This window comes from Orbicella faveolata, unplaced genomic scaffold (genome assembly GCF_042242905.1).
Source record: "Orbicella faveolata isolate gen_17 unplaced genomic scaffold, um_ofav_v1 contig_25, whole genome shotgun sequence".
Taxonomy (NCBI): domain Eukaryota; kingdom Metazoa; phylum Cnidaria; class Anthozoa; order Scleractinia; family Merulinidae; genus Orbicella; species Orbicella faveolata.
In genome coordinates this window covers 8,543,363-8,665,258 of record NW_028301553.1, presented here as the reverse complement: position 1 = coordinate 8,665,258, position 121,896 = coordinate 8,543,363, and the positions used below count along the sequence as shown (strand labels likewise).

The 121,896-nt window shown below is 40.0% G+C and overlaps 9 protein-coding genes and 1 long non-coding RNA gene across 15 annotated transcripts in view; 5 read left to right on the top strand and 5 right to left on the bottom strand.

The window, feature by feature from the left end:
- Window positions 1-1,347: 1,347 nt before the first annotated feature.
- Window positions 1,348-15,076, bottom strand: LOC110050298 (uncharacterized). The gene is made up of 8 exons (XM_020756211.2): window positions 14,959-15,076; window positions 14,702-14,816; window positions 10,555-11,292; window positions 9,848-10,009; window positions 8,616-8,741; window positions 7,355-7,463; window positions 4,129-4,382; window positions 1,348-3,441 (listed from the first exon to the last, which is right to left on the bottom strand). The coding sequence occupies exons 2-8, from the start codon at window positions 14,772-14,774 to the stop codon at window positions 2,639-2,641; spliced, it is 2,265 nt and encodes a 754-aa protein (XP_020611870.1). The 5' UTR covers window positions 14,775-14,816; window positions 14,959-15,076; the 3' UTR covers window positions 1,348-2,638.
- Window positions 15,077-17,206: 2,130 nt separating this feature from the next.
- Window positions 17,207-28,676, bottom strand: LOC110050303 (transmembrane protein 164-like). Its single transcript, XM_020756218.2, has 6 exons — window positions 27,448-28,676; window positions 26,205-26,254; window positions 25,807-25,873; window positions 24,070-24,151; window positions 22,787-22,887; window positions 17,207-19,728 (listed from the first exon to the last, which is right to left on the bottom strand). Exons 1-6 carry the CDS (start codon window positions 27,784-27,786, stop codon window positions 19,540-19,542), a joined length of 828 nt encoding a protein of 275 aa, XP_020611877.1. The 5' UTR covers window positions 27,787-28,676; the 3' UTR covers window positions 17,207-19,539.
- Window positions 28,677-29,993: 1,317 nt separating this feature from the next.
- On the bottom strand, window positions 29,994-50,732 carry LOC110050304 (diphosphoinositol polyphosphate phosphohydrolase 1-like). 2 transcript variants are annotated; one of them, XM_089293820.1, is made up of 5 exons: window positions 50,592-50,732; window positions 35,979-36,089; window positions 35,792-35,836; window positions 35,605-35,677; window positions 29,994-33,284 (listed from the first exon to the last, which is right to left on the bottom strand). In XM_089293820.1, the coding sequence occupies exons 1-5, from the start codon at window positions 50,730-50,732 to the stop codon at window positions 33,184-33,186; spliced, it is 471 nt and encodes a 156-aa protein (XP_089149946.1). In that variant the 3' UTR covers window positions 29,994-33,183. The 2 variants fall into 2 exon arrangements, with proteins under 2 accessions (XP_089149946.1, XP_020611878.1); XM_020756219.2 differs by lacking the exon at window positions 50,592-50,732 and adding an exon at window positions 36,184-37,872.
- On the top strand, window positions 44,230-47,164 carry LOC149108831 (uncharacterized). Its single transcript, XR_016208485.1, has 2 exons — window positions 44,230-44,328; window positions 47,000-47,164. It is a non-coding gene; the product is annotated as an uncharacterized LOC149108831 (long non-coding RNA).
- A 212-nt stretch (window positions 50,733-50,944) lies between the features above and the next one.
- LOC110050302 (inositol hexakisphosphate kinase 1-like) lies at window positions 50,945-60,725 on the top strand. Of its 2 annotated transcripts, XM_020756215.2 has the most exons (7): window positions 50,945-51,131; window positions 54,671-54,893; window positions 55,013-55,101; window positions 56,217-56,288; window positions 56,958-57,047; window positions 57,711-57,886; window positions 58,514-60,725. In XM_020756215.2, the coding sequence occupies exons 1-7, from the start codon at window positions 50,945-50,947 to the stop codon at window positions 59,087-59,089; spliced, it is 1,413 nt and encodes a 470-aa protein (XP_020611874.2). In that variant the 3' UTR covers window positions 59,090-60,725. The 2 variants fall into 2 exon arrangements, with proteins under 2 accessions (XP_020611874.2, XP_020611875.2); XM_020756216.2 differs by lacking the exon at window positions 56,217-56,288.
- Window positions 60,726-63,578: 2,853 nt separating this feature from the next.
- Window positions 63,579-67,418, top strand: LOC110050223 (histamine H2 receptor-like). Its single transcript, XM_020756116.2, has 3 exons — window positions 63,579-64,139; window positions 64,256-64,676; window positions 65,930-67,418. The coding sequence occupies exons 2-3, from the start codon at window positions 64,303-64,305 to the stop codon at window positions 66,573-66,575; spliced, it is 1,020 nt and encodes a 339-aa protein (XP_020611775.2). The 5' UTR covers window positions 63,579-64,139; window positions 64,256-64,302; the 3' UTR covers window positions 66,576-67,418.
- LOC110050224 (uncharacterized) lies at window positions 67,039-78,211 on the bottom strand. Its single transcript, XM_020756118.2, has 2 exons — window positions 77,797-78,211; window positions 67,039-77,201 (listed from the first exon to the last, which is right to left on the bottom strand). Exons 1-2 carry the CDS (start codon window positions 78,031-78,033, stop codon window positions 67,869-67,871), a joined length of 9,570 nt encoding a protein of 3,189 aa, XP_020611777.2. The 5' UTR covers window positions 78,034-78,211; the 3' UTR covers window positions 67,039-67,868.
- A 5,789-nt stretch (window positions 78,212-84,000) lies between these two features.
- On the top strand, window positions 84,001-92,050 carry LOC110050221 (uncharacterized). 3 transcript variants are annotated; one of them, XM_020756115.2, is made up of 3 exons: window positions 84,001-84,077; window positions 87,674-87,703; window positions 90,763-92,050. In XM_020756115.2, the coding sequence occupies exons 1-3, from the start codon at window positions 84,060-84,062 to the stop codon at window positions 92,032-92,034; spliced, it is 1,320 nt and encodes a 439-aa protein (XP_020611774.2). In that variant the 5' UTR covers window positions 84,001-84,059; the 3' UTR covers window positions 92,035-92,050. The 3 variants fall into 3 exon arrangements, with proteins under 3 accessions (XP_020611774.2, XP_020611772.2, XP_020611773.2); XM_020756113.2 differs by lacking the exon at window positions 84,001-84,077 and adding an exon at window positions 86,069-86,485; XM_020756114.2 differs by lacking the exons at window positions 84,001-84,077; window positions 87,674-87,703 and adding an exon at window positions 88,994-89,487.
- A 4,235-nt stretch (window positions 92,051-96,285) lies between these two features.
- LOC110050325 (uncharacterized) lies at window positions 96,286-109,330 on the top strand. The gene is made up of 3 exons (XM_089293383.1): window positions 96,286-96,656; window positions 99,625-100,113; window positions 101,095-109,330. Exons 1-3 carry the CDS (start codon window positions 96,465-96,467, stop codon window positions 108,742-108,744), a joined length of 8,331 nt encoding a protein of 2,776 aa, XP_089149509.1. The 5' UTR covers window positions 96,286-96,464; the 3' UTR covers window positions 108,745-109,330.
- A 470-nt stretch (window positions 109,331-109,800) lies between these two features.
- LOC110050219 (uncharacterized) overlaps window positions 109,801-121,896 on the bottom strand; it is a 16,138-nt gene continuing 4,042 nt past the window's right edge. The window contains exon 2 of one of the 2 annotated variants that reach the window (XM_020756109.2): window positions 109,801-121,796. In XM_020756109.2, coding sequence (XP_020611768.1) covers window positions 113,259-121,709 — 8,451 coding nt within the window. In that variant the 5' untranslated portion in view covers window positions 121,710-121,796 and the 3' untranslated portion in view covers window positions 109,801-113,258. Of the gene's footprint in view, window positions 121,815-121,896 lie in introns of both variants that reach the window. The other variant, XM_089293266.1, reaches the window with a different exon arrangement.

Genomic DNA, 121,896 nt, shown 5'->3' with positions numbered 1-121,896 from the left:
GTTTTTGCATCTTCTACGGGAAATTGTTTACTGCTTTTCTTCTTCATTCAGTCGCTTTTGTTGCAAGCTTTGTTGCAAACCCTTCTCAATTAAATTTTTCGTATTAGGCTTTACTTATTAGTTGAGTTAATTGCGGCATTCTTTTGTAGTTACTGCTTCTCTGCAGGAGAAAATTTTATCAGCTCCTTTGCTTTCGGCCGAAACATTTTTATAAGTTTAGCGACCCTTGAAATGCCGAACTCACGCCCACATAACAGATCATAACAGTCGAACATAGGCATAATGGTTGATTACCGAGATCCAGAAAACCAATCAGTAAAAAGCTAGAAATGCATTATCCGAGGTGAAAGGCGAAAGAATCAGACTAAAACATGTTCAAGTAGTGTTTATTCAGTACCTTCCATGTGCTATGTTATGACTTGCCTATGTTCTTGATTGGTGGGCTTTGATTGCGTTGATAAGTTTATGAACGTTACTCGTATACGACTGCGACAGCGAGAGGTGACGCCTATTAGAAAATGCATTTATATTTTACTTTGAAATTTCGCAGTTCCGTGTGTCTGTCGGTATAAAAATACGCTACAAATGCCTTCCGTCCCGTCCACACTATGCCGGAGAAATTTGAAAACGGCGTTTTCACTCTGAAAACGCATCAAATGTTTTCCGTCCACACTACGCCGGAGAAATTTGAAAACGCAACAATCGTGTGGACAGAAAACATTTTGAAAACAGTGACTTCACGATAATCATGCAATTTTCCTGCCTGAGTTTTCTTCAAACATACATCCAAAATGACCGGTGACTGTAGCGTTTTAAATTCCTCCGGCGTAGTGTGGGCGGAAAACATTTGATGCGTTTTCAGGGTGAATCCTCCGTTTTCAAATTTCTCCGGCGTGGTGTGTACGGGGCCTCAGTGATTCACATTCTCCAAAATATTGGACATTCGTCATTTTGCGTTGTTAGGGAGTTTTAGCAATAACGACGGCGACGCCGAGGACGCCACCTTGTGAAAAATGGCTGGTCATTTCACGTCCTTGTGTTGCAGATGACGGGTAAGAAATGTACCAAGATTCAAAACGCACGTGCAGAACCACTGTTGTGCTCATTAAACCTTTTGTTTGGCGATTTTCTCGTTGCCGTTGACGTATTGTTTTATGTAAGGTCTCTATCCTAATCAATCTTGACGTCCATAATGAGAATGTGTTGAACATTGCAAGATGATATGGGCAAGTCGATGGGACGTTATCCACGCGCCCCTCCCCCTAAAAAAAACTGACCCCTGACTTCTCCACCCAAACCTGGTAAAATACTCCCCTTTCAAGCCCAATCGTTTCTTTCACTAAGTCGTATTTTCCCGGTCTCAGTTTATTTTAAACACAGTTAAATCTACTTCAAACTTTACTATTACTTAATGCAACAAGTTGTTGATAAATGATACACAATGACCGAATAAAATAATCTATAACGTACAACAGATCATTACATTGGTCTACTTACACACAATTTCCAACTGAAATAAAAAATATCAGTTAACGTTTCATACGCCAAGAAATATAATTTTTAAATGTCATGTAATGCTGTGTCCGTTCTTAACTTCTTTCATCTACGTTTGACTCCGATTAGTAGAATTTGCTCTGCTAACACTCAAATGAAGGCACAAATGTTCTCTGAACTAAAAATTTTCTAAACTAGAGCTTAATGTTGAAAATATCTTCCAACAGGTTATTTATAGAATGTTCGCAGGAATCTGCACCAAATCTTAAATGAGTTCAGTCATGGTAGTTTGGGTTATTTTGGCCACGTACTGAAATACCTCTAAGATAGAAAAAGACCAAAGAGATAATAATAAACCACAAAGGAACAAGGATGGCTAGGGATGGAGAAGATTAACACGGATAACAAACGAAGGACTCTTCTAGATGTGCAAACCATGACGTAGCTCCTTTAACATGTAAACCTCAACGTTCTTCTAAGCTTATTCCATTTTCATGCTCGTTATCATTTCTCATCCCCGCTTCCTAAATGGTTCCTGTCATTTTTTGAGTTTTACTCTACAAAGTCAAACCACAACTCTTTGGTTTCCAGTCCGCACAGTGATTTAACACTACGTTTGTAACAAGATCTAAACGCTCGCTTTGGGCTCCCTGTCAACTTCCGACGAGGTTAGTCCAAAAAAACAACTTAAAACAAATCACGAGATTAATTACTAATCCAGGGGGGGGGGGGGGTGGGGGTGGGGGAGGGGTTATTGATAATGTCCACTCACGTTTCACTGTTTAGATATATGCAAGAATACAATCTACAGTTAGTTGACTTATGTCCCGCTGGACGCAGGATTAAGTAAACTAAGTATAAAATCTACAAGTAAAAGATGGTCTTCACACTATAAAATAACACTACTTATCTAACGCTACGTATGGTTGATTACTGCATGACTGAGGCTTAACTGGGATGTTCATCGAAAGGTGACACTGGTTTGGTTTCACGGCTGTGGTCAAAAGCCTTGTGGAAAAGGACGCCATTTCGATGTTCATCAACTAAATTTACATTTTACAAGTCCTGATATTAACTCAAGAATACTTCACACGCGTGTAATCTCGCTATAGGAAGATAACACTAAAGAGTTCTGTTCGGACAGTTAACTTTCCTCTTCGTCAACTTCTTCATCGACCATCTCCTGATCTCCTTCTTCGGTGGCCTCCACGAACTCCACCTTGGACCCATCCACGTTTACCAGCTCCAAATTGACTTCCGCCTGCTTCACTTCCGGTACATAGACCGCCATTAGCGCCGCAGCACCCTCGGCATCCTGGGAAGTGACGCCCTCGAAGATCTCCTTGCCCGAGGAAGAGTCCTCCTCCATGGCTTCCTGGGTAACCCCCATCTGATGCTGGCTGGCGGAGACCAGGGCTTCCACAGCGGCCTGCAGAGCGGAGTCGTGGGAATGAGCTGAACCCGCGGCAGCATTGGCAAGGCTGAGCTCCACCGTCGCCATCTCTACCTCGCCGCTCGCCTGCACCACCTCCGTGACTTGCTGTCCACCGCCCTGGGCGTCTTCTCCCGATATCAACGAACTGGCATCAACGGTTGAGGTCCCTTCGACGCTTTCAGCCGCAATACCCGCCTCCACGGTCTCCTCTGTTTCCATGGTAACACCGCTGGCTGCTGCAGACTCGGCTATGACGTCAACGTTGACGTAGCCGTCTTCCTGCTCTCCAGTCTCGTCAGTCTGACTGCCTTGGTCCACTCCGGTGTGTTTGCGTTTGATGTGCTTGGTGAGCGAGGATTTCTCTTTGAACTGCCTGTTGCAGACGTCACACTGGTAAGGTTTCTCATCTGTGTGCGTCAGTTGGTGCCGGCGAAGGTTGTAAGGGCTGGCAAACTCCTTGTTGCAGGTTTCACAGATGTGCAGAGTGACTTCTTTAGCTTTCACTTTGGCCTCTAAGGAGCAAATAACAACAAAAGCTATTAAGATAAAGCTACGAATTCTTTGACTTTTTACACGTCCATTAGCTGTGCAGGAAAATGCGAAAAACTTCGTCAATCAATGTTACATGTCAATGCTACACAACATCAATGTTACGTGAATATCCCTGGAAACATAAAAAGCGAATTACGAGGAAAGAGTAAATAGTCATCACAATTACTTTATTGATTTATTTACTCGAACAGCAAGAAAGCTGTGTGAACATTTAGCAGGAGTAAACCATCTCTGAAAGTCCACGACTCAAATGATTTTCAATTGCGACACAGGTCTCAAATATACTCTGCACAAATCAACAGCGCGATTTATCATCACGTAATATATCAAACACGAAAGATCGTGTTTGACCAGATTTCCAACACCAAGAAAAGAGTGGAAAGTACGACGCGTAGCGCAGTATTTTTGTTGATCTTCGAGGTGTTTAGAAATACTATCAAATACTGAGTGTTTGATATATGTTCTCAAACGAATCTGAATCTAAGGAGAAAACGGAGAAATATAATCGTAAAAATCTACGCTAATAAAGATCAGATTTTCAAACATTATCATTGTCATGATTTTCTTTTATTAAACGCGATGAATTATTAACTAGTTTGAGAAATACAAGAGAAACAATTAATTCTTTAAAGCAGAGTGATCCCTACCTTTCTTCTCGCAGTTCAGCAAGTGTTTGCGCAGGTCTCCCTTGGTCGGGAAGGTCACGTCGCAGAAGCGACACTGTGCAATGGGCTTTTCTTTGTTCTTGTTGTCACCGCACACTTTACGGATGTGTTTCTTAAGGTGAGAGAGTCGTCCAAACAGACTGCCGCACTCATCACACTTGAACGGCCGCAGGTGATCATGGCGAGTCCTGATATGCATGGTGACTGTGGAGTCGTGCCGGAACGCCATGCCACACCTAGACAAGTAAAAAAGAAAAAAAAAAACACTGGTGAACAAACATCGTAGGTAATAGCCTCCCCCGAGGGGGGGGGGGGGAGAGCTCCGATATAAAAAGGACGGGGGGTGCTCGTCGGAAATTTGAAAAGAACCCATCAGAGGTACCAGGATCGTGTTTTATGGGCGTGGCTTGAAATTTTTTCACCTCATAACAGGTACTAATACTAAAACAACACATTAACTGACACTTTCATAATATTTAACAGCAATTTGTTTAAAGACGATGGTGAATGAGACAAAATTAGCAATAAGTTGATTGTCAAATATCACCTGACACATTTCTTCGGCTCAATACCCTATAAGGTACCGAGAAAGCTCTTGCTGTGGACTGTTTGAGGCTGAGCACCCCAACAGTAAGAGATACCAAAACCGTTTTTTTTTAACCACTAAACGCTACGAGGAGCACACCCGTCTTTTTTATATGGAAATAGCCAGAGTAAACATCTCTATCTTGATAAATTTACAATATTTAGAGAGGAAGCCACATCAGCCTTAGCTGGTTTTCATGTGAGTCCTATATCCTTACAGTGTTGGTTTTTGCGGAGGGAGGAAAACCGGATAACCTGGAGAAAAATCCTCAGAGCAAGGCGAGATGCAAAAACGAGCTCAGCCCACCGGGCCGGAATCGAACCCGGGCCACATTGCACGGTGGGAGGCGAGCGCTCTCACCACTGCGCCATCACTGCTCTCCAGACTTTGACTTTGATCAACAAAGTGTCATCAATTATCACGAAAATTGAAAGGCCTGTAACAACCAATCAGAAACTCGTACCCAGGATCTTTAGCTTTCCATCCTCCTTCATTTCCATTCCCCGAGCTTGAGAAAAGGAGAGGCCGTTGACAGGACTCTCTCCATTGCGAAGAACTAAGGGTGCGTTTCTTTGGGGTGATCTGGATCAGGATCAGTGATCCAAGATCACTCGGATCATGGTGCATCAAAGCAACCGGTGAATCCGCTCTGGTTACGGATTCATCGGCTCCTTTGATGCCCCATGATCCGAGTGATCTTGGATCACTGATCCTGATCCAGATCACCCCAAAGGAACGCGCCCTATAAGTATCTCCGGGTTCTCGTAACAGACGGTCGATGAAAATGGTAACAATCTCTTAGAATGGAATAGATGTGCAGTGCTTTTCACATCTTTAACTTGTTCCGCCAAGTCTATACCGCGTAGCTCTAAATTTTAACCCTGTGTGAAGCCTTAGGGTGAATCATGTGCATTTACTGTTTATTATGCTGTTCAAGGTGTTGTTCTAACTTTTGAGTCAGTGAATGAAACCCTGGTGTGTAACCATTCAAATAAAAGCTGTCGAGCGCTGCTTTTACATGTTTCTTTTTTTCCCTCAAATCTTACAAAACGAGATCTAGAGTTTTAAAAATAAATAAACAAATACATAAATAAAAACATTTTGTCACTGTCAGGAATAAAAGGGTTTATACATGTACATTCTCGTTTGGTTTTTGTCAAAGTTCGATAGACAAAGTTGTATCACAAGAAAAAAAACACTACCGGAAATTTTTGCAAGTCGCGGTTTTCACACTTAAAGTATTATCCCCGATTATCATTACAGAAGACTGATGGTTGGCCAAATTACATTTTAAATCATACCGGACTCCCGGGTCGTAAATCAAGAATTATTTCACGTACGTATCAACTGAACACCGGATTAGAAGTTGAAATTCCCTGGGCACGCGATGTACGACGATATTTTCAAGGCTGTCGATAAGATAAGCCTGTGGAATATCCCTTTATTAAAAACCTACGCCAAAGCGACGAGATAAAGAGCAACGTTTGAAGTTATCTTTTTAAAAAAAGAATCTTTAACAAAGATAAAACTGTTTACCAGTGTTTGCATGCAAGTCAGCCACATTTAAGACATTTAAGACATTTGAGTGTTTCCGGTCATAAACAACAAAAAATTGCGAAAGGAAATACGGACGCCCCTGCTTTCAAGCATTAAGTTGAAAGACTTTTCGCCCGATTACACATAAAGTTAATTGAACTTATCCAGAATGAGACATGTATCGAGACAGAAGGGCTCTATGGGTGGGACAAGAGCGCATGAGACCCTTGAGATGTCTGCAGGTTTTCGCGCCCGATAACTGCCGGGTCACTGAAGTAATTCAATTAAGTGGCTATCGCATTTTTCCTCTATTAGAAACATATTCACTCCATGTCTAAGCGGTAAATTTGAGAAAACCGCAAAGTGACGGCATTAAAGAAATTCGAAAACAGCACCTCACAAGACTACAACTGTATTTCGCCCAGACAACAATCAGCTAGATTGTTCGGTGTTCTGTTGTTAAAAAAACAACGCAAAAACACAAAACAAAATAAATGTGATCTGCAAGTTTGCAGATGAATTTCAGTACCACCATGGAAGGTTGTTTAGGGAAGTTCCTCTCATAACAGTGATTCGGGTTAAAATCTAGCACTCACGATTTGAGTTAACGGTTTGTTCTCATCTTGTTCCATAGCCCGCATGTCCTGCATAACAAGCTCTCCCGCATTTTTGGCGCGCAAAGATTGCGTTGAGAACAAAACAAGCACGAGTGTTACAAAGTAGGTTTACTTGCTATGGATTTTTGGTGCCCTTATTGTTCTCTCCAGACATGGAGTTTATAAGTTCACTCTAGTTTATAAGTAGATTTGAAAATTCGAGTATGCCGTAATAACTGGGGGTTACTGTAGAGGACATACACCTCAGTGTTCACACTAAAGAACTTTACATGTTATTGTTAGAAAGGATTTTTTTAAAAATATCCATTTCAATGCTCCACTGTTGCAGTAGTTTGTGACCCTACGATCATGATAGTGTTATTTGGCAGCACGGTATCAACTCACTGGAAGTCGATTAGATATCTTTTGGCAAGCGTGTGATTGTTAATTAAATTGCAAATATTAATTAAAATAGCATAAAAGACCACACCTGTTGCAGACATAAGGCTTTTCACCAGAATGGATCCTTTGATGTACATTCAGTTGATGAAGCCGGCGGAAGAATCTGCCACAGTCTTCACACTTGAACTTCTTGATATCTACAACAAGTGGTGCAAGAATATCACACTTGAATCTCCCAATATGAGGCACTTTTGACAAGAGTACTGATCACAAGCGTAGAATTTGAGTGTGGACAAAGGGTCAAAAATTAATTTCCCTTTGTGGAAGATGTCTCCCAGTGGAGGTCACAAAAGAAGTACATCCGGCCAGAGGAAAATAAAACAATGTCCCTTTTGAGGAGGTCAGCACGCACTGGAGGGCACAAATATAGTGTTTGTGTGTGACTAGAGGCCCAAAAATTTATGTCCCTTTGTGGGAGGTGTCCCGTAGTGGAGGTCACAAAAGCAGTAAGTAGCCAGAGGGAAATAAACCAATGTCCCTTTCGTGGAGGCGCGGTGGCCTCATGGTTAGTTTACTCAACTCTGGATCGAGCGGTCTTGGCCGGGGACATTGTGTTGTGTTCTCGGGCAAGACACTTTACTCTCACAGAGCCCCTCTCCACCCAGGTGTATAAATGGGTACTGGCGAACTTAATGCCAGGGGTACCCCTGCGATGGACTAGCATCCCATTCAGGGGGAAGTAGAAATACTCTAGTCGCTTTGTGCTACAGAAACCGGGATAAGCTCTGGCCTGATGGGCCACTTGGCTCATATGCAGACTTTACCTTTTACCTTTATAATGGGTCAACACTTACCGGAGATCACTGGTGTAGTATTTTGTGTGTGGTAAAAAGGCCATAAATCATTGTTCCTTAATGGTAAGTGTACACTTACTAGAGGTTAGAAAGTGCTTGAATATTTTATACTAGGCTGGAATCATTTATACCCTAAAAGAGGTTCCTTCACAAATGCTAGAAGCTTAAAATGTAGCATTTGAATGTTTGTGTGTGGAAAGGACCATAACTTAGATAGTCTTCCCTTGTTTGGAGGTTGTGAAATGTGAATACCACATTCATGTGTGAATGTAAAGAACCTAATATTTTCTTTTTGTATCTGAACTTATAAACTCTTCACTGACACCTTGACAAAAATTTTAGAGGACTGATTTTACAGCCTTCTTCAGGCCAGAATTCTCAGTTTCAGCCAGGTAAACCTAAAGAGTGGCGGTAATTGACTAAGACAGACACTTGAAACATTTTTTAAATGTATAGATACTGGAAATATTTCCCATTGTACTTTTTTACACTGACCTGTGTGGATCTGTAAATGTTTCTTCAGATCTGATGGGTACTTGAAGCTTTTGTTGCACTGTTCACACACCCTAGGACCATCACTTAACTTCCTTTTTCCAGTAGGGTTCCTGACAGTGATGGGCTCTGTAGTCAATGAAAACCATTGGGCATTGTTACTATTTATGTAACATCTACAGAGCTAATTTGAACGCAAGCATTGCAATGTTTTTGTTACTATGCTGAGTAAAAAAACAGGCAAGGTAATTCAGCAAGTTGGAGATCATAACTGTGATGGTACTTTGGATATCTGATCTTCAATTGGGTGCAAAGAAAACGTAGGGCTTTTTGGGTTTTTTCAGGCAAGCTGTTACTACATGTATGATGTGCTAGCCTAAAAGTCATTCTCACTAGGCCCCTTCCCCTCCAAAAATAATAATAATAATAATGGTAATGATAATGGTAATGGTAATGGTAATGGTAATGGTAAGAATAAGAATAAGAATAAGAATAAGAATAAGAATAAGAATAAGAATAAGAATAAGAATAAGAATAAGAATAAGAATAAGAAGAATAAGAATAAGAATAAGAATAAGAATAATTATCTCTTGTATGTGTACTGACCGAAGCCCTATGTGCCACCTAGGCACAGATAGGATAGATGATGATGATGTGTACCGACAGTACTTCCATAATTTGAATTTCCTAGTAAAGAAATTTCCTTAGAAACTTCACATTGCTATCAGGCAAGTGTTCAAAGTAAGAGTCCATTAGCCCAACTGCAAAATCTACTAGCCTTGCACTATCAAACATGACTTCCTTTGTATACTGTTAATTAGCATTAATTTGTATGATATAGTTCATGAGTTTAAGTTTTGATGAAGATGTAACCAATGCGAAGACACTGTTTCTAGCCACATTTCCATTTTCCAGACACCTTAAATTTCTGAGCTTTATGTATCTTCAACTCTCCTCTCATGTTTTGGAGATATGTGATGAAACTCTCTTTCACATGGTTAACAACTAAATGGAGTTTGCTGCTTCTCAAACCAGCAGCAAAGTCCAAATGAGACAAGCAGCACAGTTCTTCCACATGGAAAGAAGGATTTAGGTGAAATGAAATGCTGCGTAGAGAAGAAAGGCTATAATCTTCTCATATTAATTTGTAAATAATTTGGCACTCTCCCAGATGAACAGCACCCTAAAAATGAGAACAAGAAGCAACCAGCATTGAGGACCAGAGTCAAACTTACTTTGTATTGCACCTGTAGCCTCCACTTCACCTTCTTCCAGCTCAGCCACATTGTCACCCCCTGGTTGTGCCACAGCTGCTTGAGTTCCAGCTACCATGGCAACAGTGTCTGTACCAATATCAACAGTGGCCTCCACTGACAAATCACCACCTCCACTTGAACCTACAAGATAACAACACGATAAAGAAGAATTACACACACACAAGTAAATCAAGCTACACTACACCCTTTGCAGCTGGGGTCACATGACCAAATTTTTCCTAAAAAAATTTCTTATTATGGGCTATAACTTAAAGAATGCCAGAAATGGAAAGAGCGCATCAAAAATACCGAAATGGCCAAATTTAAAGCCCCAGGAATTAACAAGTAAGTTTATACCACAGTTTGAATTTTTGGAAAATTTAGAGGATTTGTATGGAAAATGTTGCTGGAGAGCAAGGTGTTGCTCTCCAACAACTTTTTCCATACTTTATCCATTCTTATTCTTTCAAAAATTCAGACCGTCATTAAATCTCATTCTCTGATGATGGGGGCCTCAAACTTGGCCATTTTGGTATTTTCGACATGCTTTTTCCATTTCTGGCATTCTTTGAGTTATAGCCCATAATTTTATGAAAAGTAGGTCACACGATGGCTTAGTTACAAAGGGCCTCTTGTACCTGCAAACACCCAAGGTCATCAAACTGAACAAATTTGGCAAAACATACCTTCAGTCTCCGCACTGACATCTACAGTCACTGTTTCCTGGCCACTCCCAGCTGAACCATCATCAACAGCATGAAGACCTGCTGTTAACACCTGTAAGGTTTCAGCAGACACACTCACTGCACCTCCTTGGCCAACCCCGCCTGCTGGGAGATTTGAAACAAGAACAGGTCGCACTATTGGTACACCATTCTGATTGACAATTAGGAAAGAGCCACTGCCCGAGTTTGGATCTGTAATGATAGCTGCTGGGACTGTTCCTGTACCGCTCTGCATTCCAGATACGACATCTTGGAGAATTGAGGCTAACGAAGCAGGAGGTTCCGAGCCTGAAGTTGTGACATTACTAAGCAACACGCTAGCCCCTTGGTTTGGCTGGGTAAACTGCTCACTGGTCGTAGCAATGTAAGCCGCTTGTTGTTGTCCTATCTCTACTGCAGTGTTTTCTTCATTCTGCTCTTGCACTTGGTTTACAGCTTCCTGTCCCATCTCCATGGCTAGGAAAATTGGCTGAAGGTTAGCGTAAGTGCGCTGCTGCTCACTGGTCAACTGAGCTGCATTGTTGTCTGTTTCAGTGGTGTCTTCACTGCTATTTGCTGCCTCAGCTGGAGGTGCTTCACTCTGTTCACCAGTTGTGTTGCCTTCATTGCTTAGATCATTAGCAGTTTGCTCTTCCTTTACATCTGATGCTTCTTCATTCTTAGAAGAAGCTGATTCTGTGGTAGCTCCAACATTTTCTCCTACAGTGAAAAGTGTATGGTTAGCAAAAGCCTTCCAATTCAGTTGGAGCAGGATATCAGGAAGACATAATGCAACAGTCAACTCTAGTAGTGCCCATTCCTCAAGGCTAACCCCAAGGCATTAGCATTTGTTTTCAAACAGATGGCAAATTCCCAAGGGTTGAGGCAAATAAGTGGGTCAATTGCCCTGGGATAAGAGTGAAAAAAAAGCAAACGCCTTGCCCCATGCCAAGCTCATCCTGAAAATATCACTGCTTAAAATGTTACAAATCATATGGAAAGCTGTTATTCACCAACATTTAGGAAATTGCAAACATGTGACATGTTTCTATCGACTTATAGAAACACGAGTGGAAGTTTGGGAGAATGAGAAATGCTGTTTCCACAACTCGATAGAAACACGGAGAACATGTTTTCTATTTCTTTTAGAAAACACCGCGACAAAAAAAGGAAACAACTTGTTAACTTTGATTATCAACATGTAAATTCTCCTTGCTCGTGCCATCATTACGTCACCAGCTCGTGCTAGTTCTGTGTTTCTATCAAGTTATAGAAACATGATTTTGAATCAATCAGCATGCGTATTTTCTTAGGACTGTTTACTAACATTTTGTAGTACATGTATGTCATTCTATTTACAGTACATACTTCCATCAGTCTTAAAACTGGGTAAAAATTTCCTTGACAGCGATATACGATAGCCACTTTTGGTTTATTGTTTTCTTATTATGAAAGCCATGTCCTATTTTGACATGCACAGCTAGACTTCATAAGTGTACTATGATCTTTTACTAACGAACAAAAAATGTGAAAGATGTTCATGAAACTAATCATCTCACATAGTTTTAGCCTGCGAGCAGGCTCACCTTTGCATCACGTGTGCGAGCAGCGACGAACAAAGCGATCCGGTGGGAAGGAGTCTGGTGAAGAGGTGCCAAGAAAGTGAGCCAGCCTGCAGCTGCAGCCTGCCTTGATCTCTGTAATCTTTTAATTTCTGCTTCACCTGAGTGAAGTGAAATACCATTGGCCGAAAAGCAGGAAAGGCAAGAAAACTGTCAATCTATTATGTTTGATGAGGAGTGATTACATCCCCATGGATTCAGTAATTTACCGCACATTCTCACAGTAAAAAATAAGTTGTCCACATTTGGAGTCAGAGGAAGAGTTGAGTGCACGTATTACTGATGTTTTAACAAAGTTCCAGTAAGAGGGAACAGGAAATAGCAGTTGAGAGCATGTTGATGAATCAAGAGGTACTTCTCGTGTTGCCAACTGCATATGGGAGGAGTTAAACATTACAAACGTACAGATTGCAAGCAGGCAATGAAACAACATGAAGGCACTTGCCCATTTACCAGCATCATCAAAGACCAGACTGCCAAAGCAAGATTACTTAGAATCAAGTGTGTGTCCTTGCTAGACATAAACATTGAAGGTTTCTCTTTGGCAAAACTTTATCAACAACGGATATTTGCACCTGCATGTTGTTATGAATAAGATTTACAATTGTCCCGAGAAATCTGAGCTGCCAAAGTTCATACTTCAGGTAAAAATTAGTTGGCTTATTATTTCTGCGGTTTCCGGGATGGAAATGAAAAATTTGCAGAGATCAGAGCAGGCTCACTTTCTGGTCTTGTGGCTTCACCGCTCAATTTCACCCTTGTGGCTACACCATGCACACTTGTGCTTCGACATGAGCCTGCTCACAAGCTAACATAGTTTCAGATCTTATATGGGGTTAATTTCATTTGAAGTGGTTTTAAATTGAGTGCTATAAAACCAAACCCAAAGTAGTCACTCTCGCCAGACTTAAGTAGGACATAAGACTACCCAATGAACCAATCAACACTCAAAGAACAAAGAAAATACATGTAGCTTAAGTGGGAAGCACGGGAAAACGTGTGTGAGAGAGTTACGATTGGTTTTAAAATTTGGCTTTACTTCTAATTGGATGAAAACATGGTGCAACTTTTTTTAAGCCAGTCATGCAGGGTGTTAAAGGAAAATCAATACCTCATTGACATATCAGTGAAAACTACACTCTGTGATCAACATGACATGAAATTGATAAAAGAGCATGATGTTTTTGTTCTCTGCCAACTGCGAGACCAAAACCTCAATGGTGTCAAATGTTCTGGGGTTGTCCCAGAGGTAGGCAAATGTCCAACTCCCAGGGTGATAAAAAACTTCAAATGCACCACTGCCGGGATAAAGACATGATCAAATGCCTAGCTATTGGTAGGGAGGGGTGGGGGGAGAATGGGCTCTGGGGGGAAACCCTACTGCTCTGCTCTTCCAGTAAGACGAACTTCTTACTAAATTTGCCTTTAGGTTTACATCTTTTTACTTTAAACAAAGACTTCAGTCCGTTCAGACCGAAAGATTTGAAAAGCCACCAATCATTTATTTATTTATTAATTTTGGAGCATGAAGTAACTGAATGGATATTGGCTTAGAGAAACATTAAAAAAGACAATTGTTCTTTAGACAAGATAATTAGATAATTCTTTATTTAGCTCATTCATATATTTACAAACAATTTCACAAACTTGGCACATAAAAGTGTGATTCTAAGACCTTCTAAGTATAGATAAAAACAGCAGAGTTTGAGCTGGAATGCTAAATTGACCAGTTGGGTTTCTTGTAAGCTCCCCTACAACTGACAACCATCATACCACAAAGAACTTGCTTGTACAAAATGCCAACTGTATCTCAGTTCCATTGCCAAATATGCAAATTTTCTCGGAAAAATGGCGCTAAATGTACAGTATTATTGCATATATTATATTTACAAGCAAAAGACGTTTGAAAACTTGCTTTGAAATTAAAGCACAACATAAGCACTTGTAGCCTAACACAATACAACTCTGGTTTCCCATTTTCCGTGCGAGGGATGACTTAAACTGCGTGAAATAGGTCGAAATCAAACCGTAAATGTGACACCATCTGAACGAAAAGAAAGAACCTTCGACAACGCCATTTGCAACGAAATTGCTTCCACATTGTCGGGGAGCAACTACTGTAAATTTACCACTAGCAAATTAGTTCCACAAAGAAGATACAAGAATCTGGCGTCCTGTTGGGATTGAGTAAGATTGGGGAAGGATATTTATCATAGAAAGAAGTCTGGGGCGACCGCCATAACGTCTTAATCCTTTGAAGACCTGGGAAAGACTTGCTTTCTAGAGGAAGGCCTGGGTCCCGGAAAACAACAAAACTTTTCGTTCGGTTTGCAGAGAACACAGCGTCCAAACATCGGTAAACGTTGGCGAAGAAAATGGTGTGTTTGTAAGGATGACCTACGCGAAAAGCGATGACGAAATGCTCGCCAACTCGGACATCGAGCGAGACAAAGTGATTGCTTACTCGATTAGCCAATTTCGGAGGCTTATCGCTATTCTAAGCTTACCTTCTTTGTTAGCAATCGTGGACTCTGCAATCGCGGCGAAAGATGCCAGATCTCCTCCGTCTTCAAACGACATCTTTAATCACTTCCCAGAAGGACGCGTCAGTATGCGGACAACCTACAACGAAACGACGCCATCGTCAAAGTAAATGACAAAAATATTGCAATCATAAGTCAATTGCTCGTTAAATTTAAACGCTGTCGAATGGTGGGCAACGTTATTTGAAGATTTGTCCCTCCATAAACATTTCTCTAGATACCTTTCGTCTATCAAATGCCTCAGAGTTCAGTTTATTTATGAGACGACAAACCAAAGCATCTATCACAAGCACGAGGCGAGGGGAGGTAGGGCCGCCATGTATATGATCACGTGATCACATCTGCGCTAAGTGATTGGCTGAAATGGGTTCTTTTTCAAAGAAGGCCTTGCAAAGGAAGATAAATGACTTTCATGATCTTTTCTGAAGCCAAAAATAGCGCGTACACCCCTAAATAACAAAACGAAACAAAGTTTCATTGTTCTTCCCTGGAAATCCTGTTGTATAGTAGCAATAGCAAAAATGGTGGGGTGGGGGAATAGAGATTCAAACAAAAATTTGGGCCCTTCAGCTACAAAGGGGAGGTGGGGAGCCACCCTGGCCTGAATGCAGGCTAGGTACCACTGGTTAGGGAAGTACAGATCTAGGAAGATGATTGTTTAGTCATGGGACTAGGTGTGGAAAAATTTGAGATTTTTCTGTCCTTTCGTTTTGCTTTTTTTTTTTTCTTTTTTCTTTCTTTCTTTTTTTTTTTCAAATGTGCATTTCCAGAAAATATCCATACTCCCCCCCCGCCACCACTTTCCTGGAGGTGGGGGAGGGAGTTCTGTGAGACTAAATAATTTAAAGAAATGTATGAAGCTTAATTGGAACTTCCAGAGGGGTGAGGGGTCTTGGAAAAAAAATCCTTCCGTGGGGGAGGTATGGATATTTTCTGGAACTACACAATATTTGGTAAAGTCATGGGTTTTTGGAGTCCTGTAAATCTTTCCTTTCTTGCCAATACCCATCCCCTGGAAGAATCTAGTTTTCTTCTGTCAAGCAGGACTGAAAGTTATAATTTCTATTTATTTATATTTTTTTTAAACAAAGAGGCCTTTGAATGTTCCCACAAAGAAACAAATATGCCAGACAAAGCCAAGACTTGTCCTATTTTTTTTATTATACAATCACCACATAAGAGTACCTTCAAAATTGAGTAATTTCCAAACTTTTCTTGCCAGTTTCTGAAGTGCACATTTAAAGCAAACATGAATTTATAAGTAGACAATTATATTAGGCAAACACTAGCCTGGGCCATGTGGGTGTCTGATTAACTAACACAGGCTCCAGTGTATAATGCCTGTTAAGGTGGCTCCCTATAGTTTTACAAATGCACATGCGCATAGGACAAAAGTTCAAGTAATCTGCGCACACGTAAGTGTTTTTTGATTTTTATGACATCAATATGAGCACAAAAAGCAAAACTGACGGTGAATTTTCTCGCATTTCCTTCAGTTAATTTTTTTTTAATTTGGCTCAGTTGTAACCACATACAATTCCTATAACATACCCTATTTTTGCTAAAATCTGTCAGAGCTAATCTAATATATTTGGAAGAATGACAAATTACGGAATATTGGAAAAACTGTGTGACCAACCTTGACTTTTTACCAATTCAAAATGTCAGGCAATATCATTTCCATGATGTGGCAAAGTATGAAAAAATATTAAGGAGTTTATACCAAAATGAGGAATATATCTGCCTCTCATTAGATGAGATGTTGCCATGGCAATGGCCTTAATTCAAACCTTGACAACCAAAAAGAATAGCCTTATTTTAACAGTGCCCATACCGGTAAATCTCCACAGGGAAAGCTTTAACAGAAATTAACTAAGTTTCCTTTTCTAACTCGTGCTCTATAGGGAGGGTGTTCATAAATACTCTAGGGAGCCACCTTACTTGTACATGTTGTGTTGGCTGTTATGACGCTCCTTTGGGTTTCTCACAGAATTCTTCAGTTTTCATAGCGTGTATGAACCCAGTACCCCAATACAATATAATCCAGTATTTTGATCTTTGATCCAAGAGAACAAGTCTGACAGTTACAAGACTGTTTAGCCCTCAAGGGGAGGGGGCACTTGTGTGTAATAGTGATACAGGTGTGAAACCCTTTTTTGGGTTTGGCATTTGCGATATACCTTGTTTGGGTTCAAAGTTTTGTGGTGACTTTTTAAAGGTTTGAAATAGCCTGTTCCAGTTGTTTGGTTAGTTGGGATCAATACAAAAATCAACTAGAGAAAAAACAGGCACCCTCCCCCAATTGTTTTCTCCTCTTGCTGTTTTTGCAAAGTTGTTACCCAACCGACTGAATGTCTCTGGAACAGGCTAGGGATGAAACATCTTGGTAACTGGGCTTAAATAATAGTGGAAGTTAACAAAAACGGCAACCCAGGATACTCAATATGTGAAATGATGATGCACTCATCCTTGTTACACAAAGTTGATTTATTATTTTATTGAGGTCCTGCACTCTTCTGGTTTTCAACAAATAATTGATGCTAGAGAAATCCTACATATTAAGCTTCTGGTGTGGTTAAACATCTCTACGATATTTGAATGGCATGAAATTAAAGTTCCCTCAACCTAACTTAAACTAGACTATTCATCAGTTTGGTATTTACTACAGAGCAGTTAAAATGCAGACAAATAGAAAGCAGTTAAAACGCAGTCAAATTCAAATCTACTAATGAGATATCAAAAAAATATTGTTGCCAATAAATTATCTTCAATGATGACGCATGAACAATTGAAAATAAATATATCATTGACATAATTAGAAACTAAAGTGTCAAAACAAAGTGTTCCTGCTATCAATGATTTGGTAACAATTCAGTTATATCAATCTTTTCACTTCTTTTGTCTTCCATGCATTCCAGTGCTTAAAGGCTATTTAACAAGTAAACTATTAGCCCTCATTTTCTGTGAGTGAGTAGTCACTGAGGCATAGCCAAGTTGACTATCACTCACAGAAAATATGGGTGAGTAGTGTAATTGTTTAGTTTGAGTAGAAACTCTAAAGGATCACTGCACAAAAACTTCAATTTTGTCTTCTTAATCCTAAAATTAAGACTGATTTTCAGTTTCAAAAGCAGCATGCATATATTAATATGATTGCTGTCTATCAGAAATTAGTATGAACCTACTAGCTTTCTATTGCAAATGCCATTCTCTGATCGGCTACACTACTCACTATCTATTCTGGGATAGATAGCGAGTAGCAGAGCAGTGTGCCCTTGTTAACAAACTGACAGCTTTTCGTTTTCGAAGTGTCTGTGAAGAGGATTTAGATGAAGTTTTGAACGACTAGTAGATTTATACTAAAACAATTTCTATGCGTGATAGTTGACTCGGGTTGCGCCCTCATCAACTATCACACGATAGAAATCTTGAGCTCATAATCTAATTGTTAAATAGAATACAATTAGAAAACCAATCAGATTCATGGACTTTCAATAGAACACAGCTGAGTGGCTACTATAAACAATTACAAGGAGTGGCAAACAGTACTTCAGAAAATATGTCTTGCAAAATTTTGGTCCGATCTTACATCTAACATCTCACAAAGTATTATATTTACCAGCCCCCCTCCCTAAAATAGGCAAACAAAAGATTTCTGAAGATTAGCAAAACGATAAGATCTTCATTCAAAATTTCTGAAACAGAAAACATGCTCTATTATGAAGATTCAACAGTCGCTTGGATAGATTATGATACTTGCACCTTGCTTGGCTTCAGAATTTGATTCACACACGGATCAATTTGTGACAAAGGCCAACATTGTCTGTATGAAGACTACCTCAAAAAAAGGATTCTAATAACTTAAAATCAATTGAATTTTACAAGTAAATTAAATACTTTTTAAAAGTATATTAAAAATAAATGATGTAAACTCAGTTATGTTTGTACCATGTTTGTACCAAGTTTGTTTTTCTTTTGAACAGGAGTCAATTCACTATTTAATAATTATTATTAAATAATAGCTGATTGGTTAACCTAGAAAAAATCCATTAAACTTACTTGAGCAAACATAATTGCAACTGATACTTTCACAAGAAGTATAACATTATTTCTAGCTCATTGCATAGTTGTGGTTTAACAGCTCCTGGCTGTGTAATTCTCATGTACAGTTAATAGGGAGCTAAAGCAAACCGGGATGACAACGGCAACAAGAATGTTACCAAACAAAAGGTTAATGGGCAAAACAATAGCTGTGCACATGCAACAAATCTTTGTACATTTCTTTCGCCCGAAAGAGGTACCAAGATGCTGCTTTGTGGCCAGCGTGGCCTCAAGAAATTGTTTTGACCCCTAAGAGATACCAATTCTTAAAAACAACAAATTATCTCCTCTCATATTTTTTCAGGTCAGTACCCTAAAAGTCTCCTGCTTTGGACCTTGTGAGGCTGAATACCCTAAGAGGAAGCAAACTGAACCACTTTTTAACCCCCAAAAGGCAAGACAAGAATCCCCGTCTTTTTTATATGGGACTCCCTGCCTCCCACCTGAGATTCTTACTGGGCTATTCAATCTTTGAGTGTTCAGCTAAATGGGAATTGTGCATTAATTAGTTAGGGCACAGTTAGTGGTTTTAGACGAAGTTTCTATCCCTCAGCTGTTTGGGTTTTTGGCATTTTTAAGCAATAATTATTGTTATTATTTACATGTACAGCAAATAGCAAAACTGTTTTACCAATTAATATCTAACAAAATCTGCGAAAAGTGCATAAGCAAGTTCCCTTGGTCCAAGCTTTGTCATAATGCTATTCTGTTTTCTTTGACTGTGGTGCATACAAAGCCTCAACAAATTTGTGCCCCACCAAACAAAATATCTTTCCTATTAAAAATATCATGACAGGCTGATGGCAGCAGGCAATAATTCGATAGTATGGACCACTGAATGGGTCGCTAACTGCTGGGCACACCATGTTGTTGAGGTTGATATGAAGCAGCTGTGAAAGAAAAGAAACCTTGTTATCTCCAACGTTGATTCAGAGAGTACTTGTGTCACTTTGGAAGTAGACTATGAGTGGTCTCTCTTTCACTAAGTCTGTCATTCACGACATGAAAGAAATCCTTGGGCAAGAAGCTAATTTGGTCCTGTTTCAAGGATTCTGTTTTTGGAAAGTGAAATAAACATTCCAACAAAACGTCCCACATCAAAATTATCAAAACCATATGAAGCATCCCAAGTGTCGACGATGCGTTGACAACTAGTTGTCAATGCTCCAGCATTAGCCAATCATGTTTTTGCTTTGTGAGAGCAACACATAATTCTAACTCATTGGCTTAGTCAGTAGTCCATCCTTTCATGTGCTCCTTGCCCCCGAGATTTTGTGCAGCCATTTTTTTGCTCACAATTTTGTTTCGTGTCATACAACAGACTAAGTGAAAAAGGGACTACTCATGAGTAGTCTCCTTTGCAAGTTATGGCTGTATGCCACTAGATAGACTATTCTTGGACATAACATTCACTCTCTCTTATGATCATTTACATTAAGTTGAGTCGGAGCTGTAATCAGAAGTGTAGAGCGATACAATCTCGCGAAAATCAAACCGATGGACTCAGAAGCAAAACACTAGATTGTTGGATTCGCAAGCAGAAACTGAAGAACAACCAATTACAATGCTCGATTCCAGGCATCCTGATTGGTAGGTTCTTCCACTTCTCCTTAGGACTCCTACAATCTTGTTTGCACTGGATCATAAGGGTTGGATTCGTAAGTGGAATCTGAAGAAAATGGAAACATTCCAATTCTTCTGACTTCAATTCCCTCAAGCTTATGGCTCCCCTAAGGACTCCCATTTTTGATTTTTACATGTTCATAAGCGTTGTTATGATTCTGACTCCATCTCCCACTTCATCGCTAGTGAAAACCAGAGGCCCGTTTCTCAAAAGCCCCGTAATCTTCTCAGGCCCAAAAAGCCATTTTTAGTTAATCGGTATTTAAAGACAGACAGGTGAATACACCTGGAACTTCTTGTATGAAGAGAAACTCTTTTCTTATTAGGAATATATGAATAAAACAGCTCTGTAGTCAAAAGATTTGAGATTTTGCTACGGCTTTTCAGGTGCGAAAACGTTTGGGGACCCTGGAGGAACGGGCCCCAGCTCTTAGACAAGTAAGCGGTCAGGGGATCATAAACAGATCAGCTATGGACCTGAACCACTCATGAATGGTCAGGTGCTTTCCATGTTCAAGGACACAACCAGCTGAGTGTAACTAATGTGCAAGCCTGCGAGCCAGAGCCACGAGCCGCAAGCCACGAGCCTACTTTCGCGAGCCACTACGCTTTTTTTTCTGTTTTTTTGAGTTTTTAATTTAACGTTAACATTTTACTCAGTAAATGCTACACTTGGCAGAAGAAACAAAAGTTTTCCATTTTCTTTCGTGCATGAAATTCCACTCAAGTAGTTTTTCCGTCTGTATCAAAACGGATTTTGAAGGTCAGTTTATAGTTTCAGATATGAGTAAAACTTTGAGTTTCCCTCACAAATTTTCATATCAAAATGTTGATTATGTAAAATTGACTAACATCCAAATATAAACAGAGAAACGTTCAAGTGAGGCAAATTTTAGGTAATTATAAGGATGATATATCAAGAAGCACTGCCACAAAAGATTCATAATTTATTTTATTATTTTTTTTTTTTGGCTCCCAGTTGTCCATGGTTTTGACTCCTGGGAAACCAGGCCAAGGACTGGAAGACTACTTATTTCGAGCGATTCAAAAGTTTGGGGATAAAACCCATCCGCCCGGCCCAGTTAAAGTCAGTACAATTTACTGCGCTGAAAAAAATCACAACTCACAAACTAATTAAAGATTAGCAAAAGTTTACCTCTGTACCAAACTTGTGGGATACACCTCACTTGTACTCGACAAATCCTTGTTTAATTCTCCCCCAGTGTTACAACGCGTCCTATTTTCTGTGTTCTCTCGAAAAAAAACTACGTGTATTTTACAGATCACTTGTGTCTCCGATTACAGATGTTTACGAATCTCGTGATCCTAGTTGTCAACTTATGAAATGTCACGCTGTCACAACACTTCCATTTACCTCGCTTGCAGCTACCAAAAAGCAAGATGGGAAAAATGCCCGTCCTATAATATCTGCTTAATTGGTAGAAATTTTAAAAAAAGAGAGGAAAACTCTCCATCACCTCACTTGCCATGCTACAGTGCACCAACACATGAAGGCTGCAGGTGTTTACCATTATGCCAAAGATTCCTGAAATTTTGGTCAGAAGTCAAATGGAAAGGTCCATTTTGTTTTTTTCCGACTGGTATATCAGAATGTTCGGGATCGCCGTTCCGTTTTTGACAAATCGGTTCACTGCCCTACTTCTCTTCACTTATGTAGGGAATTCCGAAAAGGAATAAAAAATGGTAAGAGTCCAATTCCTCCTGGTTGGCCTGGTTTGATCCATTTTCTTCAGGTATTGGTACCCCGCATGTAATAAATACCATATTAGGGCATTATGCCCATTTTTGGATTTTTTGGCAGGATCCTTTCAGGGCTTGCAAAAACAGACTCGCGGCTCACAGCTCGAGGCTTGGGCTTGCAGGCTCACAAAATAGCCTTCCCCTAACCAGCTGTTACTTACTGATTAATTCCCTAGTAACTCAGAATGACAAGTCCCTGATAACTTTGAATAACTTTTACTTCAGATCAGACCGTAGCTAATCGGAAATGTCTACAGCTAGCCTAAACAAACTGACTAATGACTACATACCATGGAATCCTGACTTCTCAAACCCTTGAGTTTTGGAACCTCCTAATAACTCTAACCAAAAGTTGCATCCCTCCCCTAAGTCAAATACTGTAATTTTACCCGAGATCTCTTGATCTACCCAATTTTTCAAACAAATTTTTATTTCCCTCGGTCATGATCAAAAAATCATGCTTCCACTGTATTTTTTCACCATTCATTCATTGTTCAGCTGCATGAAGGCTTGTTTTCCTGCAAATTATACATGGATTAAATAGCTATACTTACTATCACTTACCATTCCTAAAGGCTGAAGAAACAGTAGCATGTAGAATGAAAACACAGTGAACGTCAAGGTTGCCCAGGTGAAGTCCCAAACAGGTTCTAAAGTAAATGGCCCTGTCGTAGAGACATTAGATGAACACTAATAAGAAAGGATACACGGTATAAGGATATCAGAGTTTCTCCCTGATAGAGGTCAGCCAAGCATTAACAAATGTTTAATTTGGTGCCAATCTAAGCTAAACATACTACACAGGGACCTTTCGATAGCAGCAAAAGAGATTGATCGTGAGGTTGAATACAAGTATGACTTTTGAATTTCATTGCCTTTAGGTTCTCAGGGCCCTTACTTCTATCTGTTGCTGACCAGTTGGACAGGTGACTATTGGAATGTGATTGGTTTGAAATCTGTAATCAAAACCATTAGCATCAGGTTTGAATCTTGCACAACTGCCCTCGGCGTTGTCAAATCCATTCGGCTGCAGGTGATTATCACCATCTACTTAACAAATAAAGAAGCCTAAGCTGTGTATTACACTGTGATAAAACCCAATAGGCGTTTGAGAACACAAGGGAAATGTAGAAAACATGAGCCATAGGCGATTGTTTTCTACATTTTGCGAGTGTTCTCAAATGTCCGGAGTGTTTTATCACAGTGTACTACACAGCTTAGGCTTCTTCATTTGCTTTATAATATAGAGGTAATGTGGCAAAAAACAATAAAACACCCTTTTTCTATGTTTTGTACTCTGATAAAACATGGGTTTTTGACCAATCAGAACGCGCTCGGGGTCCTATCTATTCAACAAATTGACATCAGCTTTTTGTGTCTGTCCTCTTATTGATGATAAATTGTGTCATAACATTGTCAAAGTGGTTCCGCAGTAAACTTTGACAATGTTATGACAAAATTTATCATCAATAAGAGGACAGACACATAAAAAACTGATGTCAATTTGTTTTTTACAATAACAAGACCCCAAAATGGTCAAATGCTGGGAATAAATGAAGGGGAAAAGAAGCCGTAAACTTGCCGTAAACAAAGATAAGTGTATTTTATTCAAAATAATAATAATAATAATACTTGAAAGCTTGCATAAATTAAAACTTTATCCGTATGTACTCTTATTGATGATAAAAATGAGCCAATCAGCACACAAGAAATGAGACAGTTATTGGTGATATTGGCCGGCCAGTCTGTTGGGCAAAATCGGCCACCCACTCCTGCAAGACAATGAAGCCACCTACTTCAAATCTTTGTAACAATCCTGTACCCTAACAATTATTAATACAACATACCTTGACATGAGACAAGAAAAAAAGGAACAATAATTAGAATAAGGGTGTGCTGTATCCAGTATGCTGCAACCTCAAAAGGCAACTGAAAACAAACAGAATGTCATTAAGGATGGTGCCTACTAAATACAAAGGTTTTTGCGCCAAGTTAGAACCAAGGGCTATTGGAATCCACAAAGAAAAATGTGGGTATCCACGCATTCTTTTGAGATAATCAGCCTCGAACCTCAACAAAAATGCTGACATCAGCATTTTTCTGAAAAAAGAAGGAAAGGATATTTGTTCACAGATTTCCTTAGAATTCGCCTTAACATACAGAAAAGTAAACACATTTAAAAAGATCTTTAAACTACATGGCAAATGGTAGCAAAAACCATTTTTGGTATGTTTTTAATAACGAAATCATTGCAACAGTGCTCTTAGTGTCTCTGACAGCCTTCCTCTCAATCAGCTAAAATACAGTCTAAATACCTTTTGCTCACAACCAGAAACTAATGATGTGTTGAATACGCTTGAAACCTTCATTTCATAACATAAAATGTAGGGGTAATCACGCATTTTTTAAAGTTATTCATCTTTTTTGAGAACTTTTATGCTGCCTGTTACATTACTTCCTGTCACCTCCCCAGTAAGTAAGACATTTGCGTCTCTCGCACTAGTTTTGTGTGCGCACTACGCCATCTGCAGGTACATGTTTACAGTTGGATTTCAGTATAATTTTCAACAGATTACAGATAGGTTTTCAGCTGGAAGACCTCAACAGAGTGGTTAGCGATATGCTGCCATACTGGTGCTCCTGGTTTAAGTACAGGTTCATTTTTTAATTAACTTAATTTGGTTACAGTAGGAATATTTTGCTTTCATTTTAGTCCTGTACTTGGTAGCATAGTTGATTGCATCAATGTCAACCCCAGCACGCGCATGGCGCCTAAACCATGCCTTGCATGATGCACAGAACATGTGCGCACTAACAAAAGTAGGCACCATCCTTAATTACATGTATGTTAATTACTGACAGTATTCATTCTTGAACATGATTACTTCTCCCATGTCCTCTTAAACAAAACAACACTAAGAGATTTCAGCATTTGAGCAGCGTCTCTAGTCAGTCCAACTCAATTACATTCATTTGGTTATAAATTTGCATGGGCACTCCTGTTCAGAGTACATGTATGTTGCAGTATTAAAGGGGCCCAGTCACGGTGTTTTGTCTTTTTTTTGGCCACGCACAAAATCTCCTTTAAATCAAAGGAAACCTGAAAATAATAGTTTAGTAAGATAGAAAAACATCAAAGACTGATAATAATAATAAACCATATTATTAAAGGAACAAGGATGGTTAAGGATGGCAAAGATTAACATAGATTGCAAACGACAAATTTGAAAAATTTAGGCTACACTTTTCAACATGTGCAAACCGTGACTGAGCTCCTTTAAGAACATCAAATTACTAACAAACGTCTGCCTTAAAACAACATACATCTGAACCCTGAAACCCATAGGATTGAAAGATAAGTGGGCTAGTATTTAAATAAATGTATTTTTCATTAAGGATGTCATACTGTATCTGACTTTTAAGTCTGCATCATGAAGTCCATCACCAGAAAACAAACTATCAATATTATGTCAACATTATATGCAACTTGATCCTGCCTGAGCTTTCAGGCCAACTAGATCATGCACCTTGGTGTGCATGATTGTATTTCACAAAGGATGAAGTAAATATTATTTTGAACTCACCAATCTTGTATTAACCACTGGAAACAGGAGTGCTTGAAAAGCACCAAATAGCAAATAATTGTGAATCCTGCCATCAAGAAAACAAAACACACAAACAGATGTAATTTTATATCTACCATACAAAGAACCACCCATAATGAAAGCAGATCTTTTCTCCCTCGACAAACTAAGGGTGTGGAGGTGGTAAAATGCTGTTAACTTTTAAGAAAGAGGTGTTAATTGTATTGTGGTGAAGGTGTTTACAAGAATAGAATCACTTTGTTTAAACAAATTCATTCAACGTGGTCAAACAGGGTGCTCGTATCAGATAGGGCAGTGACCAAAGACAATTTACCATGGAGCAACCCTACATAAAAAGTAAATCAAGTATTTAATCTGGGAAAATGTAAGATACTCACCTAAAAACACACAAGACATGTTTACTTGGAGGAACTGCTAACAAATAAATCTAGTAAGAAAAGTGGAAACAATATTACTTAACAGGCATATAACTTAAGGCTTGTTTGTAGTAAATAGTACATTTTTTCAAACTATTTAAAACATTTTCTCACCCTTCTCAGGTTCTGGTAAATATATAGTAGGAAACAAGCTGAAAGAGCTTCACAACATCAATTAGGTTTTTAAAATAGCAAATGATTGGAAATACATTCAGATAATTGTTCTTAATTAACAATTTTCAAGATCATTTTAAAACCAGTAAGTAGCTGTATCATTGTTTTCACAGCTCTACCACTCATTTTTGGCTCATAAGAAAACTGCTGAATTGTATTTGTAGTGTTGCAGTATTGCTGGTTTCTTTTGGTTGTATAACTTGCAGAAATCAGATGCTCTCTCCACAATATTCTCCTTGTGTGCAGGTTGGCCACAGCGCCAGAAATGGATTCTTGTACCACTAACAGACATATTTAAAAATTTCTGTCAAACATCCCCAGGGGGAGGAGACAAATGTTAAAATCTGAGACTTGCCCAGATATCAAGACCCTTGTTTGAAAATCTAAGACAGAGACTTCACAATTTCAGGGTCCAAGACAAAAGGAAACACACAAAACGAGATTTGAGATTCATCACAAAAGATCCTGGGATTTTAAGACTGCTTCAAAAGTTTCTGAGACCCACTATTTTCTTGGTGATTTCTAGGCACCATTCACCACAGCTCCAGGGAGTCCACATCAGCAAAACCCACCCCCCTCCCTCCCCCCCCCCCCCCCACCACCACCACCACCACTCTTACCACCCCTTCCTGTGACACTTCTCTAAAAATCAAAGACAGGCGACATGCAGTTTCGAAAACAGGCGTCACAAGACAACGTATTGCACAGCACCACCTACATAAAATTCCCCCAAAATTATACCAAGGATCAGCCAAGGATGAATTATCCATGGCCCAAATTATACAAGAGAACGCGAACGTCAGTGAGTTTGATGAATAGATCATAAGTCTTGATATATTTGAAGTGCGTGCTTATGATTGTTGACTCGGAATACGGTCAGACAAATTTCTGAGCTAAAAGCTTTTCTATCCTTTCGGATTAACAGAAGTTTACACATTTCACGTGTGACCCTTTACCTGAGGCGTTCTAAACGTGGCTGCCGATTTTTTTTTTTTTTTTTTTTTTTTGGAAGGATGGTAACACAGCTTACCTGAATAGCTGTCAAAACGTGGCAAGGGTTCAGAAGAAATATGACCTGCTTCGTGGCGAACTTGAAACCAATTTCGATGCCAAAAATCAAACAATGCACAACTAAAAGCAGTCTTTTGCCGACTCCAGTACCTTCTCTGTATACCGGCAATTTCTCAGGAATAGAAACTTTGCCCAGCATTTTCCACAAGACGAAGCAGGTGAAGAGTTCGTAAACCGCAGTTTCAACAATTCTCTGCTTCGAAGACAAGAACGCCGCGCATTCTTTTCCGCCATTTCCGGGCAGAGAAAAGTCTACACCTCCATATAAAACATCGGCTATGTAATTTACGTCTATCATCCTGGTTAAGGATGTCAAACGTTGACTAGTTTACCAGGAAAACGGCATAAGATCATCCTATCTGCATACCCATATTCATAATATATTTAACGTGGTTTTCGTATTCGTAGATACCGTACTCGGACTGTTGTCTTAACTTGCTTGGCAGCCGAGCCTTTATAAGATCGCGTGACTCACGTGTTAAAACAAATCTTCGGTTGTGACCTGGTGTACCGGTACACAGAGGAAATAACCATTGTACTCCTTTCTTTACGAACCTCTGTTTAGCTGTTGAACATTGCTGGGTCTTTTGTATCGGTTCTTGTGAATCGGTATACGAGAACAGAGCCAAATCTTCGATTGCATGTAACATTTTGAGCGATAGCCTTCTCGTGGATTGTCTTATCAACGGCTTAAATCGTAACGTATGCTTGAAGAATACTGTGCTACTTCCTTTAACGATGTTTTTATTATCATTATTATCTACGCTACAGCATATGGCATTTTCTCTCATCCCGCCCGGGAAGACACGCAAAATAGGATCTGTTGAGCAAGCATGGGTCAAGCCTAAGGTAGGAGAAAGAAGTCGTTTTGTCTTGGTGGAATTCCGAGTTTTCACCACCCACTGTTAGCTACTGTTTTCGTGGACGTTCTTATGTCTCGTCACGCAACCTCTGAAAGATTGCGTGACGAGCCATGAGCAGGTAACCTGCGATCAGGCGTTCTTGCTGCCGCGAGGAAAAGATGGCAGGTTAACCTCCCCATGTGATTCAACAGCTTTGCAACATAAACAAACAGCTACCCAATTCACATAAGCAAGGATCCTCCAATCAACCGCACCCCCCTTCCATTAAGGACAAAATGAAATGAATTATAACGAAGTTGAATGCAAACCGAATACCATGCCAAGTTTGTTTCGCTATATCGGAAAGAATGGACTCGGGGGAGCTTCCAGAACGTTTTAGTGTAAACTATGGATCAATGGGGGCCTGGAGACATTTTTAAGGCTATTTATATCGCAATCACGATAACAATCTGCCGAAGAGTTTGAAAAAAGATTATGATTTAATAGCTCTTACAATCTGACATTTACTTTTCACACCTCAAAAGTCATAGGCACTTAAACAACAAACAGGATTGTAGGTCTGCCTCGACTGACTGCTTTTAACTGGATATTGAACCTGTTTGCCGTGATCTGTTAGTCCTTATTAACATTCTCAACATGCACTTCGTCAAAATCATTGCTGCAAAATTGCCACAACTATGACCAGTACATGCATATACTAGTCTTTCTACCCTTAAAACAGTACCAGCAGAAGAGGTCACAACAGCTAGTTAAGTATAAACTGGTAACTAATTTTGCATTGTGTGTTACGACACACAAGCCTAGCAGGTCATTTTACAACAAACAATTGAAATCAAACCCTTGGTCCAAAATAATCACTCAGTCAGAGCTTATCCCTGTTTCAAAAGCATGCACAACAACCAGGGTTGGGTTGTTCAACTCTGAATTAAGCTAACCCAGGATTAACAAGAGTTCTTATTTCATTTTTGTAACTACTTTTTGGTGAGGTTTTCTGTTCATACTCTTTGTCACTCACTTTTGAGATGGAATAATCTTGAACTACACAAACCGTAAGCAGCAAGAAACATTTTTAGACACCAAAAAGTTAATGCCTCAGTTAACTTTTAATCCTGGGTTAGTGCTAGTACAATGATCAGTTGTGTAAGGTGCAACAAAAGTTTGGTCACCAGGTTTTAATGTGAAAATTGCGTTGTTGTCACGGACAACTGGCTCCATTTCCAGTGGCAATTTGTAGGCCTTTGACATCACTGGCAGCAAAGCACGTGAAATTGTAGGTGACACAACAGGCGACGCACAGCTGTTGATATTGTTAACAATGGAAATGAGGTAAGTTGCCCATGACAACACTGTAATTTTTAGGCCAAAACTTTGTCACCAAACTTCCGTCGTGCCTTACTCAACCGATAATTGTAGTAACTGGCTTTCAAACAACTCAGCCCAGTGGTAATTAATCTCAGGTTACATCATTCCCCAATCTCTGAAATCATAATTATTCCAAATATCATTGTACCCGATTGTTGATATACCAAAACATTACCATAAATTACACACTATTTCAAAGAGATGCACAGAAATCACTATGAAAAATGATAATCATTATTTTGACGACAGTTTAAACTTGGACTAACAGTAACAAAATGAGTGTGCGTGTCTGATGGATTTATTAATAACATAAAACAGTCCGTGTCACAATAACTTAAGCACACAAGTTAGAATGAATGACTATGTAACAAATAATGGGCCAGATTCACAAAGGCCATCGAGGTTAAGACGTCTCGTAAGTATCATTCAAATACAAAAGCCTGCTGTTGTGAAACAACGCTGAGGACACATCTTAACTAATGAGAGGTTCGTGAATCTGGCCCCAGGTCAATAAATTATTGAGAAGTTAATAATATAATCTGAATCTTCTACTAACAGAACTTCAGACAGAATATCTTATTTACATGTCATAAATCTGGCAAAAATAATTAGTTGATACTCAGAAACTGAGAAAATAACATCCACAACATGATGGAATTAATAGGAACTGTTTTCATTTGAGAAAAACTGTTGCCACAATAAAAGAAACTCAGCCATGCAGTTACACAGCACAGAGACCAGGGACAACTAGGATAATAGACTTCACAGTAAATTAATAACTACTTAATATTAACTGAGAGTAAGAATATAGGTTAAGGGTAATTTTCCATCTGAAAATCATGTTTTTTATTTATATTAAGATTGTTATTCATTCAATCACTGAAACATGCCAACCAATAACGCACACACTAATTCATAACTTATTAACAAAAACTGAAAAACATTTACTTATTTTAATTTACTGTTTTTACTGCTAAACACTTTCTTAGATACTATTACACTAATTGCTGTTCAACACACCAAAATAGTGTCCTTCTCACAATACATAATAATAATATATATAAACTTAACCCTTAAAGCCCTAACAAGATTGTTCTCCAGAAAAATACTTAGAATACCTTCAAACTTTGACATGTCATGACGGTAAAAGTAGTAAAAAGAAAAACAAAACTGTCATACAAAAATCAAATTTTTCTCACTAATAATCTACAAGACTCTTCTGGCAACAAGAATACAGTGGAAGCTCTCTTAACAGACACTCTTATAAGCAGACAGCTCTACTAACAACTGCCTTCACAAAATCCAGTTTGAACTCCCATACAAACTCTGCATTTACCGGCTCGCTGGCAGCAAGTATGTGTACATGCAGTTATCACCATTATCGCGGCACTGCACAAGGCAAAAGAAAAAACATAACCAAAAATGATTTGCAGGTATTTTTGCATTCCCTTACAACACTAGTGGCCATGTACAAGAACTATTCTCTTAAGTGGCCAGCTCCAGTTATGGACAGCTTTTTAGCATCACAAGGGTGTCTGCTTATGAGGGCTTCCACTGTATTACTGATGTACACACATTAGGGCTTGAAGGGTCACAACTGCAGGATACAGGTTAATAAACCCGATTAACTTCCCATTGGTTTCTGCATACAATATATCTGGATGTATCTTTGATATTGCATGCTGTTTCTGTCATCAAAGTGTCATATTAAAACTGTCAAATTGAATATGCCACAAACTTCTGAAAATCACCTGCCACTGAGCAAGCTTCTAATTTGTTCCAAAAACGGTTATTTAATTCAGAAGGGGAGGACTTTTTGCTGGATCAATTTTTCCTATCTCAAAACATATTCTAAGGTTTCCAAAACAGAGTAATACAAATAGGAATAATCTGCAGCAAAGTTCCTGCACAGAACCAAAAAGCAATTTCTACATCATATCACAGGACGTAAACTACACACTTGCAAACCCTCCCACCTAAGACATGAGTCTGTTGCCTGCGAGTCAAAACTTCAATCACACAGCTATGGTCTGATTTATCCAACTTAGTTGAAAATTTGAACTTTTACAACCTTAACTGACACATTTACAAAAGATATGTAAATTAGGACTAATGCAAGAATAGACTCCTTCAATTCTCCAATTTTAAAAGAAAAACATTAATGGTGACAACATTATGTTGGCCAAACACATCCCAGGATTGTGACTAGGTAATATTTGAAATGTCTTCACAAATCTTCGAATGAAATTTGGATATGGTTAGGTTGTCTTCAGAACTCCCAGTGCATCCATGCTAAAAGTCTCATGCCTTTGACTCAGGTAAGGTTGGTAGGTATAAAAATTATATATTAGACACAAGTGTTTTAAAGTGTATATGACACAATTTTTTTCCCACTGATTCTGGTTGTTAATAATGTTAGAAAAACAGTTGTAAAGTTTTTAGATTGTGGAAATATTTTGAAACCAGTTTTTTTCATTCAAAATACGCACTACTTTCATGTTGAAATTGTCCCACAGATCACGCGGCCAAAATGTCACATGATTTACACCTGTGACGTCACTGTGTTTGACAAACAAACAAGTCACTTGATATCACCAAATTAAACAGAATGGGTTGAAAATTAGCGTTACTAGCTAGTAAATCATTCGCACATTTGAAGCCATGTGCAAGAGAAATGACAAGGCAGCTTCCCGTGACAGCAATGTCATCAAACACTATGACGTCACAAACACAATTCTCGACCACAGTTTCCCAGGACACTTTTATAGGAAAATTGGCTGTATTTTGGCCACTGAAAAATCATCCAAATTATTTTTTTTTTGCATTTTCAAAACATTATTCATTTATCACATATATCAAGGAAGGAAAATACTTTTCTGTCATATACACTTTAATGGAAAATACACCGTTCGTAAAATTCATACAAAACTACATCCAGGACGCGGGTGGCATTTTTTCCATATCCTCACTGGTGAGATATTGATGACGTCAGTTCTTGCTTTCTCACAGCCAGTTGTGCAAACAGTTACTTTGTCCATATAATAAAAAGAAAATTACACAGTGGCTTGAAGATATGAATTTTATTTTAATAGCTCGCTGGGCTCATTCATAAAACATTGTTCTTACCACTCAAAAATAAAATTCATATCTTTGCACTGCTGTGTAATATCCTCTGTCTAACAGCTAGAGCCAATAAAAATGTAAAAAGGCAAAAATGCACATGGAGTTAATTTTCTTTTTCAAGGCAGGATTAATGAACAGCCATTTCCTCTTTCTCAGCCGCTTTTCCAGACATTTGCAGTAGTTTTCATCTATGACAGCTTATATATGTAAGTCAGATATGACACTTTATCTAAGGCATGAGTGCTGTATATAACATTTAAACACTCACTATATTTTAAACAAGGCACTCTGCTACTTTACATTACATCTACCAGGACAAACCAGCTTTTCTGGTTGAAGATGATGTGTCACCTGCCACTGCAAGCTTTATCCAGGTATTTCTGCTGATATGGCTTGGCTTCTAACATGTTCTTTGCCTTTTCCACTGGAAACCAAGACCTAGTGCGGTCTGTGTCAAAAGGGAAAGGAGAAAAAAATAATAATATTATTATTTGATAAGCTATCAATAGATACACAACTAAGTCACATAAGTAACTCCACACCAAACCAAAAATGTCAATACAGGGTTTTAGCTAAAAAAAAATAGTATGCCCGCTGAGATTTTCATTGTTTTGTTTACCTCACTGAGTGAAGTTTTTCTACCACAGCAGTTTGAACTGTGCATTCAAGGTTGTGCTGTATCTCCTTGAGTTATTTTCAGCAGGTACAGGCAAGTTCAGTTTAAATCACAGACTAAGGATGATAGTGTGCATTGATTTTTTTTTTTTTGCGATGCCTTATATTGTTCATAGTAAGGCCTTGCGCGTCCCTTAGCACAGCAAGGACAGATGATGTTCATAGTAAAAAAAGGAAAACCTTGCAGAACTGACTTGCCAATAACTTCTTCACTAACCATAATGCATCATTTGCTGGCCTGTACAAAAATCTTTACCACTAATAATATTTCCATAATGATCACAATGTCATTACCAATTTTTTTTTTCCGAAACTACTTTAAAAAGCAAATTGGTTTTCACATGAAGTCATAAATTACACACATATAACACCAGGGCTAGGAAAAAAACTTGTCTTCCTGCTCACCCTTCAGACAAGCAACTGTCAAATTTTGCTTGCCCAGCACAGTTTTAAACAATTACTTGCTTACTTTGAAATCATTATTTACTTAGCACCCAGCTTGAATGGGTTTGTCTGTCAGGAAAGTAAGCATGACAACCCAACAGCCAACTGTCCCCCACCCCCTTCCACAAAAATCTAGCTGCCTTAAACATTACTTCTTTTAGGGTTGCCCTGCAACACTCCATAAAACACCAAATTGATGGCAAATACAATGTATGTGTACATTTATATGCTGATTTCACACACATTCATTCCAAGAAGTTATGTTTTAAACAAAATACTCAGTTATAAAATTTTAACACCTGGGCTTATTTCTATGTTTAAAAGCACAACAAAGTCACCCCTTGAAACAGACACCTCCAATATTTCATAGATTAACACCTCAATAAATCCTTAATGCGACCTTTTCTTCCTTCAGAAACTTTTTAATATCCTCATTTGTAGACTTTCTCAAAATAAAAACATTTGTGTCCAAAACAAATCGCAAGTTATTTTCCTTAAATGTGGTAGCTTGTAATTGAAAAACGTTAGCAGCATTTAATGTCCCTAAGGGGTTTACAGTAAGTAAATAACAATTAACTTGGCTTAATACATCTCTATCTCCATTTTGCAGAGGAATCAACATATTACAATTATTTTCTTCAAAGACCAGCTTGTCTGAGATGAAGCAGCTTGATATCAATGTAAAATTTTGGGTTGTCAAATTTTAACAGAACTGTTTATCATGATTGGACAAAAAAACAACAACAAAATGTGCCACATTTCTATAAATAAATTTGCCAAATGCACTAAACTAACTCACTCAAACTGAAGCTGATTGGCACTACATAAACAATAAAATCCTTCTGAGAACTGATTTTGAATTTTGGAAATTAGCAGTGAAGATGTAGCCTCTAAGCTGAACTGTCATAGACATAAGCATGCTGGATTTCCATATGTGACTTAAAATATTTTGTCAACATCTTTTTTTGCCATCACAGACTTGAAAACAACGTTTCATCAAGGTCCATGTCCCGTGAGGGGTCTCCAACTCGTTAATAATGAATAACCCCTTCCTAAAAATCTAGCCCAAAACATGTCTTATTTTCAGTGTTGATCTTTGTTCTGTGAAACAAAAATACCTCATTTCACCACTGTGGGCATAAAGGGATTACAGATTGACAAAGAAGGACCTTAGCTATTGATGACAGAAATTAATACTGTCAAAGTATTTTCACTCCTTTAAAATTCATGACCGAGAGACAAGCCGTTTTAAATTCTGTTATTAAAACATCCATGGGCATCTAATATGCCGCCAAAGCCACATTTACAGTTACGTTACGATAATTGCAAAACAGAAAACCAAAGTGGAGCTTAGACTTTGGCCTTTACCTTTTGCAGATTTCAAAACAAGAGCGAATTCGACGTAGGCTTGGGTTTCGAGAGTTCACGCAAGGAAAAGGTCTGATCGTATCAAGTGTGACCGAAAGCTCACTGAGAGAAGAAACACTGAGGGCTACTACTTATAAATTCACCGACTAAAATACACAACTCGTAATTAAAGCAATTTTACTACTTTGTTGACGTACTAAAGCTCTTCTACATGAACGTTCGTAATATCTGCTCCCCATACAGAACTTTTATCAATATATTCCATAATGGCATTCACAAACCTTCTTCCCATGTTTCGAGCATTTCTGTTACAATTAAGACATAAACAGAGGTTCGGGTTTGATTTACATCGTTCTGAAAAGAAAATGATCAAATCGTAAACGGATGAGCACAAGTTTCTGAAAGTAAACACTTGAACAGTAGCAGACTTCAGAAGACACTACAAGCTAAACACAGTAGAATACAGACCTGAAATTCGCCAAGAAAACGTCCTAGTTTACCCCGAACTCCAGCCTACGAATAGAAGAAACACAAAAGTGAAAAAACAAATAAAGCACAGGTAGTCGTCTGTCTCAACCTAGCGAAACGAATGCACCCTTTTGTTTAGTTGAACAAGCTTGTGTGTAAAACAAAACAGCTCTAGTCTGTTACTAACTTCTTCCTCAACTTCCCGAATGGCAGCTTCACTCGATTCTTCGCCAGGCTCAACCCCTCCTGAAGGCACAATCCACCTACCAGGATGCCGACAACTCGAAACTAACAACACCTACGAAGAACAAACATACACGCCACATTAGCAAATCGAACCGCAGCAAAAGTCGACCGGCCATGTGCAACTAAACGGGAAATGTTGTCAAAACCTCTTTCTCCTGTTCGGTTTTAAAGCAGATACAGCCAGCTCGTCTCGTGTATCCATCTTTATCTTTCGTTCTGATACTGTTTGTCCGGTTCTTTATCATTCTCTCGGGTAAAAAGCGATAGAAAAATGAGAAAATTGCGCTCGGTTAGCCAGGAGAAAGCAAGAGCACCCTCGTCGCCATGACAAGACTGCTGAAGAATCGCGGAGGGCCGCTGGCTTTGTAATCAAAACTGTTGCATTGTGGGATATTTCAGTCCCTGACTTGACGAAAAAGTATATGGCAGACAAGTTCCGGAGATATTTTAATTTGTTCTCAAAAATAGCGAAATTCAACTGTGTCTATTTCCAAAGACCTGATATATATTCAACATCCATAAATCCGTGACTTATCTAGTTTGATTTCATACTTATTCTCTTACAAAACGTTTTACATGTTTTGATATTTGTTGGGATGAAGTAATTATTTTGAAATTCAATTGGCGCACGCGATCAGGTCGTGATTTGTAATGTGGCATGATATTGCCCGCCTCAGGAAAACATCAGTGTATCAAATAAATGATTGGACTGCCCTCAACCCATTCAACGAATATTCACAATGTCGCGAGAAATTATGCACAGCAACCGATTCGTGGCACTATGGAACGCTAGCCTTATTGGCGACGCGGGCCTTAGAGGAACAAGATACGGAGGTAGGCCTGACTTTAGACTACGAGTAGTCCCTCTTTCGCTTAGTCCGTCGTGCGTGACGCGAAAGAAAACCGCGAGAAAAAAATGGCCGCGCGAAATCCTGGAGGCGAGGAGCACGCGAAAGGAGGGACTACCGCCTAAGCCCAAGAGTTTGAATTATGCGTTGCTCCCACAACTCAAAAATATGATTGGCTTATGTTAGGAGCGTTGACAACGTGTTGTCAACATTCGAGATACCTGTGACGTCTTGCAGGAATGTTTTGGAACCGAAGCAAATCGAAGCGGTACCAGAGCAAATCGAAGCGTTGGAATCGCGCTTCGCAAGCCGTGATGTTCTTGCGCATCTGCCAACAGGCGCTTTGGAAAGATTTAAATTTATTCAGTGTTTTGTTTGGCAAAGCTTTCTGCCTCCAACCCGACTGCGAGCGTGTTAGTGATTTCGCCGCTCAACAGCATCGTCTAAGTCAAAGAATATAAATTCACTGAGCTTGGCCTTTCTGCCGTCCATTTGAAAGATTGAACCGGACTCTCACTTGACACCGGACATTCACCTGAAATTTTCCGCTGCTATCGGCAAACATTTCACCGCAGTTGGATGATCTCCTATGTATAATGTATAATGTACAATGTAAATTCTCGGTTGAAAGTCTCTTGAAATTTTCGCAATAACTTTTAGACGCAGCGAAAATCGTTACAAGAGGCCTCATTTGCCATCTTCTTTCTAAAACTTCTTCGACAATTTCGCTGAACGAACACTGAACGAAGATATACTTCTCACGGCATATGTTTTTGCCTGGCTACTTGAAGAGTAGAGTAGAGCAATTTTATTCAGATCTCCCGGGGCTATTGATAACAGGCGATAATAAGAGGACGTCAAGATGAGAAATCCTACACCGAAAAATCACTCGGCCGTGAAAGGGCAAACTCTTGGGTTTAGGCGGTCACAGTGATTTGGGTATCCCTGAGTTTTGGGTACCCCCGTACCCAAATCCCTAGTGTTTTGGGTACCCAAAACACTGAAGGCTTAAAACTGGGGCAAATGAAATCATCCACAAGTCTGCTCAAAACCCAATTATCTTCTTACTAAACTTTTGTCTGAATAAATGAAAGCGTTATTTTACTTGATATAAAGACAATACGTCGCTGAAAATAGTCGCAATTTAGAACAGACTGACTGATCCGAGTCCGCAGTAGAACGACATACAGAACCGAATTCACGCGCCAAAGTTCCTTGTATGAACATGCGCTTGGTGCCAATCGATAACCCTTGAAATGCCGTTATTTTAAACAAGAAAGGCACATTCTAAACCTGGCATGGTTCGGCAATTAAATTTAATCAATATGCGAACGAACACACTGAGATACGGCCGTCACGCAATATGCACACTGGTCTCAAGCCGTGACTGACCTCTGTGTATGTTAATGGCCTGTCTGAAATAAATTTTGTCGTAGACGTGTTTATTTATCGCTCTTTCCTTGACCATCCCTCCTATTAGATGTTGCCGGCGAACGTTTCTCTATGCCATTTAACGAGGTTTTTTTTTTTGTTTTGGGAAGAAATCCAAAATAAATATAAGTAAAGTAGACAATGCTTAAACCTTTGGACAGGGGGAAACAAGTAAAAGAAGGATACCCAAATCCCTAGTGATTTGGGTATCCCCTTCTGAAGTGTTGGTTTGCAATCATTTAATTCAGGGTAGCCAAATCGACCGAAGATAGAAAGGTAAAACAAACTTGCAAAGTCGAAGTCAATCAAGAGAGAAACGGACTAGAAATGCTTAATTGTAAGGGATACCCAAATCCCTAGTGATATGGGTATCTCCTTCTGGAGTGCTTGTTTCTCCTCGTTTCTTTAATTCAGGGTAACCAAATGAACCGAAGATTAAAAGGAAAAGAAAACTTACAAAGACGAAATTCATTCAAGGGAGAAAAAAGACTAGAAATGTTAAATTGTAAGGGGTACCCAAATCCCTAGTGATATGGGTATCCCTTCCTAGAGTCTTTGTTTGTTATCGTTGCGTCAATTTAGGTAGCCAAATCCACCGAAGATTTAAAAGGCAAAGCGAACTTTCAAAGACAAAAGGCGTTGGAGGCGGGGGGGCGGGGGGGGGGGGAAGAAAAAAGAAATGCGAAAAATTAAGAGATACCCAAATCCCTAGTGATATGGGTATCCCCCTCTGGAGTGTTTCTTTGTCCTTGTTTCTTTAACTCAGGGTAGCCAAATCGACCGAAGATAAAAAAGCAAAGCAACTTACAAAGACGAAAGTCATTCCAGTGAGGAAAGGACTAGAAATGCTGAAATGTAAGGGATACCCAAATCCCTAGTGATATGGGTATCCCCTTCCAATATGTTTATTTGTTATCGTTTCTTTAATTCAGGCTGGGTAGCCAAATCGACTGAAAATAAAAAAGCAATGCAAACTTGCAAAGAGGAAAGTCATTCCAATGAGGAAACGACTAGAAATGCTAAAACGTAAGGGATACCCAAATCCCTAGTGATATGGGTATCCCCTTCCAGAGTGTTTATTTGTTATTGTTTCTTTAATTCAGGGTAGCCAAATCGACCGAAGATAAAAAAAACAAAAACAAACAAAGTAAACTTGCAAAGACGAAAGTCATTCCGATGAGGAAAGGACTAGAAATGCTGAAATGTAAGGGATACCCAAATCCCTAGTGATATGGGTATCGCCTCTCAGAGTGTTTGTTTGTTATTGTTTCTTTAATTCAGGGTAGCCAAATGAACCGAAGACGAAGAGGAAAACAAAACTTGCAAAGACGAAATTCATTCAAGGGAGGAAAGAACTATAAATGCCTAAATGTAGGGGATACCCAAATCTCTAGTGATATGGGTATCCCCGTCCAATATGACTAGGTGTTATTGCTCCTTTAGTTCGAATCAAGGGTAGCCAAATCGACCGAATATACCATTCACCATTCAACTCGGAAAGGACTGAGATGGGCTCCTGTCGAAATAAAAGTAACAAAACGAAATTTATGCCTTAAAGTAGACCGAGAGTGTCTCCGGAGATCTTTGTATTAAAATTGTTGATTTTTGACTGAAGAAAAATTTACGAGATACAAAATATTTAGTCCAAACCTTAACGGGATATGAATTACTTAGCCTCTACCCCAACCTCCCTTCTCCCCCACCCCCTCTATGAGGCCTCTATTCCCTTGAGCTTTTTCCACGTGTCTAAATCATCGATGCGAGTCGGGATTTGAGTGGATTTTCGCGGAAAATACGGAAAACGTTGGATGGATGGATTCTGCAAAATATAGAAATATTTTAGAATATGTCAAAAGCCAGAAATATCCGGCAGAGTTTTCCAAAAACGAAAAGCTAGTTTTGCGAAAATTTTGCAAAAACTTCGAATATTGTAAAAAGAGAAGAAGAAAAAACTTAAAACTTTAACTTCAAACTTGGAAGAACAATTAGCTCGTCGCTTCCCGAAGCACTTGAGATAGGACAGAAAGACAGTTGCTGGCCCAACGATGAAAATGATCGCCCACCGTCTGACATACGTAACCGGTGAAACACTGCGTCGGTTAAAAAAGTGATTTTATTTCTCCTTCTTGTGAACTCGATTTTGACTATGGGTTTGCTGAAACTCCAATCTGATAGTAAGTACACAACTGTCTCTATGCTGCAGAGGACGCAAAGATATAATATAATATCATAATATATCCATAATATCATTAGTAAAAACGGTTGAAAAATTACCGTATTCAGGCAATATTATGAGGTGAAACTAGAAATTTCCTATCCTTACCCATAACATGTCACTGAAAATATGGGTATGATCGGTCAACTTAGGATACCATAACCATAACCATAACGATAACGATAACGATAACGATAGCGATAGCGATAGTGATAACAATAACAATAACAATAATAATTATACATTTATATAGCGCTAATACTATGAAATATTCAAAAGCGCTTTACATACAAAAAGAAGCTCACAAACTAAAACAAAGATTTATAAAAAGGATAAAACGTGCTAGAAATACAAAAATATAAAACGGCTCATGTAACTAAGATTTACAAAAATTATAAACAGTCATAGGCGATTTTAAGAAGATATGTTTTCAATCGTTTTTAAAAATGTCCAAAGACGAGCTTGATCGTATGGCCAAGGACATACGACACGTCATTTCTCGTACTTTCCCTAACATTATGAAGCCAAGTTTCAACATTGACTACTGGATTATATGTTCTGTTTGTTATTATAGTCAACCTAACAGCCACTTATTTCCCTTTATGCCTATTATATTCTCACAGGGCGCGTCTCAAAAACACGATAATTATATTAGATGGAGTATCTAATAAACTGCTGATTTGTAAAGTTGTATTCTCGTTTGGAATGTTCTCGGTACACAGCCATGTATTGGACGGGGATACCAGTATCACTATAGATTTACATATACCAAATATTCAGCTCTCCCTTACATTTTAACATTTCCAATCATTTCCTCGTTGAATGGTGGTCTTTGTAAATTTTCTTTGCCTTTTTATCTTCGGTCGATTTGGCTACCCTGAATTCAAAAAACGATAACAAACAAACATATTTTAAGGGGATACCCATATCACTAGGGATTTGGGTATCCCTTACGTTTTAGCATTTCTAGTGGTTTCCTCATTGGAATGACTTTCCTCTTTGTAAGTTTGCATTGCTTTTTTATTTTCAGTCGATTTGGCTACCCAGCCTGAATTAAAGAAACGATAACAAATAAACATATTGGAAGGGGATACCCATATCACTAGGGATTTGGGTATCCCTTACGTTTTAGCATTTCTAGTCGTTTCCTCATTGGAATGACTTTCCTCTTTGTAAGTTTGCATTGCTTTTTTGTCTTCGGTCGATTTGGCTACCCTGAATTAAAGAAACGATAACAAACAAACACCCTACAAAGGGATACCCATATCACTAGGGATTTGGGTATCCCTTACATTTCAGCATTTCGATCTAGTCCTTTCCTCAGTGGAATATTTCGTCTTTGTAAGTTTGCTTTGCCTTTTAGATCTGGTTACCCTGAATTAAAGAAACAATAACAAGCAGGCACATTGGAAAGGGAAGTAATAGGAGAGATAATCAAGGAAAGAGCGTTAAATAAACAAGTCTGAGACAAAGTTTATTTCAGACAGGCAACATACACAGAGGTCAGTCACAGCTTGAGACCTGCATATTGCGTGACGGCCGTATCTCAGTGTGCCCGCTCGCATATTGATTTTATTCAATCGCCGAACTATCCGAGGTTTAGAATGCACCTTTCCTGTTTAAAATGACGTGCATTTCAAGGGTTATCGATAGGCACTAAGCGCATGTTCATACAACGAACTTTGGCGCGTGAATCCGGTTTTGTATGTCGTTATAAATGCGGACTCGGATCAGACAGTCTGTTATAAATTGCGACTATTTTCAGCGACGTTATGTGTTTATACCAAGAATAAGAAAGCTTTTATTTAATTGAGACAAAGATTCGTAAGAATATAAATGGCTTTTGAGCTGAATTATGGATGATTTCACTTGCCCCAGTCTGTGGTATTAACGCTTTCAGTGTTTTGGGTATCCCTACTGGGGATACCCAAAACACTAGGGACTTGGATACGGGGGTACCCAAAACACGGGGATACCCAAATCACTGTGACACCTGCGGTAGTCCCTCCTTTCGCGCGCTCCTAGCCCCCAGGATTTCGCGCGGCCATTTTTTTTCTCGGGAATTTCTTTCGCGTCACGCACGACGGACTAAGCGAAAGAGGGACTACTCGTAGTCTAGCCTGACTTCAGATTGATGCCACACAAAGACACTATGTATAGGTACAATACGTGGCGATAGTGTGTCGATTGCAGGGGAGCGGATTGAGGTCGAGGAAGAGTTCACCAACCTCGAGGACAAGTTGTGAGTAATACGGGAGGAACTGATGAGAACATCCAGGCACGCATTGAGAGGGCGAGACAAGCATTCTCGACATGGCCGTGGTCTACGGCACTACAATCTTGTTTTGATAAGAATATTGTTTTTCCGGCCGAGGTTGAATATTCTTATTTTTCTGCCGATTTTAGGCTGAAAATATTCTTGCCAAAATTCTTAGATTAAAGCGTATGACATTTCTGTTTTCGAATGCATTTGGTGTCTGGATGGCGATAAAGTGATTTTGGAGCCAGCATGCAGGCATTTAAGGAGGGGGGTGAACAGGTTTTTGGATTGACGGATTCGGCCTTAAAAAGCGCAGGGATTGTGGATTTTTGCCATAAATCGAGTGGATTCGCGGATTTTGAAAACACAGTGAATTGTGGTTCAGTCGTGAATTTTGGCTCGGATTCCCGATTGTGCCTGTCTTGATGTTCGGATCTTGGATGGGCCCTAAACGAAATTTGGATCATAGATCTTCTTCAGCCTTAGTCGGTATATTAATGAGTTCATCCAAATTATTTCTTTTTTCGAAAGAAGCTCATTTAAACGCAGGTGTGAGACTGTTATTGGAATTGTACATCAAGCATGTTGCCGTCTTTACTATTTAGTGGAATTAAACAATGGCGTTAACATTTACCAGTTGACCTTTGAACTTTTACACTTCTGTTTCCGGATGTAGTTGTGGTTTCGGATTTGAACAAAAATATTGGCGGATCGACGGATTTGGCGAAAAAAAGGCACGGATCGGCGGATTTGCATATCCCTATTTACCCCCCTGTTAAAGCCTGATAAGAGATACATAATCACTTACCGAAATGTTAGTGATGTTTGTGTTGTTTTTTGGCCAGAGAAAAGGAAGAATTTAGAGAATTTAGAGAAAAGAAGAAATTTCTACGGTTTAGTTAAAAACATATAATTGAATCGTACTTAAAAATTTTTAACGCACAAAATTATATTCTTTTCAAAATCTCAGCCTTGGGTTTATTCTCAAAATATTCTTCAAATTTCGCACATTTCAGCCGCGATATTCTTATAAAATATATTCTTGTAGAAAAAAAAAGAGAGAGTGTAACAACCGAGAGTATAAAGTTGAGAGTGTTTGGATCAAATGTGAGGGCGGTGCTCTTTGATGTTGTTCTGAAGGCTTATCAAGGGACTAAAGCAAAAGTTCCGGTTGTTTATCGACAAGGACCTGACGAAAATCCTGCGGATTTGGTGGCCTAGGAGAATCTGTAATGAGAAGCTATGGAACCAAGCAGGGTAGCGACTGATAGAGGGGGAGATAAGACAGAAAGCTTGGAGTTGGATTGGTTACACCCAGAGAAGACGGAGCGGACACGTAGACAAGTTGGCCCTGGGGTGGAACACACAGGGAAAGCGCAAGGGAGGAGGACCCCATCACACCTGGAGGCGCAACAGAAGGACAGAGGTGGTGGACAGACCGCTTTCGTGGCATGAGGCAGAAGGCACTGCACAAAACAGATGGCGAGCGCTGATTCGGAAAACGTAGGTCCAAACAGGAATGAAGAAGACTAAGAAAGTAAGGCTTACATTACTCTCGGAATCGCTCCTTCAAATGCACAAATTCCTCTGCTTGGGTTTACATCGTAGGTTAGAGTTATTTTAGAGTTATAAAGATTCTGTAGAGATTTTCATTTTCCATTGTCTTTCTTTTTTTAAAGGGGGGAGGGGGGATGAGAGTCGGACGTGAGGTTAAAGTAAAGAGTGAAGGCTCCAGATCAGGATCTGCGCACGAATTCCAAACATATGGCCTCGTTCCTAGGACGCTATATTTTGCCACAATCGCTTCCTTTTGGGAAGGAGGTATATAAGTCCTTTTGGAAAGGAAGTATATCCTTTGTGAAGGAAGTATATCCGAAAGTTCTAAAACGGCAATAGTTCAGTCGAACCCAGGTTACGGATATAACAAAAGACTGATTTACAAGTGGATCGGCGCAGTCGATCGAACACGCGAGGCGAAAATCACATCGCGCGAGGAGATGTGACGCGCAAGCTAAGGGTGACTTCCACGCGCCCTCGCGTGTTCACTCACTCTATAACGAATGGAACAATGTGGGACCTCTCGAAATCTAGCAGAAAGTCGTAGTCTGCCTGACTGATGTGATTATTCGGTGAAAATCATAATCAATAGTTAAGTAAAATATGAGCTGAGACTCAAGTGACTTTTCCGCCAAAGAAAACGACGGGCGCAGACACAGACTATATGACAGGTATGGAACTCAGCCCTCTCGATCCGAAATTCAATGCACTTACTTTATCAGCCTACCTTACCTCTTCGAGAATCACAACCGACAGCGAAATTTACTTCAATTGAAGTCCTATGTATTGCATTCAGCTCCAAACCGTAAAGAGACCAACAAAACTTCCAATGAGAATGACCAGAGCCCAGTACGGTAGGGTGTTAGTTTCAAACGCTTAGCTGTAAGCCAGTTAAAGGAGCGATTCTTAATGGCTGCTATTTGCAGTATTCAAAGTGTCCCGGGCTTCATTTCCGGGAGTTCCGTCCATCTCGGCCGATAATCCCTGTACTTTTGGCTTTACTTTTGGCAATTTTTCTTAACAATGATTTTGAACTGATTTCCCTTGTAAAATGAATTTTCTTAGCCTTTTGTTTTCTTTTTCGAAGCGATGAGGTTAAAGTACACATACCGCTAAATTGCGCACGCTTCTTGGGTTGCACACGGGGTCAGTCCAAAAACCAGATTTCAACAAACACGAGGATATCTTGATGGGGCTCAACTGACAGCTGAGAATTGGTCGGAAATTTAAATTTTAGCAGCCGAGAGCACGCGTACTTTACTATCGATCTATACCTGAGATCAGCAAAATTTACTAATAGCTGGAAAATGGGCTGAAACTTTAACTGAATGCTGAGAAATCTAGCACTTCCCATCCAGGCCCCCGATCACGAATTGATAGTAATACTGGTCACGTGCCTATCACGTTGACGTTTTAAGAACGGAAACGAATTCCCGGTCAAGGCCTGGGAAAAAGCCGTAAAATAAATCGCCTTTACAAACTGCTCCTGGGGCTCCAAGGCGCGAGGATGGTTAATAATAAATGAACCAGAAAAAAAAAAATGACAGAAAAATTGAACCTCATTAAAAACTAGCCAAAAAAAGCATTAACCCTTTGTTCGATGCTAATAGCATTTCTGCAAGAAGTCATGTGGGTCATGCCAGGCTTGGCTCCAAAATTACTTCAACGACCGGCCATAGTCGAACCGAAATGTCCTGCCCAACAATACTTTCAGCCCGAAATCGGAAGAAAAATAAGTCAGAATAATCAGCCTGGGACAGAAAAACAATTTTCTTATTAAAAAAGTGTAGTCCAATGTTGATAGGACTACACTTTTTTTTTTACCTTACCTTTTACCCAATGTTGATAGCTACCGGAACAAAGTCCGAAGTTAACGACTGAGAAGTCTGCAAACTGGGATGTTGACAACTGTGAACTGTAGGATGAGTTTCTAATTTAAATTTGGATACTGATTTTTACATACTGTTTTTATATACATTTGATTTTTGGCGGAGATGGAGCACTTCGGTAACTATTTAGTTCCTGGAAGTCTTCGTATTTCGTGCAGTCTACAAACGTGTAATGTTGATAATAATAGGGCAAACGCTACGCTAGGCTCTGAGGATCTTATGAAGCGGAAGGTAAAATTCGGAATTCTGCCGACAAGTTTTGGTAAGAGTTTCTTATCCCTCTTTAATTTTCTCCCTAGCTTACTTGACGACACTGAAGTTAGAACTTTCTGGAGAAGAAGATGAAAACATTCCGTGACGATTTACCTGTTTTTGCTCTCTCTTCGCCGCTCAAGCTAAGAGAACTGCCAGTTTACACCGTAATTAACCGCATCTTTATTTCGCTCGGCCGAAGCAGACTGGTTCCCAGTCTCCACTTATTTGTTACCCTGAGGTGATAAAAGACTGGTTAGGGTTGCGGGGTATCCTGGGAAGAATGAAAAATGGATAAAGGATTAGTCTTCCCTTGATGCAATGCGTTGTCATCCATTCTTTCTCGATTCTAGGAGCGAGTCTGTCGAAACACTAAATTTTACCATCGATAAAAGGAAATAACAAAAATACTCATATGAAGGCGAATATTATTGAAAAGCCGTTATATTTGAACGTAAAATTCATCCATTTTAGACGTGCCTAATTACCTTGTTGACATATTTATTACAGGTTGATTACAAGACGGTGGATCAGCGGCATCAACAGAAGTGGACAGGTTTGCTCCCCAGACCGCTCGCCGATTATTTAGCGAACCTGTTCACCGCCGTCCTTCCTGAGTACCGGCCCAACCCCTGTTTGGTCTTACCGATATCAGATAAGGACAAGACTGATTAACAAACATAGTAGCAGTTGTGGTGAGACCCGTATTCCTAATTTGTTAAAATTAAAGTTTGAGGTGAAATTACGATGAAACAAACCCAAAGGAAATGCCTTTTGGTTCGAGTTATCGCGAGGTAAGGGCACATGGGAAATTTCTACTCGCAAGCTAGCTAAGACCTTGTTATGCGTCAAAATGCCTTTCTCTCGACTATGTACGTTTTTTTTAACATTTTTCGTTAAATATCAAGAGCGATCTCAATCAGCGCTGCTTCAGAAGCAACGTCTGCTCACAATGGAAACCACGAATACTCTTTCGTGATTTTCAAACCATGTTTTGGCCGTCTGAACGCCCACTAATTTCCAATTGTTCAGTGGACAAGCAGTTCAGTGATTTCCGCAGCACTTGTCCTAGCTGTCAGTAATGTTACCAAAATGTTCTTCAGTTTTGAGAGCCGATCCTCTCTAGACACAGGAAATAACAAATTTTGTCGACTAGCCAATTTTTATTTCTTGCCCGAAACCATTTCCACTATGCGGTTTGTCAAATCTGTCAACAAAAGTAAATAGCTTTTATCGATGGTTAGTGATTCACAAGTTTAGCAGACAATTTTGTTTGCCTAGTCAGTTTTGTCCAGTTTTTACCCGGGACAAATTCTGTCCGCGGTTCCATTAGTCTCGACTGACAAAATTTTTCCGACAAACCATAAGCGTAGGTGGTCTTAAATATACGAGGTTTTGTTTTCGCTCAGTGGCGCAGAATCGGCCCGAAAGCAATCGTAAATTGCATTAATTTTCCGTGACTCTTCCGTTGTTCCGTTGCCGTGAAGCGGTAGGGAACTCAAACTGGCTATCTAGACACAAACTGGCATCACCTACACGGTAAGTCTCACGGGCTTGTACAGCGTATATTAGACTTGTCAGTGATTTTTAATCTTGAGTAAGTTGCTCTACACCTGTCACCAACAGAATCACGTCCAGAATTGTGAAAGGTTTTTCGGAAAAGTATATCCAAAGTGCGGCAAACCTGGCTAAATTTTGTGCAAAGGCATTATTGTAGACTGGCTTGTGTAGAAATATTCCGAAATCATTGAGTTGTTGAGTTGTTCCAAGTGTGTCGCAGTACGAAATTCAAAAACTTTCAGTGAATTTTAGCCGTCTCCAAAGCAACCACAGGACACGGCTAAAATTGAGGCTAACTCTGTCAAATGAGGACGCAACGAAGTCAGACCCACACGCGATGAAGGAAAAAATTTTAGCACACATGAAAAGACTTCTCCATTTCGCATTGGAGCCAGAACGATTTTTTGAAGAACCGAAGATTTTGTGGTTGCCGTACTAATACAGCAAAAGCGACCAAGCAGTAGTAGGGATAATCACTATGTAAGAACTTTATTCACTAAAATAATCACTCTGAATAACGCGAACTTACTTTGAATATATAACCGCCCTATTTTGGACCCAAAATATGAAACAATAGCTAATTCCCTTAAAAGTTCGCCCTCTTCCGTTTCCTACACCCCCAAATTTCCGAAATCTCTGGAACACTTAACTGAAAATAATGGTTTTGTTGCGATAAAAATATTTGAAATAATCAGTTGCAAGCCCATTGGCTGTGCACTTGCTTCAGTAACACATTTCTGTAAAACCCTTGGAAATGTGTCGTAAATGTGTCCACTGTTTTCAAATAAATGATTATTAAAAATATTCTGGTGTCATTGAATGTGACACTTGGCTGTTATGACTGTTTGGCGAGACTATTAAATTGCAATTTAGTTTTCGTTGCCGGTCAGAAATTAGGCCGAGAGGCTGATGGAGAAATAAAGCACAAATTCGAATATTTCCAATTATTCCGTTCCCAGGTTATGCTGGGACGAGTTAGCTGTCACTCCACTGTCACTCTTGTGTCCCACCTCCCCACCCCACTCCCACGCAGGCGAGAAACCGACTCAGTTCGCTCTCATTGTTGTTAGGATTGTTGTTAAAAGATCTTTGTTTTTATTCTGTAATATATAAATACAGATGTTTATGTCCCTTTGAAGCACTATTTCCTTCCAAACAAACTTGTTTTGCCATAGATCGTCGAATGCGATAGTTTGATTTTGAGGCGGTCTTTTGGCAAATTCGTGCACAAAATCGTTCTCCTTTTGTATTTATTCACTGCACGTAACAAATCGCTGTGATGTCTAAACAATAATAAAGGTAATTTCACAGCAAACGATTAAAATATTTTTCATTCTTGTCAAGTGGAGGTCACTTAAGTCCTTTTAAAATATCTTTACGTCCTATGACGCGAGAATTTAAGACATTTTAAGAGTAGTTTAATCAACTTTCTAGTGAACTGTGAACACTTGATGATATTGCTAAAGAAGGAGATCCATTGAAATACGGCTTTACTAGCTCGCATTTTTGTGACATACTGGGTACAATTTTACTCTTGGTTAATAACGGTTCCTTATCTCAGGCTAGTAGAAGAAAGTCCCACGGGGTTTCGCTCCATCAGTTCACGGTTATTATTATAATTGACTGTGACACTTTAAAAAGTTCCCAACTCTTTCAAAAGCTGCTTTGTTACAAACTCTTAAGAACGTCAAAAAATTGGTTTCCAGATCTGGTGCTGTTCAAAGCTGCTGGTTCGGAGTCTAAGACTGAATATACATATTCACGAGAAAAAATGTGCCAAGGCCTGAATGTTTGGAACTATTCCAAACAACACTCTTCACTCAACCGCAGGACGCTAGCGCTGTCAGTAGTTATACACGCAATCTTGGAAACGTACATGTAAAATGGATTTTTGTACTTCAGCGCATACTTTTGTTTAGAATTTTTGTTTGTGGATAAGTATTAATTTAAAATCACAGCTACTCTACTTACAATCGAGCACGATCCGTCCCCGTCAAAATTCTTACTTAGCTTGGAGGCTAAGGGAAAATAAAAATTTTAATTTTTTTAGCGGCGAAGCCTCGATCGTGACGGGGAAAAAAATACAGATGATGTTGCTTCTATAAGATTTTATAGCTTTCCAAAGACTTATGTAGGTAGTCACCGGCGTGAGGTTGGACCCTGCGCTTCTCTAATAACCTAATGTACTCTTTGCACCGGCTTGGCCGGTTTTGAGCGTCGCAGACATTTTTCTCATTCCGAACTCAGTTTCCGCAGGCATCGCAGTTCGACTTGTGAACAACTCTCCTGTGTTGGTGTAATTAGAATAGAGGAGGAGAATTTTCGGTTCATTGCCTAGCACGCGATAAAGTAGCCACTGATAACTCAGTTGCAAGCATTGAAGTATTAAATCGTTGTGGTACTTGAGGCTGGTAAAGAATTATAGCATAGCTAATACTGTGCTAATAGATGATTTAGCTTCTAATTCTACTGTTTTATAACTTGCAAATAAGATTTAGGTCTCTTATAGTCTGCATAACTTCTTATTTCCTTATTTACTTGCCGTTGGGTTGATATGTCCGGGGCTTGCAGTAATCGACTCCAGGTCGGCACCCCTGAGGGGCGGACAGCCGGCCTTATTACGACGTTGACCAATCAATTTAGAGCATTGATAATCACGTGGATACTGACTTAGTGACGTCATGATGAAAGGGAGGGCTTGAGAGAAAAAATTTTGTTGCTCCTCAATAATGACATGTCGAAATCCCGTGACGGCAGAAAGGGAAATTGTTCTTTGTGGCGTTTCCTTGCCTCCTTTACTGAATTTTAAAAGCGATTTCCTGGTTTATAAAGAACAGACAATTTTCTTGGTAGTAGTTTTGTGTTAATTGTGTCTTTTCAAGGGAGAAAGAGCTTATGGCGGTTATGCCGGTTACGAAACGAGATTTTGTCCCTTTGGAACCGTTCGTTCACCAAGTTGGAGGGCATTCCTCCATGATGAAATTTGACGATGTTTCAGTTTGCAAGCCCTTAAATCAACGAGAGCATCGCTTTTACGAAGAGCTGCCATCAGAGATGCACCCATTTACACCGGAATATCGAGGTAAGGCTGACAATCTCTTGTTTAATTTTTCGCATTTTTTAGTCGCGATCGTTGTACGTAGTTTTAAGTGTCCAACGTTTGCAATTTCATCATACCTTTTGTCAGTCATCGTCCCTTTCTTAAGGATTTTGCGCTGTTTATGCTTTTTTGCCATGTTAGTCCGGTTGAAATCGGTTAAGTTTATCGTTCAGAAAATTCATTCTTCTTTATACGACAGCTTTGCGAAGACACTCTAGTCACGTCGAATTTATTGATATGACACTGTCGCGTCGAATCTAGCAGTGAAAAATTGAATATAAAGCCTAGATTTTTATTATCTGGGGATTGCGAGAGATTAGAAACAACAACGTGGGTTATAAGCCGAATGTGCAACCGTGTTATTTCGCCGGCGTTGCCATCAATGTTTTCTTTTCTCAAGGACGGCCAGTCTGCGTTTTGTTGTTTTGATTTGGGTCGTTGTCTGTCTTGTTTTCCTGTCAACATCGCTCGATGCAGGACACCCGGCGTTTATTTGCAACGTGATACACCGTTCGCCGACTCGCATGGTCTCCTATAAATCCAATTTTGTGTTTGCCTGCGATTTGAAACGAAACGTTTTTGCCCCACGTCGTGGTGAAGTTGTGAAGTTAAATGACGAAGCAGTTAGCCATTAGCAAAGAACAATATTATGGTGCATCGATTTTGCATTCAACCATAACGAAAGTATCAATATTGGCCTTATATAATGAACAATTCTTTTCGGCGTTGTTTTTACGCGAAATTGTTTCGATCTCGTTTGGCATTGTTGTGAAAATGTCCTCATATATATTTTAGTGCTGGCTTCACACATTTCATACTGAATATTGTAACAAAGATAACATGCAAGATATTTTGTGATCAAATTCGATTTTAATGCAGCTGATTTTGTTGTTATTTTTCCCACATCTTTCTTGCCCTCGTTAAGATACTAGAGAAAGATTTTTCAGCTTCATTTTTATGTGTTTGCGAATGTCCTCCTTTGGAAAAAGTACAAATTTGCTAATATTAATATTTGCTAGTAAACTTTGGTTTCACTTGTTTTTTCTTCTCCTTCACTTAGCTATAAATAGGAACTGCCCAGTTGGAGCAGAACATAATATCATTTTGTGGTATCTTGCATTGCAGGATTTCCGAAAAACTTCTGAAAATTTAATATGTGACCAGATATAATGGATTTAATAACAGCCTTTGAACAGATTCAAGTAGTGCTTAAAAATGTTATTGATTGCAGGAAGTTGCCTTTAGTTTAATATTCTTTTTTGGATTGGGTCGTTTTGATGTTTTAAGCTGCGTCATCCTTTTTGACATTAATGTGAAATTCCCACACCATCATTGTCAGGGCCATAGCTAGAAATGTCCATGGTTAAATTCTCTTCATACGTATTTACGGTAATTATGATGACTATAAACAACAAGTGCCTCGGTTTGCCTGTGACTAGCTATGGCCCTGACTGTAATTTGGACTATGATTGCCCCATTTGTAACATGAGGAATTGATTGTCAGGCCCCTCTTGATGTCAGTGTCAGCTTGTTCTGCATTTAGTCAAACCTGATGCTGAGCCATGCAAAAAAAACCCTGTTTGGCAGCCATTTATGATAGAGAGTGCTGGACAGTCAAGTTTGTTTGTTTGTTTGTGTTTTTTCAGGTGGACACTGTTGTTGTTTCATATATCGTTCTGAATAACAGTAGCACAGTTTCACCCTTATGTAAAACATAATCGAACTAAGTGAAAAGCACCAGTTACATTCAAACAGGTCAAGTGTTTGTTTCAATATGCAAGTTCCATAGTCATTAAAATTCATCAGATTTTCAGATGTGTTCGGACATGTAATTACAGACACCAGTGATAGGAAAATCCATTGGTTCATTTTGAAAAAAGAGCATTAGAGAGAGAAAAGCAGAAACAAAACCTAGCAAATTCCAATGTTCATGAAAATCAAGCTGTGCGAAAGTTGTTATCCCAATCAAAATTCACCCATCAAATTGAGTCCCATTTTGAATATTAATAATAATAATAATTTCCATAACTCCAATTCCCAGAGTTCCAATATTGAACTCTTCATCTGAGGGGCAGAAGTGTGAAAGGAAGTTCAATTTTCATATTGTGCTCTAGAAAGGAACACTCCTCTGTTTACCATGAAAAGAGATGAATGTGATCATAGAGTTTCCAGGCTATCAATAATTTGGAAGTTTTAAGAGGTTTTGGTCATTTCATATACGCAGCTGGATCCTAGAGTGGTCTCTCCCCTCTACCCTCTCCCTCCTGACCCATTTTGTTAGAGCTACATGCATAGTTTCAGGATTATGTAGAATTTCTTAAGATAATAGATAATCGCTCATAGGTTTTTCCCTGATTCCAGGGCTGCAAATAACAGTCGGTCATTGGACATTGGCTGACCAAAATTCGCTTATGTTCGACAAAATCCCAACTGTGGTCGCACATGATGTCCTGACAACTTTTTTACCCTAAATCATTTTACAGTAAGGAGGAATAAAAATCTACCTTGAGTAAATCTTACTTTTCTTGGTGATGTCCAAACACAATTTGTTTTGTCCGATCAAGGTGGTGTCTTAGTTGGATATATGTCCTTTCAAGAGAAAACAATTATTTGCAGCACTGTGGTTCATCACTAATTCACTTGTCTGCCATTAAAACATGTGAACAGTAGTTTTGACCTTGAAGTCCATACAGAAAAGAATGAGAGTTGATGTTTTTTCTAGTACTGTAGAATAATTATTAACTTTACCCATTCTAATACTTGGAAAGTATGTGACTGATATTGAAGAATTCTGTTTGGCTGAATTTAGTTATTAGCCCTCTTGGAGTTAGCTTCTCTTTGAATTCTGTAATGTATTTTCTGTAGCATACTGTAAGTTTGTATGTAATGCGTGGATACGTAAACTGTAGATAAGGCTGTTTTGTGACGGTAGTATTATTTTAATTGTAATTGTTTGAGCTATTATAAAAAAAAAAAAAAAACAAAAATAAAATAAATATTACCGCTCACCGCAACTGGCCTTACTTGACTTAAGTATAACAGTGATATACATAACTTACATATGTGGACCTGGTTAGCTATGTATTTTGTAAGGAAAATGGAGTTTAAGTCACCACAGCAGTGACACTGAGGATAGTGTTGATAAAGAAAAAGCTGAATTTTTGTTTAACCTATGAATCAATACTGCAGAGTTATTACTGTCTATTCTATTAGTCTATTACTATCCAAGTTATCTCAAAACTGAACATCTTGAATAGCATTAAATTCACAAAAGAAATTTGGTACATGTTCTCCAGGATACACAAAATGTGGACATTCCATGTTAACTTGTTGTTCTACAGAGAATGGCAAACAATTGTATCAATTTCTTTCTTTCAGGCTTTAATTTCACAGCTGCTTAAGTTGTGTATACAACTGCGATGATCATTCATGTCATTCATTCAAGATTTATAACACACATGCACAGCCATTGTATAAGCTCTCTTTTTTAGAAGGTCTCTAATGGTTGATTTTTCTTTTAGGGGTGGTTTATGTGAGCTTTAAAGAAGACGAGGATGGTTACATTCATCTGACCGCTCATCCAGACAAGTTGGCCTTAGAATGTCAGAATAAAGAAGGTTCATCTAAATACAGTTGTAACTCTAGTTCTGACAGCGACAGCAGTGGGGAAGACTTGTTAGGGTCACCGCAAAGGAGGTCTCGACGGATTGGTTTTGTTGAAACAGTGGATAAAGGTCCACACAGGTATGTGTGCAAGCTGTGTAATCTTGATTAGGAATGAACTTCTCACAATAACTTGTTTTTCATAGGATGTACTGGTCAGTAAAACTTAATGAAGAAATTATGTTTTTGTTTCCATTTAGAGTACGACTTCGGAGTGGAAAGCTAGAATTAGTGAGCAGTAGAAAGGATGGTTTATTTGATGCTGGAGATATGCCAGAACATTCTGCAGGTGTGTAGGACTGCCTTTATATAGAGTACAGTGGAATCCTGTTAATCCGATTACCAACTTGTCACTAAAGTCCTGTTATTAACTGACTGTTATACAGCAAGGCTGTGGTCTAAGAAAAATTACAAGGAGCCCAAAGGTTCCTAACCATGTAATATCCTGGGTGCCTAGTGCTCATTTTAAGCTTATTTGAAAGAAGTAAGTTTTTCCAGTCACCTGTGTCAACCGAGCACTTCTAGAGCACAGCCCTGTACAGTGACAAAGTCAAAGGAAAGGAGGGTTCTACTGTACATGTATTGATGAGGACTGCGTCAAACATTCCAGATGTTTTTTTCTTGCCCATGCCAGCAAATATGTATTTGGGATTTGCAAGGATGGTTTACACTTATCATAGAATATGGCGCAAGAAAAGAGTAAGCTCCCGACTGAAATCTCTTGAACTTGGAATTTCAAAGAAACTAACAAAAAAAGGGACATGATTCATACATTTTAAGGCTTGTCCAAACTGGAAATGTTCAGCGACCAAACATCATCAAACATTGTTTGGTGACCAAACATGCTGATGTTGAAGTGAGTGACCAAACAGTTAAAACATGTTTGATCAAACACAGATCAACCTATGGATACAAGCCGCTGAGCACGCATTGTAAGCAAGCACGTGCTAAACATGTTTGATACGGCTGTCCAAATGAACAAAACATTGCCCATCAAACACGAGAACAGAAGAAATGTTTTAAGTTGTTTGATCGAATGTTTGATGGTCTTCAAATTTTATCAAACACAATCAAACAGCACCAAACAAGGTGGCCAAATGGTAAAATGTTTGGTCACCAAACAATGTTTGATAGTGTTTGGTTGCCAAACATTTCCCATTTGGACAGGCCTTAGGCCTTTTTGCAGTAAATGATGTTTAGATGTAATGTGGAAAACACCATAGATTTGTCCACATATGTAATATTATTATACCTCATTGTAACACCAATACCAACCATTCAAGCTTACCTTGCAAGTCCCAAATTCATTTGCTGTTGTAAAAACAATGTAAAATCCCTTGTCATATGGGCTTCAGGGTAGGGACTGCTGGTTGTGGAACAAACCATGTGTTATTACTTCTCTAGATAATGCCTCCCACGGGTGGCCTGAGATTGGGAACTGCACAAGCTCCTATGCCAGATGGAACAACACTTATGGTACTTGATGTGTGCTAAATGATACTAATTTACCTTGTTTGAATTTACAGTCGACAACATTGTGCCATACTTAAAGCACACCTCCTAACTGACTGAGCAAAGAGTTAGCACACATAGATGCAATTTTACTGTTTGGGGCTGCAGGGAATTTCTTTCTTGCTCAAACTGTTGCATGTTGTACAAGTAATTCGTGCATGTATAATTTCATGCATTAGAGTATTTTCTCTCCTGATTCTTACATTTACTTGTTTTCATCCCTGTTTTCTTCTCATGCCTTCAAAACAGGACAACAAATGCTAGATTATTGCTTTAAGTTTGGTGTTTCCTATGGAGGTCAGGATGAGGAGATGTCCGCTGTAGTCAGTTGAATCCTTTACAGTTGAACCCTGCTTTCTTGAACTTAGTTAACTCAAATTCCATGCTATCTTGAACCACACTATCTCAAATTCTCCTCCATCCCCATCCCTCCCACCATCCCCCAGATATGTTTTTCCAGTCATTTGCCTGCATGCATTTTTCATTTCCCTTAAGAATTTGAGATAACATGTGGGGTTCAACTGTTGGTTCAGTGTTCTACCTCCAAGGTAGACATCTCCTGGCAGGCATTTAACTAGAGCTTAAAAGAGGACTTACCACATGACTAATCATTATTTTTTTGTTGCATTTTAGGAAGTGCAGGTGCAAACCCTTGGAGTTTGCATTGTCACAAAGAAGAGTTAAACAAAATGAGAGCATTGGGTTCATCATCTAAAACACATAGTATCCTTTTACTGCATGTGCCTCTGGAATTGTCACATCTTAACATCTTCATCTTAGACTTTGAGTTGTGTCACCTTGAACTTTTTAGCTGTATTGAAATTAACAATAATTAAGTCAATCAATCAGTCAACTTTGTTTAAAAAGGGTGATGATTTTATACTTCACTAAGACAGCTACGAAGACCATAGTTAACCTACAAATCAGCCAGTTACTCTATTTGGACCTCGCAGCACTTGTTGTCTTCTAGACCTTTGGTGAATGTTTTTGGAGAAAAGCGCTATCACTTGTTTAGTAAGATATGCAGTCGAACCTCCACTACCAGCCACCACTCAATAACAGCACTTTGATACAATGTCCATGATTTTTCTTCCCAACTGTCGGCCAAACTATTCACATTTCCATCATAAAACCTCTGTACAAAAAGCACCTCTCTATAGCAATCAGTTTATACTGCCCCTGATGGCTGTCAAGAGTTTGACTTCCAAATCCAAGATCCTCAGATCCAAAAACAAACTGGAACTGACTGTTGGTGTGAGACATGCATTTCCCTTTTACTCAGGGCTAGCCGTGTTTCCCTGGATGTAATCTTTGTGGCAAAATATCTCCCAAAGTTTTTTCATGTTATCACACGCCATCTTGTGTTTAAACCTTAACTCTGAGTAGAGTTTATTGTTTTGGAGAATGTGGCTTACCAATTTTCTAATCCTTGTATTCTGGACTTAAAAATGGGAACACGGCAACATGGAGATGACGCAACTGGTGAGAAGAGGGACAGACTAATGGCTAAAGTTGAAAAATCCACATCAAAAACACTTGGAATCAGGGCATGTGGTATGCAGGTAAAAAAAAAATACTTTCTTTGGTTTAAAGCATAATAATTATTTAATAATGGGTATAGTTGGTAGCACCGGCCCATTACCCCCCAGGGATTCTGGTTAAAATTCAAAGTCAAGTACTGTAGAAGGCAGCATTTATAAAGAGAGCCTGTAAAAATTCCTTGCGTGTGAAAAACATTAATTTTTTGGAAGTTACGGTCACCTAATGTTGACTTTTGCACATACCAGTGGAAATGCGCACTACTGAACTGAAGCCAGTGGAAAAACATTAGTAAAGGTTCTGTTTAATTTATGCTTGTGTGCAAAAAGGTAAACAGCAAATACTGATTATGAGTTCTATATACCTGTTAGTTTCAGCTAAAACAGAAAAGACAAAGATACCTAGATGTTGTTATGTTTATAAATGTTGCAACTTACGTAGTTACAAAGCAAGTTTGAACAAAATTAAGACTTAAGTTTCAGATTGAGATTCAAACTTGTAACCTTTGCAAATGTGTATTTGCAACCAGTGTGTTTTTTATGTTATTGTTGTTTGTTAGTGATGTGTGTTACTTAATTTAATGATCTGCATTGTATGCTGCAGTTTTATTGGTGCACGTGTGGTCACCAAAAACATTCTCTTCTTTGCAGGTGTATAAGCAGAATTCAGGAAGGTTTATGTGCCGAAACAAATACTATGGATTAAAGTTGTGTGAAGAAGGTTTTAAGGAAGAACTCATTACTTTTCTTCACAATGGACAACAGTTTAGAACAGAGTTGATAGAACCTTTACTTCATAAGCTTCGGAAGCTTCACAAAGTTATAGAGAAGCAACACTCTTTTCGTTTTTACTCAAGCTCACTGCTCTTAATGTATGAAGGACACATTGATGAGACAACAAACAGTTGTTGCTGTTCTGCCAAAGAGCAAGAAAATGGTCGAAACAAGCAGGATCAAGTTAGTCGCAATAACAGTTCAAGTCATTTGAACAAGAGTTGTCAGTGCCCCAGTCATCGTTGTAAGGTTGACGTGCGCATGATTGATTTTGCTCACACGACGCACAGTGGTTTCTCAGGGGATCGAACTCGAACTGGACCTGACACGGGTTATTTGTTTGGCTTAAGGAACCTGATAAGACTTCTAGATGAGATCCAAGAGAATTACCACAAATCTCCTGGTGAATTAGAAGAAGTAATAATTAATGCCGATAAAAGCCAAGTAAATTAAGGTATTTTATGACATAGAGGGTTTGTATCAAATGATGATAACAAAGTTGAATAAATGCTGTGCTAATATTTCTCTAGACAATGCACACAAACTTGTACTAGTAAAAGTGAAATCTTCTGCAATAATTTAGTTAGTCATATGGTTTTAATAAATTATCAGCTTGGGAAAACTGGCAAACAGGAAAAGTGAAAAAACAGCTTGATAAAATAGGTGTGATAAGTTCTTTGAGTATTTTAGGTGTTTGAGGCCAACTTATAAAGGTGAATGTTAAATAATATGTACTGCAGTGGATTTGTCAGTATTTGCTCAAGGCATTGTTTAATAATTCCAAAGGGGTCTGGCCAAAAAAGGCTTGTCATAAATGACCAGGCAATTTGTCTGAATAAATGCAGTACATTAAGGTGCTAAGGTAATACAGTACATGTTGGATTAAAACTGCATTATTCAAACATTATAAATAACAGGTTGCTAAGTTTATAATCAACATTTAGGTATGTCCCTCACAGTTGCAATTTTGTCATTTGTTATTCTCAATATTGTTTGGTGATTTATGAAGAAGTTCTGGGGGCTAAATTGTTAATGATCTTTCTTTTCTATGAAACTACAAAATGACAAAAGTTTAACCGTGTTATTTATGAATTTTGATTTACAAATATCCCCTAATTTGGAATGGAATCATACAGTGTGCAAGGGACTCCAAGTTACTTCATAAACAATATAAAATTGTCACTATAAATGTGATACCTCTTTCCTTTTTACAGTATCAAAATGTAGTTTTGTCTTTCCATCTATTCCATCTTGGTGGACTGAAAAGCCATCTGCACGTTCTCTTCAGAACCTTTTTGAGTCTGAGAATGGCCTTTTCACATTACTCTCCAGGTCATTTCATACAGTTTATGTTCTGGTAATCATATTAAATTAAAGAACTTAATTTAATTGAAAGGCTTCAATCCAAATGCTAGAAATTAACTTCCCAATATAAATATAACGTCGTTTTATAAGGGCGTGGTGATATCTTGACAGCACAAATTAAGCCAGAAATGGCTTTAGACTTGTGGTTGAGGTGGCTACGACACTTCTACTAAAAACTCATGAAAAGCGAAGAAAATCAACAAAAGCTCGCGATAATGGTACAAAGTTCCAAATTTGTAAATTCACCGATATTTTCGCGATATGCACAAATACAAATTACCTATATTACAAAAACACAATTCAGATTAAAACTTGATATTGAAGGGTTTAACCGTAGCGCTCTTGTGATTAAAGCTTTTGACAATATTATGAATTATGGTGTTAGTGATAGTCACATTAATAGATAATAAATATAATTTTTAGTTGCTTGGTAGAGGGAGCTTAAACGGCAGCTTCAAGGAGCCGTGTTGTGCATTCTGTTGTATCGATAATAAAATCTGATGACTGACCGGTTTAATATTTAATAATTATTAAGTGGTCAAATTGAATTCCTTGTTTGGGGGTAAAATTTGTTTATAGTTTGGTTCGCATCGGGTTTGTTGCAATTCTTGTAAACCGAAAAAAATATATATTTTAAAACTTTCACAAAGAACTGTATTTAAGCCATGTAAATATGTATATTCCTAAAATTAAAGAAGACACTCGTCAAACACATTTAAATTAAGCATGTGTTGTTAATTTTATTTGGTTGTTACCCTCCGAAGAAATATGAAAACTCGGCTTTAGTTCTAAGGTTAGGCCTACCGTCCACACTATTCCGTCACGAAAAACAAACTGGAGGAATTTGAAAACGCCGTGTTTTTGTTTTCGGATGAACGGAACGGAACTTTACGAAAAAGATGGTGTCACAATAAATCACGCGAATTCCTTGTTCTCAGGCTCTCGTCGCCAACCTCGTTCCCAGGCTCTCTCTCCTCTCAAATATAGAATGACCCTCTCGTTCCTCGATTTCCGCCGTTCTCTCGAGTCCGGCCTACTAGCGCGGGCTTCTTCCCGAACAGCGGCTGGTAATCAAGCCTATCCCGTTTTAACTGGTATCTTTTAGGAGTCAAATAAAGCTCGAGCCACACCCAGACTGGTCTCCTCTAGGGGTTTAATCCAATTTTCTCGACGAGCATTCTCGACCTCTTAGCTTCATATGGTGAATGGTCTATACATTTCACAGTCAAGATAAATAGCTGTTTTCACCTCCTCCACGTTAATCGAACTTAGGGCTGCTATTTAAACCATCGGAAGAGAAAATTGAAAAGAAAGTAAAACAAACCAAAGTACAGATTATTGGTTCTGAAACCGTAACCAAGACTACAGTTGATTTTCCGGCTTTCAAAATATATCGGCTGTTGGTATTAATTGCTCCCTCTTATAAACACTTCGTGCATAAAAAAATAAGAAATCCAATTCATTGCTGACGTCTCTTTATGAAAGTTTCTTATAGCAACGAGTTCATTGCGGTCATCAACGGTAATGCAATGTCGTCAAATAAACATGTTTGGGACACGCGATTCACTAATACTCAAGTTCGTTGGAACGGTCCAGGTTCGACCCATTGTCTTTTTACTTTTAAAGAGCCTCTGTCAGGAGACTAAATGGTTACCACTTAGTTGATTAGTAACTTGAAGTTCGTAAAGGTAACTAAACTGCCATAGCACATTAAGGGCCCATTAACCGATCTTTTCGAGCCGTTGCGAAGGAAAATTTAGTCTCATATAACTTCATCATTTTTAGTTAGTTCAGAGTTATTTCATGTATTTCAACTTTTTCATGATTAGAAACACTGGTGATTACGTCATCAGGCCACGCCCATGGTCATGTGACTAATACAGAAAAATGCAAAGGCTCCCAGGCAAATTACTTTCTCGGGATTTTTTTCATTGATTTAATACATTAATTTAAATCCTCATTACGCTATGCATCGATTTTGTTTCATTTCTAAAAGGTCAGAATTTGAGAGCATTTCAAAATATTGAAAAATTCGTAATTTTCTGAAAAAAGTATGATTTCGAAAAAGGTATAGCTATGTTGCCAACGTTAGCTTTAATCGAAATTCGTCGAAAAAAGCTGGATTTAATCAAAAACCGCGTTTCCTTTAGCATTTAAAGAAACCGGAAGTGCGCCCGATATCTATTGGAAGTTACCCTATCAGCGCGTGCGCAATTTACACTACCAGCGCACTTCGGTAACATCAAGCAAAGCCACACGGAGTTAGTTTTTCTCTTTCTATTGCACTTGTTTTTCTGTCTTTCTCTTATTTTGTCTTTGCTTGTACTTTTTTTTACTTTGCATTTTGCGAAACACAAAGAAAAACATCTAAAATGTGTGCGAATTTGCAAGTTTTTGGGTTGTTTTTATTTTCCGTGCTCAGGCTGACGTAAGCGACCGGAAGCGAAATTTCACCTCCTTAGCAACGCGCGCGAGCGCACGCATGAATCGGTTAATGGGCCCTTAATTATTTGGAAAAGCTGGCGATTTGAGCGTTAGGTCTTCGTTAAACTGCGACTAGGCTCACCTTTGAGTCACACGCGCGAGGGGCGAAGACTGAAAGCGATCGCGCTTCGCCGCTCGATTTCGCGCTCGCGGAGTACGTTTTTGCTCCACAACGTGAGCCTGCTCGCAGGCTAGGTCTTCGTCGGATCACACACGAAGTGTTTCCCTTGCGTGGCGACTCAGCATAACGGTGTCGTTGTGATAGAAGCTCCAAGAGAAAGCTGATCGAGGGAGCGGTTTGCATGACGGGAAAAGCCGTTGTTCGAGATAAACTAGAGGGTCCTTTGATTTTTTATCTACTGTTTGAAGCCGCTGAAGCAGGCTATAAACTGGTTGCTTTTAGAGGCTGATATGATCGGGGAGATTTTGGGGAATCTTCCTTGAAGATATGTAGTCCCAACAATCGAGTTTGTTACTGAAACATTCCTTTCTCCATCGGGGTTTTCTTGGCGTTGCTTTGAAGATAGCGGCTAGTTCTTTTAAGAGAAGCCGTTGTCTTAGAAAGAAATTTATTTTTGGTGAGTTTTGATTTTTCATCGCGTCATACGGTACTATAGAACGTTTGCTTCGTTGCGCCTTCGAGTCTCTATGGGCAACTTTATGAAAAAGTTTATGACTAATATTCGGCTAAAACGTAGGTACGCATAATCAGGTTTGATTTCTTCATAAATTGACATCCATTGCCCAATTTTTCTCAATTACTTGGCAATTTAAAGCGCGGTATTTCTATTTCTTTCGACTTATGACTTAAAAAAAAGATATTAACAAATCAACTTGCGCCGGAGAAAAAATGACAGTTATCTTGACAAAGATGACCGCTTTGAATAAAACATGCTTCAAACATCCATTACTTTAAGCTGCTACGTAGCAAACATCCGCAGGGTTGCTTTGTACCTTTTGACGTAAGTGCTATCCCATTACAAAAATAATTTCATTAGCAAGAGAACTGAAAAGCTAAATATTTCGAAGCTTAACGGTTTCACGCAAAAGAAAAGTAAAAGCTAGAAAATTCCAAGGAAAATTTTATGAACACGATACGGGGCAATTAACACCGAAAAAAAAGCAATTTCGAAACATCTGTCTATTTGTCTTTCAACTTTCAACCGTACAAACACGATATCTTTGGTGTCTTCAAGGGTTTTTTTGTCCATCTTCACGTTTTTGTCCATCTTCACATAATATTGACAAATGAAGAACTTAAATTAGAACCAACTACCGTGCCTGTGTTTTGAGGTAGGACATAAAATGGCTCGCTCATGTGCGAGCGAACGTAAGAGTTATGAGAATACAATTAACACTTCTCCAAGGCTAGTTTATACACCAATCGAGACATGTTTGTCTGCGAGAGAAATCCTGCTTCCGCCCCGAGAAAAGAAAAGTCAAATAACAAATAGAATAAAATGCGTGGTTGTCTCGAAATAAACAGATCAATACGTGATCTTTTGACGATGGTGTAGGAACCCGTAACAAGAAGGCATAAAATTTCACGTATATAGTGCATAGTCACATTTTCGACCCTGTTAGGAGAAACGTCTAATCGCCAAATCACTTCTCTCAATGGTTATACTAAAGGAAAGGTTGTACTAAAAAATAGGTAACTTTTCAATTACCTATATTCATACGTTTCAGTCGATTATTTCAATCTGTTAATTAATTTGAGCGACTTTAAAATAATTTCAATCGGTGCGTTCATATCTATTTTCGTTACAGAACAACACTGAAGAGAAATTCCATCAAAACGAACAAAGTTACGAACAATGAACTCGTTCAAAAACGAAACTTTACTCGCGCAGCGTAACACTTCTTATTCAGATCCTGGCAACTTGACTTCGGTCCTTCACGCCACTGCGATCATTTTTATAATGGTTGTAATAATTGTTGGAAACGTTCTCGTTCTACTTGTGATTTACCGACAAAGAACCCGAGCGAGTTCGCGCGCGGCCAACATGTTTATCGCCAATCTCGCGGTGGTGGATCTGTCCATTGCATTGTTGCTATTTCCCTTCTCCATGGTCACGATTTTGCTGCAACGATGGGCTCTGGGGGATGCGGCCTGCAAGTTTAATGGCGCTACTAACATGACAGCGGGAGCAGCTTCCATACTCACCATGGCGGTTATAAGCATAGACAGGTATTAAAGAAGCTATTTTTGTTCGTTCTATAGTAAAAAACAGCGTGTAAGAACCTAGTGATTTAAGAACCGGCTGGCAGAAATTTGCCATTTTAAAACCCAAAACTCTCAGAACCTGTCTAGCCAAGCAAGATCAAGCAGGTTCTTATATGTGGGTGACAGTTAAATTATGAACTCTTGTTATAGAGGCAACACTATATAGACCTATATATACATGCTGTAACCAGTTGTGTTAGGCTTATCACAATACAGTTGTGAATAAGTACTGTATATTTAAGGACCATACCCAAGTTTATATATTTTTCTGGTAATCAACAACTATATCTCCTTCATAGAAATTAAGAACCTAATTTAAAACCTACTTAGCCTAAATTCCCAATAACTACCCCAAAATACAAGAACCTATTTTGCCAGGTTCTTACATACGAATTTTTACTGTAACCCATAAGCAATCCTGGTTAGCTTAGCTGAAGGGAGAACTGTGTTTTGAACAGATCTGAGACAGTGCGGCACTCGTTGAAATAACAGTGGAGAGGGTATTGATAGCTAGAATGCTTTTTTTTTTTCATCCTCCTCGGAAAAAATTCACTCAACGCGCGTGTTTGCCCGTGGTGACATTGTCCGCGCAAGAACTGAGCACCATGTCTAAAATTAACTTGGGAAGGATTACTTTATAAGTAAGGTCAAAAAGGGAGATTATCTCGCATTCCCTTCATCCTCTTTTTTTTAGTATTCGCTAGAGCTAGTGACAAATCGATCACTCTAGTACATTGCACTTTAACTTGGCAGCCCGCTGGGGAATTTTTTAAAGGGGCTACGTTACGCTGCAAATAAACTCGGGTCATGCACCAGTCAAACCAATCAACTGCAAAAAAAAGACCAATCACGAGTTAGTCACGTAGTTAAGTGTATGGTTCTAGTAATATATATAGGTTATTGACCAAGTGTAAACTCAAGATGGCTGGATATTGGCCAAGTTAAGTTCTTTTTTTCGTGTTTATGGACCGAGACATGGTCGAGGTCCATAATGCCAATATCCAGCCATCTTGACCGGACAAGCTTGGTCAATAAAGTATTTATTTTATGGAAAAATAACATAAATTTCTCGCGGGACCCGGCGGGTGATCCCGAGCTGGCAAGATAGCGCTAACTTTCCCGTTCGGGTAGCCAATTACAGCGCAGGATTCAGTTTATCTTGCCCGCTCACAGAGCTAGCTATATAATAAAGTTGCTTACTTGTTCTACCCTTTCAGGTATCGAGCTATTGTATCTCCTCCAGGTCACAAGTTGACCCTCAAACAAGCCTGGGTACTACTGACTCTAACATGGGTCTGGTCCATAATCATTGGCGTCCTCCCAGTCCTTGGTTGGAACGAGTACTCCCACACCGCTCTCAACACCATGTGTAAAATTTCCTTCAACGAGGGTCGAGGCTACATTTTGTTGGTAATCGTCACGTGTTTCATGATTCCGCTGTTCGTAATGTTTTACTGCTACTTGCGAATTTTCTTGAAGGTTCGAACCCACAAGAAGCAGATACAACGGTGGAATCACAACTCAGACGCGCAGAGAAATTTTAGGCGCGAAACCAAAACGGCGCAAGTCGTTTTCACAGTGCTTTTTGTTTTCATCGTGTGTTGGAGCCCGTTTGTTCTCGTGCACTTTCTCCAGTCCTTTCCAACTATCAACATTTCACGGGCTGTGTTTCATTCCGTTACTCTTATCGCGGGCTTGCATTCAGCCATTAACCCGATCATTTACACTACAATGAACAGAACATTTCGTAACGAATTGCGCCAAGTCTGCCCGTGCGCGCTATGCGGGCATGTCACGTGTTTTGCAAGGGATAATCTTGTTCGGCCAATCAACCTTGATAGTAGTGTCACGCTACGATCATGAAGAATAAAGTAACGCTGTAGCGTTACATTAGGGTAACGAGACTGTGACGCTGGGTTCGTCAGGAGGGACATACTAACTTTGATAATGAGGTGGAACGAAACGTTAACGCTATAAAGTTACTATCATAAGGAGCATAATGTAACTTCAAGAAGTATTCTCGGTAGAAGGTAACGCAACCCTGGACGCTACAAGCGTCAGGAGAATCGTGATGCAAGGCTGTAACGCGGACAACTATGACACCAGTTTGCTGTATTGTAATTTAGTTACTATAAGTAAATCAAGAATCAAAAAAATGTCGCTGTACGTAATGCGCCCATTTGCTTCTTGTCACAGTGTGGCAGGGAAATTTTGTCCAAGAAGTAGCAAACACCTCAAAATTACGATCTAAAGTTTATCACTTGTCACAAACTGAATAAGGTTTTTTTCATTATTCTGCTCACAATAAACGAATGGTTAAATGATACAGTAATAATTACCGTTTAATGAAAAATTTGAACAACGATGTACAAGCAATATTGAAAGAATTGCAAGAGTTTTAACATCGCCAAAAGGCATTAGGACCTATGTGTTAGCGAACTTGCACTTCAGCACTATAAAGTCATTAAGTCTCTAAACTAGTTTTCAAAAATAGCTATGTAGCAAATATTGTCTTATTTCCATGCGAAAACACTACAATGCTTAATTGTAAATATATTAAAACACGTAAATCTCCCACATCCAGAGTGAAAAGTCACTTATCAAATAGCCGTCCTAGATCATAATGAAACAATGTTAAACACAGGTTATATCAAAGAAATTGCAATAAAATTATTTGCACGCCTCAGAGTGAATAAAACAATTAAACTTCGATATATAGCTATATATAACAGGTATTCAAAAATCTGATAACGATATTCTGCAGCACTCTTGTTGTTCCGTAAACATTCCTTTTTCTGACCTTTGATATCTATACATTTATAGTTTCAAAATGCCTATCGTATCTTGAGCCAATTCCTTAAGATCTGATTTTTTAGCGATTTCCCAGTGACTGTTGTTCACGCAACGACATGTAACTGATGAGAGCAGAGTATGAAGTCTTTTCAGTTAGGCAGTTCATGTCACGCGTGCTTTAAAGTGTGACACTTTTCCCGCGCTTTGCATTGGTGGCATGTTTTGGTTCCGAGTTCTGATTGGTTCATTGTGACATAATTTCCCGCCTTGTTCTCTGCAATGGTTACGTTGCGATGTTAGATTAACGACTGTCATTAGAAAATCGCTCCATTTGTATCCTTGTGTCAATAGGAAAGCTATGAATTAAAGATAGTAGTTTGAATTCCTATCCCAGCTTCTGCTACTGCTGCTGCCGTAACCACTTAGAGGTGTGGTTATTTTGCCCTCAGCTATGGCCAGGTCCTCCGAGACGCTGTGAGTGCTTACCATGCTCGTTACGGTCTTCTGGTTCACTTCGACTTCCTCGCTAAATTTCCGCCCTCCCATAGGACCGCGCGAGGTACTTCTTCGCTCACTCGTTGACTCGCTACGGCTCTCGCTGACTCGTGAACTGGAACGAGCAAGCACAAACGAGGTCATGCCATTTGCCAGCTGATTTCCTTCAAAGGACCTGACAACCACTGGTCCATCTGTGGAGAAAACGTCGTCTGGAACGGGGTCGTCTTCCACGGGCCTCGCTCGCACCTCTATCACTGGTTCTTCAAATGTTGCACTTATATCTCTTTCTGGCCTGATGTATTCTTGTGAGAGAGGGCGTGAAAGGGTGTCAAAACGAGGGCTGCTCTGAGTCACGGGTGCCGATACTTTACGAGACATTGGGGCACCCTCTGTTCGAGGTGATCCAGGCTGGCTTAACGGCTTACTTCCACTTCCAATCTCCATGGCTAGTGTCGAAGTCTTCCTCCCACGTCCTTGAATTTGGACATTATTATCGGACGATTTTCGGCTGCGTCGTACTTCAAAGCTCGTCTCGTATGTGGGTTTGACTTCTGCTCTAGCAATCTCTGATCTGGCTTGGAGGTCCTTCAGCCTTCTTTCGCTTCGCTGTTGATCTTCCTGGGCAATGAACAGTTCCTTTTTCAGTCTTTCGATTTCAAGTTCTAGTGTGACGCATTTCCGGTCCAGCACGCCAATCTTGTCGTCCTTCTCGTCACAGCTCTTCTTCATCAGCTCTAGCTCTGTCTTTAGCGTCCGCAGATCCTTCTCGAACCGGATGATCTGCTCCTGTTTGGTTATGATCTCCCTGTTGGCCTTATCAAGCTGATGCTGTTGGCTGTGACTGTCCTTTGCTGATCTCTGCAGCTCACTCTCTAGTTCGGATATCCTAACTTGGTGGGAGACCAGGTCGCTGTTAGCCTGTTGCAATCCATCAGTACTGTCTTTGTACACCGTCTCCACACTATCGAGTTGCTCTCTCACCGAGCGAAGCTCGTATTGAAGATTGTTCCTTTCTCTTCGCAGTGCATCTTTTTCGCTCTCAATTTCGTCGTATTTCAGCTTGAGTGATTCAATTGCTTCTCGAAGCCCGTCTTCACTTGCATATCTGGATTGCTTCTGTTGACCAAGTTCAAACTTCAGTTGGTCATTTTCTCGTTGAAGCACGTTACATTCGTCTGTCTTGTTCTGCAAATCGCATCTCAGAGCGTCTAGCTCCTTATCCAAAGTAATGACCCTTGTCCGGAACTGCTCGATAACAGTCTCCTTTTCAATGATTTCTCGTCTGAAGACTTCACTCCTCGTGTGGATCTCAGTTACTTGTCGAGTAACTTCCTTTGAGGCTTCGTCGCTCTTGTTGTGGGATTCAACAAGCTGAAGCTTGAGGCTGTCTTTCTCCCTGCTTGCGTCTGCTAATTGGGACTCTAACCTCCCGATCGTTGAACGGAGCGAGTTGATTTCATATTCCAAGTCGGACCTGTCTTTCTGGCTTGTTTTCTTGTTGTCACCAAGTTCTTCCATTTTCTTTTGCAAGTCAAATATTTTTTGCTCGAGTTGCGAATTCCTATCTCGGCTGCTTTCGTAGCTGGCCTGCAACTCTGAGATTCGCTTCTGGTAAACGATGACTTCTTCTCTCAGCTGTGACGCCTTATCTTCCGCAGCGTTGCATGTAGCCTGGAGCGTTTCCAGTCGCTCGCGTGCTGATCTTAACTCATGCTCTAGAGTTGAATTCTTCTTGTGCGCCTCCAGAACCTCATTTTGCAACTCATTTTCCCGTTCTTTGCTCCTTCGTAAAGCTGCCTCTGACGATGAACTCCATCCACTGGAAGGTGTGTTCCGTCCCTTAAGCAATTGGTAATCCGCCTCTAGTTTCAAGAGCTTCTTTTGAGTATCTTCCAGATCGTCATGGAGAGTGCGCTTTTCATTCTCGGCACTACTTAACTGAGCTTCAAGTTCGACGAGCTTCTTCTGTAATCTGTCAATATCATTTTGTAGTCGATTCCTTTCTGAGATCAGGCTTTGGTTTGTTCCCTCGAGATTGTTAATGGTTTTCTGCATTGACGAGAATTTGTCTTCTAAACGGAGCTTCTCTTGTTCCAGACCTTCACATTTGTCTTTCCATGTCACAATCTTCCGATTCAATCCCGACACCTCACGAGCCAGACGATCGCATTCACCTCGTAAAGCGTCGATTTCAAAGTCGTTTTCTGGTGCAGCGTCAAGAGTGCTTTGGTCCACCACATTTATGCTATTCCTCTGCAGTGTGTTGTAAGTCAACTGGAGTTCAGAGAGCTGTATTTGCAATCCTTGTACTTCAGACTTCAGTCTCTCGTTTTCGTCTTTTAGTAGCGAATACGAAGTATCAAGCTCTGAATTTTGTAGCTGTAGTTTTTGGTTTTCGTACTGCAGCTCTCGTTTGTCGGCTAAGGCTCTCTCTAGATCAGATCTTGTTGTTGTGAGATCCGCTTTAGTGACATTCAATTCACTCAGTAGTGCCTCGTAATCGTCCTTCAAACGATCCGCAGTGTAGGCTTTCTCCGACAGCTCTCGCTGCAATTCATCCACCTCTTGTTGAAGTTCCAGCAACTTCTTTTGAAGCCGGGTAATCTCATCCTTTAGTTCTTCATTACGTGCCCTCATTTCTTCTAATGTACCCCTTAGCTGAGCTTGTCGTTTGAGCTCTTCCTGAAGCTCTTCTTCCAGTGAATGAATCCTGGCTTTAGCTCCTTGAAGGTCTCTTTGAGCATCGTTTTTACTTTGAACGGCTGCATCAAGAGCTGTTTGTAACTCGGAGGTCTTCTTGTAGCTATCCATAAGTTCTCGCTGTTTATCGTCGAGAGCATGTTGGGCGTTGGCTAGGGCAGCTTCAGTTTTTGCTAATACCTCTTGTCCTTCAACCAGGTCATCGTTCAATGCGTGAATCTTATCGTCATATGCTTTGTTAAATGCCTCCAACCGAGCGATTTTGTTTTTAGCAGCTTGTAGTTCTTGCTCCAGCAAAGTGACTTTCTTGTGCCAGGACAAAATCTCGTCTTTCCCAAACTGATCTTTTTCTTCCATGGTCTTTATAACGTCTTCTAATTCTCTGAGGCGGTTGGTACGCCAGCTGACTTCGTACTCTAACGATTCCTTTGCACGGTTGCACTCGCCGAAGTCTTGTTCCATCTTGGAAAGCCTCTTCCTGATCAAATCTAGCTGGTTTTCGGTATCCTCCTTTTCTTGACAAACCTGCTGCAGCTGCGACTGGAGATCGACGAGTTTCTTCTGCAGTGCGGCGTCGCCTTTGATCCTTGCCTTCTCGCTCTCGATGCTGATGTAGCTGCTATGGATTTCTTGATACTTCTTTTGGATAACGTTAAACTCGTTCTGCAGTTTCTTCTTGTCACGATCCAAGGCTTCTACCTTGCCTTTCAGCTCGGCGTTGACTTTCTTCAAGTGTGCAATCTCGCTCTTCAGGTCGTTTCGCTCGTCTTCTAAAGCTTCATTGCGTGTCTCCAAGTGAGAAATCCTGTTGTTTGCTGCCAACAAATCCATCTGAAGTTTTTCAACGTCTTTCTTCGCCCCTTGATAATAATTCTTGTATTCGGTAGTCGACGCTCGGCATGCTGTAATCTCTTGTGATAGCTTGTCGTTGTCTCGACGCACTGACCTCAAGGTGTTTTCCAAATTGTTAATTTTAGAGTCTTTCTCTCGAATGACAACGTTAAGTTCCGTGATTTCCTGATATCCTTTGTCGAAGTCTTGTTTAAAATGGTCGATCTTCGTCCTCAGTGAAGTAATTTCACCTTCCAGGGAGCTGTTTGCTGACTTCAAGAAGTCGATTTGCGCATTCTTATCCACTATTTCATTTCGTAGTGATTCCAAGGTGTTTTTGTAATCATTGTTTTTCCTTAGCAGGACATCATAATCTTCCTTCCTTCTCGCCATGTTGTCTCGAGCGTCATGTAACTCTGCCTTCATGTTAGCATTATCTTTCAACAGTTTCTGGATGTCTTCCTCTAAGTCAGCCATCTTGTTGCTGTAACTGATTAAATCGTTGTGCATTTCCTCGTTCTCAAGCAGGGTAGATTTCAGCCTCAATTCACAATCTGCCATCTGCTTCTTTAATGCAAACGCGTCGCTGTCACTCACATCTTTTTTTCTCAAGGCATCGTTGATGGAACCGTGCATGCTTGACAGTTCGTCACGTGCAACTTGTAAGTTTCTTTCCAAAGTCTTCTTCTCGTTCCTCAAATCTTGAATGAGCGCATCCTTTCCACCAACTTCCTTAGCGTGCTGGTCCCACAATGTCTGATACTCAACCAGCTTTCTTTGCACTCGGAGAAGCTCTTCATCGTTCTTGCTAAGCTTGGAAAGCTCGCCCTCTTTCTCAAGTTCCATTTTGGACCTCGCTTTTTGTTCTTTATCCAGTAGCAACTCCAGTTGGGTGATCTTTGTGTTTGCCTCATTTAGATCGCGATTCAAAGCATCTATTTCATTCATCGCGTTCTCGTAGCCCTCCTTCAAAGGCGCTAACTCTTTCTGTGTGGCGTATAAGTCGTGCTCTAGTTCTACCTTCTTTTCTTGCAGGGTTTCTCTGCTCGACTCCAGTCTTGACAACTGTGAATGAACAGCAAGCAACTTCTCTTGGAGATCCTTCTCACGGTCATTACTTCCTCTAAGAGCAACTTCAGTTTCTGTGAGCTTTCGTTTCGTGACAGCCAAATCTTCTTCAAGAAACCTTCGTTCTTCGTCGGAACCGAAAGGATTGCTTTCCAGTGTCTCGATTCTTTGAACAGCAATATTGTATGATTCTTCAACCTCTTTCTTTTTTGTTGTCAAGTTACCGTGGTCGACATCTTTGCGTCGAAGAATCCTCTTGGTTTCTTCTAGTTCATCCTCTATTATAGCTTTTCTTTGCTTCAGATCTTCTATCTGCCTGTTTTTGCTCTCTACATCCGCGGTAAGGGTGTCAATAGTTGCCTTGAGTGATGAGATCTCGTTTTCCAAGGAAATGTTTTCTTCTCGGTATCGTGCTGACGAGTCTTTCCACTCTTCTAACTTGTCTTTAAGAGAATCTTTTTCTCTGTTAGAATCAGCCAATTGTTGTTCAAGATTTGAAATTTTCATAACAGTTGCGCGGGTTTCCTCTTGAACGCGATCTCGTTCGTAAGCTGTTTTCTGTATGCGGCCCTCAGCGTCTTGAACACCACCTTGCAGTCGTAGAATCTCTTTCTGTAGGTGTTCTTGTTCCTGCTTCAGTCGCTGACAATCTTCTCGGCTGCTGTTCAAGCTTCCTTTTAGCGACTGAACCTGTTCTTCGAGATACTTTTTGCTTGCCTTAAGTTGATCGATGTGATCTTCCTTTTGGGCGATGTCTTTGTTGAGTATATCCACAGTTAGTTTTTGCTCGATAAGCTGCTGTTCAACCTTAAGAACCTCCTCGCGATTAGCTGCCGATCTGTTGTTGGCATCTTCCAGCTGTGCCTGAAGAGAAAGCTTCTCACGGTACTCATGCTCAAACTTCACTTCCAAATCCGACACTTTGCCACTGGCGGTCATGAGTTCATCTTTCAGTGCTTTCTTCTCGCGGTCAGCCCTGTTTCTGCTCTCTTCTGTATCGTGAATTTTTCTGTTTAGCATGTTGATCTCGTGTTGTAGTTCGATACTCTGTTGCTGAACCCTTTTGAATTCGCCCTCTGCTTTGTTTACTCTCGCCTTCTGCAATTGCAGCTCTTGTTTTAAAGAATTCTCTCGATCTTGGGTTTGCCTCAACATGGCTTCCACCTCATGATATTTATCCTCGCTTGGGACGATACTCTTATCCCTGTCTTCCTTTTCTTTTTCCAGCGTGGACAAGGTAATTTCCATCTTGGATATTTCAATGTTTGAGTTTTGGATCTGTTCAGTGAGATTTGTCACATTGTCTTCCAAATTTTCGTTCCTCCACTTGTAAGTTTCAAGATCTTTCTTGGCCTGTAGCAACTCGTTCTCAAGTCCAGCTTTTGTCGTTCTCAACCTGTCAAGTGCGTTTTCTTTGTCGCGAAGATCTTTCTTTAGGCCTTCCAGTGCTCTTTCCTTTTCCCGAACCTGGTTCTGTATGTTCAGCATTTCCTCTTTCACTTTTCTGTTGGCGGCCAGTTGCTTGTCGTACTCGTTCTTGAAATGATCTTTGTCTTTAGTGGTGTTGATAAGCTGCGTCTCCATAGACGTAATCTTGAAAGTGTAGGTGCTGATCTCTTGCTCCAAAGCGCCTCGCCCATCCCTGTGGTTATTCAGTTCCTTTTCCAAATTGTCGACGCGGCCTTGAGCGGAAGCCAGTCTTCTTTCCAAATCTTTCTTTTCAGCGTCCAACCCCTCGCAGTTTACCCTGGCAGTGATCAGATCTTGTTTAGTGTTATCGAAATCTCTTTCCAGTTGTCTAAGCTCGCTGTTAAGATCTTCAATACCTTTGTCTTTCTTTCCGACCACCTTGTTCATAGTTTCGTTGATCTTCTTGTTCTCCAGCACCTGACTTTCGAGGATCATGATCTGTTCTTGGCACTGAATCAGCTTGCCGTTCACTTCGTCCAGCTGATCTTTCAACTGTAGCTTTTGCCGCTGGAGAATTTCCGCCTGGGACTCGAGTTTATTTGCCCGGGTTCTTGCGTTATAAAGGTCTTCTTCTGCTTTATCTTTAAGCCTCATGGCAGTTGTCACTTTGTTGTCCATCTCTTTTAACTTTTGGTCCACAGAGGTAAGCCTCTGGCTCAAGTCGGTATTATCGTGCGTCAGTCTTTCGATCTCTTGGTTCTGTATACCTATCCTTCCTTCTGCCTCATCTAACTCTTCTTCTAGTTCTTGGTTGTCTTTCGTTACCGCTTGCAATTCTGCTTCAGTCTCCGCGATCTTCTTACGGTAAGCATACAAATCTCGCTCCAGTTCTCCATTTCTGTTGCGCTCAATCTCCAGCTCACGTCGCGCGTTCTTGTCAATGTCTTTCTTGTAGGTTGCTTCCAGGGTATTCATCTTCTTGACTACAATGCTGTGATCGACTTCAAGTTGGTCACCTCTTCTTTTGGCTGAATCGTGCAATGAATTAACTCTGGTTAACTCCTCGCTTAACGCTGTGACTTGTTCTAGAAGTCGCCGCTTATCACTTTCCACGTCGTCCACGAGCGACTTGTTGTAGTTGAGCTCTCCTTTGAGATCATCGTAATCTTTCGTCAGGAAAAGGACTTGCTCGCGAAGCTGCTCAATAGTGGATTCCTTGTCTGCTCCGTCACGGCGATAATCATCCATCATGCTTTGCACCTCTACTAACTGCGTCTTGACAATGTCCGCTTCCTCGACATTCTTGCGGTTGTTTCCGGTGTAGTTAGCAAGCTCGGTCTCCAACCAGTTCTTCTCTTTGAGTGCCTCGGCCAAGTCAGCCTCTAAGCGTTCCACCTTTTTGGTAAGCATCAAAACTTGTTGATGGTTTTCCATTCGCTCTTGATCACACACCTTGTAAGAGGCCTGAAGCTCAGATGACTTCTTGTAATACTCTTGAAGCTCGTCGTTCAGGCGATCTTTATCTTCATTGGCCAGACCCAAATCAGCCTCGACCTCGCGGAGGGCTTTTTGGAACTGTAGCGTTTCCCCGTGGAGACTTTTCTTCTCTTCTTCAAGGATTTCCATGTGCGTTTGAAGCTTGTTGATTTCTTCGTACAATGGCTCGCTCTTTCCTTCCATGGCTGCTATGTTGGCTCTGAGATCGTCTATTGTCCGATCTTTGGAGGCCGCCTCTCTCTTATACCACTCTGAAGTCCGCTGAAACTCAGCCGCGGATGCTTGAGATGTGACCAGATCTTTGCGCAGTCTGGCAATTTTGCTCTTTTCTTCGTCAAGCTCTGACTTCAACTGGGCTTTGCTCTTGCTAATATTGTCCAGTTGACTGCCTAGCTTCGACAAATGGGTCTTCATTCCGGCAGTGGAAACTTCAAGCTCCTCGTTCTCCTGTTCGTTTCGCTGCAAGGATGCTCGTAGTTCAGAAATTCTTCGCTCTGAATGTCCCAGCTGACTCTTCAAGTCTTCATTTTCTCGCCCGAGGAGATCCACCTGAGATTCTAATTCTGCGACGCGCTCATTCGCCCGTTCGCACCGGTTCTGGAGATCCTGTGCTTCCGCCATGGACTCCTGACAATTTGTTTCCAGCTGGACATTCTTGTTTTGGAGGGAAAACAAATTAGTCTCCAGGTCACCGATTCGCTGACGAAGACGGTTGACGTGTTGTTCATTTTCACTGGCTTTCTCATTGGCCTTTTCACAGTTATTTTCTAAAGTGGGGATGCGCGCTTTCACCAGAGCCAGCTCTTTCTCCATTTCATCTCTTTGTGTCGACAAACCCTCATTAGCTTCCACTAGATCATTAATTTTCCACTCAGCCTCGTGAAGGTCACGCTCCAGAGCTTCTTTCTGCCTATCATAGATGTCAGAGGAGAGTTGATTCTTTGAGAAGTCTTGCTTTAGGGCGTCTAGTTTCCCCTGAAGAGCCTTATTGGAATTCTCCAGTTTCTGTAGCTGATTGTTCTTTGCGGTGAATTCTTCGCGGTAGATGTCTGCCTTCTTTTGGCTCTCCAAGAAATCGCGCTGCAGGAGATTATACGCCTCCTTACCCTTCTTGTAGTCTTCTCTCAGCCCTTCCAACTGGTTCTTAAAGTTGTCCCTCTGTCGGACAGAATTTTGCATCTGCGCTTCGAGTTTGGACGCCTTCATCGAGTTGATCTTGAGCTCTTTTTGCATTTCCCTCTGAGTTTTGTCGTGATCTGCTTGCAAATCATTCAGCTTATTCTGGAGAGACAACATTTCTTCCTGTAAATCTTCCTTTTCTTTGTGAATGAATTTATAGCTTGTTTCCCATTCCGTAATCTCCTGTCGTACAGCCACGAGTTCGTCGCTCTCATCTTTCCTTCCTCCAGACGACGGCACCAGCGCTTGGCTGGAGGACAGTTCTCGCCTCAGATCGTCGTTTTCCTTTTCAAGAGAAGCTTTCTCCTCTCGCAGTTTTCGAATAATTTCTCTTTGCAAGTCGAAATCCTTTTGCAATGCATCGTACTCCCATTCCTTCTCGGTCAACTTTCGCTGAACGCGGATTAGCTCGTCCTGGTGTTTTTTCGCGTCAGTGCGAGAATCTTTCAACTGTTCCTGCAGATGAGCTTTCTGTTTTTGAAGATTGTCGATTTGTGAACGTAACTTATCGACCTAAAAAGCAAGGGATTGTTTCGTTTATTTGCTGTTTTCTTTTTTTTTTTCGCTTTGTTTCCGCATGGCTATAAACTAATTATTATGCAAAGTAGAAATTGTTTGCATAGCGAAACCGATTAAACCCCTCAGTTGTTTTACAATAAGTCAGGCACTAACGTTTTGATTTTCGTTCTCGCAGTAAACGAAAGGGCAATAAAACAAACTGAGTAAAATATAACGCAACTAAATTGTAGTTACAAAGCCAGAAACTTGGCAGGAAGCCGTTTCGTTTTCAGCCGGTGTGTCTCTCTATGCAGGCAGCCAAAAACATAATTAGTTTAGATCTGCAAAGTGCCAACGTTCAAGACCTCATTTACCTGGACTAAATCAACATCATAACGCCTTAGGGAAGATTATTTACAGTGCAAAGTTGGTGCGAAAAGTACCGCACATATAACTAAAGGTGTTTCACCTTGAATGCGCCTTAAAGCATGAGAAATCTTTGTTTTTTTAGATTTCTATAGATCCGTAGGTGGCGGAGATTTCGAGTTGCGCGTCTATGCAAATTTCTTCAATCCAAAATAAACTAGATCGAAATAAACCAAAATCAAACCTCATTTCGATGCTCCTCTTTCACGTTTTCCAGTTCCAACTTGAACTTTCGATAAGCAGTTTCCAAGTCGCTGAACGTTTCTCTGGCTGTAGCAAGCTGTTTCATGGTAACATCTTCGCCCAAGACTGCCAAAGGTTCACTATTCGTGTTGTAAGAGGATGACACTGAACTGTAACTTTCCACCATAGACATAGTCCTGCGACTCGTAGTCTCACTCGTGACAACACGATTCTCCATGTTTTTTTTTCCTTCACGGAGGTGAAAGTCCGCGAGTGCGAGTAAACGATATTTGGCACACCTTCTTTCACTCTCGCGAGCGAGCGAAATGAAGATTGTGTGTGTATTCTAGTGTAAGAACCGATTTCTCATAAACTTTACGTCCCTTGAGGTCTACCAGTTGAATTACCAGCTGTTAAAATTTTTATGAAGAGCCAATCGGATTTGTCCTTGCTGGCGTTGTACAATGGCGTTTCAGGTAGTTTTTGTGTTTTAGAAAGAAGCCCGCCCTCCTGCAGCACAACAAACGCCAAGAGATCTGGATTTGTCATAATAGGTTATTTTGGCGGCCGAGTTTTTGCTTATAAAATATGAATGATGTATACAGAGATCCGGCCGACATGTCTGAGGGAAAAAAAGCAACAGTTTAAGTGAAGTGTAAAAGTGCGGTTTGCAAGGCAATATATCTTCGTGTACGGCCTTTCGTGTACATTTCAGTTACGGTCCGTGCGTTGTTTTCAAGGAGAACATTTTCATTACAATGAGCGCCTATAGTGACATTTAAACGACCCACCGCATTAAGACAAAACTAAAAACTTCAGATGTAATGATAAAATAAAGCAATTTCTAGAAGTCGGTTTGACATCGTTACATCATGATGTCAAAGACGCTATTATAGTTGAGATCGTTGTTACTATAAAAAGCGAATTAGCCGCGTGAAATAACGGAGTAAAATTAATGGCCATCATTCTTAACTTATAAACAAAGCAATTCCTAGAGGTACCCGTTAATCATATTCTGTTTACGAGATGTATTGCTGAAAAGAACCGAGACACAAAGGAAATAAAAGATGCCGAAATGATTAAGTGATTTTCTCTGTTCAGAACTAACCTCCGTATTTGTCGCATAAGCATGTACTGACAGTACAGAGCGTTATCCGAATACGTACTCGAATGATTATAGCTTATAAAACAGTACAGTAACACAATTATTGGTTTAATTTATTGAAACCAATGTTTTTGTGTTTAAGACCCTCAATAAGTAATTAGCCTTTTTCTCGAGCAAATTCTTTAATGAGCGATTTTGGGCAAATTTCCCATCATTCTGCAACGGAACTAACAACATAAACATTAGAATCGGGAAACTTTGCGGGCTTTCTTGTTTCTGCTTGAAATATGTACACTACTGTGAGCAACTGAAGGGCTTCTTAAAGAATGCCAACAATGATAAACATCCAAACTCGCCAATTACTTTATAATGGATGCAGTGTTTTGTTGGATGTCCGTTGAGCAATATCGGCGTGTGACAAAGTACCGGCAAAGTGTAATCACAAATTCATCGGCGACTTTTCTATATTTTCAGATGACGTTTGATTTCGCAATTCAGTACGATTCACAGTGCGAGTGAATTTCAAGTTTACCAAGCCATTTAAGATTTCCAGGCAAAATCATTAAAAGCTGAGTTATGAAATCGTTTGATAATTACAGGATCCGTCGAGTTTCACACTCTTAAAACTGCGAGTTTAACGTTAAAATCCCCGTGGGATCAACTCGTGTGAATGCCAGAGATACATTTCTCCCAGTCAGAAAGTTCAAACTACTTGACAACCGTAAAACTGAAATGAAAAGCAACGAAAAAATGTTGCGTGATATTAGTCTGCAAAGTTTATAACCTTGCACAGCAGTACCTCCAGCCGCTTTGTCTGTACTTTATTCGTCTGAACTCAAGACACAAACTCTATGCTACATTGTTGTTAAGAGAGATTCCTGTAGCGTGTTCTTTAATACTCGTGTGACAAAAACGCGAATATTCGTGGAGTAAATTTTAAGTAATGTAATAATCTCTATGACCTCGGTTACCCTTTCAGTTTTGTGCTTGAAATATCAACTTTTTCTCTTCATTTTAATTTATTCGCATATATCTGTTTTTACGTTGCTTCTAAGTATTTGATGATACATGTAGACTTTATTGAGTAAATGTAATGTACACAGTAAACACCATTCCTTGTATGCTAAAATACTACAATTTACCTGACTTTACGCAGACTACGCACGGACGTACCCGAATTCGCAATTAGCCAATCACAAACCGGGTCTACTGCCCGAATATCGTGCGATCAACCTCGTTCCCAGGGTCTTTTCCCCCGCCCCACCCCCAAGCAAGGGAAAAGACCCTGGAAACGAGGTTGTCGTGCGATATCAATTCACTGACCTGACATGGCCGGACTCACGGCCACATTTGGACGCAGTAAATTCCTAATCGCACCTTTCTGGTATGATTCGTTGGCAAACAGTCTATTTTTTTTTTTTTTCGTATCGGCACAGTCTACTTTGTATTCCTTTAACGTATCTAAGAATATTCACAAGAATATTTTAATTCAGCCTAAAACCAGGTGAAAAATTAGAAAATTCAGCCTCGGGGGAAAAAAAACAATATTCATTCTCGTTTGTTTCTCATGGGTGTTTTGGCTCCTCTGGCTCGGTCAAGCTGCCTCGAAAACTTACGAGAAAGGTGCGATTACGGCCTCAACAGAAAACCAGCCAGCTAGTTTACAAAACGACATGTGGTTAGATCCATATACAATTTTGCTGATTCAACATAAAAAGAATAGTCCAAATCGTCCACTAATCGATTATTTTCTATTATTCTCAACACGTCTGTGCCTAACAATGTATTTGTATTGTAGGGAGACAATAAGACTTCATCACTTGTAATTTTAGATGTAAGTAAGTTAAAGAATTCTGATATGAGTATGACTTTTATCATAATGCCGTTTTTAGTTAACCATCTTCAATCTAAAATCTGGGAAAGTCTAATTAAGACAACAAGGCACCTCATGTAGCCTGCATGCAAAAGTCTTCTTTTATCCTTGACTTCGGGCACGAGAAAGCGTCCCACAATTTTCCGACGCAAGAAGGATAACAGACAGGCGTCTCTATATTCGTGTTAATATCGTGTATAAAAGATATCTGGATCTTTAAACCTAAAGAAAAGTAAGGAAACTGAAAAGAAAAACTAAAATCAGATGTTCTTCATGACACTAAAGCTGGGCAAAGAAAATGCCTCTCTTCAGATACACAAGATTGTTCATAAATTGAAATATTCTAAGTAAGGGACCGTTCATTTTTTATCAGGTAGGGGGGGCTGGTGGGATTTGGGGGGGGGGCCATGCGAAAAAAATGGCTTTCGAGGGGGGGCCATCCCAAAAAAATAAGGGAAAAAGGGGGGGTCACGTGAAATATTTTAGTAAAACTTTAAAATGGCATAATGTTTGAATATCAAAAAAATTGCTATAGAATAAACATAGAAGGCAGGATACAAATCTGTTACAAGCTTTCCTTCTGCTTTAAAAAAACGTTGGGCGACAAAAAGCATTTGTAGCTACTGAAAAGAAGTATTTAACACTGTTATTTTCGAATGCAACTTTCACTGGCACTCATCTTCATCTTCGCTGTCGTCGAGTTCTTCGTCGCCGCTTGTGCTGCTATGGGAGTCTCTTTCACCGATGCTGCAAGAAGCAGCAATGCTTTCCGTCAGAGTGTACTCTTCAGGGTACATGAAGGTGTAAACATAATCTCTGACTTCCTGCTCAAGGTTGGTGGTGATTCTGCTTCTTGCAGCATTGGTGAAATAATTCCCTTCCAAGAGCTGTGCGATGTATGGCCCATCTCTTCTAAATAACGACGTGGCAACATCCTCAACTTTAATACACTCTTCCGGGACGGCCGTTCTAAGGGGGTACACAAGGCATTGTGGAAGATCATTTCCTAGCGGGTTTCCAACACAGATTCCATAAACTCGTTGGACATTGTTTTCAGTCCGCTTCCTCTTTCTTTCATTTGACTTTCTGCGGTTTTCTTTTTTCCTTCTCCTTTTGTTGATGTGCTGTTTGAGTATGCCCTTGAATATGCTGTTATAATTGCTCTTATTTTCTAGTGCTTCCATGTCCCGCGTGACCTTCGTCAACTTAGCTTCTATACATTTGATCTGTTTTACATTAAAACTGTAGGCATTCATCAATTCAGATGAGGGAGATGCCAATGAGAGGCCAAATGCCACACGCTCAGGGCGAGCCATAACGAGGAGATCCGAAATTGACTTCTCTTTCTTTTGATTTGTTTTTCAAACAACAGCTCTCTGTAGTATAGGGATTGTAAATATTATCTTCACAGTGAGCACAAAACGTGAAGTAGGGTGATAATAGAGAAATATTAAAAAAGTTGAAATCTAAATATTGTTTGTTCAATTTTTTTTGGGGGGGGTCATCCCAAAAAATGACCGCTATAAGGGGGGGGCCACGTGAAAAAAATTGGTAAGCTGAGGGGGGGTCATGCGATTTTTAAATGGTGCTTCCCAAATCCCACCAGCCCCCCCTCCCTCATAAAAAATGAACGGTCCCTAAGCTTAAGTAATTAAAATCAATGTCGTCTCTCATTATTCTCCCATGATTTTATTTTAGTAGCCTTAATATACAGAAACGATAATAATATTAACTATATCGTTAATCTTAAATTAATTGTTATTATTGTTATTTAACTTATCTAGTTATATGCATAAGCGATAAATGGACCGCCCAGATTAGCACTTGCTATCCGCGGGCCAAATAACATGTAATTTTACAATGAAAGAAAATAAAGATTATTGTTGTTGCTGTTTGTTTTTCAAAAACCGGTGCCCAGTCGTTTGACGTTAAACTCTAAGAGCGCAACTCTCGGCTTACTTCTTATCACTCGTTCCCAGAGCCCGCGCGATTTTGCTTATTGGTATCCGTACGCCCGATGCTATTGACTAAACCAGAAATTTGGTTGCGTGCATGCGTTTAAGTCCACTAATGGTTTCTGAACATACGTTGAGAGAGTAGCCGCGGTGACCAATGCTGGCTCACCTTCTGGTTTCTCTCAGGGGTTTCTCAGCCGCTGACTGTGGAACTGTGTTTCAGAATATTTTAATGATTCTTGTAATTTTAAACAATTTCATTCAAAGGCAAAATCTAGTCCGATATTTAGGGAAATCAGATTTGCGATAAAGTAAGTTAATTTCTTATATTTCATTCATTTTATCAGTTGGTAATTAGATAATTAGGTAATTAATTAGATACACGACCCCTCAAGCATGTAGCGCTTAAATGATAATCGTGTTTTAAATAAAGGATTTTACTTTACTTTTACTTTACTTACCAAAAGGATCGCGGTCTCTATCTGGGAACGAGCCTTGCACTGAAGCAGCAGTTTACTGATTCATACTACGCATATCATGTTTGGCCGAGCTTCTAGAGTTATTAGGTTCCAAAAAGAAACATTTTTGCTACTTACTGTGGACACGTTCACACTTAGTGCTCGAGTACGGTTCTCGCAGGGTAATAATGTGAACACACCTTTTTTTCCAAGTACACCAGAATTCGGGCACAGTGCCCGTGCCAGGGTACAGGGTCTCGATCTTGCAATCGGACACTAAATGGTACTTGGGTCTTTGGAAAACCCAGTGTCTGAACGCCGAACACTATTTTGTGCCAATGCCCAGACACCCGGAAGTGTAGCAGCTCAGCTCAGCTCATAGGCTTGTCATTCTATTTGTCGTCATTGCAGCAGCTGTTATTTTTGGGGGGCTAGAGGCCATTGTTGTTCTGTCAAAGGGTAGCGAGCCATTCATGTGAGACCTTACGAGAGCTGCTACACCAGTGTCGGGCACCAGGTGTGAACACAGCCTTACTCTCTCTAAGCATCTTTACACATGCAAGATAACCTCGTTCTCTGTTGTCTCCAGTGTGTGCGCGATCTTTTTTTCTGTCGCATTTTTTCTCGCCTTACGCTTTCCATAAAATTAAAAATTAGAAATCACTATTAGTTCGAAAGCTTACACTAACAACTAGTTGCTTTCTATGCTACAGAATTAGTGTCGATCATTACCAGAAATAAATAATTTATTTCGCATGAATGCTATGTAAATAACACAGCTAACAGAAAACCATTAAAACTCTGTCAGCTGCCTGTGTATACAATAACAGCGTTATTTCCCCGTGGTATAGATTCCACTTATTTACTGGGAAAATGAAGGAGCAGGCAAAAGTGAGTATATTTCCTTCGTTATGGACCTAGAAATTATTAGCAAGGAGTTAATGGTATTCGATAACGTTTTTTACTGTTTTTACGAATCTATGTGAAACATTAAATGGTTTATGTCTGATGGCCTTGGAAACCGTTGCCTCACGCCCGGTAGTCAATTTCATTCAATAACATAATACAAAGTCTTGAAACTCTATATCAAAACAAAACTAGTTCGAAAACGATCCTGAAACTAGAATTGGGCGAATTTTCTGAATCGTTCACTGGGTAGGTACAAATCGCTTAATCTTTCTATTGCTAGGAATGAAATTTAAATGGTACATGTGGTTGTAAAATGCCAGATATAATGCGATTTGCTTCATAGTATAAATGCATAAATTCAGTATCCCGCATGGTGATATTTGTTTTCAGTAACGCTCGGCATACATCCCGGCAAATTATCGCCCGATTGTAAAAACACGAGAATTACAAAAAATATATCTAAAATGAAAATTGGATCAAATATTGACATATGATGGGAAAGTGAACGGCGGCTAAATGTGTATTATTCGTTTTTTCTTTTAATTTTCTGTCGTATATTTTCATTCAGTTAGCTGTAAGTTTTCTCGATTTCGAAGTCATTTCAAGTGATATCTGGTCGAAAAGTTTAGCGAATGCGAGCACAGAATAAAAATAACGTATAAATATCAGGACGAAATTTCCAAAACGATGAGTTCTCTTGGTTCTACTACGAATAAACTATTGAATATGTATTTATTATCAGTAAGTTCATTTGCTCGTCTTAGAAAAACAAGAAAGAAATTGTGTACATTTTTTGACGTGGCAATACACAGTCTAAACTGCGATTGACCGACTGTCAAATCTTCCATGTTTTGTCAAGATCTACGGGATAGAAACAGCTTCGAAAAACAAAATATTATGACAGGCATGGAGTTGATATAAAGAATTGTTTGGCCCGTTCGTGCGGCACCTGTCGATATAAATGATTAACGTTAACAGGGCTGTTTGATTTCATTGGTCGAAATAAAGTTGATAATCGCGAGTCTTGTTACAGAAGAACAACGAGGAAATAACCTGGACAGAAAAAGTGCTAAAAACAGAAATAAGATAAATCGAACTATCTTACTTTTTCTCGTGAAGATAACCGAGACTCAAGGACCCGTGTAAAAACCTTTTATTTCTGAATCGAGCTTCAGGTTGGTATAGTAAAAAAGACCAATTTTCTGGGCAATTAACGACCCGACTACATGAGCCATAAATCGATCAAAAAACCCCGAGGATTTGTACCGTAAAGTACGGACAAGGAAGATGAAGGACACAGTTAAAGTTCAGCTGCCCTACCTCAAAATACGGCCCGTAAAATTGGCCACTGACAGTGTCACATTTGTGTCGAGATGCAATTACTGCCGTTTAGCCTTTTGTGAAACAGGAAACATGAAGTTTTCCTTTTCCTAAACTAATCCTACTCCCTATAAGTTTTCTCGCCTGAACGTACTCACTCGTCTTGGAGCTGGAGGCTATATATCAGTGGTTTGCCTCACCTAAGCCGCCTTCTTTTGACTGAAAGCGTAAATAAAACCTCCGTTCTCGCGAAAATAGACACGTCAAGAGCAGGAGAAAGTTCCTGGCATTATTGAAAAACTACGTTCCCCTTACTGTCTGCCGTACTTTTTGTTTAATGATGGCTCTGAGAATTTGGTGATAAATCAAGAAAATATCTCATAATTAATGATTTTCTTTATTCTCCTCACATATCTCCTGAAGTAAGTATTCATATTGTAAAGAGAAATAACATTTTGATCATCCTTGAAAATTAAATGAAGATGTATGGAAAGATATGATACACTGACAGGTTTTTGCCGCATAATGTTTACGCACATGGGAAGTTTGATTTGACAGGTTTCATTTAAAGTTTACTTTTGCGGTTTAAAATTATTCTCAAAGCAATCTTTTTCTCGTGTTAACACTCTAAATTACTCGGTTCCGAATGCTAAGCTGCAGTATTTGTTCAACATTCATTTCTGATTCGGCAAGAATCGTTTAGTAATCTCTGATTGTTTGAAGCGGCCATAGAAAAACAATGAATTTGTGTGAAAAAGCGAATCGCATCAAAGTGCTTCTTTACAGTGTTTGCTTTGAAAGTGCAATTTGGTCAATTGATGATAAATGAAGAGTCGTTGCGTGGAAACATCGCGAAACATAAGACGAAAGAGGTTTGCGCGGTTTTGGAGAAAAGCAATTACGATAAATCTCCCTTTTAAGGATCTCTCAGTGTTCACGTCCTAACTGGAATAAGCAGAACTTTTAATTTCGCTATTAATATCACAGGGAGAACAAGAAAGGTAATTTTATTTATCGTTTTGGAAACCTACATGACGGAAGCGAGAGAACGCTGGTTAAAACTATTGAGGGTAAGAGGATTTTTTCCTATGTAAATTTTGGATTTTTTTATTATTTTTTTTTGTATGATATTTTTGGTGTCTTTTTATGAGTTCTTCCTTCTTGTCCTGAGTTCTGAGTATGAATTAAATTTTTTACACTTGCGTCTCCCTGCTTAAAGATTAAGGATTTTCGAGTTCAACATTTTGATGATCTACATTACATCATAGACAACTTAACAAGTGCAATCTGACTTTTTACATTTTACTCCCAGTTTTGAGGATCTCGAGGGGAAGTTTTATATTTTGTTGCTTTATTTTTTGACTGAATTGCAAAGTCAAAATGAAACATATTTATATGTATTATTTAACTGATGAATACTCAAAGATGTCGTCAATGGCTTTCATGAATACAACAAAAAACAAATCAATGTACAAAAATCGGAAATTCTACCCTAAGCAATATTTAACTCGATACTGGTTTTCGAGGCTGAAGGTAAATTGAAAAATTCCCTAAGCAAGGTTTAAATAAAGAAAACGGTGTTATTGACGGGAGAGGAAAGTTGGTTGTTAAATTATACATTTTTAATGATAAAAAGTTGGAATTATTTGTTTATGAAGACGGTCGAGTTGATGGTAACCATCAAGTGACCAATCCTGGCTCATAATGGATCTAAAGTGCTTTCACTTTCTTCAACCTTAATTGAAATATTATTTAAAGGGTGCACTAAAGTTTGATTTCCTGTAATGTACGTGTCAATTCATCAAGATTTATTTCCGCAAATTAATTTATGGCTAGCCACGTACGGAGTAGAAGCAATAAATATTTCGGCAAGAAATTTTCAATGAAGTGGCAAAATCCTATGCCTGTAATTTAGGATCAAATCTCCTAGAAACAACCAGTTGCAAACACTAACCTCAGTAATGACAAACAAGAAGAATTGGCTCGCTGGTGTCTCAGTGGTGCGATTCTTACTTGTTGTTATGTTATCTGGAATTTATTGAAGAAAATAATAAAGCAAACGTAATATAGCACAAGAAAACGACCCCAAACCCCAGCCCCCAGACCTTGCCAACTACTTTAGTTGCGCGATTTTCGCACGTTTGGATCGTCAGATGAAGTACTAGCGAAGATTTATAGCAAGAACTTCCCACAATAATTTCCCATTTTCCATAATTTCTCATGTCTAATCTTTTGCATTACGTTTCGTTCACTTTCAGGCTGCCACTCGACGAAGAAATGACAAGAAGGTAAAAGTGATTACTGTACTGTATTATTTTATTTGTATTTTAATTTATTTTTCATGCTTAGAGACTTTCGTGCAACTTGTATCGCATCAATGTTGGCTGTTTAAACACATAATTATTCGTAGTCCAGTCCTTGAACTCTGAGGGGTTGAATCCAGGCAGAGAGAGTCCAGGAAGGAGAAAGGATAACATGAACGCACTTGCTCAGATCGAGCCAATCAGAGCATTTGGGGACTGCGTGCGCAAGGATATAAATTGCTCGTTCAAATGGCGAATTCAACATGTTCAGCTACGCGACCTTCAGAGCGGAAAAACGCAATAAGCATGCGCGAGTTTTGGCTGCGCGCCAGACTCCAAGTTTGAGAAAATGGCAGGAATTTCGTCGATCGTGTAAACATGCTTTCCGGTAAGCAGCAACATTTTAACGTCACTAATGTTAAGCTGGTGTATTGTTTGCCTGGAGAATCGATTTTTTTCGGACAAAATTAACCTAAAGAAGGTTTCCAAACCCTTTATTTCCCCCACGGTATACAAGAAATTTCGGTGCGAAGACACATTTTGTTCACAAACCCTCTTTACATATTGCATCCATATAAGCAATTCACTGAATATATAAGCAAGAGAACCTCTGAGCAGGCAGGGGGAGCCTTGTTTTCTTAACAGTGAAATGCCGAAAAAAATTCATTCATGCCCAAATATAAATCAATCAATCAAACGACATCCTCGCGTACCTTATTGCAGTCCGCCGTTCTTTTCATCATTACAGACCGCATTATTTCCTGAGCCCGCAAGTAGAGCTAGGGATGCGCAGAAAGCTGCTCAGTACGTTTTTCCACTCTGAATACGCGACCAAGTACACAACTTACAAACGATTTTTTAAGGAAATTTGACTAAAACAAGGAATGCTGCAAACAATTAACCCTAACCACGCATAACTGATCGATAACAAGTCAATTTACTGTCATCTGCTGCTATAGATGGCGTAGTTCACGGTTCAACGCCCCTTTAGAGTGGGGAAGGGAGAGCTTAGGGACTGCGCCGACTGGACTAATTTAATTTTCGCGTGCGTTAGGACTAGATGCGCGAAGAGACGCGTTACAGATCGCGCGCCGTTCCCATGGTACTCATTATCTCTTTCCGCATCTCGTCCCGGGACACACGTTGTGGCAGACCGCGCTACTTAGCAAACAGGTCGTTGGCCGCGCTCAAGGATATCTATATCAATTTATTGAAACAATATTTGGATTGGCCTGATATCCTGTAAAGACAAAACATTCTATCTAAAGACAAAAGCATCTGTGGTCGTGTACCTCAATGGCATGAAAAGTTTAAGAATTGGTTTTGACCCTTCTATTCCAGAGTCAAAATTAAATTCTCCTTTATCTAATGCCACAGACGTTTACGGCTGTTTCTGAGAATTAAGCGGTACAGCAAAACGGAAGCCCAAACTGACGATTTTCTTTAATCTCCTTACCTATCTGCTTTATAAAGTCTCAACACTCCCAGGAGAAATTACATGTCCGTCACATGATCCTCGCAGCAAAGGATTTGAGAAGTGGTGACAGCGATACAAACGGAAAGTCCTGCAATTTAAACCGTTTCTTCGAGCTCAAAAGCTTAGCAAGCAGATATTGATTACTTTTACAAAATATCCATTGGTGAAGACGAGAACGCGAGGTTAAAAGGCCAAAAATATTCAGAGAGAGAATTTTGTCCACCTCAATGCCATGTCTGGCATTATCACAGAACTATTCGTACGTCGAAACAACGGAACTAAATCAGGCACGGTAAGTCATAATTGTCGCCATGAACCACTTTATTTTTACACAACAAGTTCGCCTCCGCTTTCGATTTTGAGTTGGAAACAAAATGTAATTGAAATAAGCAGAAGTAGAATATTACAAATGACTGTTTTAGCTCCAGGTTTAAACTGTAAACGTTTTTTTACCACAAAGAGCCGAGATAAAACTCTTTCCTTATACGTATATGAAAGTGTATCAAAGAGTTCGCAATGGAGTTCACCTTTCGTCAGGCCACAATTTTTTAAGCGTATGTTACTTACTTGCTGATTCAATCTACAACCACGGTGGTCTTTTCTCTACGCAGTGAAAATTAAATTGTAGCTTAATTTCCATGTGTCTGTCTAGAGGTTACAGCGGGTAATTATGTCAAAGAAATGAAAGATGTTTTCGTCAGAACCAGAGCGTCAGAGTACAAAATGAAATGACGGCCCTTTTGTCTTTTTTCTCTATTTAAAAGTTAGCCGTCCATTTACCTGCCGTACAGTTACTTTGGTCTTTAATTAATGATTTTTCTGTTTATCATTCGAGGTGCATTTCGGTACATTCGTTTGTAGTATTGACAAAAATTTTCTAAGGTAATCTATTCTACCAGGTGAAATTTGGGGCAAGCTTGTTTTCATCAAGACACGTATTTAAAAAACTATTGCATCGGAACTAAAATTAACAAGTTTTCGTTGCTCCAATACGAGAGCAGGGTTTTTCAGTAATTATTTGCTCGAGAAACCAGCTTATTTAAACTAAGAACCATTTCACTATTCATAAGGAGAAAAAAACATCTGCTTTTTCGTTCAACGTTCGTAATTCTGTTTGGAGAAAGCATCGTTCATTATCCTAGCTACGTTCACGGCTCTAAGACGTGACAACCGTGTTTTTTGACAGTTTGAAGTACTCGGCCTTTTGCCCTTCTTTTACATTCCCGCTTCTCGAATTTCGCGAGGATTGTGAAACAGTGATTAGCTCACCTTTCACACTCCAGAACATTATCAAGTTATCAGCTGATTTATTCGTCTTTCTAAAATCGAACATGGGGATAAACTGACTTCAAATCGTAGAGGATTCTGGAGGGATTTTATCGACAGTATTTCTGCATTTGGTGTCGAGGAAATCTTTAAAAACCTTCGTACAGACGTTTTTGAGATATCGACAGCAATGCGTTCGTCGCGAGCGAAAAACAAACATCCGTTTTTTAGCATTTTTCCGCGGATAAAAATTGGGAGAAAGTCAAAACGCTGGACTGAAGAAATTTATGTTTTTCCACAGAGCCGGGCAGTATCCGAGACGAATTTGTTGATTAATCTCAACCGAATATTGGACACCTACGATGAAGATTTGAAATCGGACGATGTGATCGTGGAAAACGCGACGTTAAAGACGGGCAAGACCATCCATCGTCTAGATAGAAAGGACAGACACCAAGAGGTTCAAGATGCTTGTCAAATACACGATTTGTCTCTCAGGGAATCGTTCTTAAAAAGCTGCGAACATGTTGGCATTCCGCCCCTCGCCATGACGTACTTTCTCGACAGAATGGCATCGGCAGATACGGAATTGATCATGAGGAATCTTGGGATTGGTCCCACGGGTGCTGTTGCGGTCGCCGACGCTTTGGCGCGAAACAAGTCGGTCACGCGACTAGATCTGTCACTCAACAACATTCAAGACAAGGGGGCTGCCGCCGTGGCTAAGTTACTTGAGGTTAACAGTCTTATAAGTGATGTGAACCTATCCGAGAATAAAATTGGCAAAGATGGCGCTGAGGCGCTTGGAAACATGCTTACTGTAAACGATAGTTTGGTCAGGATTGATTTGTCGCGCAACCGCTTGTCCGATGACGACATTCAATTCTTTAGCAACGTTTTACAAACTGAGGATTCGCTTTCTGTTCTAGACTTAAGTCACAATTCTTTCGGAATTACGGGTGGAGAGTACCTCGGCGAAATGATCGGAAACAACACTTCACTGCGAGAGTTGAATCTCGGCTGGAACCGTTTGGGAGACGAAGGAGTGAAACAAATTTGCACGGGTTTAAAGGAGAATAGAACGTTGGAAAAGTTGGATTTGTGTTGGAACGAAATTGGCCACGAAGGTGCTAGATGTGTGGCAGAATCGTTGGAAAACAATGGCAAGATTCTTGAGCTTAACTTGAACAACAACCGCATCACTGACCGGGGAATGGAAAAGATTGCCAGAAGTCTGGAACTGAATGAAACTCTGAAAGTTGTCAAGATCGGTTACAATCTCGTCACTGCAGAAGGCGCATGCGCGCTTCTGCGGTCGCTGTTGAAAAATTCCGGAAGCGCAGTGGATGAGGTGCGCATGGCAGAAGTAGAAGTAAACAGTGACATTAGAGAATTATACTTCAGATTGAAGATTCGTAAACCACGATTTAATCTTCTGGAATTGTCCACCGCTAGCGGTGATTTTTATCATTTTGTCAAACCTGAGAATCCCATGAACGTGCTAGATGATTATTTAAAAAGGAACAGACTCACTTATCATCAGTGTCGCAGCATTGACGAAGAAGACGATTAAAAATATAATTAAACTCTTCTTTAGACGGCATAGCAGAACTTATAACGGGAAGCAGTAAATATGAGTTATTGACCAAGCTAGTTCGGTCAAGATAGCTGGCCTGATTGGCCAAGTTCTTGCGTGTTTATCGAGTGAGACGGAGTTGAGGTCCATAAACAAGCAAAACAAGAACTTGCCAATATCCAGCCGTCTTGACCGAAAAAGCTTGGTCAATAAAGGATTCATTACATAGAAAAGGAACACTATTTTCTTGCGGGACACAGCGGGTAATCCCGGGCGAGCAAGATAGCGTCATCTTGCCCTCTCGGGTAGCCAATCACAGCGCAGGATTTCGTTTATCTTGCCCACCCACAGTGCTAGCCATATAATAAAAGTCCCATCCTTAAATTTCTACACGTTCCCTTCCCCCCCCCCCCCGCCCTTCCTCCCACCCCTGCACCCATCCTTCCCTGATTAGGTCTGTTATACAAACTAGTATGGAATTAAGACTGATAACAGTTTTCTACATCGTACCTGATTTCAAAAAGGGGGAGATGGGCTACTTAAAGGAAAACGGCTTGACGGGTAGGTACGTAGAACTATTTGACTGGCGACTACGGTACTTTTTGGAGAAGAGCTGTGAGCTAGTCAAAAAAAATGACAAGTATAATTTGGAGTGATATTGTTCATCATGGACGTTTATGTGTCTCTTGTGGGTGCGGCCCGGGGGGGGGGGATCTGTTTGTTTGGGTATTTACCTACTACTTTACTCTCACCTTCTCCCTCCTCCCCTGTTTTTTTCTTTGAGTATTTCTTCCCCTTTTCCGAACATGTCTTATCGTGAATGAACACCCAGATATCTGCACGAGTGTTGTGCGACAAACAAAAATAAATCATTGGAGAAACTAAAAATATCCAGCAGCAAAGATTTTGTATGGAGAATTGTGTCTCAGTCAGTATTGCACTTCTTCAGAAATAAAAACCCACACTGTGGAAAGTGTTACACAGTGTTGTGACGTACGAGTGCCAAACAAAGACACAACGCACCTCGCATGACCACGATATATACGCGTGCACTTTCCATCGCGCAAATACGTCAACATTAGCCTGAAACGCCAATTATCTCGTCCTCCATCAACCTGGACCCCGAGAAGGGGTGAACCCTTATTTCATCTGGCCCACTAATACTTAACTCTCCCAAATCATCCATGCTAATATATGGTTTCACGATCATTACTATCCCCAAATTCGACTTGGAATCACTGTAATAAACATGCAATCACTTGAACAAAATTCAAATTTCACCGTTCGTGACATTAATTTTAACTGCTTAAGCTGACTGCTGTTAAAAATCTAATTATGCTAATTTTGTAGTTTTTACTCGCACTTGAAAATGATCTCCGAGAGGTCGAAACGTCGTGACTTTTTATCGATAGTTTTCATTACAAATCGATTTCTAAGAAATTACTCGTTAAATTCAAATTATCCCTCAAAATACTCCACTAACTTGCTTCCGTAGAGCATTACGTTAATTATTATTAAAATTCTATAAAGTCAAGTAGGTTATGTCTCAGATTTAATCTTAACGAAGTTTGTAAGCAAACTGAATGCATCTGTTCACGTGATTCCTTGTATCAGATCATATGATTGGTACGGAACAAGGCGGCAAAATCAAAACATGTGACGCAGTGTTCAGATAGCACGTGAATGAAAACATTTGCGAAAGCGAACGAGGCAGAAATTTCGTCTGAGATATCCTCAAAAATCCGCTCTGAAACTATTGAAATCCGGTTGAATTCCGAAAGAAAAAGCCAAATGATCAAGATAAACGAAAGATTCGAAATGTTTTTTGAGGTGAACGTTATATTCTTCATACAAGGAAAGAGGACGAAGGAAACTGATGTCGCTCTGACAAAGTGAAGTCGCTGTTGAAACCTGCGGAAATTTAGCCCACAACTAAACTGCTCGCATTTACAGAAGAATTAAAAGACAAAAGAACTGACAGAAAACATCCACTCAAATGAAGAGGAAACAAGTGTTCTTCAAAGAAAATTTCTCAGTCGGAGGTGATGATTGTGCCGTCTCTTATCAAGAAGCTCAATGGTGCTTGTTTTGAACACTCTGTGGGAATTCACAAGCCTCTTCGGGGTATGAGGTAGCCTTACTTAAGCTTAAATAAACTATTTCCCTAAGAAATTTTCAGATCTTTCCGCAAACTTTTTTCGGCCTAACTGTGTGCTCATTTACCGTAGTTGTTTCTGTTGTACGCGTGAACAAGCAAATTACTAAAACAACAAGGAGCTACAAGGAACGACACCTCGGCAATGTGAAATTTAAACGCTCACACAAATTTGAATGACAAGCTTACCGTAAATAAATTCATGTCGTTTTCAGTCTTCAGTCCTGGTCGCTGATGAAATATTTCGTGGTGAATAATAAAGACAATAGAGTGTTTCTGTGGCCGGATGGCCTGTGGAAAGAAAGTTGATCTTGGAAATTTTTCAAGAAACAATTTTTCAAAAAACATCTTTCTACATTTCCGCAGATATTAAAATAGTCAGCGACAAGCGCGCTTCCTGTTTTGTAGACATTAACGGTAAAGATAAATTCAGTACAATTTTGGATATCTTAAAACCAGACAAAAAAATAATTTTCCCTCTTTTGATGGCAATAGGTGCAGTATGTTATTATGGTCGGTCAGTAAATGGAACTCATCAAATTTGCAGATTTGTAGCACTACGAGTGTCTAGTAAAGGTGAACAAAAATACGAAATTAAAACAAATGCATAAAGGAGAATTTAAGTCACCTGAACGTCCTTTCTAATTAAAAAGCCTGTCATTGGGCCAGTGATTGTTTGATCTCGAGTAATATTTACAACAGCCCCTGTCAGGCTAAGTTTACTATTCTCTTTCGATCCTCCGCGATACCACATACTAAATGTGGTAACATTCAGTTATAGGTCTTTTCGTATTCGCAAAGAGATTTGCCGTGTAAATTGCAAAATTCAACTCCTACTCAGATCTGCGTTGCGCTCCCAGATTTCTGTCGTTTCTTATTTATTTGAAGCTTTTTTCGTTTCGTAAAAAATGACATGGATTTCGACTAAACACACGGCCCAGTATTACCATAAGCATTCCTATTTTTACGTTTAATACACAAAAGATAGCAAAAAAAAATTTAGGTGGTGGAAGATCAAAGATCAAACAATAAGACTTGGTTATAAAGCTGATCAAAGATGACATCGTTAGAAAACTATTGAAACCAAAGAAGACTAAAGAAGCTTCAAGACAGACAGATATGTACATTCTTTTTTAACAACCAACCTTTTATTTGCCACATAATAAAATACACACGAACATTTTTAGCATGCTGCAAACAGAAAGTTGAATTAAATTTCAGCTTTCTGCATTCAATTTCAACTGTTAGCACTAAATTTTTAACTATCTACACTGTTTGGAATTAATTGACGTGCTCTCACCCAATCAGCATGCTGAAATTTTTGCAGGTATATTATTAGGAATATATAAGCACTCGTATTTTTTTCAGAAAGACTACAAATTGCACTCGCACTGGCAATGTTTTTTAAGTCTGAAAAATTCACTTGTTGTGCGTGTTTTTTACAAATTGCACACAAAATCATTTGATTACCTATACTTATCTGGGTTGAAGAGCTCAAGACAAAAAAATAACAATTAAATAACTAAATAAATTAATAAGGAAACAGGAAAGAGGAAAAGATAGTTATGGAACCTCTATTGTAACTGCTTTGCTCAAACATGGCAGGAGAGAGGCTGTTTCTAACAGCTCTGATAGCTTGTTTAAACCTTGTAGTTACTTGTGTGAAAAAAAGAGTCCTTTCCCTAAACAGGAGTTTTTCGTTTCTTTGTTTGTATACTCGAAATTAACGTGCCTATGATCACAAAACGAATTTGATCTCGAAAAAAACGGCACAATGACTTGACCTGATCGTACAGTGTATCATTGTATTTTTGCTTTACCGTTTGTAAACACATCCTGTATTAACAGATGCATTTTAGTAATTTGATGTGTTGATGTTTGTGTTTATATTCGTTCCTTGCAACCAATCGAAAGCAATCTTTCTTACTCAAATGTTTGTAACAAACAAATTAAGCCTAAAGCGTCAAACTAACAGAGTTAGACAACACAAGACGCGCCAAACCTTATGGGACCTTATCTTTTGTTCTCTCGCGATTTGATGTAATCGCGAACAATTGTTGCCAAGAGTAACTATTGAAAAGTTGGTTTTTATTAGTTAAGCCAAATTAGCGTCGTACAACAAAAAACCAGTCTAGCATTTAGGTTTCAACGAGTCAACGCAGTGGGTTTAGAACGTACAAGCTAGAGCACGAAAACGTTCGAAATACGTTCGTTATGTCAACTGGATGAATTTTGCGGAACGACACCCGCCCTGGCGCAGCTGTAGACAAAGATGTCTCGTTTGTCCCGGGTGGAATCTCTAGAAGAAACAAGCTTCTCCAACTCGATCGAGCGGTCGGTTGGAGCTGCGGATGCGACACTGCAGCATCTCGCCTCGGCAAAGGAAACGTTTGGTGATTTGGAAGCAGCTTATCGGACGTTTAAACACGAGCTGGAGATAGTCAAAACGGAACATGCAGCCCAGGTAAGTACATTTTCCATTCTTTTATTGCCTGAGGTCGAAAACTGTGTCTTTAAGCCACAACTTCCTAGGCTGTAACTGGGTTTTCATTAACTTTTTCTGCAGGAAGGCAACTGCTTTTCACAGGCAGGCAAAACGTTTTAAACTGAAATTTTTATGAGAAACCTTTCTTTCAGATGGTCAAACCAGGCGGGCAAAATCCTCGTCCTCATAGCCGGTCAAATTGCCCAGTGCCCAGTCCTCTTTGAAATAGTTGTTTGTTCCTGACCAATGTGGTTCGCTTCTGCCTGATCATGTCTGGGGCCTTGTAGATCAATTGGCAGGGTAAAGCAACACTCAAAAAATTTTGGGAGCACCACGTTTCGTGTATTTAAATCTTAAGGATGTGAACGATTTTTCCTTTCCTTCTGACCTCATTCAATGTTGATAGGACTTATACCCAGTAAGATTTTTGACGATATAACACTTTTCACCTATTCTATCAATTCTTTCAATTTTTACTCCATATTCTCTGGGGCACGGTCTTTTACCACAGATTTAATGTGGTCTAATTATCTATACACACGAAACCCTTTGAAACTGAGAGCCGCAAGTCTAACTGTAAGAAATAAGAGGCATTGCAACACATCAGTAAATAACTTGGACAAAGTACAAATTGATATTGAGCTTGTCTTCATGACGTGAATTTTAATTGTCGTATAACCTTCGCTTCGCCTTGCGCTAGTGGAAAGTTCAATTTGCATTTTATTAAACTGTACTTAGTTCAATTACAATATGTGCAATCTTTCATTATAGCACCATTGTTTTTTCTTCTTGTGTACGCCATTACTCCTTATTAATTCATAAAGTTATTAGGACCTGTAGTTCATTTTCCAAACACTGAAACGTCCTTTAAGCACTTTCAAGGAAGCGAGGAACATACGCCCTTTTAAATCTTCACTTGTTCGCTGTGAAACTAAATTACGGAAAAGCAAATGAAAACCGTGACAGCAGTTATAAAATGGCGCAGAAAACATAAAAGAGGTTGAGTCCCCAGAGACTGAATTAGTGACTCCACGTTTGCATGAAAATAATTAAGTTTTAAGCGTGTAGGAAAGTTGATTTGATGTTGGGTCTCTGAAAAGATATTAATGTTAAGCATGTACAAAAACTTCGGTGATGCCTTTTGGGCAAACACGTATCCAAATCAACCAAAACGTGGGCTTTTGGTGTGTTTATCTCAAGCGTGTAAAAAAACTATTACTATAGTGTTCTATAGTATAATATCACCAATAAACTTGAACCAGGTACCATAGTTAGTCCCCTCCACTAACTATGCAGATACATACTATGCAATTTGCAACTTTCACTAATCGGTTTTAATCAGGGCGAAATTGAAATGGCGCGAGGGTCCCTGCATGTGCACGCAGTGGCCATATTACTACCGGATACATTACTTGCAAAAATTTCGGCCAAATTAAACCGTCCGAAATTTTTGAGCGTCCGATTAGTAATTTCTAAGTGTCCGAAATATTAACAGTAAAGCATAAATATTTTAAGTTAGTATATACCACACAAGTAAATAGTACTTTTCGCGCACGTTGATTGGCTAGCTCGGAGGTGATTAGCCAAGTACTATCCACCTCCGAGCATCGCACGGCGCGCCAATTTTTTTGTCTGACCATTTGTCGGCATATTGACACAAATAAAGTTACTCTTTCGTCCGCTAGTTATTCAGCTCGTGTGGTATATACTAAAACAATTATTCACCTCAGTGTCGGTGAAAGTGGTGGATATTTACCTGGCCGCTTCGCGGCTCGGTAAATATCCACCACCATTCACCTACACTTCGGTGAATAATTGTTAATTGTTCCAAAGCTCTGAGTGAACTTTAGTTGAGACACTCCTTGAGATACGTAACGGCTTCATAGAATTTGTGTTGTTTTTTTTTCGGTGTATCTGTAATAAAAAATCTTGAGGTTGCAGTAAAACTATCATTTTCATAGATGTTACAGTGTCGAAAGTAATAAGGCAATCACTTTGGTTTTGGTTTTGGTTTCACTCTGCGGTTTGATATTTGCTGAGTAGTCTAATTGGTAAGTTATTGGTTTGGTTTTGGTTTTACGACACTCAATTCGGAATATCGCTCTATTTTAGTCTAATGTATGTTTTGTAGGTGTCAGCAAGGTGTTCGAAATTTGTCCGAAATGTCAAAAATGCCAAAAAGTTAGAGTGCCTCTGAACCCACAATACAGAACTTTTTTAAAACTTTGCAAAAAGTTGCATCTTATCTCGCTATCACAATTCGATAATAAAAAATGGCGGTTACCGAACTCGTTTTTGAGTTATAAGCTCTTTTAAGAGCTTATAAAAAGCTAAAATTAAGGGTGTTTTTAACAGGTTATACTGTTGCTATGGTAACCTATAATGACATAAGGATTACCATTATTGGTTCACCAATGGCTAGGCATTTACGTGATACCAATATTGTAGTATCAATTGATGAACAGAGGTAGTATTCATCCGTCAAGGTATAGCTGTTGTGCAAAGTATTGTTCTATTTTTTGTTATTATTCCAAATAAATAAGTAACACCGTTGTTCAAAGAACCTTTTTTGCCAGCCAATATACGATATTGAAATGAATAACGAAGATTTAGCAAGAGAACGGTCAGATACCCATTGTAAGATAAAGGAGACTCTGCTAATTAGAGAATTCAGTGAAACCTACCCTAAATGATAATGTTAGCAGCGAAAAGCTTTATCTTTATTAGTTTGTATCTTTTAATATGCAAATGTTTTCAGCTTCTGTCATTCTTATTGACCCACAAATATTAATTAGTTACTTATCTTAAAATTGAAATTTAGTTTTTACTTCTAGTCTCAACGGTCACTTCTGAAGATGTATGTCACCGCTGTTTGCACGCTTGTTATTTCTTGTTAATAACAAAGATATGTTTCGTGGATTATAACCTTTCACGTAATTTTATCCAGGTTAACCAACTTCAGACCAGAATAGAGAGTCTTCAGAAGGCGAGGGAAGCGTTAGATGATCAGTTGAGTGAGTCAAAAAACGAATGCAGAAAATACCAAGAAGAACTAGTTACGATTAAACACGCCCTAGCAGAGAGAGACTGGGAGAAAGAAACCTTAGAGCGAGAAGTGACTTCATGTAAAAACGTCACCAATGTCCTACAAAAGGAAAAGGACGAACTGGAGCGGGAATTTGCCAATTTACAGCGGGAGCTGTCGTCCAGTACGACAGCACTTCTCCACAGAAGTACGGTGGAGGATAATGAGCAGCTACTTGCAGCAAAACAAGAGGCAGCCAATTGGGAAGAGAGTTATAACTGCCTAGTCCAGGAGAAGGAAGTTATCCAGAACGACTTGATGGAGCTACAAGATAAACTGGCTGGGATACAAGCAGAGTGCGAAAAGTCACAGAGGGAGCTAGTGAACTGCAGCAAAAATTACAGCATTAAGGTTTGTGAAATTTAGGCGTTTCCTTTGTGTTCAACTCTCGAGCCACTATTTTAATAGCCAAACCTGGAGGGGAAAGAGTGCATAAATATTTGGTTCAGGAAATTGAGATTGAAATAAATGTTACCTAGGACTTGGTCGAGGAACATTCGTTTGTTTCTCTTAAATAATCGGAGGTGATCGAAGTGAAATGATCTGTGACAGTCGAAGATAGAATAACCTTTGGATAATGTATGGAATTCTTCTGAAAGTAGCCGGAAATCTTTGCATAGCAAGTCCACAATCGCAGGCCGAAGTCCATGGACTGATATGAACAGAACGTTACACGGCTATGCTATCTCGTGTTATTGCGTGAGTAGGGGGCTTAAGCAAAAGCCGAAGACGACGGCAACGGGAACGTTTTAATGGAAATGTTTAATGAGCAGACCAATAATAATGCACTCGCGTAATGAATTGTTTTTACATTTCGTGGCTGTCTTTGGCAAAACAAAGCGTGAACTGAACAAGCTTTGTATACTTTGGAAAACGTGAGGGACGACGACTAATTTTTGTTAATTTCTCATGGGACTGATAGCTGGCACTTTATATTTAGTTTGAGCGGGCTTTAAAACAGGTCGGTGTACCGACCATTTCTGTAGACAATTGCGAAATTCCAAGGTATAGTACTAAAATGGAAGTTCATTTTGTACTAGCTGTCCGTCAGGCCCTTTGCGTCGCGGTCGTCAGTGCTTAAACTCCCTAATATCCAACTCGCGGTTCGATTTTTCTTTGTGCATACACTTTTCTGAAGCTTTAATTTCGTGCATATACTGGAAAATTAAGTCAGTCGATGGATATTTTCCGATATACAAGTCATGTGTACTGTAGAAATGATTAGCTCCTTTCGGCTGATAATATTTGTAAGAAAATACGTTTGACCAACAGATCATAATCTCTTGGTGTGATAGATTTCCATATTGTCATTAACGTTTTCATATAACACAGGTTTCTAAACTGGAGATGCAGCTTCAAAACGCAAGTAAGCAAAGAGAAAACTTTAAGATACAGCTCGGTGAATCACGCGACGAACTCCGCAAAAACAAAGAAACTCAGTCTCTGCTGCAGAGGGAGGTCCTTGAGATACAGAAACAAGCTGAGGACTCCAAAGGAGAACTCGTTGCTAAAACGCGCCAAGTTGAAAAGTTAGAAACGGCCAATAAGGACCTCGTGTCACGGGTTGAAGATCTAAAAGAGCAACTGTCTAAGCAGAGAATATCCATGGAACTACATGCAACCCAGAGTAAAGTTGTAGAAACAGAAATGAACCTGTCACAAGTAAAGATCGCCGAGTTAGACACAAGTCTTCAGTCAATAAAAGCCGAAAGAGACGATCTTCAAAGAGAGTTATCTGCCATGTCAAGCAAACTGACAACCATGGAAGACGCTAACAGGAAAAGCTTGGACAAAGTTGCAGAACTGGACATGGAAAACTCTAGATTGCGCGATAACATCGCTGGACTGGAATCGGATATGTTTGCCCAAGGAAGAAGATTCTCGCAGTTGCAGCCCACTTACGTTCAAGCCAAAGATGAAATCGAACATCTTACTGTTAAACTCGAGGAATCCTTAATTAGAATTAGTCAACTGGAGTCCAGCTATGAAACGGCAATACGCGAAAGAGATGATGTAAGAGAGGAACTCACGTTATCCGAGCGAAGGATTGCAGAAACAAAATCTCTTTTGCAGAAGACTGAGGATGCTAGTAACGAGGTTGAACAGAAGTTGGCGGCTATGAAAAGCCAAATGTTCAAGTACGAGGGTCAAATTGAGAGTGCATCAAAGCAGAAGACGAATTTTAAAGCGGAGCTAGAAGAGGAACGATCAAACGTCACAAGACTGAAAAGAGAGCTGGCAAAGGCACAGAGCCGTTATGAAGAGTCTCAGAGGAACTCAGAGTCAAGCAGAAAGGCGTCCGATAAAAAGGATGAGATCATCGAGGATCTCAGAGCATCAATGACTGCTTACGAGCTCAAGACTGAGTCCTTGTTCAGTGAAGTTAGCAAGCTTCAAGCTCAGATGGAGATCATTGAGGAAGAAAAACGAGCACTGCAAGAAGAGACGTTAGATGCACACAAGAGAATTCGAGACGTAACTGCCGATAACAGACAGAACTCAGAAGAAAACGAGAAACTAAACCTTGAAATGCAGTCGTTTTACAAGAGGTTGTCGGAGCTACAAGCGTCCTATAACGCATGCGAGCATGAGAAATACGATTTTCAACACCAAACCATGGCACTACAGCAACAAGTCACAAAGCTGGAGGCTGAGCTCGAAGAAGCCGTCAATCAACGTTCTACCTGCGAAGTTAGAATGCAAGAATATTCTGCTACTTACAGTGCTGTCAGCCAAGAAGCTACTTTACTTAAAACGCAGCTCATGGAGCAACAGCGCGTAAACGACGAGCTACGTAAGGAAATAGCAGAAAGGGAGGCATCGTTACAACAACTTCACGAAAAACTGAACGTGTTAAACGTTGACTTCGATGCTTGTCGAGAAGAGCTGACAAATGTGAAGGGTATGCGCGAAATGGGTGAAAAGGAGAAGAAAATGCTACACAACCAACTTATGGTCAAGCAGGAAGAACATTCTCGAGCGCAAGGCTTGTATGAAACGACGCTGAAACGCAAGCAGCAGCTTGAAGCAGACTATCTTGCAGCACAGAAAAAGATTGCTAACATGGATTCTAGTTTCAAGAGGTCTGTGGCCGCTGAGAAGGCTAGAGAACTAGATCACGAGCGTTCAAGATCGAGTGAGCTAGCCAGAGAACTTGCGTCATACAAGAGCAAAGTCAGTTCGCTGGAGTCCATATCAGCACTCACGAAGAACGATATACAAGGTGCTCTCGATGAATTAGAAGAAACAGAAAATAAAATGTCAATTTTGAAACAAGAGCTAGAGGAAGCAGTTGCAAACAAGGAAGAACGAATGCAAAAGCTGATCATTCTAGAGAAGAGAAACTCGGAGCTTGAACAGGAGGTATTGGCTTGCAGGCAGGTGAAAGAAAAAGCAGAAGAGGAACTCCACATAATGCGTACTCGAATCGCGAAGTATGAATCACAAATCGAGACCATGCAAGATCAAAGGACACAGCTTAAAGACCAGCTAGATGAGATCAACACAAAACTTATTTATGACAAGGAGAACATTATGCGACTGGAAAGTCAAGTTACCGAAGAAAAGAAGATAAACGAGACTGTCAACAAAGCAATCCTCAGGAAAGATCAACTAGTGGAAGAACTTCATATGAAGATCAGATCTGCAGAGGCTGAATTAGAGAAGGCAAAAAGCGAGCTGATGTCCTTTAAGGTTACAACTGAGGGATTGCGTGCAGAGAAAAGTGAATACGAAGGAAGGTTGACCTCATACAAAGAGAAACTGGAACAGCGTGAGCAAGAAGTGTTTGCTCTTAGAGACTCTGTCATGAAGTTGGAACAAGAGTTAAGTACTTCTAAGTTTAAGATTGTCAGCCTTGAGGCCCAAGTGTCGAGCCTTCATTTTGATAAGGACGAATACAAAACGCAATGGGAAAGTTCTCAAACAGGCATTACGAAGATGAAAAAAGAATTAAAAGTGTGTCAAAATCAGGTTCAGGAAAAGAACAGAGCTTGCGAAAGTCTGAGTTTGGAGTTAAAAGAAAAAGATATCGCGTTGGAAAAGGCGATTAACGACAAGGTGGCCTTGGAAACGGAGGTGACAGCTTTGCAACAGGACCTGGATTCCTTGGGAGTTAACTATGAAAGGAGTCAGTCAAGAGCAAAAGAGCTCGAAGATAGCTTAGATGAAGCTAACGCGAGCATCTCCAGGCTTGAGTTAAGCAGTTTCCATGATGAAAGTGGAGAGCTGGAAAAGACATCTTATGAGAAGATCTGGGAAGTTGAAGCTCTGTACAAACAAAGTGAAGACAGAGAAAGATCACTCAGACAAAAAATTGATGACCACAAAAACAAGATTAAACGACTTGAGATGGAGAATAAAGCGGCACATCAAGAAACTCTGGAGTACAGCCGCGAAAACGGAACGCTTCAGACTAAAATACAGGAGTACGAGTTGGCTATTGACAAGTACGACCTAGAGAAGAAAAATCTCAAAGAGGAGCTGGTAACCTTACACGGTAAATTGACGGACTTAGAGGTAAAATATGATTATGAAATCCGCGAGAAGGATTCGGTCAAACGCCATCTTGAGAGTGCTCTTCAAAGAGTATCGAGTAGCCATGATGAGTTTTTGAAGAATGACAAACTGCTTATAGAGCAAAGAATCGGGGCGGACGCCATGAAGAAAGAGATGGACGAGAAAGAGCTTTTGATGGACCAATTAAGAGCTAGCAAACTCTACTTAGAGGAAAGCATCGAAACACTGAGACACACACTAGCGGAATCTCGCGAAGGCTGTGGAAGAACGAAGCTCGAGAAAGAACGATTACAACAGGAAATTTTATCCTTAACAACATCTAATGCTGACTATGAAGCGCGAATTCAAAAAGTGGCCCTTGAAAGAGACCGACTCATAACTGAGTACCAGTCTGCTATGGCAAAACTAGCGTCGTTTGAACATCAAATAATGGAACAGGACCGTGAGAAACAAGCACTATGTGGTAAAGTGGAAGAATGGAAGAACAGTTCCTTGATGCACCAAGACAGTCACATGTCATCTGATCAGCAGATTACTAATCTAGAAGGCACCATCAACATTCTTAAGACCGATGCAATCAAGAAAGAGGGAGAGGTTAGAGAGCTTCAAGCGAAGAACACAAACTTAGAAATAGAGGCAGATTCTTTCAAGAAAAGGCTGCATACGGTAGAAGTGGAATACAAAGAGTTGGCTGAACGGTATCAGAGCCTTGAACTTCAAAGTAAATCTCTTCCACGACTTCAAGCTAGTGAAAATGCAAATTCTGTTTTTCAAGAAAAAATTCAAACTCTAGAAAGAGAGGTCATGATGCAAAGGAGAAAAATTGTCGAGTTGGAAGCAAGCAGCCGAGCATTTCTTGAGAAGGAAGCTGAGCTCCAAGAAAATCTTTTTGCTGCTCGGACTTTAGAGTCTCAATGGGAATCGAAATACGATGTAATCCAAGCAAGAAAGAGCGAAATTGAGCAAGACCTCATAGCGCTTCAAAAAGAATTCACTCCGTTGAAAGATGACCACCGTCATTCAGTTGTTAAATTGGAGACTGTTAATACGGAAATACAAGAGGCACGAAAAAAGATATTAAAATTAGAAATGGAGATCAACAATGCACAAAATGCACGAATGCAACTGGAGCAACAAGTTCAAGAGTACATAGAAACGCTGAAGAACAGAGACGACGAACTGTTAAGTACACAGCGAACCCTCCAAGAAGCTCGCGTGCTATTGGAACACAAAGGCCTGGATGGTAAAGAGTCGTCCGCAGAGCACGTGGTGAAGGAGAACCAAAAGCTAGAAAAAGACATCTTCGTGCTACGTCAGGAGTTAATCAGCACGCAAAGTTTGTTAACTGCTGCAACTAGGGACCGAGATGAGGCGGAAAAAGAGGTGTTTAACATGAAGAGGATTGTTACAGAAATGCAAGGAAACCTGAATGCATCGCAACAACATATTCAGGAACTCCAAAATAGCGTCAACGTTTGCCAAAGAAAAATGACGACTTCTGAAGAAGGGCAGCAAAAGGCAATTATCGAGCAAGTTACACTCAGGTCACAGCTAGATGAGGCCAACAAAAGGATGGTTTACAGTAAGGAAGAATTCTTTGAAAAGCAAAGAGAGTTGTTCAGCCTCAGGGCCTTGGTTGAAAATTACAAGAAGGAACTGGCGAAGAACGATAGCTGGCAAAAAGAACAAAGCACCAAAATCAAGCTCTTAGAAGATGAACTTCGATCGTCAAAGCTGAGAATTGCTTGTGGGAGTGACGACTATAACAACGTAAGCCAAGAACTAGCAAGGCTGAAGCTACAGCTTGACGAGAAAGACAAGTGTATATTAGTAACCGAAGAGAACATCAAGAAACTTTTTAAAGAAAATAACAAGCTGCGACTTGAATTATCTGACAGTCAGGCTCTCGAATCGATACACAAGCAGAATTTGAACGATTCAAAACACAAAGCCGACTTCCTTCAAGAAGAAACCATGTCTTTGCGTCAGAAGATGTCATACTTAGAAGCTCAGAACTCTACAAAAGAGGAAGAGCTTCGAGATAGCAAGAAGGAATTACTGGCCTTAAAGAGAAGTAATTTTGGAATCAAGTCTAAATACGAATCACTTCAACGACAGACCTGGGAATTACGGGAGGAATTATCGATGGCTAAAGCAAAGCAAAGCATTCTCCAACACGACGAATCCACCGTGTTAACCGAGAAGACATTTGGACGTATCGAAGAATCTGTTTCAAGACACCAATCGTCTTTCATTTGGAAAAACGAAGAACATGTGCGCGAGATTTCTCGATTGGAGGAGAAAGTACTTGATCTCAAATCCAAGCTATCTGAAGTAACAAGACAGCAAGAAAAGCTAGAGTGTGAGGTGATTTGGAGAACAAGAAGGATTGGAGATCTAGAAGGGCGAATATTGAAAAATACTAAACAGCAGGACTACTCTGACGGGAATAATTTACAACTGAATGTGGAAACTCTCCAGCAGGAACTTAACGCTTCTAAGAACACAATCATGCGGTTGGAAGAATGCCGCGACTCTTGCGAAAAGAAGATAAAAGTTACGGAAGAAAAGCTTCGCTTAGCTGAGCAGAAAGCCCTTCAAATGGAGTCAGCTTACCTTTCGAGCCAGGAAAGTTGCGATTTAGTACACAAAAAATTTCTCGAGACTCAAAAAAGATTATCTGTAATAGAAACATCTCCTCAGCGCCGCGAATCTCTAGATGATGTACTGAAAGGACTGCTAAGGCAAGAAGATGAAGTGAAGAGATTGATAGACGAGGCCAGAAGAAGTAATGGCAACTTAAGAGAGGAACTTGAGAGAACCGAGAGAACTAGAAAAGAATCTGAAGTTATGCTAGCAGAAAATAAAGCTACCAATAGCATTCAAATGGAGAGTCTTAAGACGGAGCTTTCACAATTTAGAGATGATTACCAGCGAATATACAAGGAGAAGCAAAATCTGTCTGCTGATTTTCAAAAACTCGAGCTGCAAATCTCTTGCTGGGAAAAAAGCTACCATGACATAAAGCAAGAGAATGGTGATCTGCACTTCCAACTTAGCGTTTTGCAACAACGTTTCTCCCAGCTACAAGAAACCACAGGAATTGTGAAACAGGAAAGTCGCTATGTTAGCTCCGCTGATGTCACTCCACAAAGTAGCGAAATGCAGCAACTCAAGGAAGACAAAGGAAAGCTGAACGGCGAAGTAGCGTCCCTCAACATATTGCTTTCATCTTATAAGGAGAAACTTGATTCACTTCACTCGGAAAAGTTACAGTTACACGTTAAACTTGAGGAATCCAAAAAGAAAATGTTTAGTCTTGAACAAACCAACAGTACCCTCATCGCTGAGAAGAGTCGACTCGAACAACAGGTCTCCATTGCAAACAAGGTAAGCGACGTGGGTCTGAAAGAACTAGACAGAGAGAAGGACACTGCAAAAATGTTTGAGCTTCGAATCGATTTGGAGAAGGTGTCAAAAGAGAGGGATTATCTACAACACATGCTTGATGGTTTGCAAAAGCAATTTTTGGATTATAAGTTGAATGATGGAATCCACACCTCGCTTGAGATTGACAGCCGCATTGATAGTTATAGGCGGGAGATCGATGAGAAAAATGTAATGATTGACAACCTTCGCACGGAGACTGTACAACTACAAGCGGGAATTGAGAGCGCCAAGAAAGAACTCGCCGAAAAGTCATTTCTCTCTGAGAGGCAGAGCTTCCAGGTAGAAGAATTTAAAAAGGAAGCAGATTCGCTGAGAGCTGTGCTTGCTGAGAACGTGAAAGAAAACGGGACTTTGAAATTGAGACTGAACGATACTTGCAAGGAGCGGGATTTCCTCTTTAAGAACAAGTGTTCGTTAGAGTATGACCTGTCAGTTTCAAGGAGGAAGATGTCTGAAGCCCAGAATCTTGCCATGACTGGAAACTCTAGAAAGGATCAAGAGCTTTCCATTGTGCAGAGCAAATACGCCAAACTGGAAAACGACTTCAAAGAAGTCAAGCAGCAAAATGAGACAATGAAATTAGAAATGGAACTACAAATAAAAACAGAACTCTGGAGTAAACAGGAATGTATCTACGAGCTGGAAAAAGAAGCCAGAAAACTAAAGGCAGAAAATGATTATCACGAACGAGTCATGGAGGAGAAGAACACCAACTTGAGCAAACTGCGCTTGCAAATAGCGTCCTCACAAAAGGAAATCGGAAAACTAGAAAAGGAACTTTTCGTGACTAAAGAAGCTTACGAGAAATCCGAACGACGGATGAGAGAAATATTCAAATGTGAACACGAGCTGCTGACAATTGAAGATCTTCGCTCTCTTGTTAGCTCCTCAGCAGTTCTGAGTGTGCGCAGTTTGTCCGTAACGGAACACAGCTTCACTGGTAGAAGAGTAACCGAGGACCATAGCTTAAGCTTAAGCAGTATTCATCCCAATTTTAAATCACAGTTGAAGTAGACAAGCTTGATCTTAGAAAGAGACTGGGCCTATCGATGTGAATTTCGCTAATAAGTACAGATTCAGAGAAATCTTTCATGAACTTACAGAACGAAAAGGGTGTGGCAAACAATTTTTGGAATTAATAGTTGTTACAATGTTTTTTTCATAAATTTAAATCCGACATGTGATTAAGTATCTCATAAATGAGATTCGTGCTAGCGCAGTGTTAAACAGAAACCGACTGAAAGTCTTCAAGACTTAGAGCAATAGGAATTTTAGACTAGCCCAAATGCAGTCACTGTCTTAGCTCGGATACGAACTGATTTTTTTTGGAAACTTTTAATTTCGTCTGAATACGTTCAGATTTTGCTAAGCTACAATTTGTCAGGCGCAAGTATCAGGCTACTGATGTATATGATGAACTTTGATCAACTGACTTAATCATTTATCAACAAAAAGTGTGTTCCTTGATTTGAACTCGTAAATCAAAGGCGTCCTCTAAAACAGTTTGCACCGTTATGTCTACAGCGATTCTATGTTTACTTTTGTTTGAGGTAGAGATATGTAACGGTTTTCAAGGTAATAAATATTTTACAAAGTAAAACTCTACGTTTTTTGTGCAGTTGTACCGAAAAGTTGGATTGAAAACAACTTGGAGATTGTCTTGATTTACCTCCAAATTCTCACCTCTGAAAGCAAAAGAAATGTGTGGCAATGAACAACAAGAATTTATAACCCAACTAAGCTAATGCTTTCCAGCTACTCTCTCTCTTTTTTTTCCCTTCCACACCCTCTTTCCTCTTTCCTCTCCCTATACCTGTTTTACTTACTGTAATGTCATTTTTCGGACACAGATTCTGGCGGACGAAATTCTTCTGACTTTGACCTTTTATGAAACTGGGACGGATTCAGACTAGTCTCTTGAGCTGGGCTGCCGTCACGCAACCTTGCGTGACGACCCAGGTTATAGCTGCGAAGGCTACTCAATTCAAACTGCTCTGTTGCCTATCATCCCCATTGTTCGTCAACTGTCTTTAGGTTATTTTTCAGTATAATCAACTTCGATAAATTGCGTGTTTTAAAAGCACAAAAAACGTTTATTTATTTCATACCGGCTACAAATACTACAATTTTATAACGCACCGCCCTCTTCTATGCGGACGAAGCACTTTGATTCCTTGATCGGAAACAGCGTGCAGTACAAACTTAAAGATAATGGCATTCACAGATGCACCCACTGCTTACAAACCAGTGAATCGCACTGGACAAGCGTTCATACAACATGGAAATATACGCACAAGTTTTGCTTTCGCTGCAACTAACTACTAACTGTTAATCAAACAATCGTGCCATAGAGTCTAACTATAAAATTAAGACATGATGATAGATGCGAATGCAGCCATAACCCTTCTGGAAAAAAGACCTGAAAAAAAATTTCAGGCTTTGAACGGGACTAGAACCCTTTATGTTCAGTGGACGTAACACTCGCACTCGGCTCGAGTGTGTGAATTCCATAGTAATAGATGTCCAACAGTAGCAAAGGTCGTGGGTTCGAATCCCGTTCAAAGCCTGAAAATTTTTTCAGATCTGTTTTTCCAGTATTGTTATGGCTGCATTCGCATCTGTCATGTCTGCATTTAATTGTCACTGTTAGACATCTATCAATATAAAATTAAGGTTTAAAACTTAAAAACGAAAGCTAGATATGCGATTTTTCTAGCTTAAAGGTTTTGTAACTTTCTAAAATTAAGAACAACACTACCAATCCACACTGATTTTGACGATTGCAGCGAAAAAAAAGTCTCTACGTAAAAATATCTAGCGTGACACAAAACTAAGGATGTCTGCTCATGTAAAGCTACAATCCCGGACAAAAGTTGGGACTGTTGAGCTGGATCACGTATCCCCCATCCCCCTTAATCAATGTTGGAAAATGTGGGGTTTTTTTCCAACAAAAAGGGAAAAAATCACCTGATTATCAATATTGTAAGTGGGGGGAGGGGAGAACTTCGTGTCCCAACTTTTTTGTCTGCCGGGGATTATAGCTACAATCGGCGACAAAATTGTTCACAGATTCATTTTTTTAACCCCCTATTTCGCCACTGTGAATCCTTTTTCCCACTCGCTTGTCCTTTTCAACCCTCCTCCCTCCAAACAATGTTATGTGGCAATTGCTGTGATCTTGAGCTACAAACAAGCAACATTGAGTGAGGGAGCGGGGTCTTCTCCACAGTTTATTGTGCGATGAAAAGAGTGGTGTTATTTGGTGCACTAAAAGTACTATTGAAAGACAATGTGTCAACTAATTATGTCGCCGATTGTAGTCGGACAAAATATCAGTTCCATGATTGCCCCATCTAATTCTGCTCGCTCTGCTGTACACCACTGCTTTTGTTTCAATATGTAGACCTGAGGGATGGAAGAAAGTGCTCCAACTATCCCATGTCTCAGGACATTGCCACAAATAAACATAACAAAACAATGCTTAAGTTATCAAGAGAGTCGAAGCGAACTATGCAAAATGTAGTTAAAAACAAAAGCTTAACAAGAAAACCTCCAGGTTCAAACAGCACAGCCTGTATTAGTACTGTTTCCCGATACCTTTCACGAAAAGTCGACAAGAGTTTTCATTTCCTTGACCTCTTTTTCGTTCAAGTTTTATCACAAACGAGGGCACTTTTAGTATGTCCACAGATCCTCTATTTTTGTCTTGAGTTCGTCAAGGTCGAAAGCTTAGCAAAATATTAACTCAGCGCATTGCATATAAACAAGCCAAAAGGCAAGAGGGTGGGAATGGGGAATAACTCTGGGGACAGACTAAGGCACTTTTCCACCCACACACCAGGAAGATTAAGGCCGACTAAAAACTGAAGTCCATGTATCTCTGTCCTATGCCAACAGATATTGGAGTATAAGCTTTTTTTTAAAAGAAAAAAAAAACGGATATTGCGCGCGTGAAAATGGCGTGTAACCTTGACAGAAAGCTAAGTACTTCACCGAACCTGGTGATCGTTATGAAAATCAAGACTGATAGCATAGAGAGGTTTTCATTTGAGCGCCGAAAACTATTTGGTTTTGAATCAACTACGCTATACCACTGGCTTAAAAACTCGCGTCACGTTTTCGTCCAATCAGAAGATAAACCAAAACAAATCGTCGTAACTCGCTAACACAAGTTTTCCCGCGCTTTGCAGCAGCCACATGTAATTACTTCGAGTTTTGATTGGTCCACTGGACTCAGTCTGTGTCACTTTTGATTTTGCCAGAGTGAATACTTGGGTTTTGGCTTAACGACACTCGATTGAAAACCGCTCCATACTAAGGAATATAGTTAAACTCCCAATACGGAATTGTTTACTCAATTTTGAAGCTAACGTGAGAGATGGTTCAATTACCTAGCCAGCGATTCTCGGATTAACATTAGCAACTGAAAAATACGTTCTAAGAGCCGTACCACGTGATCAAAGTGAAACTGCTAAAAGCACAGGCTTCAAAGAACGCTGATTAAGCATAAATACGTCAGTTATAGTCCCTTTCTCAAAATCTACCAAAATAAAATGAAACAAAAATAAGCGACAAAAGTGTTGAGACGCTTGGCAGTAAAAATTCTATTTTCAAGCGTCTTGGCAACAATTCTCCCCCCTTTCCCCTTCCCCCTTCCCCCCTTTAAGTTGTCGATAATGTTTAGTTGTCGAAAACAAATAGTTGTCGACAACTAAGTGTCTGGTCTGTTCTACGGTTAGGCCTACCGTCCACATTAATCCGTCACGAAAACGGAGCTTTTCCGAAAAGCCCATCAAACCGGGGGAATTTGAAAAGACCAGCTTTGCGTTTTAATATGGACGGAAAACATTTTGAAAACGATGACGTCACGATAATTATGGGATTTCCCGAGTTTTCCTCAAACACAAATCCCAAATCACTGCTGATTTTTGGATTTTTAAATTTCTCCAGCGTAGTGTGGACAGGGCCTAAAGCAGTTTCTCACGAGTTCCCTGCCCTCTAGCACCATATGGCTGCAAAATGTGGATGTAGACCTAGTTTTAGGTAGCTTAATCTTAACTGCCACTAAATGATATCATCATCTAAAAGAGCAAAAACAAATTTTTGTATCGCTTCCAAAAACTTAGTCTTCATTAAACCTGATTTATGAAGATCATTTAACACCAATTCCTTAGCATCCCTTGCTTATCTTATGCCCTTTCCGCTGAGGCGTCTGTAGAGGGAGGTCTTCCAAAAGAAACCTACTAGCAAATTTCGTACCACAAGACCCCATTATCGGAGATGGAAACTTCTATCTTTTAGACTGCTATGCAAAAAATAGATCCGATCTATCAAATCACTTAAGTAAACTACTTTGTAACTCAATGTTGTACCTATATCTGCCAGTCCTCCGCTGAGTCCAGGCCCCTGAGACGGTTTACCCCACAAAGTCGACTAGTGTCTTGAGAGTCAAATTAAAACCGATGTTAGAGTTCACATATTTAAATAACAGCTCTGTTATTGCAAGCTCCAAGAGCCCATCATGGTTCCTAATTCTGTTTGCAATCGGCTCTGTTACGATCCTTTCCGCGAACGGAAGGCCGCCTTTCCTTCTCTTGCACTTGATTCTCAGAAGAATCTTTTTCAGATACTTTCCTTCCACTCTTTTTGTCTTCATCATCGGAGATTGGTCTCCTGGTACTATCCTGGGTGCTATTCTCCGGCTGGGATTCGGTGGTCACCACTGCCTCTTTGAAGAGGTGTTCTGCTGAGCTAACGTTGTTGAGATCGCCACGAGAGTGCTGCTTACTGAGCGTCCCACCAAACTGAGAGTGCTCAGAAGGCATCTTGCCTTCACTTGTCGAACGGTACAGTCCCCCAAACCTGTTCATCAAGCCTTCTTTATAAGACGACGACTGACCGAGCTGTCGCTGCCTACGACGTTTGTCACTGACATCAATGACCAAGGTAGTAGACACCTGGTTGCTGGACACAGATGTTGCCAACTGTTCGCGGAGCTGCTGAACTTGTACTTCAAACTTTTTCACCAGATTGTCTTTTTCTTTAATCTTGTTCCTCAGAATGTCTTGTTCGGCCTCCATTTCAGCAATCTTGACTTTGTGGAGGTTTATTTCTTCCACAAGCTTGATATCCAGTTTGATTTTGTCCTCTGTCAGGGTCTTGATGCTTAGCTGTAGAGTTTCATTTTGACTCTGAATATCGCTGAAGCTAGATTTTGCTGCCTCTAATTCCTCTTTCAGACTTTCCAGCCTCATTGCGAATTCCAGCTTCTCTTGCTGCAGCTTTTCAATTTTTTCGTCTTTCTCTAGGGCCACATTTCTCAATGACACACTCTGATCTCCAGCGAATTTAGTAATCTGCACAGCTAGCTGCCTAGAGGTGTCGTCGAACCTGTTACTGTATTCATCGAGTTGTTTTTTCAGCTCGGCTTTGTCTTGCTTGGCTTGTTGTAGACTAGTTTGCAGCTTGTTGTTTCTGTCGTTCAATGTATTGATCTGCTGCAACAGTGCTGTGCTCTCAGTCCCCGAATCGATTCCGTTTGCATTACTGTTTCCTAACATTTCTTGCAGCTCTTGATTCTCCTTCTCGAGCTCCACGATCCTGCTATTGTCCCTCCTAATATCGAGTTCAAACTGGGATAACTTCGTGTAGAGCTCGCTGTTCTCATCTTTCAGGGTATTGATCCTTAATTGCAGGTCACTATTTTCCTCTTCCAGGGTTGACACTTGGTATGCACTCTTTTCAATGTAATGCTCCAACTGTGAGACTTTTTCCATGAGCTCTCTGATCCTCTTTTCCCTCTCATTGTGAAGATCTCGCGAGGATCGTCTTTCTGTAGCTGTCTGGCCGGCATTCTTTATCTGTCTATCCAATTCTGCTTTCTCCTTAGCAAGGTTTTGAAGCTGTATTTCCAGATCCTTCACCTCCTTGTGTAAGTCGTTAGTCTCCACCAGGAGATTTTCTTTTGCATCCAAAAGAACACGATTTTCGTTCCGTTGATCTTCGTAGTTTTGATTCGCCAGATCCAACTCATGGTGTAGGTTTTCTAGTTCAGTGGTTAGCTTCTTGATGTCTACTTCATATTCTGTAACTATTCTTTTCACCTCAATCAGCTCAACTTGAATCCTACCATTTCTGGTCTGCTTATCCTCAAGTTCCGTCTGCAGCATCTTAGCCTGATCTTCTGCCGCCTCTAACTCGATTTTCAGTTTATCTCTTTCTCGTTTTATTTCGTCAAGGTCAACATCAAACATGATTGGCGGGGCGCTTTCTACCGTCTCTACTGTGGTTACTGCTTGCACCTGGATAAAGTCATCATTCCGTCTATTAAGACTTTCTTTCAGATCCGTATTCTCGCTCTGGAACAATAGCAAATCACTTCGAATTTTATCGTTGTCTTCCTTTACTAGCTTGTGTCCCATTTCTAGCTCGTTCAGCTTGATTTCTAGTTGCTGCAGGTCGAGCTTGAGTTCTTTGCTCTCCATTATCAATTTCAGATTTTCACTGCTGACTTCATTCAGCTCGTCGCGGAGTTCTTGATTGTCCCTTTCCAGTTCCTCTTTGTCCTCTTTCAACGTGTTAAGTTGGTAGACGAGCTCGCTTTTCCCTGCACCAAGCTTGAATGATCTCTGCTGTTCCCGGCTTCCTTTCTTCAGCTGTCGTAGCTCATCTTTTAACTTGTCGTTCAGGCTGTTCACTTCAGCTACCAGTCGTTCCTGTCGAGTCCCATTTGTCTTAAGGATGTCCATGTCGTGCTCCAAATTCCAGATTTGGCTTTTAAGCTTCTGAACTTCTTTCACTGCATCTGCCTTTTCATCCAGAGCCCTTTTAACGGCTTGAGAATCACCTCTAATGTCGATGTTAACTGAGTCCAAGGCTCTAGCGTCGATAATGTCCTCCCCCACAGGTTCGTCCTCCAACTTGGCAATTCTTTTTTCACGATCAGCAAGATCGTCCTTCAAATCTTCAATTTCGTGGTCTTTGGCTGCGTTCATCTTTTCGAGCTTTTTAATAAGTCCTTTGGCTCTCTGAAGTTCCTGTTCCAAGGCGGAGAAATTATTTTTACGCCACTCCAGCATCTTGTCTTTGTCTTCTTTATGCCTGTCCCTCGATGTTTGGAGCTTAGTCTTAAGCTCAGTTTCGATGTTCCTGAAACGATGCAACTCATCCTCCAAAATATCCTTTGCGCTCTTTTGTTCGTTGAGCTCGGCTTCTAGACTTGCCATCTTGGTGCGGTAAGCAGCCATTTCACTCCTTGACTTCTCCCTCTCTCGCAGTGCATCCTGGCAGCTCGCTTCTAACTCTTGATACTTCTTTCTGGTTACAAAATCTTGGTTCTGTTTGGAAACATCCGCTACGTTCAGTTGGTTTTGCAGAGCCTGAAACTTCTTCTTCAACAGAGATAATTCATTTTCTGATTTGCTTTTCTCATATTTAAGCTTCTCATACTCGATCTTCAAATCAGAGTTCTTCTTTTCAAGGTTGGCACAGTCTTTCTTCAGTTTTTCTTTTTCTTCCTGTAATTTCGCAATTTTGTCGTCATAGCGTTTAATTTCGTTGTCCTTTGACACCAAGCGGCGTTGGAGTTCCTCTGAATCTCTCTGCCCTTTTTGGTAATTCTTCTTCGTTTCTTTAAGAGTAGCTTGTAAATTTATAACTTCGTCTTTAAGATGGTCCTGCTCTTCGCGTGATGTATCCGAAGAACCAGAATCACGCGTAATCTTTGCATCTTTTTCTCGAAGTTCCAGCTCTAGTTTCATTTTCTCGTTGTTGAAATCTTGCAATTTTACTCTGTATTCTTGAAGCTTCTTCCTCAAGTCATCTACATGTACATTACCATTTCCAGGCTTAGAATTAATCCCAGCTGACAATTCTTTCCTTAACTTGTCAATAACTGCCTGAAGCTCAGCAATTCGTCCTTCAAGGATCCTCTTTCCGTCACCAGCGGCCTTTAAGTTGGCATTGGCCTCCTTTAGTTGACTACGTATGGTGACGATTTCCTTCTTAGATGTTTTAAACTTGTCCCTGGTGTCATCTACTTCACGTTGTGCCTCTTCCAGTGCTCGATCTCGCATTTCGAGTTCTACCTCAAACCCATCGACTTTCATTTTGTATTCCTCTCTCTGATGTTCTGTATCGTGTAACTTTGCTTCCATTTCTTCCAAGTTCACTTGGAGTTTAGCAACATTTTCTTCAGTTACACGAAGATATTTCTGTAACTTTGCGTTCTCTCTGTCTTTCACGTCAATGTCCTCTCTTAACTCCTCAATAACTTGTTTCAAGCGATCAGAGTCTTTGTCGCCGCTCTCAAGGATAGCATAGAACTCATTGATTTTGCGTTGTTTTTCGATAACAATACTATTCTTGTCAAGCAGGTCCTTCTGGGTAGCATCTAGCTGTTGCTGCACTGTTCCCAGTTTGGCAACTACTGTAATTTGCTGTGCTTCAGCAGTACTTAACTTGGTCTGTGCATCTTGTAATTCTTCTTTTAAGAGCTCGAGTTCGCGTCCCGCTGATTGATATTGATCAGTCATCAAATTTAACTCCTCTACGGTTTCTTGCAGTTTCATTTCAAGATCCTTGAGGTCATTTTCTGCATCTTTAAGGTTTGACTCCAAGGTGTAATTGTTTTCTTCTGCGACTCCCAGCTTGTTTTTGTAATCATTCAGCTGCTCTTTTGAAACGTTGTACTCCATTTCTACTTGTTTAAGTTTCTCCTTGGGATCGATTTTTCCATTAGTAAGGTCCATGAAAGTATCTTGTTGTGAACCGAATTCAAAACCAGGGGCTGCTGCATATGTAGTTTCTACACTGGAGACTTTTACAGAAGAAATATTAATGACGTCTTGTTTCTCTGCCAACTTAACTTGAAGGTCCGCAACTTCATCTTCGAGTCTGCTTCTTGTTTCTCTCAACTCATCTATACCCTTTTCGTATTGCTGGATTTGCAGATTTAATGTGTCGCTTTTGTCCTCTAGTTCCTCAATCCTTGTACGATTTGTTTCGATTTCGTTCTTCAGATGCCGAGTCTCGTTATCAAGATTATCGTTGTCCCTCTCTAGCTCTTTTCGTTTCACCGCGGCCTCAGCTAACTGATTTTCAAGGTGTTCTATGTTCGACATAGTTGCCCTGTAGTCTTCCAAAGCACGGTCTCTCTCCCCTTGCATGCGGGTAAGGTTTTTCTTCAAGTCGGCTAGAGTTGTCTGTCGCAGTTCGTTGAGTTCCTGTTGAGCCTTTGACTTCTCCTCTCTTAATGCGTCGCATATTTGTTTGCTTGATTGCAAACTGGACTCCAGCAATTCGACCCTCTTCTCCAGATCGAGCTTTTTACCCTTCAATCTCCCAACCGCTACATTGTAGTTTTCTTTTTCTTTATCGTGGATATCTTTTTCCAGGCGAAGGTGTACATGATCCTCGTCAAGAGAAAGAAGCTTTTGATGAGTCTCCTCGAGACGTTGGTGGACTTGGTCCAGCTGACTTTGTAGGGATGAAATTTCATTCGCGTCCGCCATGCCCTTGGTTTCCAAAAGTGTCAGCTGTGTTCGAGCTTCCATCAAATCTTTTTTGGCAGCATCTTTTTCATGGTTACTTCTTTCTAACATTTTTCTGGCCTCTTCTAGCTTCTTCTGAAGCGTATTGACATTGCGTTGAATCTCGTTCACTTTCCCTTGAGCTGTCTTAGCGTCAACTTCTACTTTTGGAAGGCGGTCCTCAAGGAGCTGGAGCTCTTCCCTCAACTGACTCTCCCGGCTCTCGCTCTTCTTTAGCAGTATCTCTAAGTCCTGAACCCTTTCGTCTGAAGAGCTGCGGGAACTTTCTTCTGTGAAACTTTGTGATGGTGCTGACTGAACGATAGAAACGTTCGTCACAGCTGTCTGCGTTGTACTGCTCATCTCCTGAAGCTGAATTTGAAGCTCTTGTACGCGATTACGGTTGATTTCGTTTGCACTCTTTTGGGCTTCTAACTCTTTCCTTGTGGAGGTGACATTGTCCTCTAGAATGCTGATTTTGCGTTTGGCGGCGTTAAGCTGCAAATCCTTGTCTTTCACATCTGCATCCAACCGACCTATGATGCGATCTTTGTCTTTTAGCTTGTTACGACATTGTTCAAGCTCTGGCTTGATTTTCCTCAGTTTGGTCTCCAAGTCATCGATCTGACTTTGCAAATCATTTCTTTGCTTGGTCAGAGCCTTATTATTTCCCTCAGCCACGGTTAATTTGTAGGTCAACGAGTCTAAATCTTGTTCGTGTAACTCCTTGCTATTAATCTCTTCTCGTAGTTCTTTTTGCAGGTCTTCGATCGTCTGTTTCTGTACTTTGGTACGAAAATCCAGATCTTTGCTCTCCGCTTCCAGTGTTTCATTTCTGGCCAATGCAGTTCTTAATTCCGGTCTCAAATGTTCCAGTTCTTCTTCCAGCTCTCTACATCTTTGAGTCAGTGATTGCAAGGTAGCTTCGTGTTTCTCTACTATCATTTTAAGCGTGGTGTTGACTTTAACCTGTTCCGAGAATTCTAGACTTTTGTCGTTTTGCTCTTGTTTGCTCTGGGTGAGTTTCGAGTTATAATCGTTGAGATATTCCTTCAACTTGTCGCGCTCAAGAGTTAGCGTCTCCACCTTCTTCTGCAGCTTCTCGACTTCCACGTTCAGTTCATCTTTTCGTCCTTGAAGATCGGTGCTGATCCTATTCAGATCATCTTCCTCCTTTTCCAGGATGTTGATTTTATTCTCCAAATCAGCTGTTTTTCTCTCCCAATGTTCATTTTCTGTATTGGCCCTATTCAGATCCCTCTGCAATGAAGCTATCTTGTTCTCACTGTCTTTGATGTCGCTATGAAGATGTTCCTCAATTGTTTGCAATCTGTTGTTTTCGTTTTCAAGTTCATAGATTCTTCGACGGAGGGGTGCCAAGTCACCTTGAAGTTCTTGTGTCTGACTGTGCGAGTAGGTCACGTCTACGGATGTGAGCTGTTCTTCGTTACCCACTCGATTTATTTCCACGTGTTGGAGCTTTTCAAGAACGCCAGCAAGTTCAACATCTGAATTGTTCCTTTCTGTTATTGCCTTCTCTAACTGAACTTCGAGCTTGCTGATGTTATTTTCTTTGTCGTTAATATCCTTTTTCAAACGCTTTATTTCGTCATCTTTATACTCGCAATCGGCCCGAGCACTTAAAAGGTCTGTTTGGCTAGTATCGTACTGAGAGTTAAGTTCCGACAATCTCTCAACCAACTCGTCGATCTTGGTGTTCACTTGTATCAACTCATTCTTGTATTGTTCCACTTCTTCCTGAGCTTGTGCAAACCTCTTCCGCAAATTCTCGGCCATCTTGCGTTCCTTGGTACTTTTGTCAGACCATTCTTGCAACTGATTTTCAAACACTGTCTTATCCTTGAACGTAGTGTCCAGTTCGTCTTCCAGTCGTAATAGCTTCTGTCGGAGATCGGCGTTCTCCTTTTGAAGGTATTTCTTTTCGTCCTCCGATTCTCTTGACTTACTCTCCAGCTCCCCAATTCTTATGGACACGTGGTGGAAATCCCTTTGTACAGATTCTTTCTCCTGTTCACTGACTTTGTGATCACTGTTAAGATCGCCATATTTCCTCTGGTGTTCCAACACGTCCTCATAAAGCTTTTCCATTTCCCTATTCAGCTGCTCCAGTTTCATTTCAAGCTTGGCAATGGTGTCTTCTCGGGCATCGATGTCTTGCTGCAGCTGGAAAATCTTTGCTTTCAGATCGTTTATCATGTCGTCTTTTTTAATCATCTCCTTCTTGTCGTGTTCATTTGTCCTCTCTGCCTTAGCCAGCTTGCTTTTTAGTTCATTATACTCGTTTTTAAGCCGCCCATAGTTGCCCTTCTCATTTTCAAGTTGAATGGTAATTTTGTTCCTCTCCTTAATCTCCTCCTCATACTTATTCTCCCACTTGTTGACGTCCTTAGAAACCATATCGAGTTTCCTCTTCAGATCGAAGTTCTCACCTTCAAATCGCTTGACCTTAACGTCCAGCTCTTCAACATTCTTCCTGAGTGTTTCCTTTTCTTTATTAAGCACATCATCTCCTAAAGAGACAAACGTGGAAACTTCAGGTGAAGCGGACTGAAGGCTCACATCACTTTGTACAACAGTGATGTTGTAACCTGATTCCTCTGCTTCGGCCAGCCGCTTATTGAGTTCATTTTCCAGATCTCTTATTTTTGATTGTGCAGCAAGAAGATCCGCTTCAAACTGGTTGTTTTTGTCTCGAAGTGATCTTTCTGTTTCCACTAAGGACGACAACTTCTCCTCTGCCTTGTTTCTTGCGTCAACGGCCATTCTGATGTCGTATTCGGCTCGGGCTAGCTTCTCCATAAGTTCTATCTTCTCCTGGCGCAGTTTCTCAATGGACCGTTCATATTCCTCGCACTGGTCGTCAGCCTGATTGAGTTCTAAGGAAAGTTGGCTACTTCTCTTCTGAACGACTTCCAGGGTGGCTTCGGACTTGTTAAGCTTCTGTTTAAGCTCTAGAATAGTCTTGTCTTGAAGATCGTTGATGGCAGTTTCCAACTTCTCGACCAGCTTGACTTTGCCAAGAAGCTCCTCCTTCTGGGAGTCGACCCTCTTCTGACGTTCCACCAAACTCTTCTGCAGGTCGCCGATCTTGATACTCTTTTCACGGAGTTCTGCCCGTAACTTCTCGTTTTGAATGTTAACGTCCTCTTTCTGCCGCGTGAGGCTGTCTCGCTCTACATTGTACTTCTCAGTTAACAGCTCCATATGCCTCTGGATCTTAACATTCTCTCTCTGACATTCTTGGTACTTGCTCTCCCTGCCATCATAGCTGGTCAGAAGCTGCTTATGTTCGAGCAACAGCCTTTGGTATTCTTCTGCCCATTCATGATTGGTCTGCGTTATCAACGCAATACCCGATTCCTCGTCTTTAATGACCGTTGTGGTCACGCTTTCCGTCAGTAAGCTTTCGAGCTCACCAGCACTAGACATGGTGCTAAGCTCACCTACACGGTCTGTCGCTGAAAGCGTGATAGTCTGGAGTCCTGGAGTTGAAATGCAACTGTATCTTCAGGCAGGCTGCAATGCAAAATAAGGCTATAGTGGTTTTAAAAAAATATCTTATGAATTTTCTTCATTGCGAGAAAAAATTAAGTACTTTGTTAATAAAACTAAGGCA

Bases quoted from the DNA above. Each gene is read 5' to 3' on its own strand.
- LOC110050298 (XM_020756211.2), bottom strand. From the start codon at position 14,774: ATGTCGTTTGAAGACGGAGGAGATCTGGCATCTTTCGCCGCGATTGCA. The intron at 10,010-10,554 runs GTATGTTTTGCC...GTTATCTTGTAG, and splicing joins TGTCAGTGCGGAGACTGAAG to GTTCAAGTGGAGGTGGTGAT. The intron at 3,442-4,128 runs GTAGGGATCACT...TTTGCTCCTTAG, and splicing joins GCTGAACTGCGAGAAGAAAG to AGGCCAAAGTGAAAGCTAAA.
- LOC110050303 (XM_020756218.2), bottom strand. From the start codon at position 27,786: ATGATAGACGTAAATTACATAGCCGATGTTTTATATGGAGGTGTAGAC. The intron at 25,874-26,204 runs GTGAGTATCTTA...TCTTGATGGCAG, and splicing joins CATGTCTTGTGTGTTTTTAG to GATTCACAATTATTTGCTAT. The intron at 24,152-25,806 runs GTGAGTTCAAAA...GTTTGTTTTCAG, and splicing joins CAGTGGTTAATACAAGATTG to TTGCCTTTTGAGGTTGCAGC.
- LOC110050304 (XM_089293820.1), bottom strand. From the start codon at position 50,732: ATGACGTCACTAAGTCAGTATCCACGTGATTATCAATGCTCTAAATTG. The intron at 35,837-35,978 runs GTTAGTAACAGA...TTCTATTCGTAG, and splicing joins TTCGGGAAGTTGAGGAAGAA to GCTGGAGTTCGGGGTAAACT. The intron at 35,678-35,791 runs GTCTGTATTCTA...TTTTCTTTTCAG, and splicing joins GTTTTCTTGGCGAATTTCAG to AACGATGTAAATCAAACCCG.
- LOC110050302 (XM_020756215.2), top strand. From the start codon at position 50,945: ATGGCGGTTATGCCGGTTACGAAACGAGATTTTGTCCCTTTGGAACCG. The intron at 51,132-54,670 runs GTAAGGCTGACA...TTTTTCTTTTAG, and splicing joins ATTTACACCGGAATATCGAG to GGGTGGTTTATGTGAGCTTT. The intron at 57,048-57,710 runs GTATCCTTTTAC...AACTCTGAGTAG, and splicing joins TTCATCATCTAAAACACATA to AGTTTATTGTTTTGGAGAAT.
- LOC110050223 (XM_020756116.2), top strand. From the start codon at position 64,303: ATGAACTCGTTCAAAAACGAAACTTTACTCGCGCAGCGTAACACTTCT. The intron at 64,677-65,929 runs GTATTAAAGAAG...CTACCCTTTCAG, and splicing joins GCGGTTATAAGCATAGACAG to GTATCGAGCTATTGTATCTC.
- LOC110050224 (XM_020756118.2), bottom strand. From the start codon at position 78,033: ATGGAGAATCGTGTTGTCACGAGTGAGACTACGAGTCGCAGGACTATG. The intron at 77,202-77,796 runs GTTTGATTTTGG...CTTGCTTTTTAG, and splicing joins AAGAGGAGCATCGAAATGAG to GTCGATAAGTTACGTTCACA.
- LOC110050221 (XM_020756113.2), top strand. From the start codon at position 86,447: ATGACGGAAGCGAGAGAACGCTGGTTAAAACTATTGAGG. The intron at 86,486-87,673 runs GTAAGAGGATTT...GTTCACTTTCAG, and splicing joins GCTGGTTAAAACTATTGAGG to GCTGCCACTCGACGAAGAAA. The intron at 87,704-90,762 runs GTAAAAGTGATT...GTTTTTCCACAG, and splicing joins GACGAAGAAATGACAAGAAG to AGCCGGGCAGTATCCGAGAC.
- LOC110050325 (XM_089293383.1), top strand. From the start codon at position 96,465: ATGTCTCGTTTGTCCCGGGTGGAATCTCTAGAAGAAACAAGCTTCTCC. The intron at 96,657-99,624 runs GTAAGTACATTT...AATTTTATCCAG, and splicing joins AAACGGAACATGCAGCCCAG to GTTAACCAACTTCAGACCAG. The intron at 100,114-101,094 runs GTTTGTGAAATT...CATATAACACAG, and splicing joins GCAAAAATTACAGCATTAAG to GTTTCTAAACTGGAGATGCA.